We start from the raw sequence: 118507 nt of genomic DNA on the forward strand, positions 1-118507 counted from the left end.
TAAATGGAAACATTTTGCTTTCAAGTAGAAGGGCTTGGGTTTTCAGTGCAGTCCAAGTGCCAGGTTCTACCAAGTTATTGTTATTCCAGATGAACTTTCATCAAAGCAGATGAAAGCCCGTCCCTGGACTTCTCTATAAATTATCTGGTATGAAATCCAAACATTAACCTCCATATAATTCACAGCTGCAGTAACTCTGGGGATAATCCAGGACAATTTGCCATGCACAGACTGTGTGTAGTATCTATGCTATATTTATTTCAATGTAATTTTAGCCAGCGCAAACAATGCGCTGAGCTTTGGCCACCCTACTCCACCAGTCCAGCGATGGGAGCGTCTCTGAGAACTGTAACTCATTTTTGATGGGGCAAGGAACCAGCTCAGCGGATCTTTCCTTAAGGATCAAGTATTTGCTAAGAGGACCACACGTCCTTCATTTCAGGAGGAATGGCATTGCTGAGAAAGAGCAAGAGCACGGACCTGGAAGACACGAAGGCTTGTTCCACCTGCCTCTGGGGTGGCTCATGCTCGTGGCAGCATCGGGACCACCGCCTCAGATGGCAGCCTCAGTCCAGTCTGTCCCTCCAGCACTCCGGTGCTAATGGAGCCCAGCCAGCCCCAAGCACTGAGCGGTTTGGTCTCCCAGCCGGCTGGGCAGACACCTCGTGCAGGAGATTTGGGGCCTGACCTGCATCCCCAGAGCAAAGCCATCATGGGCTTGCAGCAAGTGACTTGGCCAGCTCCATTCATGAATCATCTCATAACCAGGGCTCTCTGGTGACACAGTGATTATGTGTTACAGCGCGGCTTTGTTAGTATTCTCCTATGTCTGCAAGCACAGCCTGGTGCAATAGAGATGTGTTTTTCTGAGTTTCATATGAAGGGCTAAACTCAGCCGTGGTGTAACCAGCTCAGCCTTGGAGCTTGCCCCAGAGTCCAGCCTGGCCCAGGCAAGCCAAGTAGTGAGTAATGGGTTGATGAAGTCTCTCCAAGACTTACGATTCGGGATGGGTTCAGCAATATTTCTCTCAGGAGCTTTCCATGAACAAGGTGATGTATTGGGCTGAAGGCAGAAGTGCGTCTGCAGCGTTACATGTCCCAAATCTCCTGGACACAGGCACTACGAGCCACGCTCTTCCTGCAGCCCCTGCCCCACTGTCCAGGCAGGCAGGCAGGCTCCAGTTTTCCCGATGACTTGTTTTAATTGCTCATATCCACAGAGGCAGCATCTCCTTCCTCCCGCTCAGCAGCGCCAGTAAATTAAACACGCAGATAAATAGAGGGGTGGGATGAGCCACATGGCAGGAAGGAAATGCAGCCATGCTCTGCGCGTGGGCTCCAGATGCTGCGAGGCGGGAGATGGGGGGGCGGCTCAGGGGCCCCCCCAGCCTGGTTTCGGGAGGGCTCCTGTTAATTAGCCCAGCTCAGGCCTCTGAGCATCCATCTGCCTGGGTTTGCTCTGCTGCAGCAATGGCTATGGACTTTTGCTTGCCCCAAGGGCTGTGCGGTGCCACATGGCCCCCCCCCCCACACTGTCCCTGGGGTCCCCTGGCATCCTCTGTCCTGTCCCCACGCCATCCGTTACAGCGGCGTGTGCTCACAGGCTTGCGAGCTTCCCATCCCCGTGATATATGCACCAATTTTATCTCGGCAGAGCCGGGAGAGGGAGCCCAAGCCACCCCCACCGCCGCTCCTCGCCCCAGCCCCTAGCACCCACATGGCTCCATGCCCGCCATGGCTGCTTGGCCTGGCTCGGCAGCGTGGCATCGCACCGCTCTTGGCATCGCCAAGGACGCGCTGCGGGTGGGAAATTGCAGCTCCCTCCAGCAAGGGCTCTCTGCTCCATAGCTCTTTGCAGCAGATGCGTCTGCACAGGGTTGGGGCTGCATGGCCTGATCCAGCCCCACGGGGGTATTCCCGTTGGCCATCCTGTAGGCATCCTCCCGAGAGCATGGGGACCAAGTGATCCTCCCCACGCAGCCGATGTTTGATGCTGATTCCCTCTGCAGGTAACTCCAGCCGGAGGAGGCCAGGACCGATCCTGCACCGTGCCAGCAGGAGATTTTCATGCTTTGCAGGTGCTGAGCATCTCCCTTTCCCTGGGGACTGCAGCAGGAGAGGGGGTGCTGTCAGTGCAGCTCTGCACAGCCCCGGCAAGCCCCCCCCTCCTTGGCCCCCCCAGGAAAGCAAATCCAGTCTGGGGCATGAATGGAGTCCCAAAAAACCTTCAAAGCAAAGCCCCATTAACAAAACTCCTGTGATATATCACTGGCTTAATTTTGATCGAAATATAATAAAATCCTTTCCAGTCTGCCAACAGCCAGATGATTTGGTGTTGGAGTTGCTGTGCCGTGCGGGTGAAACAAGGAGCCCATGCTATTTTCCTGGTGGTGGGGCAAAGCTAAGGGCCTGTTCGCCCCCACGAGCTCTCAGCAGTGCCCCACGCACCCATTAATGCCATTTTCTGCTGGGACACGTGCAGGGATGCTGCAATGGGTGCCCTCAGCCCACAGCGCTGCTGGAGGGCAGCCGCAGCGCAGGCACTCAGGGCAGGGAATTGCCCCGTGCTCCGCCGGGCCAGCACTGCTGCAGCTTCCCCATCGCTGCAAAATCCCACCTTCCCACCCCAGCAAGGGCCCAGCACCCCTACCGTTCCCCGGCAAGGACTCGGCTGGTGGGGCTGCACCGGCTCCCCCAGCCCTCCCTGCTCCATGTTCCCCCCCCCCCCCCGCAAAGGGGGTCCCAACACTTTCCCCAACATTTCTGGGATTCCCCCCAGCAGCAGCATTTGGGGTTTGGGCGATGCTGGGGTTTACCACGACATGGAGAGGCCGGGTGGCTGCAGCCTCCCTCCATCAGCTGGATCAGGCCCCCGGGAACCACCCAGCAACATATGCCTTCCCAGCAGCCTTTCCCTTCTCACCCTACCTTTGCCGGCTGTCCTAGTTTGCTGCTCCAAGCGAGTTGTTTCAATCAGCTAATTGGTGCTAATTAATCCCAGCAGCTCCAGACGAGCGCAGGAGGCACAGCAGGCCCCGGGAACTGCCGCTTTCACGGCACGAGCGAAGGCAGCCGGGGCACGTCGGCTCCTCTAAGGCTTTGCAAGAGCCTGGTTTCTCCCCATTTGGCTTATCTAGGCCTCAGTGTCCCCCATCTTGGTCACCTCCCAAGCTCTGTCTGGTTTTAAGCATCATCTCTGTCTGCATCGAGCCTTCCGCTTCCATCACCAGGTCCTGGAAAAATGGGGTTTTTGTTGGGAAGAGGTCATCGCTGGGTGGTTTGGGAATTAGAGGTAGCTTCTTCTGCTGGGTAATGTCATTAGCTCTGCATTAATTGCATTAACCTTTTTCAGTTTCCAGTCCAGCTCACAGCACATGGCTTGTCTTTAAAAACAGAGCTGATTTTTAGAAGAATATCAGAAGACAGACTTTTTTTTACAACTCCCAGTATTCACTTGTTATCAGATCCACTGGTATTTTATGGGAAGGCTCGACACCAGAATAAAACTCAGTAATCTTTCATCAGACTCTTGGCTGAATAATCTCCTTATAAAAAGGAAATCCTTTGTTTATTGGCAGAGTGCTTTTCTTTAAGGGGAATTGGAAATGCATTTGGTATTGGCCTCAAGTAGTTTTAATTCAGCAACAATAAAATAAGTTGGTGCAACATCTAACCTAACGGCTGGATAATTTTGTGCCTGGTCTGTATCCTGCTGGTTTCATTCCCTTGTAACAAGGAGACAAGGAGCTAAAATGCTACTTTTTCTAAGTATTGCTTCTCTCATCTCCAATGACGGGGATCATTAAAAATGTCAGAAAATGCCTGTATTTTGTGGCTGGTGCAAGGGTGTGCAAGGGTGCAAGGCCTGGCAACGCAGGCCATGGCTAGCAGGGATGCTTCAGCACCGCCTGGTACCCTGCACTGCTGAATGTGTTTTGAATCGGTGCCGTCAGGAAGGTGGTTTGCTGGGTGGTGAGAAGAGGAAGCAGGGTAAAATTACACAGATATTATTCCCTCATCGATGACTTCGTGGCAGCTGTTTGGGCCGCGGTCTGTGGAGGTACCTGGGCACGGTGGGACACCAGAGTCCTAAGTAACCCTGTGCCTCTGAGGCCACCTCCAGTCTGGGCCACCCTTCATTCGCCTAGAAAATGGAACTGACAGCTCTGGAACAAAGCAGTGGTCTCTGGTGTTGTCACTTGTCACTGTCTATAATAGGGAAAAAAAAAAAAAAAGAAAATCCTGTTGTATGCGAAGGGAAACGAGCACACGGATGGATGCTTACGGATGCTATAGGAGCCTGCTACGATGCCCAGCCGGCAAGGTGCGACCCCTGCGGCACATCCCCGGCTCCCGCTGCAGAAGGGCGATGCCGGAGTACGTGACTCGGTTGCGGTCACCCCGCAGGAGCTGCCGCCGCCGCCCGCTCGGCGCCGAGAACCCCCCCGCTTGTTCGGATGGCTCTGCAGAGGGGAGAGCTGTCGCGCTCCCAGCGGGTCCACGCCGCCCTCACTGCTCGCCGCCGGACCTCGAGGGATCGACTGCCTGCGGGGAGGCCGCCACCCCCCCGCGCATCCCCGGGGCGGGGGTGGGGGGGGGCAGCAGGTGCCTGCCCGGCTCCCGCCCCCGGCAACGAGAAATTCGGGTGGGCAAAGAGTTAAAAAACCGCCTTTTCTTCTCCCCGGAGCTGAGCGGCACCCGCTCCCCCCCCCCCCCCCAACCTTGGCAGGCCTCCCCGCCTGCCCCTGCCTGCCCCCCTCCCCCGCGGGAGGCGGCTGCTCCGTCACGGCGGCGCGGGCTGACATCACCGCCGCCGCCGCCGCCGCGCCGAGGACCGACCGCTTCGGCTGCTCGCCCGGGCGGGCGGCGGAGGGCTGCGGGCAGCGGGCTGCGGGCTCCCCCCGCTCGGCTGCGGCCGCCGGCGCCCGTTCCTCTGCAGCAGCGTCCCTCACCCCCGCCGCCCCACCCCGGGCCTCCTTTTGCTCCTTTATTTTTTATTTTTCCCCCCCTCTTTCTCTCCACCCACCCCCCCGCCCATCTTCCTCCCCCCCTCCCCTCCCCTCCCCGCCGCCCGCGGAGCTCCCTCATCCCTCCGCGACTTCCCGCATGACTGTCACCAAGGTAAGGACCTGCCTTCCCCGGCTCGGATGCCGTGCCGGCCCCGCGACGTGCCACCCCCCCGCCCCGCTGCCCGCAAGGTGCCGCGCTGGGGGCTGCGGAGGGGGGGGGCGGGCCGGCCACCGCCTCCCCCCGCCCAGGTTGCTGCTTTTTATTTATTTCTTTTACTTTGTTTTATTTTGTTTTGGTTTATTTTGGTTTTTTTAATTTATTTTATTTTATTATTTTATCTTTATTTATTTATTATTGTTTTATTTTATTTAGTATTATTCTATTTATTATTATTATTATTATATTATTTTATTGTTTTCCTCGCGTCTCCCGCTTGTTCGGGCCCTCCAGCTCGCAGCCGTGCTGCATTTTTAACCCTTGGAGCAGCCGGCCGGGAGGGCCGGGGGAGGGCTGAGCATCCCCTGCGGGCGGACCCCGCTATAAGCCGCTTTGCGCGGCCGCTCGGCAGATGCTGCCGAGATCTCTACAGGTGGCTGCCGGCTTGTCTGGTGGGGGGGGGGGGAGTGGGAAAGACCTCGGGAATGGGGTTGGGGGGGATTATGGAGCACGATGGGGAGGGCTTTGGCGTGGAAGGGGCTCAGCGGCGGCTCAGCAAACCCACCCTGAGCAGAGCTGCTGGGTGTGGGAGGTGATGTGGGGCTGCTTGGGTCCCCCAAATCTAACCTTGTGCTGGATCAGACTTAGAGCTCGGCTCTCCCAGATTGCTGCCAGTGCTGCGGAGGGGGAGGGTTTGCTCTCCAAGGACTGTTTCCCATTTCTCCCCGTCCCCACGATCCCTCGTGCCTGGGAGCCGAGTTCATCACCTCCCGCTCACCCCATCCTGCAGCGGGTCAGGGTTGTGCCAGGGTGAATCTGCCATGGGGGTGGTCCAGAGCACACAGCATCCTGCTGAATTAGTGCGTGATATGGCAGCGTCCGGAGGAAAGGGGCCACCTCCGGACTGGGGCAGCCGTGGGACTTTGGGAGCAGAGCAGTCCAAGCTGGACCTGCTTGGCCCAAGCCCTCCTTCTCACTCCACGGCCCTGACACGAGGATGTCATGTCATGTCATGGTCCTGCCGATGAGTCTAATGGTTCATACGCTCAAGGGGAAACAATAGCCCCCCTGCCCCAGGAAGGCCTCCCCCAAGCGCAGGGCTGCCTGGCCCCATGGCAGGCAGGATGTGGCCATAGCTGGAAGGGTCTCGGTGGGCTGTGATTGCCATCCTGGGGATGGGACTGACGGCGTCCCTGCGGGTGTTTGGTGCCACGCCGCTGATCCAGGCTGTGGCATGGCTCATGGGGCCGTAGCGCAGACTTGCCGGGGCATTGGGCACAGCACCGAGTTAACTACCTTGGTGCATGCTGAGTGGAAGCAAATGGGACTGAAGCTGTTGTCGTCCTTCTCTGAGCCCTGAGGCAGGACGTGCCCAGGGATGGCAGCGGGAGCTGGGCTGGCTTTGCTGCCTTTCACCCCAAATGTTGCTGGCCTCCCTGGCAGGAGGGGACACGCAGCAGGGGCACGCGCGTTGGCATGAGTGTGCTGGGGACATCCAAAGAGCCTCAAGCAGCTCCAGAACTGACGCTGGTGTGTGCCCAGGCTCCCCAGTGAAGATGCTGCTGGGGAGGAATCGCTCTCTCCCATCCTTTGTTCTTACCAAATAACTTGCGTTTTGCCTGCTTGGCGTTCGCTGGGCGGTCACCGGCATTTGCATTTGTTGGGTATTTCCATGCGCCTCGTGCTGCGTCGTGCAGTCCCGCAGCCCCTGCCAGCTCGACAAACCCACCAGCATCAAGAAAAAGTGTGTTTCCAGCTTTTCTGGGTGCTGAGAGAGGGATTGATGGCTGGACCTGAAAGGTCAATTGGGTTAAAAGAACTACAAACTCACTGAAATCAAGTGTCACAGTTTTAAGCCAGGCTGACTAATTTGCAGTGCTCATTCACAGATTTTTTTTTTCTGAGTGCAAATAGATTTATTCAGAGCTACGTTGAGAAAAGGCCACAGGGCTGTAAGGAAAGCACCTTCAGTAGGATGGGGAAGGGCTCTGCTGTTAATTTTTGGGGAATGGAAGTGCAAACTAGGAAGATCTATGTCATGCGCACAAAATGCACTTTTGCTAAAGCACTGTAAAGCTCTAATACACCTTATAGATTTTATTTCCTGCAATATGGACTATCCTGATGGAAGTTAAAGAAAACCCAAGAGCAGGCTCCTGACCTGTCACAGCATCAGCACCGGGGTCTTTGTAGGCAAATCGGGACACGGACTACAGGACTGAGGTGGTGAATGTGTCTTCAACGCACCGGTCCTTCCCCTGGGTGTAAGGCTGGCACGTATGGCCCAGGCTGATGTGGTGAGGGGAAAAGAAAGGGGCACGAGCATCCATGGTAGAGGACATGGTTTTTCTCTGTGGTTTTGGCTGACAGGAGTCAGTGCGAGGCAGGGACTTGGGGAAGGGTCCGGTGACCCAAGGTTGGGGGGAACAGGGAGGTTTGGGACAGTGGGGCAGGTGAAGGGGAGAGCCCGAGGGGACTTCTGGGGTCTTTGCATCCTGTCCAGCAGCAGGCATCTAACTAAAACCAGTAAAGCCCACAGCTCCCAGTGCTATCAAGGACAGGCATTTACGGTGTTCCTGCAACAACTCTTCCCACGCTGGGGCTGCTTCCCAGGCAGTGCGGAAAACAGGAGCCATGGGTAGGATTTTACAAACTTTGCAAATATCCCTGAGCAATTCATCCTTAGAGGAAAACAGATTTGAAAATCAGGTCTGGGTGCCTAACACCAGGCAGAGCTGTCCTAGCGCAAGCCCGAGGCATGAGGAGGCATGAAAAGCTTTTCCTGGTGTGTGTGGGGGACTGGGGAAGGCAAGGAGGGGGCAGGAATATCTGCTGTCAGTATGTGAAACAAGCTGGTTTAATCCGTGTCCCAAGCCACCCCCTTCCCCTCCCACAGGAAGAAATGCAAGCAGCCGCATCCCCAGACCTTGCTCTTTTGGGGGAGTTTGCTACCCAGGAGAATTTAAGCAGGTTATAAATAGGATGGAGAAAGGACTGATTGAAATGCAAAAAGAGCCCACGCCTCATGCTTGGGGATCTGCCCGAACTCTGTGACACCTCCCTGGCATGACGTGGCGTGGCGTGGCGTGGCGTGGCGTGGCGTGGCATGGTGTGGCATGCCACACCAGCTCTGCCTGGCTAGGCCTTTCTCTGGGTTCTGCAGTAAAAGCCAGTGAGGTGGTCTTCAGCTGAGAAGGTGCTGTAGGAATCAGGGGCAACTTCATCCCCGCTGTAGATCAGCTGGTCCTGCCAGGGTCTGGGGTTCAGGTTCGGTCTCTGTTGCTTGCAAACAGAAAACCAGCCCAAATGCCTTACTTGTAAAGAAAAGGGTCCGTCTTACGAAGCTGAACAAGTCTGCTTGCAAAAGCAATAGGCAAACAGCGCTGACAGGCCCGGGTCTCATGGCAAATGGGGAATATCTTGATGGCTGTGGTTTACTGGGGCTGCGTGAGTTAATTCCTCACCCCAGTTGACTTTCTGCTTCATACCAGTAAGCAGGAAGAGCACGAAGCCGGGCTGATGGCAGGCGGGCGGCGCGGGGCTCGGGGGAGAAGGGATGTGAGTCACAGGATGGAGAACAGAAGTGGGAGGAAAGAGCCCACGGCTGGGCTCTCCAAATTTATTTGCCATCGAAAGGGTAACGGGATCTTTGGGGATACACAAGTGGGAATCCTGTGGTCGGGGAAGGACTAGACAAATTTAACCTCCGAGCAGGGATTGTGCTGGGTGTGTTTTGGCAGGCGGAGGTGTGGCAGAAGTCCCTTGGTATGGCAATGGTGCTTCCAGCTCCCACCCATCGCCAGAGGCTGTTTCCAAAGCCCTAAATATAATTAACCATGAACACAAGTTAGTGGGGGCATGTTAATTTTGGGAATATAGTTTTAAAACGACTGGAGGTTTTTCTAAAAGATGCGGTTTAAAAGAGGATGCCATCTGGGAGGTCCTGTGGCGTGCATTAGCCTGAGTTATCCAATGGTCTCCTCTGGCTTTATTATGTGTTGTATTAATTGGCATTAGTCATTGAGCCATGCTGCCTAAATAACGGCTCGTCTTCATAGTTCAGCAAGCAGATGAAGCCAAAACCAAAACCCAGAGAGGAAATTGCAACTATGGCCTGTCGTGATCAACCGTAGTAAATAACTGATGCCCTAACAAGGGTAAATAGTAATAACCGCAGAGGCCCTTGATTGGGAGGTTACGGTTACAATGCCATGATGTTTCTGATGGTGAGTCGCAGTGTTGTCCACCTTGTTGGTAAGGGCAGGTTTAGTGTGTCTGGGGCAAACGCTGATCCCATGGAAAAGCTGATAGTGGTTCCATCAATAGGAAGCTTGATTGGGGGCACTGGGCCATGTTATCAGGGAAGATGGCTTTGCAGAAATTAGGCTTTGGACAGCACAGATTGACTTTATTTCTGGAGAAATAATGGGTGAAGTCTTCTCTAAGCAGTTCGCTAAAAAGGAATCTGATGAAGCACCGTGTGTGCTCTGATGCTTGAGAAGCGGCTCCAAATAATAAAACTCATGTTAATGGATTAGGTGCAAGCTAACCCACATCTCTAGAAAATAGATTAATGGGATTTATCATTGCGTGCGGTTTTGCTCATGGTGTTCAGGTCAACAGGGCTTCTTTAACCCTGAACCCAGCTGGGGCTGTGCACCGGGGAGTGGGGCCACGTGCCCACACAGGGCTGAGTGTCACAGCAAGCTGCTGGCACGGTGCTGAGACAAAGGGCAGATGCTCTTCCTGGTGGGAGAGGGGCATGGAGGCAGCAGTAAAGGCAGAAACAACCCATGGCGGGTGTGGGAGGAGCAGGGCTTTCTCTGCCTCTTGCTGCCTTAAAATCCGTATATTTTTAGTTGGGGTTCAGCGATGTGGCGGTTGGAAAAGCCTCGCTCATTTGGGCTGCCCAGGCAGACATTGCTCAGGAGTAATTGTGCAAAATGGATTCCCAAGATGGGTCCGAGGCAGGTACGGAGGGATGGTGGCTCTTCTGGAGGGGCTGCTTTGCAGCACCTGATGGGTGGAGATCAGGTAATGGTGTGTGGTGCCACAGCTGGAAGGAGGTAAGGAGGTCACATTGCTTACCAGCCGGACTGGGATGGAACAAGGCAGTCAGTGTTGAATTGTTAATGAAGTACAGAACGAGTTCCCTTGTCTCCAACAGGGGTGATGTTCACTAATCTTGAGCTTTGGTGGGATTTCTGAGGGTCGGAAACAAGCATAACAGGCCGCTTTGAGTCTAAAAATGGAAGCTTCCCGTTTCAAGAAGTATTACTCTCATCAAAGGCAACTTGTCTGGCCTGCGGCTTTTTAATGAGTTTTAATTGAGATTCAATGCAGCATTAATCTGGCGCTTTAACATTGCCCGTCTGTGGCCAGCCGGCTCGCTGGGTGCTGTAATTCATACCCTGCAAATGCAACTCAGGGTCACCCCCCCTTCTTCTTCTTTTCATGGAAATTTTATCAAATGATGAATAGTTCAATTCATTACCCAGCTAGAAGAGAGCTCGAAGGAGCTGAATCCTGGATTCCTATCTCCCGAGTCAGTGTGTAATTACCCAAATCTGGCAGCAGGCAAAATCTACGTGACAGAGCCAGCTGCTAGAGTGCCCCACAAATCTGTGAATCCCATCGTTCCCGAGATGGGAGGGGACCAGTGCCAAGCTCAGCTCCCAGAAATCCCGCGCTCCTTTGTTCCTCGCAATGCTGTTGGCAAAGCCCCCTCGCTGCAGCTCTCCGGCCGGAGTCAGTCTGCAGAGCCTCGAGCATTGCCGTGAAGAGCCCTGGGAGCAAAACTGCTCGGAGAGAGGTGGTGCCAGGGCAGTGCTGGAGCAGCCAAGATGTTGCTTGAGTTGCAGAGAGCAGGGAAATAGGGCTAAACCCTTCAGACTCAAGCCCAGATTGGGGTCCTGCTATGGCAGGCAGCTGGGGAGCATGTCAGAGACCCTGTTTGATGGGAAACCCCGGCATCCTTAAGCAGAGCAGGGTGACAGCCACCTCGCTGCACCAAAAATGAGGCTTTCCAACCTGTTGCTCCATGCTCATGTAAAAGCACGGCTGAGGAAGCGCCTGCTCCTGCTCAGCACCAGGACAGGAGGTGTGCCTGCAAGCTGCAATGCGCTGCTCTCCCTGTCTGGGTGCCGATTGCAGCCCCTGTCCTCCCGCCGGGATGCGGACCCAGATTTTCCCCCTCTTGGAGGGGTGGTTTCTTCTGTCGACAACCTGCTGTGAGAATCCCTCAAACAAGCTGTTGGGCCTTATGGAAAAATCCTCACCCACCTTCTGTGCCGAAGGGTGGGGAATAGCCACGCTCCAGCCAAAAAGCCCCGCGGTGCAGCCGGGGAAGCTGCTGAGGCCAGCCTGGGGACGTGCAAGTGCCTGTGTTGGGGACAGGGGTGTGCCAGTGCTGGGCATCACTGTCACAGAGTTAATGCTGTTTGGTTTTGGTAATGGGAAGGACCTCAAAGGCTGGTTCCTGGGGTCGTAGGGGTGCTGGGGCTGTCGCCAAAGCCCGAGCTGTCAGCGATGCAGGGATGAGGGTCCCTTTGCAGCCATGGCTGTCCCTTCGGACAGCCCAGCCCTCGTCGCCTTCCGCTCTGAGCATCCCTGCTCTCCGCCTGTACAATGGCTGCTATAAATTCCCCAGAGAATAATGGCGCTTCTGTCTGCGTGCAGGACCATCTCTGCATGTCCGTCGCGAGGCACGCTGGCCCTCACAGGGCCTGGGGCAGCTCCAGAGTGATGGGGGCCACATCCTGACCCATCCGTGCCAGCAGCATCAGGAGTGTGGCCGTGGTGCTTGGGGGTCCTGTGGCTGCAGAGGCTGCAGGACCCATGGCTGCAGGCAGGCTGGGGCCATCCCCATGCCAGCTGCCAGCACCCAGAGCCTCTGCACCGGGTGCTTTGGGGCTCGATATCCCCACGGGTGAATGAAGGCTTGCTCAGCTCACGCTATGAAATGCCTCCTCACAGCTGGGATAACCAGCAGTCTCACCGTGCGGAGCTGGGGGCCGGCGACGAGAGCGGGGGGCTGAAGCTAATCCTCATATCATGAGGAATTAGCTGCCTGCAGCTGCGCTGGCACCAGCGGCTGCACCCCAGTGCATGTTGGCACCCAGCATTTCTCGAGTGCCTTTGGTGAAGCCGAGGTTGAGGGGCTTGGGGCAGGCGGCAGCGATGCTGCTGTAACCAAAGGGTTTCCCTTTCTTCCAGGGTCGAGGAGCGCCCACGTTTCCCTGAGCCCCGCGTCCGTTCCTGGGTGTCAGGAAGCGCCCGACGAGCCCGCGGAGCAGAGCAGGGCAGGTGAGGACCCCGCGCTGCGCCCGCGCCCCGACGGACCCCAGGGCGGCCCCGGGGGGGGCCGGAGGGGGATGGAAACAGCCCAGGGATATGGTACTGTGCCCAGGGTGGGGGTCTGCCACCAGCAGCCCCTCTTGCCCATCCCAAATTCCTCTGCAGATAGCTGGGCAGGCGGTTGCGTGTCCAGAAAAGCATTTTTTATCAAGAGGAGTGCAGCAGCTGCCGCAGCTCTCGTCCTTCCAAAATTTGACCCTGTACCCCAAAGAACCTCTGTACATCAGATGAGAGCAGATCCACGGAAGTCTCAGTCCTTGCAGAAATGCTGAGTCCTTTAAGCAAGTGGCCAAAAAGCTGAATGTACAGAAATATTGCTTGGGTGAACATGGCGAGGCTGTGGTGTGCGAGCATCCCGTGCGGGCTCAGCCTGCAGGACACCAGCTCCTGCACCTTCCCGGGGGGGTTCACAGCTCTGGGTCAGTTCACCACAAACCTCTGGCAAAGAGAGTCGCTTTAGCTGCTCTCGCAATTACTTTAAGTGCAAAGAAACCCGATTCTAGAGCATTGTGTGCCAAAATGCAAGGAAAAATAGGGAAAAGGCGAGATTGAAGGCTGTGGCGAATGCATGCACATCACAGGGCAGAGGAGGAATATCGCAACCGTTCCTCCATGAGCTTCCCTGCGCTCTTGTTTGTGCCTGTGTAACAAGTCTCCATTTCACTTTTGTGGATGGTTTCCCTCTTCCTGGGAGCCGACGCACAAGGCAGGGCTTGTCCGGGCTCCAGCTCCCCGGCGGGCACCGCACAGGCTGGCAGTGGTGGGGTCGGTGCCTCCCGCATCCCGGCCCCAGCTGTCCTGTGACCATCTACCCAGGCTCTGGCACTTCCTCACGCTGGCCAGGAAACGCGTTTCTGAAGCCTGAAATATTTAGAAGATGGTGTTTGTTTTTCTTCTTTTTTTTTTTTTGTTTTCTTTCCTTCTTCTTTTTTGGAAAACTTTTGCCCCCAACTGGGATAAACTTCCAAAAAACCCTTGTGGTTTTGTAAGCTGTCCAGGAGCGAATGGCTCTGTGCGGGAGCAGCTGGGATGGGAAAGGAGCCACTGGAGCCTGGGCTGTGGGATGCTGCCCCATGTCCCGCGGAACACCCCGGTGTGCTCATTCCCGGGGAACATTTTGGGGGTTTTGGATGGAAAATAGCAAGTGAGGGAGAGGTGTCTGAGCTGCTCACCCATGCGCTATCTTCCTGCTTTAGAAAAGTCCCATTTGCCAGGATAAATAAGTTTCTATGGTTCATATCCTGTACAAAGCTGGGGCTTGGTGAAGATTTTTTTCAGGCTATGACAAAAGTAGAAATGTTAGTGCTCCCAGCAGTCCTCTTTGCCCCGAATTTTTCACGCTAATGCACCGAAAGCATCTTCCCAAGCAGTTTCTTACCCGTGGGGTCTGGCAGCCACTTGTGTCCCCACCGTCCCCCAGCCCTTTAATACCCGTGCATGTGGCTTTTCACCTCTTTGCAATTAAAAAACAGGTGAGTTTAGGAGGGGTTGGATTTATGGCATCCTCCCACCGGAGGTTGTTATACAGGCAACCCCTCTTATTCTGCTTAAAACTGCTGGATCCCGGCTGGAAAAAACCTGTTGTGACCAAGTCTCTTAACTCAGTCTTCTTGATGACGTGTGATGCGATGTGAAATAACGCTCATGGAGAAGCGCCTGGCTCGGTTACCCACTCATCTCAACACGTGAAAAGAGACTTTTTTTCCCCTCTCTGAGTTTCCTAAAAACCTCTGAAGTTGAGAAAAAGCATGCAATATTTTTGCCCTCAAGGAAACATTATTCCAAGAAGCTGGAGGAGGGAGGAGGATAAAATCCTGTGGTCAGTGACCCAGGGCAGCTCTGGGGGCCAGAAACGCTTTGTGCTTCATCAGGATGTTTCCGTCGGCTTCGCAGGGTGGGAAGAAGTTGGGAAACAGAGTGGGAGGAAAATTGTGCTTGTTTACAGTATTTATTGATGAGCGTGAGATTCGTGTTTCTTCTCAGCACGTGGGCCCAGGAGAGGTTTGGTTTGCCTCCCCCGGAAGGTTTCCTGGGGGGAAAATGGTCCAAAATGGGGCCCCTGCCGGTACCGCAAATCCTGGTGCCAGGGATGCTTTTTGTATCGTTCCCAGGCAGTCCGTGACATCTGTGGGACCATGTGAAATGCCCAGGGTGGGTGGGAAGCAGCACTGTGGTCAAGGAGCGATGGGGACTGGCAGTGACAGCCTGGCCCCATGGCCAGGAGACATCTGGCCTCACTTGGTGATTTTTTCCCAGCGGCTTGGGAAGAGGAGAGGCTCTTCCCAGGCAGTCAGGGGTCTCTAGAAAGAAGAAATCATTGAAAAGTTGAACTCCAGGGAAATCCCAGTCACTTCCTTCCAGGCTGGAAAAAACTCAGCTGGCAGATATTCCTTCAGAAACGTTCATCTGTCTTTTGTCCTTTGTTTAGACCATATTAATGGGATTAATCCTTAATATTTGTAAAATCAATCTACTGCTCTCTACAAGTTGGATAAACACAGAACTCTCTTTGCCTTTTCTCCTTGTCTGTGCACTAAGGACAAGTGCCTTTCCCAAAGTGAACTGTACCTGCCAAAAATCCCATCTCAGGCCCCCCCCCGCTGCTCCGGGGTCACCGTCAGGCAGCTGGGGTGCACCCACTGCCCCAGTGGGTGCAGAAGCAGACATCTGCTCTGGCTCTTGGCAGCTCAGCCCCACTTTGGGAGGACCAAATCAGAGCGGTGCTGTGGTGGGGGGGTCTCAGCCCCTTGGGAGCTCTGCCCTGGGCTGTATGACTGCCTGGTGTCCCTGGTCTCTCCTCTGCCCAAACGTGACTTCCTCGCAGGGGGACATCATCCCACAGAGCTTCACGGCAGCCCTGGTGCTGCTCCTTTGCTCACGACTGAGCGTGGAGCAGCCCAAATACACCCCTTGAGCGCAGCCACCGCTCCCGCAGCGCTTGTATCTCGCCATCGGACTCGGCGTCAGCAGGGTCCATCCCGCTCCCCTGCCGACCCTGCCCAGGGGGAGAGAGGTTCGGTGTGTGGATTCGTTGGTGGGGGGCACATTCCTGGGGCACAGCAGGAGCGGCTGGTGCCAGCCCGCCTGCGAAGGAAGCAGCCAGGCCACGTCAGCGCTGGTGCTCCTGCACTGCAAGGCAATTAAATCCATCATCTCATCGTTCTCTCTAGCAAACAGGCAAATGCAAAACCCCGCGGGTAAGGGCTCGGTGAATTCATCATCAAATCCCAAGTCTGTTTTTTTTAATGCAACCTTAACCCAATGTGTGCTCTGGGGGCTCTGCTGAGCCCACGCTGCGGGTGTCCCACGTACCAGCGTACAGCCCTCCGACGGGCTGGCAGCATCCCCATGTGAACTGGGCTGCTGCTGCTGGTAGGGAGCTGCCGGTGAGGTGCTGGATGGGGTGAGACCTGAGCCACCCCACACCAACCCCCAGCACCTCCGTTTTCCCCCCCAGCAAAGTTTTTAGCTTTGCCATGTGGTCTGCAAGCTCGTCCCCACTGTTGCTGTCCAGCTGTGCCAGGCAGGGCAAAGCCCAGTGGGATGGAGGAGCTGGGAACATGACAGCCTGTTTTATAGGAACATGCTCTTTTTTGAGGCCCTGTTTAGTGCATTTATTCCGGTGTTTATTAGAGCCCAAAGGTGTTTCCTGCGGCTGGGTACAGAGCTGAAGCCATTTGCTCAGCTTCCCTCTACTGCTCCAGCTGTTTGTGCCATAAGCCAGATGCATAAATAAGGAGAAAACAAGGAGCTCTGCTGGTTATTGTAGGATTTGCGTCTCCAAAGTGTTGTCAAGAGCAGGCTGAAGGGCTCTCCCCTTCTCTGTGGAGTGTGTATGTGTAAAGGGCTGGTGGGGATGGGGAGGATGGGGTCTCTTGTCAGTGGTATGAACATGCACGAGCCATGGGAAAGACACTCCAGCACCACGTCCCGGCAGGACATGGTGCAAATGGAGCTGGTGGGGTGAGGCAGAAGCAGGAGGACCCTCTCCCTGCATGGCTGATTCACCTCTCCCCCCAAGAGAAGAGGGGGCCGATGGCACCTCATCTTGCCACGGGCACACGGCAAGGGACGCTGCCTCGCGCGGCGTCAGCTGGCAAGGGTGAGGACTAGCGTGCCTGCGGCACTGAAGGCTGCTGACCTCTGCCCGGCGCGGTGCCCCGGGTCTCCATGTTAGGTCAATAGAGCAAAAAATATGCAATTGCTTATCAGCCTTCAGCTTTTCATGGGGATCAAACCTATATCAGAATTGGGAAGAAAACTTCCCAAGGAGGAGACTCTTCACTCTGTTCTTGAACATTTATAATTAATTTGGGTTGTGTATAATAAACTTTTCACTGAGGGATTGGAACATGCATGGAAAAACTTGATCTGAAGGTAAAAGCACCTTCAGGATGCTGATGGCATTTGGGACTATGTGCCTGCGGGCAGCCACGGAGGGGCTTGCATGGGTCTGCATGAGACCCCGGGGCAGGGGTTTGGCTGGACCGGTGCTGGGGGGGAGCGGAGCTGTGATGGTCCCCAGCCCCAGCCTGGGAGCCACCGCACTTTCGCAGCAGCGGGAGATGGATGAGGTCCCGTGGCACCGCTGATGTTATCTTGGAGTCATCTACCGAGCCATCCAAACCATAATAACTGCATGGAGGCTTAATGGGGAGCTTTATTCTTCATTATCGACATAGTTATTCTGTAATGGAATGTGCAGTTTTTCCTGCCTCATAAATACCCATAATCTGCTTTTTAGTGGTCAGTATATAATCCTGAACTGACCTCATACAACTATTAAACCCCTTCTTCCCCTCCAGCCCCTGTAACTTTCTCAGGCCGTCAGGGCTTGGTTTTGGGACTCTGATCATCATCGCTGCTGTGTTGCTGCATGTTGTCAGCCTGGTACGGGTGTGCGGGGCTCTGGCCGGCGTCCCTGATGCCTGGGGCTGCTCCTCAGGGGGGAACGGGCTGGGAACGTGTCAACAAGCTGTGTCCATCAGCCTATGCTGGATCTCATGCAAACTGCCTTTTTTCAAAGTTCACGCAAGGGCTTCTTGCAGAGAAGCACAAATTCTAAAATTGAAGCCTTTGAAAATGTACCATTTTAAAAGTTTGCACTATGGCAGTGGGCAAAACAGCTTTTCCCCATGGCTCAGCACGACCCCCCCCATTTCTGGTGCTTGCAAAAGCTGGTTGCACTGAAAATGTCCAGCAAAATAGTGTTCTCCCTTCTGTGTTTCCCCAAAGAAGGGGATCAGCCCCTTGCCTGTCGCAGCCACCGCAGCCCCACTGCCATGGCAGGCCGTCCTCATGCGGGGCTTGGGGCCGGATCCTGCCCTGGCTGTGGCAGGCGAGGGGTGGTCGTGCCCACACTGGTGCTTTGGGGGCTCTGAGCAAGCAGCTGACTCGCCAGCAAGCTTTACTTAGGTGTATGAATAGATGTTGCTTTACATCCCGCTGCAGATCCCAGGGTTTCTGGACAGGTTAATGAGCATGTTAACTGGGTATGAGTCAGGTAATGTGCCGTGTACGTAAATGCTTCCATTTGCTAACGGTCTCAGGAGCAAAACCTATTTGTGTTGGAGTTAGTTTGTTCTCTAGAAGAAAGTAGGCGGCGATGCGTAATTATCCTAAAGGGGGCTGGCAGTCGCCAAGGAAGAGGAGATGGGGGTCGGTGTGATGGCTGCTGCCGGCGGCTCGGGGGGCTCAGCCTTGTGCCCTGCCGCTGGTGATGCTCTGGCTCGTGCAAAAATTATCCGGGAGCAGCCCTGTGGGGGTCAGATCCTGCCATGCATTGCCCAACACTGCGGCGCGGAGAAGCAGGAAGGGTTTGTGTGTTTTATCTCAGCCTCCTGGGATGGTGAATTGAATGTTTTTGCTTTCCCTCTCTGCACAGAGCTCTTGTCGAGTCAATGAGAGACCTCCACAAGTCTAGCGTGCTGGGGAGCAAGCACGGCAGCCTGGTGAGTGTCCCGCGCAGGGCATTTTAATAAGGCTGGGACAGAGAGATGCATAGAAACAGCAGCTGAGCCCAAGCGAGCCAAGAGCCCAACTGGCTGGCTCTGCTCTGAAGGTCCCTTGGCATGGGAGAAACCACTTAATTTACACCGGAGACTCGGCATTTCTTAGCCCGACTGCTTTTAAGTCAAGCTCGGGCTGCAAACGCGCCCGGGTGCCCCGGCTGAAGCATCAATCCTGCAGCAACGCTGAATCTGGACTTTCAGACACATTTGGTGGCTGAATTATGCCTGCACACTGCGAACATGTGTTGCTCACTGTGGTGGAATTGTTATTAAAATGAAGAGCGGGATGTGCCTAAATGTTAAATCTTACCGAGCCTCGTTAGCATGAAAGCCATTAATGTGAACAAAAGCCGTTTTCAAGGTTGAATTGAGAAGCATCAGAGCATTAGAGTACTGGAGAGATTAAAATCAGCATTTGTTTGGCTCTAATCTAATGTGCATGGAACAATAAGCATTTGATGACTAATTTTGGCAATGCTGAGTATCTTATCAAAATATAGCTGTTTAATTTCAGGCTTTTCTTTAGGGAGTGGATTCCAGCAGCATCAATCCTACGTACATGCTTTGCTAACGCACTGGGCATGCACTGAGCAGATCCCATCCTCCGTGTCTGGAGGAGCCTGGGCAGGACACATCTTGGGGTGACCCGGTCCTGCCACAGCCTGCCAGCAGCTCTGCCAGCTCCTGCTTGCGCGTTTTCCTCTCCGAGTAGAAAAAAATATTGGCTTTGCTCAAGCAAAGCGAGCGGGGACAGGGTTGGGGCAAGGAGGTGGCTTTGCGGCGCCTCCCCCACCACTTAGTGATTGCAGGGACAGTGTTTTGCTGTTTGCCAGCGTTGATTTAGGCTACGAGCACAGGCCTGCTCGGTCCAGGGCTTCGCAGGTGCACGTCCCCTGCTCCTGGCTGTTGTGGGACCTGGGCTCCCACTCAAGTCCACGGCCGATACATACCACATCCTTTGGGAAGGGGTTTAATCCCCCCTCGGCCACGCGGCTCCTAAATCCCCCAGTGCTGATGCTCAGTGGGTGCGGAGGAACATCAGGAGCAGAGCAGGGTTGCGCTCGCCTCGCGGGGACTTTGGGGATGATGGCTCTGTGCTGGAAGGCACGTGGCAGGGTGCTCAGGAGTGTGGTATGCAAGTGAGTCTGGTAGTGGCTTTTTCCTCTAAAATAAGCCCTGGAGAGCTATTTTGATGTTTTCTTCCCTGCTCTCTGCACAAGGGAGCTGTGAGGAGTGTCCCTGGGCAAGGGCAGGGTGGGATCAGGCAGCCCTGTGCTTCCTGACAGATGAAGCCATCTCCTTGGTTAAGACCTGCTGAAAAGCAGCTCTTGTTTTTGCCCAGTAACGCTTCATTGCCTTAATGGCTGATCGATACTTGAAATGTCAAACTCGAGCACCACTGACCTTTCTGATGGAAAATAACTTGTGCCCAGCGGCTTCCAGGGAAGTGCAGGCAATGTGTTGGCTCCGGAGAGGGGCGAGGGAAAATAATCCTATGCAAGGGAGGCACAGCAGCAGTGAGGGGGTGGGTTTCTGTTGTATTTGGTTTTCTTCATACAAAACCGTATCTTGACTTTAACTGGAAAGCCCCAGATGGGGAATGCTCGCCAGAACCTCTGCCTGTGCCAGGAGTAGGCAAGAAAAAAGGGAATAATGTGATTTTGGAAAGGCACTGTCTCCTGGAGTGCTGCAAAATCCCTCCTGGAAGCCTCAGATTTTCTAGGCAAACAATGAGTGTTGCATTTCCTTTTCCCAACACACTTTTTCATGCAAATATCTTTTTCATGCTAGTCAGCCATAACCCTGATACTTAACCATGGGCAGAACAATAAGTCAGACAGTCAAGATGAAAGAGCACTGGTTTCCCATTAAAAACCTCTCTGAGGCCATAGGAGATGTTACGTGCCATCGCAGCAACCCAAAGATCTGCTGTAGGTGCCACAGCCCCCTTGTCACCCTGCCGGCACGCTGCTGGAGGGCACAGTGTGAAGGAGAAAGGGTTCCCTCTGCGCTGGGGCTGGGGGGGGGCGGATTGCCACCCCCCCAAAATGACTGCTTCGTACAGGTGAAAGCAGAAATTCATTTCTCTGAAAGCTTTCATGACTGAGGCAGATTAAATGCTGCTATATATAGGATATACAGATTTTTTAGGGATTACAGTCCACTGTGCTCTGTAACTGCCTATTGCAGCGTTAGGGGCTCTTTGCGCAAGCTTTCCCTCCCGGCTGCTGTTGCCAAGACTCCCGATGCTTGAAAAGATGCATTTAAAAATAAACACATTGAGACAAGAACTGTGTCCTGCTGCTGCTGGTAGGCAAAGGCTGGAGCTGCCAGCAGATCAGAAAAGCCTCCAAAGAGGCACTGAGTTTTTGCTTCTTGGTTCCTTTTCTTTTTTCCAGGCGAATGGCAGTGCTGTTCCCAGGGGGATGTGGGCAGAGCTGGTCCTCCTGGGTTTTGTGTGTGGTGCTGGGACACGTGGGTCAGATCTGCCCGCCCCATGGCATCTGCTCTGCCCAGCTGATGGTGGCTGCGGGGTGGGTACCAGTCCTTCATCCTAGAGAAAAACCTGCAAAATAAAAAGTTTTTCTTTTTTTTTTTTTTTTAATGCAATTGCTCCTGAAGCTGCTCTCTGCTGTAAAACTGACTGGCAGTCTGAGACACCCACTTAAAAGCTTATTTCCCCACCCTGCAAGAAGCAGGAGCTCGCAGGCTGCCCAGGACGGGGCAGCTCTGACCCCTCTGCAGCTGCAGGGTTGCTTTGTGTCTTGTCCCGCGGAGCTCCCCGCTCCCACGGATCAGGGCGGATGCCGCTTGGATCAGCTCCTCCATCCAAGAAATGGATGCCTCCATTTCTTGCTCCTGTGTCAGCCCTGTGATACGTGATGCAATATTGCAGCTCCTGGGATAGATGGGGAAAAAGAGGGAAGTCAGCTCTCTGCAACCTCCACGCACGGAGCAGCCCGCGCTCTCAGAGAGGAAAACTTGCCCGTCCCTTCCCTGGTATGGGGCTGCAGCCGCTCCACAGCATCGTCACCTTAATCCAGCTCTATCGTATATGGAAAATGTCTTGCTAACCGACCTACATTGCAAGCTCCTGCCCATCTTCTCCCCATATCTGCTTTTGCAGTGGAGCAGGGACAGAGCAAGATCCTAATGCAACTCTGCAAAGGTGCCAGGGAGCGCGGCAGGCTTCACCCGGAGCTGCAAACGCCGGGCTCCTTGCCTATAATATTGTCCCTGGGGCCTTTCCCCACCTTCAGGTCTGTGTGTTTTCCTCTGATTTTGAGGAACAGCACCACAACCAATGCACTGCCACACAGAAAACAGTCTGGCGCTCCTCTCTATTTCTCCTTCAATTAAATATTTTTGCTAAACGAGGGATATTCCCCCCAGCCTCGGTGCCCGGCTCGGCGCCAACAGATATCGTTGCTCCGATTATGAAACCTCAATGAGCTGCTTTGTTCTTTTGTTTGGAGAGGAGGAGCAGGATGGCAGCGCTGCCTGGCCTTCCCCTCCCCGGGGCTGCTGGGGGGAGCAGGGCAAGGAGAGGAAGGGGATAGAGATGCTCTGCACTGGCCTGTATCCCTGCTCAGGGCTTCCCAGCACGCCTGTTTTCTGCTCTAACTGTTGTTGCCAAAGAGATTTCCACCTTCCAGCTTGGGATTTTGGGACACGCTCTTCCCCTCAAGCGCTTAAATAAGTAAAACATTGCAATGAGCCTAAAAACACCGGAGCGGAGCAGAGAATTTCTTTGCTGTTGCTTGTTTCATGAGGTTAATGTTGATGCTGAATGTTGTGATTGGGGATGTGATTTATTTTATTGCCTCACTTCAAAGTGCTTTACAATATTCTCATTTTTCTTGTAAGTTCTGCTCAACCTAAAACAAGGGAGGAATTTTGTAATGAAAGGAAAAACCAGAGTCCAAGAATAATGCAGAACTAGAATGAACCTTGGAAATGGTGGCACATTAGTCCAGTTCTGGAGGTGGATGGAAATGACTCCAATAAATCAATAATTTTTTTTTAATGCCTCTGAGTCATTGAGAGTGAGGTGATGGAAAAATAAAAATGCCCGTTAGCATCAGCAGAATGTAGAGAATTACTCAAAACGTGAGTTTCATAAAAATTAAATACTGTAGGATAGCAAATGCTTTGGATAATAACTTCCAGAATTGCTGGATGTGGCACATTGCATGGTGACAGGGGCTGGTCCCTTGCTGCTGGGAGTTCGATCTGACCTGGGGCTGACCAGGGCTCCAGGGACATCTGCAGCTTTATGCAAGTGCACGAGGGCAAGTGGCACACAGGAGCTAGAATTAGCAGGATTTTTTTGTTTTCCAGCATCCTGCATCTTCTCGGAGAGCAGCCGGCAGCAGCATGCCTGTCAGCTGCAGGGTGATGGCTGAGGGGCTCTCAAGCATCCCTGACTCACCCTGAGTTTCTTTTTTTCGTTTTTCTATTCTAGAGCAGAGAGAAGGGTATTCGTAGGGGGAAAATAATTTGCAATGAAAATGATAGGTTCTGAACAGACACAATTTTGCAAAATTCAAGTCAAAACCCTGCAAATAGCTTGTAAGTGAGGAGAAAAAGGAAATTTGGAACAAAAATCCCCAAGAGTTTGAAATGCCATTTGTTTCCACAGTTGCTGAAATGCAAATAGAGCAAGGGTTTAAATTCAAGGGCAAGACAGCAAATGCAACGTTTCTCTTTAAGTTTTGGGGAAGGTTCCTGTCCCCTGGCACGTGGAGGGCTTGCCTCAACAATGCCATCATGGCCAGGTGACGGACACCTCTCCCCACACCCCGTGGGACATGAGACGCTTTGGTCTCCACATGCAAACACCCGTGTAAAGCCCCCGGTCGCCGTCGCCGTCCCCCCCGGGAGGAAGCGCAGGGCAGAGGGGCTGGCCTGGGACCGTGGCTGGGACACTTTTTCCAGTTTTTCCTCTCCCTCTTTGTCTTGCCTGAGTCGAACTCCTTTGGGGAAGGGGCTGTTTTCCTCCCCGCCTGGGAAACGTCAGCACCACCTGCAAAATACTCAGTGCCGGAGGGGAACGCTGAGCTGCGACCTGCCAGTGTCTGAAGCATCCCTGCATCCCCCCTCCTCTCCATCCCCTCCTCATCTTCAAAAGCCTTCGCTTGCTTGGCCAGGAAATAGGATGTTTGTCGAGCGCCGAACTCCAGCGTGCCCCCTCTGAGCCCGGAAACCCCGGGGAGCGAAAGACTCTGCAAAGCAGCACGTGAAGAGAAAATAAATAAGTAAATAACAAAACTATTTCCCATCTGAAACTATACCTCTACCGTGGATTGCAGAGGCTGTGGGATAAGAGATTTTTATCGTCCCGGCTAGAAAATTTGACATGTTTTGAACAGTTTTCCATCATAAAGTGGTGTTTCTTGTGAAACCATGTATTTTGCTGGGAAGACTTCCCATGTGCAACCCATCAGCAGCCATGTTTGCAGCGTAAGGGCGGTGCACCATACTTTGCACGTTGGTTTTTCATTGACTTTCTTCCTCCTGGCATCCCTAAGGTCCCTTGGTGGCCTTGCATGTGGGCTTGTGCTCTTGTCCCCATCCTGGGTGCCGGGCAAATCTTTCCAGATCGGAGCCGGGGTGTCCCTGGCAGCACTGCCGTGGACTCAGTGCTGCAGCCACCATGGGCTGCCAGCAGAAACCAAATGGGTCCTGCTCCTTCCCCCATCCCCTGGATGCTTGGAAGCCCCATGAGATGTGCCTGCCTGCAGACACTAGCTTCAAAGAGAAGGTTGAAGTATATACAGTGGGGATAAATAAGTGGAGGAATAAATAATAGAATTAAATGGAAAAAATAAAGCTGGCATCTGCTTGGAAACTTGAAGTTTTCATCAATCCAGAACTGAAACATCACTCATGAGAACACCCAAATGGGATAATGCAATGGGAAACTGGTCATTTTTTTTCAGCCAGAATATCTTTCTAGGTTTTTATTTGTGGATAATGCCTCCTGTGGCCCAGTGGGCTCCACAGGGAAAGGGCTTCGGGCAGAGCGTGGCAACCCAGGCTGGGCAGATCCCCTCGATGCCGGCAGCGCCTCCATGTGCCAAACCCGGAGGTGTGAACAGCACCGCAGAGCAAGACGCTGCTTTCCCCAGGACACTTTCCAGCCGGAGAACACAGCCATCTGCTGAAGGACCAGACACGAAGATGACATTTTGAAAGTGGACTTTTCCTGACCACCCACCTGAGCACCTTGCTGCAGTGACAGGACACAACGCCGGCAGGAGCAGCCTGCTTCAGAACCAGACGAAGGGCCAAAGGACACTGAGCTCTTTATTTTTCAACCCAAACCCTCCCGTTGGTGCAAAACTGTCCCATCAGCTGTTTTTCCCCACTCCTCCCTCACCGCAGCACCCTCTCCATCCTAAGGCTGATGCTCCCCACAGCCGGTGGGACTGGGACCCCTGCAAGCTCCCCCTGGGTTCCCAGCTCTCCCACGCGGCACAGGGAGCTATTTCTGGTGCGGGAAAGCCTCCGCCAGCTGCCAAACCCAGAAATGTGCAGGAAAGGGCCCAGCCGGGAGCCGCCCGCTGCACAATGCCGGCTCTGGACAGCCCTGAGCCCCTCGCCGGGGCTTTTGCCGGCGTTTCCGGGCTGTCTGCGTCCCTGGGGCCGCAGGGCGATGTGACGCTGTTTACAGGAAATACTGACTGAGGTTAAAGGAAAGAAACTCTGGATTTCTCGAGCGAAACAGGCACTTAAGCTTATTGCTTCCTCCCGGCGTGGCGGGGGCTGAGTGGAGACTTGCCCAGTTTTTGATGAAAGAATAAAACAGGGAGGGCTGGAAAAAAGAGAGATGCAAAAGTGGTGAGGTCCTGGAAGCAGCATCGCTCTTGTGTCTGGGGACCGTGGCGAGTAGGGAGCATCCATAGCACACGCGCGAGGAGCCACGTCAAGGGTAAAATCACATCTCTGGGCTGCTTGGAGCTCATTTGTGCTGGGGCTTTGTTTGGCAGTGACTCGTTAAGCTCAATTTCTGGATGCAGAAAATATTTAGACCCCCTTTTCTGCTACCTCCCACGCGGCAGGAGGAGTTTCAGGAGGGGGGTCCGTGGGTTTTCTCCTGTGTGGGGATATGCTACGAGGCATCTGAAAAGTTTAGTGGGGGAAGGATTGGGCAAGTGTCCCTTTCAGTAGAATTTGGGGCTTTTTTTGCAATAGGTCTGGAGTAGAGAGGCACAGAGGGCAGAAATGAGAGCAAAGTCAAAGTCCCGGGGTCACAGAACAAATCGAGAGCTTAAAAAATATCAAAATATATTTTAGTGCTTTTTTACCATTATAAAAAAATCAATTTTGCTATGAAAACTCATCTATTCAGACAAAGGAAAGTGAAGGATTTAGTGTAACTCTTGAAAGCCACTCCTCAGGCTGCGGTCAGGGTGTTTTTCCTTGCCCTGCCTGGCTCCGACCGCTTGGGTAGGTTTGGCAAAGATTCACAGCGCTTTGTTGGACGTGAGTCTGCATTTTTTCAGAGCAGAAACCTTTCCAGCCAAAAATGTCTCTTGCTGTCGTTCCGGGTTAAATCCTCAAGGATCTGTGTCCTTTTTCCTTGCAGCCTGGGGATCGCAGCATCGTCTCCATGGCAAACAGGCAGCCCCGGTGCTGCCGTGCATCCTCAGAAGGATGCTCCCAGTGTATGTGCTGCTGGTGGGATGGAAAATACAGCTGGGATTTTGGGTGTGATGGGTGGGTGAAGGCAGTGCAGCGGGATCCTTGCACAGGATTTCTGCCTACGGGCAGGTTTCCTGCAGGCAGGGCGTTGAATGCTGCGAGGAGTATTGGTACGGCCGGGGCTCTGCTCGCACGATATCACTGCAACGTGTCCCATGTCATCATCCTGATAATGCATGGCGCAGGCTATTACCCTCTGCTGCTCCTCCCTCTGCCTTTTGCCCCATCGCCATGACTTAAGCCGATGAGCTTGTTTATAAAAGTTAGAGATGGAAACGCTACTGCTTCCAGTCTTAAAGCATTCCCCTTTCCTATTCAGGAGACACTGCTCAAACACACCATGCTCCCAACGGTGTGCCCGTGGTGTTGAGTTTATTGGGAAGCAGGGACTTGGATTTATTTAGGATTAGAGCAGCCACAGGAGTGTTTTCTGTGGTGTTGCCCTGCACCGAGAGATGCTCTCAGCAGGTGACCCAGTGTTTTAAGTACACACTTACGTACTTTTGTTGATAGATGCTGGTTATGAAGACGTGAGCGGCTACGAGTCCTCAGGCGTGCAATTACCCTGTGTTTGGATAGAGCTGAGTACTTATGCTGCTCTAACGTGGCTTAAACGCTTATGCTCCTCTGCACACTCAAAGTGCCTTAAATCTTTATAGATTTTATGGACACTTGTGCTACCATAAGGATTGTTCAAAAGAAGAGCAAACTGGAAAAAGCAGTCTTTCTTTTTACTTAGAAAAAGCAAAGTAGTGAGGACAAGTGAAAGCACACTCATTTCTGTGCATGCATCTGCAGTGCTTGGACTTGCTTTGGGGAAGTAGGATGAGCTAGGGGGTCCTTGGGATCCCTGGTCCGCTGGGATCAGCTTGCGGGTGCCTGGGAGCATCTCACCACCGGCAGCGATGGCAACCATCCTGCAGCAAGTGCTTCTGTGATGCTGTGGGTTAGCCCACGCAGGGACACCCGTGCAAAATAAGCTGAGACAGCTGAACGCATCGTGTACCAACTCTCCGATGCTCACTCCCTGCCTAAGTGCTCTTATTCTGCCCTGATGCATGCTTTCATGTGGTCCAGACTAATCCATTTCCAAGTCATCGCATTAAAAGCCTTAATTCATTTGTCATATGCACATGAAGTAGTAGTGCTGTGTGTTCTAGATAAGGAGTTCATGCTGAAAAAGAGATCAGCTTAAATTTTGCAACAGTAGAGAGCCTTTTAATGCCTTTTGTGAGCTGTACCTTGCACCAGGGAGACATCTAACATTTTTTCAAGGGTGTTATATTTGCAGATCTGGACTGCCCTGATACTGCTGTGCCTTGTCAGGCAAAATCCCTATCGCAGCACAGGTTGGAAACTAGAAAGCAACTGGGAAACAGCCCAGGTGGGGTATTTTTGGAAGGCTAAGCCCTCTGCATTTGCCCCACAGATGTCATGGCGCCCGCAGTACCGCAGCTCCAAGTTTCGGAATGTCTACGGGAAGGTGGCGAGCCGGGAGCACTGCTTCGACGGCATCCCCATCACCAAGAACGTCCACGACAACCACTTCTGCGCTGTCAACGCCCGCTTCCTTGCCATCGTGACAGAGAGTGCCGGCGGGGGGTCCTTCCTCGTCATCCCCCTCGAGCAGGTAAGACGTTTGGCCCTGGCGGAGGCGACTCCGATCCGGAGCCGGTCCCTAAGGGCGGGTGTGCGGATGCACTTTCCGTCCTGGGAATCCCTTCCTGCAGCAGGATGCGTCAAAGATTCTGCTGTCCTTTACTGGGGTTTTCTGGTGCAGGGAAGGGAGGATTTACAGCTGCCTTAGTGAATTGCGTTTTTTCTTTAGGAAGAAAATGAAACATTTGTTAAAAGCATTTTTGGCATCTCTCAGTGAGCATGTGCCGGCAGGGCGGGCGCTGGGCATATCTCCACCCTGCCCCTTCTCAGTGGCAGAGGCCACGCAGGTTTGTGACCCCAGTATTTCACTGATGCAGCTCCCAGAAAGCAAGGGAGTCCCTGTGGAGCCCCTTGTCCTGCTGAGCAGGTAGCAGGTCCTTGCTCTTGTCATGATTTAACCCCAGCCAGCAACTAAGCACCATGCAGCCGCTTGCTCACTCCTTCCCGCTCCCCGTGGGATGGGGAGAAGAGCTGGAAAAAAAAGTAAAACTCGTGCATTGAGATAAGAACAGTTTAATAAGTAAACTGAACTAAACTATAATAATAACAATAATAATATAAACTATAATGATAATAATTGTAATGAAAAGGAATATAACAAAAAGAGAAAGAGACAAAATCCAAGAAAATACAAGTGATGCACAATGTAATTGCTCACCGCCCACTGATGCCCAAGCAGCGATCCATCCCCACCCCGGCCAACTCCCCCCAGTTTATACACAGAGCACGATGTTCTATGGTACGGAATATCCCTTTGGCTAGTTCGGGTCACCTGTCCTGGATATGCTCCCTCCCAGCTTCTTGTGCACCTGCTTGCTGGCAGAGCAGGAGAAACTGAAAAATCCTTAACTTAGGATAAGCGCTGCTTAGCAACAACTCAAACATCCGTGTGTTATCAATGTTATTCTCACACTAAATCCAAAATGCAGCACTGTACCAGCTACTAGGAAGAAAATTAACTCTATCCCAGCTGAAATAGGACACCCTTTATTTCAGCTTGTCTGTATAATCTTAGCCCTCAAATTTCACACCCTGGGCAGCCTGAGAGGGAGAGCACGGCTGTGCACCCAGTTTTCCTGTTGCAAAACCCCAGGGGCTTTTGCTTTGTGCACTGCAGCAGATGCCACCTCAGACAAGATTTATTTTTAAGACTCCATCGCCAAGCTGTAGCCCCTTACCAGTAGTCAATGCCCAGGAGCCATGTGCTGTGCAGAGGGCTCTGGGCTTTGGTTTGCAGCTGTACCTGTCTAAAGCACTTTGCACGGCAGAAGCAGTGCACACACCTCTGCGCTATCAATCCTGTTTGCAGCATGCATCCCTTCTCCCCACCACGCTGGGCTTTTGCTTCCCCAGCTAAGACTTTCCCCAGCTCTTTGTGCGAGTACCCAGGTGAATCCGCACATCTCTTGCTCATGCAATTTTAAACTCCTGTAAATTCAGCTGATGCTTCAGAAGCTGCCCCGTGGGACCGCGCTTGGTGTGCAGCAGCGGCTCCTGGCCGAGCACTCATCCCCGTAGCAGACGCAGAGCTGTGTCTCTTAGAGGAAAAGCTGGGCGGCAGCGACCTTGAACATGAAATAAATACTACCTTTGCTTTGCTTTGCTGCTGAAACTTGAGCGCAGGGCACTGCCGCGGGGTACCACGGTCGCACTGCTGCTGCTGCTCTCCCGCTGGTGCTCCAGCGTGTGGACCAGCAGCTTGGAGCCGGTACCAGCATCCCATCCCTGGGCACCCTTCCCTCACCCCACGGCTCTTGGGCTGCAGGAGGGGACATGGGGGCTCCGAGTCACTCATTCTCGGGAGCATTTTTGACATTGGAGGAGCTGCGCTCACTCCCCTTAAGGATGCACCTACCCCACGTAACTTGAAGACACACCGTGTATGAAGACGTACGACATGCATGGGGAGAAGGTGGTTGTCTGTCAGGCTGCTGGACAGCAAAGTCGCGGTGACAAACCCACCAGGATTTCCAGCCGGGAGGGGAAGGTGGCAAAGCTGGCCACAGCGGGATGGGGGAGCGCTCCCCTCCGAGCCTCTCCGCACCCCATCTCCCCACGCCCTGGCATTCCTCTTAGACATTTTCCCCATGTAACATTCACATCTCTTCTGAATTTCTCTTTAATTTCTGGAGTAGAATCGGCTACAGATGGAAGAAATTATAATCAGCATTTTAATTGCAGCACACAGCTTGACTCTCATTAATATTCGAAAAACCAGGAGCTTTGTCTGAGCACTTGGAGTGCTCCAGCCTCCATCTCTGCCTCCCTCCCCACGCCACTGAGCCCGAGCTGGGAGGGTGCCCATCCACACACCGCTTGCTCATGGTCCTAAATCCTGAGCTAATAACCCAGTATTGCCAGCAAATTACCTTTTTTTTCTGGCAAACGTAGCCTGGTCCCAGTGGGATAAGAGCAGAGGGAGCACGATGCCATTTGCAACCTGTTCTGAAGGGATCGTCAGCCCCGTGTGGAAATCCTGGCAATATTGCAACCAGTAAATCCCAGCCGGAGTAGACCTTGGCACTCAGTGTCAAGTGGCTGCACACGCCTTTGTACAATCTAATAATTTCATTTTTTTTTTAAATAGGGACTGATTAGCTCATTAAGAGTAAACTAATTTTCTTTGGAAATCAGCAGCCCTCTAATTAATTGGCATCCATATTTAGCTGAACATAATTAAGGTAACCTAGATACTGCAGATCTACTCAGGATTTGATTTGCTGCCATCTGGTTTTTTTTACATTTCTGCCCTCTGTTCTGCTCAGAAATGTTCACCAGAAACCCCTCTGCTTTATGCTTCAAGTGACAATGCATTTGCATACGCTGGGCCATATGTTCCTCTGCCTGCACATCAGAAATGCTGGTTCCTCACGTATTTACGTAGCAATCACGGGGATGCGTAACCACTTGTGCAAGGCTGCATAGGTTGGAAAGACCCCATCCTCCCTGCGAGCCGTCCCCTGTACTCTCTGCCTTGTGAGGGGACATGTAGACAGAGAGGGGCTGAGCGAGCCAGACATGTGAAATTATAGGAAAGACAGGATTTGGGCTCTATTTTCAAAAAATCTCTGCAAAAATTCCAGAAACATCAGGAATCATGTGGCTACAATTTTTTTAGCAGAGAACTTGCTTAATTGGGAGAATCTGAGATCAGACCCTTTACAGCCCAAACAGCAGTGTGTTCCCAGTGCTGCACATCCCTTAACATCAACGCTGAAATCCAGCATCGCCATCAACAGCACAGAGTCACCCATGGAGGAGCCTTTGCCTCTTCTGGGCTTTCAAACGCTCCAAGGTGCTTTCCGTGGCATTTCCAGGCTTTTATCGGTAGCAGCGGGGCTTTTCTTTTCCTCTGAAATGAAAGCAATGACTTTCACATCCATGCGTGACCCCAGAGCCGGGATGGGGCCGAGCAGCCCCAGGAGCACCCGCTCTCCCCCTGCCTGGGGAGTTTCTAGCCCTAAACTGTTGCGTTCAGCTTTGGTCTGTTTAGTTTTCAAAATGCTTTAGCCTTATCCAAACGCGTGGGGAGCCCCGGAGCGCGCTGGCCAGGGAAGGGACAAAATACGTGGCACTTTTTGAGGATGCTGTACTTGCAGCCCTGAAGCCCGGGAGCTGTTCTCTTCCCAGTCCCAGAGCCGGGATAGCTTTTGGCAGCAGTTATTAAATCAAAAAATAAACTGATGTGTTTGCACTGCAGCTCACCTGCAACAACCAGCACCAAGGAAGTTCAGAAAGCCTACCTGTTTCGAGCAGCACCGGGGTTTTGCTGGCCAAAACAGCTTGGGAAGAACAAACTCTAGTGGTGTGGGGATTTATTTCAGCTGTGCCTGATTCAATTAGCTTCATAAACTGGGCTGGGGGGAGGAGGGGTTGTAATGCAGCTTGCTGGGGTGGTAAGGGGATGCTCCAAGGGTCCCTTAGGGCAGTCCTTGCAGGGGAAGGGTGGCTGTCGTCACTTGTGCTGCATTGGGAGGATTTTTGTTTCTATGTGGGAAGAAGATAGCTTGTTTTCCGCAGCCAGACAATGTTATCTGCCTGCACGCCTGAAGGAAGCAGTGAGCAGGAAGGTGGAGTCTCTGTTTACACGTAGGAAGCTGAAGCCCGAAGCTGTTGCTCGTGCCAGCGCTGCCTCTTGTAGCCGTGGTCGTTGTGTGTGAGCTGCTTGAGCTTCAGTGCCCGTGGCGTGGGGCTGAGCGTGGGGCAGGTCCCTCACCCCGCTGCGGCCAGGGCTGCCTTGCTGCCGGCGATGGGGGGCTGCGCAGAGCGGCGCAACTGTGAACGTGGGGGTTGGGGGGGGGCTGGCAGGGGTCCGAGTGGGACGCTGATGCCCATCACTGCTGCTGTGGGGGCCTCTATAACCCTGCCCAGAGCTGGGGCAGCCCATGGAGGTGGCAGACCCGTTGCTAATCCCCACGGAGGTCCCAAACCTCCACGGCAGCCCTGGGGAGGGCAGGGACAGCGGTTGGGCAAAGCCCGAGTTGTGCTGCAGGGAACCACTTGCCTGTATTGCCTGTCCCTTCCTTACCCGGCGCAGGGGGACGCAACAGAGGAGCAGCCCCCATGTCACAAGGAGCAGGGCCACCGTCCCTTGTCTGTCGGATTAGGGGGTGCCCCCCCTGCCAGCTGGGTGGCAGCTGGCGAGCGGGAGGAGTGGGCTGCGTGCCCCAGGCAGCCTGCCCTGGCTCTGGGATGACTTGTCTTGGCTCAAGGTGCTGGTGGCATCTGTTCTGCCTGTGGCATTGCCCAAGGGACACCCCCCCCCCCCCCCCCCGGCCATGCCCTACTCTGCGGGGACATTGACTTGCCAAGGTTGGGCAGAGAACGGGCAAGCTCATCACACGGCTCTTTTTCTTGCTTCTCAGAACTGCTGCACTTCAAAGTACTGGGAGGGTTTCTGCAGGAAAAAATACAGAATTTTCTTTGTTTCTCTGTACTATGTCCTTGAGGCTTTTCTGCCTTTAAACTCAGGACCCAGGAGACTCCCTTGGTCTGTGCTACTTTTTTGTTTTCTGTGAATTTTTCTCTCTCTGATTTTAGTCTGCAGGAGACATTTCCTTTAACCTAGAGTTGGCCAGAAAAAAAAAAAGACCCGAGGCTTACAAAAAAGCTGACACTTCAGCATTACCATTTCACATTGGAGCACAATCTGATGTCCCTGCGTTTATCAAGGAGATAACAGGAGAGCAGCTGTGGGAAGCCCAGACCTGGGATCTGGCTGGTTTTAAGCACCTGGATCAGTCAAAAAGTGTCAGCATAAAATTTTAATGCTGCCCTGAGAGCTGGTGGTGGACCACAGGAGGAAACAAGGTTTGAAAACCTGAGTCCTTGGGCCAACAGGAGCTTGGGAGAGGAAATACGGATTTTTGCCCCCATTAATGCTGCTGCATTTGCAGCAAAGCCTGGGGTCGAGCCTGGGGAAGCGAGAGCTCGGCTTTGCCTGGGCCGTTGCAGCACAGCCCTCCCTGCAATTGCCTGCCCCCTCTGCCGGTTAAAAAGGAGAGAAACCCTGTCCTCGCTGGGGAAAAGTGGCTTTTTGTTACCAATAAACATGGATTTATTTTTAGTGTCCATAATCCAATTTAACAGGGACATTATACGGGCTTTTGTCTTTTTAATTAACAAGCTTGAGCCTGGCTACTGCTTTTATGGTGCAGATAAATACTTCTGCAGCAAGGCTTTGGGGTTTTAATCTGTGCAAATTGTTTGTCAAAAGCTGCTGTGTGCATTGCTTTGCGGGTTTTAGGGCTATAGGGCTCTGTGGGTCCAGCACGGCTGGAGAAGCTCATCTGATGGTTACCCCAAGCGCAGGCAGCGGTGGGGCTGCAGCCTGCCTGAGCAGAAGATGGGATGCTTACAGCTCACAACAGTATTCATATTTAATTTAACAGTATTTCTATCCACACAAGAGGATATTTAAACCTTCATACTGGCAAAAATGGCATTAAGCAATGCTGATTTCTCTTCTTGCTTTATGACTTGTGTGGTTTAGTTGTATAACAAAAAGAGTAACTAAGTCATCTATTAATGGATGTAATTTTTTATGGCAAGTAACCTGGTAAATCTGGGACTGTGTGTTTATCCCAAAGCACCCCAAGCATGGGGTTTGCCAGAGACAGCGACAGCATCATCACTCCTGGGGAAACTGAGGCACGGAGAGGAGACTTATGAAGTTTGCTTGAGGAGCGTGGTGTGGAGGCTGAGATGCCGTCCAGCTGCACTGCTGGTGGGGCTGCGGTGGGGGGGGGTAGCTTCTGCTGGGGGAGAGGATGGCTAAGGGTGCTTGCTGTACGGAGGATGGTGGCTAAAACCTGCTTGGGTTGCAGCCTTTCCTGCTTTCTGCTTCTCACCCCTCGCCATGGCGAGGCTGGCTGGGGCACGTGCCTGTGGACCCAAGGGCATGGGAGATACACAGGCAATAAAATCCATACGACTAAGCAGAAATCCTGGCCGGCTCTGCACCCCCCTGTGTATTCCCACTGCTTGTTTAAAGAATACAAATGCTTTTTTAGCAGGTGCTGGAGGATGCACAGAGCACATCTCCATCTCCTTCCTCTCCCTGTTTGAATTTCCCAGGTGTTACAGGCTGGGAATAGAGGTGGCAGTTCTCACTTGTGGCGTTATTTTCCTGGAGGTGCACATCTGGCTAAATAGTTTCTTCACTCAAAGGTGCCAGAATGTGAGCTGAGCTTCTAGAATTTGTTTACTAGAAAGCTGGCTCTTGGCTTAGTGTTTTCCTTACTGCTCTCATTCACAAGAGCAGTCAGGAGGCTTGGCAGTGTGTTCATGACAACCGGGTTACTCTCTGCAGGACCCAGAAGCAGGTTCAGACATTTCCAGCACCTGGAATTGATGTTTGCATGGATTTATTTGGGCTTGGGTTTTTTAATGGATTTATATTACTGAGAATCCCTGGACCAGCTTCCAGCCAGGTCAGCTGTGTGCCCCATCCCTCCCAGGGGATGATCCTGCTTGGGAACACACGTGTGGTTGCCCAGTCTCCTCGGCCTTGGCCGGCTCTGGCTGAACTGGGGCCATGCAATTGCTCCCGTCTGGTGGTTTGCAGCTGCTGGAGGCTGGATGAGCATCCTGGCAGAAGGGAGGCTGCTAGGGGAGAGCAGAAAGAGTGGAGGAAAGGCTTGAGGCATCTGTCCTTATTCAGTTGTTGGAGAGAAACGTCTCCAACAGCAGCATCCTTCCACCTGCACGTGGGAATTTCCCTGGGGAATTATTTGTGCAACTGCACAGGTGACTAGGGCAGCAAGTGCTGACTCTTGGTGCAACACCTCCACTGCCCAGCAACCTGCCCCTCGTGTTCAACTCTCACTGCTCTTTGCTTAAGTAACTCGTGTTGCAGATGTGATGCCCAGCTCTGCCTGGAGCCCTCCTCTTGCCTCCCCCTTCCCGTGGGCTCTCAGCCAGGGCTCATTCCTGCTACAGAGAGATGTGCAGCCAGCAGTGCATCGTGGCAATGGGTTTTCTGGGTCCCTGCCAACAGTTTGCCCAATTTCTCTCTCGCTTGTGCGGGTTCCGTTTGACTTGGTTCCTAATGAAGATCAGTTAACCTGCAGTGACCTTCCCTTGTACTGAAATCAGCCGGGGATCTGCCCCAGGTCAGGGAAATCTGTGTAATTTCCTCCTTTTTGGCTCTCAAATAGGAGAGAACTTCTTTAAAAAGACAGCAGTAAATGTATTTACTCTTAATCTCAACCACTGGAGACTTGTGTGTACTCAAGGATTTCCTGGGAAACCCTGTAAATCCCCTATGGCTCAGGCAGCGCTTCCCTGATCCTCCTCTAAAAGCTAATAAGGGATTAGGGAGCATCTGGGGGAAGCTGCTGGGTGGGGAAGGGTGGCCTGGCCAGTCCCCAGGGCTGGTGGTGGGTGCTGCTTCCTTGGGGAGGTTTCTCACCCAGGGACATGTGCTGAAGGTGCTGGCATCGATGCCAGATGGACGCTGCTATTGTTTCTGTAAAGTTTTCCACGCATGGTTGGTTTGAGGGTAGTTTGAATGAAGGTTTGTGCCACACTTTTAGAACTACATAGGAAACACAAGGATTTGGAAACGTTCTGGGTTTGTATTTCCAGGGAACCTGGTGAAAAGCAGGTTTTATAAAATACATATATTAAAATGATTTTTCTGAGCTTCCTGCTGGTTGGTTGCAAAGCAAGTGTGGAGTCCTGCCACCATGAGACTGAAGCTTGTGCTGCTTAGAGGGTCTGAAGTGATAACGCTTCCCATTGCTCGGGTCTGGTGATGGCCAGGAGGTTCACTGAGGTGAACTCTGATATCAAAATTACTCATGAGCTCACGCTGCTCACAGCAACGCTTTGATGATATAGAGTGCTTAAGAGGGATGCTTCTAAGAATAAAGAGGCTTAGCTCCTCCTGGTGATGGTGTTCCCCTTCCTGGGGCGATGCATCCACCCCTCCTGGGCTCTGCCCTCGCTGCTGTTCCAGCCGTTCCCAGGGGAAGGCTTTCTTCTCAGTCACCAAGCAGCAAAATAACTGAATTCAAGAAGCTTAAAAAAATTCGTGGTCCTTTCTCCCCTTTGTCCCCCAGCCATAATACAAACAACTTTCTCCTTTTCAAGTGCTCCTAATTGCTCCAGCAAAGGGAGGGCTTTGAGGGGCTGAAGTTGCTGGAAGGTTTGCTCCTTCCAGTGCATGCCATGGAAAATGTCAGAGCTGCTGGAGCCCGGAGAGCCACCCCACAGCATGGCATGCTCTTGCTAAAGAGATGGTATCTGGGTCACCGAGCTTGCCCTAGCCAGGGGTCAGGGATCCAGCGATTAGGATTCACCATGGCTTAATGCATGGCTGCTGGCAAGGTCCCTCTAAGAATGACTAAATGGGAAGCTATGGCATGAATCCCTATTTCATTTATTTTTTTTCTTTTTATTTCCTTTATTTGGCTCCTTCTCCTCTTTCAGGTGCCCCGGGTATGGGCACAACTCACCACTGCTCTTGCACAGGCACTGTCCCTTACTGCAGGCACCGTGGCAGCTCCTGCGTGCTGGCTGCATTCAACTAACTTTAATCAAACCTCTCGACTTCTTGGGCAGAAGCTATCCCTAGTATCCAGAGTCTGGTTTGTCCTCTTGAAAGCCTAATGAATTTTGACAAAACCCATCAAATCTGCTTTGCAAAGGAAATCACTCAGCTGGTTGCTCAAAATTAAAGTGATTGCATATTAACTCGTGCCATTAAAAGGTCTGTCCGCCTGGAATTTAACAGCTGCTGCACGAATTTCTACTCTAGACAGTGTGTTAATAATGTCATGCTAATGCAAATATGAAAACAGGGGGAAAGCTAGATAAGGTTAAGCGGTGTCTGCTAGCGTACTTAATATAATAACTGATAAAGCTGTGCTTTGCATCCTGTTAATTCATATGAGGGTTGCTGGGTGGTACCAGGAGGCAGAGCTTCGTGTTGCACTGACGTTGCTGTTTCCCTTCACCTTCTTTGTCTCGCTTTTGGGTTTTTCCTTCCCAAATCTTGTCTGCTTGTCCCAGGGGCTGCATCCCTGCAGCTCACACGTTGCTCTGTATGATGCTCTTGTGCAGGATGAGACCCAAAGCACCCTGTCCTCTCTCCAGCGCTGAGCTTTCCCCATACATGCCAGCTCCTCCCCAACCTGTGAAAAGAGGGCAAAATTAATTTTTTTCCATGGGAAAACTTAAAGAATATGAAAAATCAGATTTTTCTTTGTCACTTTTCTTGGCATGATTTTTTCAGTGTTCAGGTGAAGGCGATAGCTGACCCAGGGGCTCTGCGGGTCTCCCCAGGCAATGGGCAGCTCTCACCCCATGTCCCGAGCATCCATCAGGGCAAAGAGCTCCTCCTGGGTGCCCAGCGCAGCAGGGGCACCCAATGTACCAGGGCCCCAAGGAAACAACTGCTGAATGTTTTAGATATTGAGCTGTTTTTAGTGAAAAGCATCATTTTCCTAAATCTTCCCCTCCACCCCTTTGGAAAATTCAACTTGGTGGAAAACTAACTTTTTGATCAAAGCTGTTTTCTAGGCTCTGCATCAGAAATACTTTATTTTTTATTTAAATGAAGGACTTGTCTTCTCTAATGATTTTCCTTGTATTATGGCCCAAGTACTTCTGGCACTTGGTCAGTCGATGCTCCTTCTTGGGCTTTGCTTTTCCTGGGACTGTTGGGTCCCAGCACGGAGATCTTAGTGTTTGAGGGGGGGGGGGGTGTCACTGGGGGCCATTGCCCCCCGCTGTGCAGGTTTGGCATGATGGGGACTTCCCAAGGGGCTGTCTTTGCGTAAAAGAAAAATTTAAAATCCACACGTGGTGTGTACTTTAATGTATTGCCCTTCCTGTGGGATGCTCTGGTGTTTGCAATGGTGCTTGATGTAATCTAGGCAAAGAAGAGTATCCTGGGGGGATGAGGGTCTGGGGGGATTTGGGGCTAGGATGGGGGGGTCAGGGGAGCATCCCTCCGGCTGTGGCATCATCCAGAGCCACCAGCTGCCAGAGGTTTGGGTCACCCTGGCAACACTGTCAGAAAGTCACTTTGCTTGTTTTTATCCCTAAAAATGTGAACTGATTTATAATAGTGCTACTAAAACCCAAGTCTGGGGCATTAACCAGGAAAACGCCTTTTCAGCTATTTGATAATGTCAGAAATGTTGTGTACATCGATCACTGCTGTTTATCTGGGGCGAAGCTGCCAGGTACATGCAGGGAAGAAAATGCATTAGTGGATGGCAGGATGCAGTTAAGGGTCCAGGGCTGACGTGGCAGCTCAGATCTGAGCCAGGTTGTTGCTGATGGGCAGAAGGATCAAAATTCAGGCTCTCTGAGCCAGCTGAAGTGATGCTGTCGGCAGCTGAAGGAGGAGACAGGCGCAGCTGCCCCATCCCGGCTCTTCCATCCATCCCTGCCCTGACACCCCTGAAATTGGCCCTAATGGAGGTTAAAATCACACCGGCAGGTATCAATCACCGAGGGGAAAATGAACCCTGTGCCATATGGGTAGGGAATTCGCGTAACGTGCCCTAATTAGAAAGAGGCTCATGAGTTAGAAATCAGTCTTGCGTTAAGTGCTCATCACAGACTGGCTAATGGGGATGTGATCCTGCGCCTGTCACACGCCGGGGAATTAATGAGCGTTTGTAAGAGACCGTATCGAAGGGCAGAGGGGAACGACTGCCGATGACCCTGTTACCCAGCCAGCGATGGAGCTGAAGGTGCCCATTTGTTCACATACCGAAGGCAGCGAGAGCAGGCTCCTATTTTTTTCACTTTACCTCAATAACTGAAATGACCCATATAACTAAGTCCCCGGTGTTTTAAGCCCAGCCTAGTTCTCATCTTCTATATGGGCTGTGTCCAAGGGATGACTTAGAGCTGTTGTAGTAATTTGAGCAAGAACTGGCTTTTCACTCTAATAATAGTGCTGATGAAATTTTAAAATTGATAAAGTGGGCTTGGGGAAGGTTGGGTTTGCCTGTGTTTCTCAGTGGCTCGAGTGACAGTTTTCTGCATCTCTGTCTCTGGCCAAATCCAGGCAGGCAGAGCTGCTCTGCCCGTGCATCCCATGCTGGTCCTGGCAGGCGTTCACTGGGGCTGCGACTGCCCGTGCAGTGCTGCAGCGGGCATCGCGGCTGCCTGGCAATTAGCAGCCCCGTCTCCCTGGGAGCAAATTAATTCAAATAAACCTTCTCAGCAGTGATGTCGCAGGGGTGAGTCCCCGGGCCTGATCCGGCTGCCCAGAGCGCTCCTGGCTGTTGCCCTTAGCTGCGGATGGTAAAAATGCAGCGTGTTATCCTCGGTGTGTTTCTTTGTTCATGTTAAATGGAGCCAGGAGCTTAATACGTTAAAAGGTCAGCGCTGGAAGGGCTATGAAATATTTAGTGGCTGTGTCGTGCTGACCTAGTTAGCTTGCACGCTCTGAGCGTGCCACCACCTCCAGGCTGCGGCAAGGAGCCAGCAGAGGGGAAGGAAGGACGGTGGGGTCGCCAGCCCTGGAGACACCCTGCAAGGTCCCTGCAAAGAGCAGGGGGTTCCTGCAACCCATCTGCGATGGGAACCTTAAGAGGAGGCTGTGCTGAGTGCTGTGCGCCTTCCTCTGCTGCGGAGCTCTGCAGGTCCTCGCTCTGCTGGGGCGGCAAGACCAGACCATCCCCAAAAGTCTTGCAAGGATTTCCATCCGTGTGGAAGGAACCCATCAAGTGGTGTAACTGTTAAGTTATTAGCTTGGTTAAGCAAGAGTGTTTGTGATCCTGAAGCCAGTGGGGATTTGTTCTGTGGTGTACACATACAACATCGCTCAACATCGCTTCTGAAGTTTGGGAGGAAAGTGCCAAATGTTTCATGTGTGACCCAACGGCTGATCTGCCTCGAGTCCCTTCCAGCCCTTTTGCCCCTGGTTTCAGATGGTCATGCAGAGATTTCCTACTGTGCTGGGGCTGGGCGGGTGCTTGCACAGAGCAGCCCCATGGGGTTGTGTTTGCAGAAACCCCTTCTCATACGTGGATCAGCTGCAGATGCCCTGGGAATACTGATGAGGTAAAACCAATCCTCAATTCAACCAGTTGTCTCCTCCAGCCAAAAACCCCATCCTGGGGCAAGCTATGGAGCTTTCTCCCCTAACAAGGCTCCAGCCTTAAAAAAGACCAATTTTATAACTGAATTTTTTTTCCTCTTTTTTTGGATTATTTTAAATTATAGACAGGCCGGATCGAACCAAACTACCCCAAAGTCTGTGGTCACCAGGGCAACGTGCTGGACATCAAGTGGAATCCCTTCATTGAGAACATCATCGCATCATGCTCCGAAGACACCTCGGTGAGCTGCAGTGCTTCAGGCTGGCACCTCCCCGGAGTCATGCAGCTCCGTGAACCCTCCTGCCTTCAATTTATACACCCAGAGGCATGGGAAGGGGCTGCCGGAGGCACTGTGAGTGGGTGATGGCTCAGCCATCTTGGGAACGGAGAGGGAGTAAGAAATTGATGCAGAGCCATAGGCAAACTGTGCCAATCCCTGGCTCCTGTGTCGGTGGTGCAGGGGCTGTGGCCGGTGCCCAGCTCCTCTGCTGTCCCCAGTGTCCCTTATCGTCACAGCGCTGCTCTTCCTGCATCCCCTGCTGCAGATAAGCCGTACAGCTGTGCACAATGAGGTTTTTTGTTGTTGGTTTTTTTTTGTTTTTTTTTTTTAACAAGCCCAACAGCAATGCTATTATTAATCCTTCATGCTCTTGGGGACCGCAGGGGCTGCAACTGCTCTCGTGGCCTGATCCATCAAGTGATACAAGCAAAAGGCAGCTTTGCAGGCTGGGGGATAATGAATCAGGTCATCTTTACGTAGCTGTTGTTTGCATCCTCCTCCTTTTTATTTTCTGGATGCAAACAAGTCCATCCTAAAGGCGGTATCACAAAGGAAAAAGGGCCTTTGTACAAGGGAGAGGATCAAAAACCATCACCCGTTCCGCATGGCAGAAGCTGGGGTTTGGGGTGATCCAGTTTTTAACCAGTTACAAATCTGCCTTGCCTGATCCTTAGTGTTTCACTGTATTATCACCTGATGTCTCATCCTCTCCAGTTCAGTATATTGGCATTTTTTATTAGCTGAAAGCTTGTCAAGGAAGATACTGAGTAGGGAAAAAAATGCAGATCATGGCCATGAATCATGGTGAGTGAACTGACTCCCACCTTAAATTATAACCTTTTATATACAGTCACTGGGGAACAGGGGTACTGGGAGGGAGGGAGGATACTGGGAAGACTTCATGAGTCATTGTTAAACCTGGAAAATTAAGTTAATTGCCCCTGAGGCTGTCTGAGGGTGGGGGGGTCCCCGATGGAGATTAGTTGGAGGGGATCAGCCCCGCAGCTGGGTGGGCTCATGGCTCCTGGTGCCACCCCGTGCCCAGGGTGCTGCTTATGGGCAGGTCCTGCACCTTCGGGCTCTCTCCACCCACTCCCAGGAGGTTTAACAAGGTTCAGGCCAACAGTCTTTATCAATGAGAGAGGATGCTCAGGTGCTTGAGGAGTCTGAGCTGCAGAAAACAGAGTATTTGCATGATATTTGTCACCCGGGGGCACTGCCGGTCCCAGGCTGGGGACACCACCGCCGCGGGAGACACGGGGACCTGCCACGTGCACCACTAGCCTGGGGGGAGCATGGTGATGCAGCCAGCCGGTCCTGCTCCAGACTCGTGCCTTTTCTCCATCATGCCCTATGCAGGGAGGACGACATGTGCAGCCTTGTCCCTGGGACATCGCTATGGGTTAATCCTCTCCAAGGCGGCGATGAGGATTTCACATCTCAGCAGCACCCAATATTAATGGCCATGGTTAGATGCTGCCTTGCTGGAGAGTGATCTCTCTTGTAGCCCACCTGGGTTGTCGCTCTGCTTGAAACCCCTCCTGTAAATTCTCCCTTGCTATCAACCCCATATCCATCCGTACCCGTCTGTCGCTGCTCAGATAACGGTGTCTGTCCTTGCCTGATGCTCTCCCTTGGGGCACCAGGACTGATAATTCATTATTCGTCTTTGCGGGACAATTAGCAACAGGGCTGATTCTCAAGTTCCTGGTCCCTGCTGCGAGCTGCTGAAATGCCGTGAAGGCTTTTTGGGAAGGAGCTTTTAAAGGACAAACCAAGTGGGAAGACTAAAAGGGGAATTCCCCAATCTCTGTAGGTGTTTCAGGCTCCACATTTTCCTTGTGCCGACGCTCTCTGTGCACTCAGGCGCAGTGAGCTGATGTGGCGTACAGAGCTAGAGGGGGGATTTTGCAGCATGGTGTCTTGTTTGCAGGGTACATCTCATTGTGGAAAGGGGCGTTTCAGGTAAAATTTTATCAAGAAGTTTTCTTAGGATGGGTTGGGAGAGGAAGTCTTTGGTTTCACAGGCTGCGTCCCACCCCAGCTGTGCTCCTTGGTGTCAGGGGAGGAGGGGGAGGGAGGTGCTTCTAGGGCTGTTCCTCTGGGTCTTTTTTTTAATGAGAATTTTCCAAAAGCATCATTTCCACCCCAGGATGGGACAAGGTTGTGAAATGCAGTGCTTGATTTTTGAGTTAGCTCCAGCTATGCCTATACTGGCAACAGAATGGCACTAGTACTGCAACCAGTTCTGACACATCTATTTTCAGGTCATGGTGACCATGGTAATGGGGAAACCTGCCTAAAATAGCCTGTCCCTGGCACTCACCCCCTTTTTTTGCAAGACACAAGGAATGATGCAACTCTGTTAGGAGCAGACCGCAAGAGGTGATGCTGTGCTGCGAAACCCCGGCGATGATTCCCAGCTGAGCACAGATGCAGGACACATTTAATAACCATCCTTTAGGCTACCTGCACAGCAAAAGGCAAGAAGTAGCTCTTATTTGAGCAGACCCTGACGATGCAGGGACCCTAACGCTGCGTGTCCCACCCCCCCGGGTTTGATGCCGCATCCCCCGAGCAGCGAGCGTGCAGCAGGCACCTCTGCGGCATGCAGAGCTCGCTCAGAGCCCTCGTGGATGCAGATCGCTGGAGCGAGGCGCAACCGGAGGTTTGGTAACAGCCGTTTCGTAAGCCGCCGCTTTCGTAACCGGTTCCTTTGACACCCGGCAATCAGGGTCGTGTTGCTTGTTCCTCGTGTTGTGCATTGTTTGAAAACCGCTGATGCTCTCAGAATTGTCCCTCCCAGCCAAACCAGCCTCTTAACCATGTCTCTGTCATAACGCCGTTTCCTCTGCATGCCACGCAACCTGAAGAGCAGCATCTTCCACCTCTAAATGTGCAGGTTCAGGCAGAAAACTCACCACTCCACCTGTACCTCCTTACGCAGTTTTTTCGCTGCAATATTGCAAATTAAGTTTTGCCCCCCTTGCCCGAGCTGTAGCTCAGCCCCCGGCTAGATGGGGCGACCTTTGGGGGTGCTGGAGAAGAGAGGGAGAAGCGACCGAAGGGACAGCAGGATCAGTCCTCCCTGGGTAGCAGCCTCCCAGATATTCCCTACGTTTTGGAAAAGCTTTATTTCAACTCAGCAATGCTCGTTGGGGCAGCATGGCCCCAGCCACTGCGTCTGCCCAGAGGCAAGCTTGTCTTTTGAGATGGTGGTGGAGGAGGCGAAAGGGAACCTGCACAGGCTGTGTGCTGCATTTGATATGGTTTGGCTTTTTTAATGGGTGTTACTTAAAAGTATTGTGGTGTGTCTGTAACTGATGTTAGAGCTGGGATGAGATGAAGGCTCTGAGAAAGATGAGTGTGCTGGCCAAGGCAGCCTGCCGTGGGGAGGAGATGAGAGTGCAAAGCTCAGTCGTTCCATCTCTTCACCTGAACGTGGGGACATGTATGCGCCACCAAACGCTGCTGGGTGTCGGAAGGCTTTGAGAAGCCACAGCGCTGGCAGGATCCCGGGTCTCGCTGCTCGGATAGGTGCAGAGAGCTCGGGCACGGAGCAGACCGAGGGGGGGTTAGATATATGCGACGTGTCACTTCGGCTTCGTACCAGAGACCTGCCATGAAGATGAAAGCATCTCTAACCGCTCTTTGATAGTATTATCTGGAGCTGTTTAATTGAAGAGGAGACACTACAGAAGCTTTCCCAATGCACCGCCTCCTTTTGTTCAGCAAGCACCTTCAGTGTGGAGGCTTTTCTGGCTTGTTTTTAACCCAGGTTCTCCTCACTGGTGGCAGTGGGGGTCTCCCCTGGCCCCACTCCCCGGGAAGCGCTCCAGCGGCTTTATCGGGTCCTTCTCCTCAGCACCCGCAGTCCAGGTGTGATCAACCCCAGGACATCCATTAGGATGCAGGATGAGGCTGCTGGCCTTGGGGCACCGTGGGGATTCAGCAGCTCAGAGCGCCCCTGGGTGGGTGTCAGGGTCCTCCTGGGGCTCCCAAACCCATCCTGACGCCCGCCCCGTCCCGCAGGTGCGGATCTGGGAGATCCCCGAGGGAGGCCTGAAGAGGAACATGACGGAGGCTGTCCTGGAGCTGTACGGGCACAGCCGGCGCGTCGGCCTCGTCGAGTGGCATCCCACCACCAACAACATCCTCTTCAGCGCTGGCTATGACTATAAGGTGAGCCCTGCCCCGCTCAGCTGCTGCCCAGGACTGCCCTTGCAAAGGCTTTCCCTGCTCGTGACACGGGTGGGAGTCACCTGTGTGCAGGCAGGGCAGGATCCTGCCGGCTGGAATAAAATGACCCACCGTGTCTGCAGCAGACAGTACCTTCCCTCATGCAAGGGTCTTGCACCCAGTCTTAAGGACTATTGTAATTTTGCACAAGCAGCAGCTGCAGGGCGGCCCTGGGAGATGGAAGGAGGGTCTGTAAGGGATGAGGGGGCAATTTCAGCCAAAATAGGAGATATTAAGATGCCCGAAGCAGACGTGGAGGTTGCAGCAGGGGTGGGGGGTCTCCAGGAGTGGAGATGCCAGGGCAGCCTCCCCGCTTCCCACAGGTCCTCATCTGGAACCTGGACATTGGGGAGCCGGTGAAGATGATCGATTGCCACACGGATGTCATCCTCTGCATGTCTTTCAACACCGATGGCAGCCTCCTGGCCACCAGCTGCAAGGACAAGAAGCTGCGGGTCGTGGAGCCGCGCTCCGGCAGGGTCCTGCAGGTGCGGTGCTCGTGCTGGGGGGCTGTGTGCTGCATGGGATAGGGGGGTTAGAAATAAGATCTTAGGGAGGAATCCCACTGAAAACACATAAAAACATTTGCAAGGTACTGTATGTACTCATGATGTGATGTTGTGCATGTGTCAGTGTCTGCAGGTAATTCTCTGCTTGTTGTTAAAATTAGGTGAAGGTGTTGGGGAGGGCTTGGCTTCATTCCAAGCACAGGAGTTGGAAGCTTTTATTCTTTTATTAATTAAGGATTTGTGGAAAATAGTAGAAATTAGGCGGGGGGTGTGTGTGCAGAAAGTCCCAGAAAGAGCCACAGTTTGGAGGAAGACAGTGGTTTCTCAGTAAAGGTGCTATCTAATATTCAGGGAGATGATAGGCATTTTCGTTTTGCACAGGGGACAGGTGTTGAATCACGATACCTCCATCCTGGCTGCCACCCCACCAGCACGGAGCTGATGTTTCACCGGGATGAGGCGGGAGAGGCGTTGGGGGGGCAGCAGGTCGGGCTACCTGCCAAAAGAAGGGGCTTTCCTGGGATGAGGATCAGGTCTGGGGGCCGCAGCGGGGGGGCGGCTGCCGGTGAGCATGCTCCTGTCTTGCAGGAGGCCAGCTGCAAGAACCACCGTGTCAACCGGGTGGTCTTCCTGGGCAGTACAAAGCGGCTGCTGACGACAGGGGTGTCGCGCTGGAACACGCGACAGATTGCCCTCTGGGACCAGGTGGGTGCCAGGACCCCTGCTCCGTCCCCGCTGGGACCCCTGCTCAGCACGAGCATCGGGACAACTTGGTTAATAAAGTGCTTTTCCCTGTTGTGCAGGAAGACCTGTCCATGCCCCTGATAGAGGAGGAGATCGATGGGCTCTCAGGTCTCCTCTTCCCTTTCTATGATGCCGACACTCACATGCTGTACTTGGCTGGCAAGGTACGGGCTGTGCTTCGCGTCCCGCAGCTGCGGGAGCTACGACATCTCCCGGGGCGGCGAAAGGGCCTCTCTCCAGCAAACTGTGTGGGGGAGAAGCGCCGTCCTGGGAGCAGGGCTGTCCTGAGCCCCAAGCAAAGTGTTACACAGCTCTTTGGCCACGAAACCCTGGTTTGGAGAGGTGCCTGCCAGTGTTGCATGAGTGGGCAGCATCCTGCTGGGTGATGCACAGGGCTGCAGCATCCCCAGCCTGTATCCCTCCAGCATTTCCCAAGGACAGGGTGCTGAGGGTTGTTATCGTGGTCTTTATTCAACCTCATGTTTGCCAAAGCACTAAACCATCCCTCTTCCTGCACTCACTCCAGGGCGATGGCAACATTCGGTACTATGAGATCGGCTCGGAAAAGCCCTACTTGAGTTATCTCATGGAGTTTCGCTCCCCAGCACCGCAGAAAGGACTGGGTAAGGACGGCTGTGCTGCTGACCCTTCACTCTGAACATGCAAAAGGTAGATGATGGAAGGCGCTTAATTAAATGCCACAGGCAAATGGGTTTGGCATGGGTTTGGCAGGCACTGTGCCAGCTCTGGAGCATCAACACAGGGCTGCAGTGCTTGCAGGGCGGTGTTCACATTGCTGTGCTCTTCCTCCTGCGGTGATTCAGCCAGGCTGGGGCTGGGTCCCGGCCAGGCGCACGCTTGGTGACACCCTTCCTGCTGTCACACATGCCACTGCTTTACCAGGGGACATCGGTCAGCGATTCATGTGATTTGTCCCGAATAAAAGCTGCTCATGCCTTTCCCAATGTCCCTGCAAACGCCTTCGGTATGGCCCAGGTCTATGCCCCAGGTCCCCAGAGTGATGGCAGGGATTAATTCAGCAAGGATCTGGGTCTCCAAATGGAGAACGAGGACCTTTTGGGGTCCTCCGTGCTGGGGAGGTGGATGGATCCCAGCTGGCTGCCTGGGGTTTGCAGCACCCGGGGGTTATTGTCTGTGCCTCCTCCGCAGGGGTGATGCCGAAGCACGGGCTGGACGTGTCGGCCTGCGAGGTCTTTCGGTTCTACAAGCTTGTCACCCTCAAGGGGCTGATCGAACCCATCTCGATGATTGTGCCGAGGAGGGTGAGTCCCTCGGGGCGTGGGGACAGGCTGGCCGGGGCAAGTGGCATATGGGGGTGTCCAAAGTGGGTCCAGTGTGATGGAGATGCCCCCGCTTGCACCGCTTTGCTGACCAGTCTGATCGCTGGGTCTCTTTGCACCAGTCTTAGACCTCCCAGTCATTACACTTCCCAGGCATGGGATTCCACGGGGGTTTTACCCAAAGCTGAATGGGAAATTTTTTAGAAAATGCTTCTCTGCATTGCTCCTGGCCTTGATGCAATCGATTTGTGCAAAATCAGCTTGGTCCATTGCGACGGGCAGCAAGGGGCTTGTCTCGCCTGAGGTTTGGGGGCTGTTTCTGGTAAAATATATCTCAGAGGTGGACCTGGAGCAGGGTTTGGCGTTTGCCTTCCCAGCACCATCTGTAGCTGGAAGCAAACCCAGCTGCCGGCCAGGGCTGTGTGGAGGAGCCGGTCCTGGGCTCTGCCGCAGCTCAGCAGCCGCTCGTCCTCCTACGGCCCCTTGGCACTGCTGCTGCCAGTGGCCAAGCCAGCATTTCCCAGCTCCACCACATGTGCCCTGAGCAGGCAGCGCTGGCATTTCTCATCTAACTTAATGGTGCAAACACCAGTTTATTGCTTCCCCAGATGCCTTGGGTGGGTGCATTGCTGCATGCCAAAGGAGTGAGCGCAATCGTTTGCAGCACATTGCAACGTGTAGTTAAAATTGTGAGCAGATTCACGGAGGCACTTGCTTTTCTTTCCCCGTGTTTTCAGTCAGAAACATACCAAGAGGACATTTACCCGATGACTCCGGGTACGGAGCCAGCCCTCACGCCGGATGAATGGCTGAGCGGGGTGAACAGAGGTAAAGCCACCGGTGCTGCGCTGGGTGGGCGGCACGGAGCCCCGAAAACAGCCGGGCAGTGGGATGGGACCGCAGCCCTCCCTGACCCCCTCCCGCGCTCTGCCCCGCTCAGATCCCATCCTGATGTCGCTGAAGGAGGGCTACAAGAAGACATCCAAAATTGTCTTTAAGGCACCAGTGAGGGAGAAGAAGAGCGTCGTCGTTAATGGCATAGACCTGCTGGAGAACGTGCCGCCCCGGACGGAGAACGAGGTAGGGCAGTGCGGCCCTGGCATGGGGCACAGGAGGGGACAGTGGCTGGCTTGGGGGGGACATTTTCTGGGTGCAGTTTGGAAAGGTGCCACTTGGCGGGTCTCTGCCTGTACTCCCAAACTGAGGTACCCAGTCACCGCGTTTCCCTGTGACTTGAAGCATCCCGCTCCGTATTTACCACAGAGCAACTGAAAGGAGCGGCGTTAAGCTCCTAAACTTTTTTTTTTTTTTTAAATTAAAATCCTTCTCTGGAAACAACATACAGCAGTGCTGGGGAAACATCAGCACTTGGTCCTGGAAGGCATTTCTTTTGCCAGAGCCGAGTTTGCAGATTGCATGTGTAGGGTATCCCCAAACTGGAGGGTAAAATATTAAATCCGAGAGAGCAGGCAGCATGGCAGATGTGGTCGTGTTGCAAAAGCAGCCGAGTTATGAAATGGCCCCAGCACGGCTCCAGGGGCTGGCAGGAGGGCGAAGCCCTGGGGGCAAGTGGCTGGTGCGGTCCCTCCAGCTCCCTCCTTCCCTTTCAGCTCCTTCGGATGTTCTTCCGACAGCAGGACGAGATCCGGCGGCTGAAAGACGAGCTCTCGCAGAAAGACATACGGATCCGACAGCTACAGCTGGAGTTAAAAAACTTGCGTAACAGCCCGAAGAATAATTAACTTCCAGGGACGTTTTATAAATAAACTTTCTTTGTTTATACTTGCTCTTTAATTTTATTGTATCCACTTACACAGAATATGAGCCAGAAGTCAAGTGACCTGCCAAGAGCCCACTCGCTAACTGGAAATACGTCCTCCTAATCTTGTCTAGCACTAAAACCGCTATAACCGAAGGCTACTGCATGAGAGGCAGCTGGGGCATCCGCGTGCCCCAGCGATGGTCTTGGAGTAAGTAGACGAGCTGTGTCCCCTCCGTCGGGAATAACCGGCACAGGGGAGCCGAGGCGGCGGCGACTCCCTGGGAAGGCGCGATGCTTTGTTGCTATTAATTTTTTTCCTATGCAAAATTGTGACAGCGGGTGCAGAACTGGAACGGGGTGCGGGAAGGGCTTAATTCACAAAAGCACGCTGCCGCGGCGGTGGCCCGGGACCCTTCCCATGGCGGTGGGGCTGCCGGGTGGGCTCCGGCATGGCCGGGCTTTGGGAGGAGCAGCCTGTGAGTGTCCCCAGGCTACAGCCTGGGGAAGGGAGCTGCTCCATGTGCAAGCATGTGTGCGTGCGTGCATCCGTGCACATGCACCTATAGCCTTCTTTTAAAAAAAAAAAAAAAAAAAAAAAAGAGGCTGGGTTTTCTAAGCAGGGATGGATTTTTGCTCCCTCTACAAAGAGGGATTTACCCTCCTCCAGTCTGCTGGGACATGTGCCAGTGCCACAGGGAGGGGGGAAGGATGCTACCTGGCTCGCCCTGAGGGTCCCCAGGCAGACACCATGGTGCTGCCCCAAGGGATGGACCCAGGGGATGCTGAAACTGTGTGGGTGCTCGATGGGCTCAGCACATGTGTACAATCATGAGTTTTTGTGGATTAGGCCTGTAGCACAGGGAACGACACCAAATACTGCTAGTTTACCTATATAAATATTTTCACTAAATCGAGTTGCTGATCTGCCCAGCACTACCAGTGCAACGGTTTCTCCTCTCTGTTAATTCACATCGTGCCCTGCACCCACTGCTTCCCCCTCTTTACGTTCAATGTGCTGTCATTGCCTATTATTTATGCTACCACGGAATAGTGATGAAATAAAATGTTTTCAAGATACCAAAACCTTGCCCACTCCTTTCTTTCTCTGCTGATGGGCCATGCGTGAGCACTGGCCCCCACCTGAGAGAGAGTGGTAGGACCCAGAGGGACATTTTTGGGTGTGCACAAAGGTGTCCTCTGCTTGCCCTGGGCTGGGTTGGCTGCTTTGGGCTCCCTGGCAAGGCGAGTGTTGCTGGGGGGAGATGCTCGCTGGAGGGACTTTGCTGGATGGGGGAAACAGCCAAAGGTGAATCGTGGACTCAGAGAATGGTTTGGGTTGGAAGGGACATTTAAAGGTCATCTAGTGCAACCCCCCTGCAATAAGCAGGGACATCTTCAACTAGACCAGGTTGTTCAGAGCCCTGTCCAACCCGACCTTGAACGTTTCCAGGGATGGGGCATCTCCCATCTCTCTGGGCAACCTGTTCCCGTGCCTCACCACCCTCATCGTAACAAATACTTTCCTTGTATCTAGTCTGAATCTCCCCTCTTTTAGTTTAAAACCCTTGTCCTATTGCTACAGGCCTTATTAAAAAGTCTGTCCCCATCTTTCTAATAAATGTCCTATGCTGAGACCAGCCCCAAATTTGCAGGTAAAATGCAGCGGTTCTGCAGCTGCCCTGGCTCCCCACGGCACTGCAGCCAGGCGTGTGTGAGCAAGGGGGCAGCGCGAGGGATGCTGAGATGGAAGTAGAGCTTTAAGCTTTATTTCCTTCATTTTCTGCGCTGAAGACTGTGTTAGCATTTGGTGTCAGGACTGGAGTTTCCTAGGTTTATTGTGTCTCATAATTGGGAGGAGAAACCACTTTTTACTCACGTCTTGGCTGCTTCATGCAGAGCAGCAGTGGCTTGGTCCTGTTTGAGGTTATTTATGTCTTATGGCCTTAGTCAAAGGGGGTGTGTTGGGACTTAGTGCACTAAATTATCTCTTGTAAGGGAAGAGCCAACATTTCTCCAAAGCCCCTTGAATCAATACGAAATGAGCCCAATTACAGCTGCGGGTAGTGATGATTAATGAGCCAATTAGCATATCTGCAAACATCAGCACAAATCTAGTGGCAATTGCTGCCTCTGTTGCAGGTGACGGGGACGTCTCCGGGGTGCAGGCGACTGATGCAGGATGTGGCCCCATGGGGTGGCTCTGGGTGGGCTTTAGTGTGCAGCATACCTTTGCAAATCATGCTCAAGGGACTCCCAAAATGTTTGGGATTCACTGAAAATCTCCAGCCCAAGTTGTGATTGTGCAGTTTCCAGGGCAAACCCTTCACCAGCTTCTCACTGCTCCTCTTCTTGCACCTTTCCTCCCAAACTCCCCTCTCAGTAACAGCTTGAGCTTTTCCCGACATTTCCTCCTCCACCATCTGGGTGCTATTTAAAGCAGAAAGCCCATTTTTGGGGGCACTTGATACATCTAATTTTAGCACCAAATTCCCTGCACTGCTGCAACTCGACCACGGAGCAGGGGCCCCACGCAGCTGGGTGCAATCCTGCATTGCTGCAAGGACCCACTGCATCGCCCCTCATCCCGGTGATTTGGGGTCACTTGGGAACCGTGAGACCTGCTCCTGCACTGCCCCATGTCCTTGCCCTTTGCTCTTGATGAGCCTGTGGTTCTCTTGTGCGTTTTTCAGGTGCTTCTGGGTAGTTCAGCATTTGCCAGGGTCTAAATGAGACCAACGAGTCTGTAACCTCCCAGTTTTTTTTCTCCCGTCCTTCTTGCAGACATTACAGTTTCTTTAAAGCCTCCCAACTGCTCCTTGCTGCTGCAGTGTTAGCAGAGCTGATCCCTTGCTCTCCAGGCCCAGCTCCTCCAGGACCCCTCCAGAAACTTTATCCAGCCTCTGTAATTCACAAACATCTAATTTATCTGCAGCATTTCCCAAGCTGTCCCTATCCAAACCCAGGCTGAGGTCTCACCCTTCCTGTACTGCTGCTAATTGCAATTACCTCTCCATCACAGCTGACATCTTCCGGGATAACAGGTTTTAAGGAAAAAGGCTTAAAGACCTCAGCTGTCCGTAGCAGACAGTCCCTTCCTTCTTCAAACGGGGCCATGGGGTGATTTCTTCCCTACTTTGTTTTTCCCCTCCATATTAATGCTGTCCCTCTGTGCTCATCCTTATCAACCTGACCTACTTTCTGCTTCCTGGAGATTTCGCTTTGTTTGAGGCTTGGCCTCCTCGTATGTTTCCTAGCTGCAGGATTATCGTTAATTCTCTGGTTTCCAACATTTTGTGAGTGCCTACTTGAAAAGATTTCTGGTGATTAAAAACCCCCTGAATTTATAGATGAAGATGTAGGATCTGGTTTTTGAAATCTAAAATTAAGCAAATGCAGAGAAACCACTATGGGTTTTATTTTAATTAAATGGGAGTTTCCCATCTATTTGCTGAGGATGACACTGGTCCTTCCCTTTTCTGACATCCTTAAAATCAAGGGGTGCTTTGCACTCACAGAACTTGGCCCTGCTTGGCTCAGCAGCTCCAGCTTCGCACCCGGGGACCCTCCGTTGGGAGCTCCCCCCCCCCAGCAAAAAATTATTAGAAATTTTTACCAACCTGGTACAGTTTTAGAAACTATGCACTGCTGCCTTTTGACCTTAAGTAAGATCCCCAGAATCCAACTTTCCCATTCCGTCCTGGGAGGAGGCTTTCAAACACTGAAAGGGGAATTTGGTGCTGAAATGGAGCTGAAACCGCACCAGGATTTGTGCAGCGGACGGCTGCTTCTCTGGGTGTCCTGGCAAGCACCGGGCACGTGCCACATCAACCTGCCTGCTAGACCGAAGGCCGTGCTTGGACATACCTGCTTCAGCCAGATGTGGCCGCTCCAGATGTTCCGCAGCATCTGTAAGGGCTCAGCAGGGAAACACCCCGTCACCTGCCCTACTGCCCAGCAGCAGCCAGCTTCCAAACAGCGCTGGAAAAAAAATCACAGTAAAATTAGCAATTACAGCAAAGCTGTACTGTTTGGAGCAAGGACCGGTGGTGGTCTCTCAGAGGAGGATGTCCAGGGTGAAAAGCTCACCTGGTCCTACCTCTGCTGCCACCTCCCTTCTGCACGCACATTTAGCAAGTGCCAAGCATCCAAGTGTAATGGAAGAACTCCAAACTGAAAATGTTAAAGTCTTGCCAAAAAGTTCTTCATCATGTTTTTACTGGCTCCAGGCAGGAGGAGCAAAACCAGCAGTGACAACAACCAGCTGATAGCAGAAAAGTTGTACGGTGACGTTATCTGGATCAAGCAAGAACTGCTGAGCTAAACGGAACAGCAGTCAAAATGCATTTGGAGAAGCACCAGTAAGAGTTAATGGGAGATGCTCAGACAGAAGTGGTCAGGTTTTCCACTTAAAAGGGAAGTAGTAACTGCAGCTCCCGAACCACACATGTACATACTCTGACTCCAGCCTGTGTCCCACCTTGCGCTTACTCCCCCCGACAGCATTAATCCCCATCCCATCCCCTTGCCCAATGCATGAAGCAAAAGAGCAGCTGATGATTTAAATCTTCCCTCGGTGATTCGTGAAGCCGTGAATCGGGGCACCGCTGCTGCTGCCAGAGCCTCGCCTGGAAGAAGGGCGAGGGCTGTTGCAAGCAAAGCCGTGGGTTGCACAGGGCGATTGCTTCATGCGCCGCCGTGAAGGAAGCGTTCGCCATCGCTCAGCAGAGCGGGAGAATGGAGGAGAGCTTTCCCAGCTCCGTTTTGGGAGGTGGGAGGAATTATTTGCAGGAGCAGAAGAGATGAGCTGGGACGCTGAGGGAAAGCAGTGCCTGCTGCCCTGGCCTGTTTTGGCACCGGGAAAGCATTGCGGTCCTTCTCTCGGGCCCACCTGCCATCAGCCTGCAGTGAGTGCAGCACCTTCATCCCATTCCCAGGTTTCCCACTTACTTTCTGCTAGAGCCAAGCTGCTGGTCATGGTCCGGAGGGGCTGGCGGGACGCAGGCAGCAGCCGCACGGCTGCAGGGGGGGCTGCCCTCACTGCAAAACTCGTGCTGGGGCATCCTCCCCGGCTGCAGAAACGGCCACTCCCAGCCCAAACCTCTGCCCAGCCTGCACATTCGCTGCTGGTTTATCTGCGCGTCGACATCAATAACTGTAGCCAAAGTACCTCCAGAAAGCTGAGAAACATTTTTGCGTCACGATGAGCTCCATGCAGCTAGATCCTTCGTCAACTCTCATTTTTTAAGTACTCTGCAGTACATTTCTTGTCTTAACGCTGGGGACTGAAAATCCTCAGGGCTCCTACGGCTGAAGTCTGTAGTCATCAGAGATTTCTAAATTTCAGCATGGGAAATTCATTCTTATGGAAACATAAGACATCTTTAAAGACAACTGTAAGAGATTCTTGGTCAAAGCAGGGATTGTTCTGCAGAGAACCAGGGCAGTGATTAAACACCAACCAAAGCATTGCAGGGCAGGATGAGACCCTAGACTATCACTGGTTTAGTGATAGAGATAGTTTAGTTTAGGCATCCACTTTTGGCAAGGATGGTCCATCGTTACATCTGGCTGCAGACCAGTGGATTTGCCCCTCTATTTATCCAAATCCCAATTCAGAATGAACTGGAATATAAATGTGGTCAAGCGAGTCAGTGCCCCCACCTTGGGCAATAGGATGAACGAATAGGTTTCCCCAACTATTGCTCTCCTCCTGTATAATTGGATAATGTTGACAATTATTTGGGCTCAGAAAGCCTTCCTGACCTTCACCAGAGTCCCGTCCCTTACTTTAAACACCACAATTAGTACAGGTACAAGAAAGCATTATTGAATCGAGCAAGGAGAGAGAAGCTGTCCTCGAGGGTGCTAGAAATGCAAACACCTAGGCCATTATGTTATTAAGACTATATGGATTTGCAGTCCCCATACATTCAGCTTGGCACATAACAATTTTGACCACGAACATCTTGTTCCTGGCTCGCGTACACTCATTGCCAGGCACTGCACAACCCCGAGCAACACAGGAGGGAGGTTTTGTTTGTGAAGAGGGGTCACAAACAAGGCTGGAAAGCCCCGGCAGGACATTTTAGGTGGTTTGAGCTTTACAACAGGTTCAGGACAACAGGCCAAAATAAAGCACCTCAGGAACTAACTCTTACGACTTCTCCGAAATAGGAGCCAAGGGAGGGCTCTGCTTTTCCATGAAGAAACTTTCCCCAGCACCCGACAAGTTCCAGGTAAAGCAAGTTTCATGCTACATGTAAAGACAAATGCACAAATGAGAATAGTTTGGGCATCTGGCAAACACCAGGCTCCATCCCCACGGTCCCTGCCCAGGCAGATCGATCAGTCCTAGACTGCTGCACAACCAGAGCTCTTCAAATTACCATGTAGTTAAAAGGCAAACCAAGAGCAGAAAGAGAAAAGTGACGCAAAACCCTGGCATTTGAACATGCTGAACTCTGCCATTATTCATTCCCGACAGTATTTCTACCTGGGTTTTCCTGCTGAACTGTTATAAAGTACTAGGGTTTGCGGTTTTTTTCCAAGAGTATATAAGTCACTAAGCATCACTGCAAGTTGCTAAGTATCTTTAGCCAGCACTTATGTACATCCAGAGCACTTGGGAAAACAAGCTCTTGGTTCTCAGCATGACAAGACTGTACTTACATACTATGAAATATGAAATAACTGTGAAATTATTCCCATTGGGCAAACCGTGTTTTTGTTTTCAGTGGCAGTAGGCAGGCAGAAGTCACTTGGCTTTCCCTCTCCCAGCACAAACAGTCAAAACCTTGCTGTTCATCAGATGCACTCGTGCTTCTTCTTCCCTCTCTCTCATCTCCCAGAGCATTAGTGCTTCAGAAGAACTGAACAACGAACAGGACATCGCTTCACAGGGAAAGCAGTAAATACCAGGCATGGGTAGCAAAGATCTTACTGCTGCAGTTTTGAGACACCTAATTAATTCCAAAGTAAGCTTTGAAACAATTAACAGTACAAAGAGAAGTGTTACTTAAATGACACCTGGGCCATTCACTGCTTACACAGGGCGAAGAGCTGAAGGGTTTCCGAATGCTTCCACGATAAGAGGAAAAACACCCTTGCAAGCCAGCGGTGGCTCGCTAGAGCCCACGGGTGACAGGTTAAACCAAACATCACTTCAGCATTGCTGCATCTTGTGCGTGCAAAGGACATATTCATCTGGATGTCCTTGTTTGCTATGTCTCTGGGACTTAGGGAGGCTCATCGTGCAGGAAAGGTCAGGTCCAGTTGCTGCCGATTCCTTCTAACAGCTCGAGTAAAAAGCTATGTCTTTGGAAAACCGAGTTCCCCAGTACAAAGGCAAACTGAAGTCTGAGACAGAGCTGGTTTAGAGCAACACAAGATTTGGGTTGTAGCTCTAGAGCTACTGGCCCTGCCCCTGCATTACCCAGGGCTGGCGGCTGCTATTTGCTTTGCAGGAGCCTGACCCTGCCCTGCCAGTTCATGGTTTTGGTTTCACAGCAGATGATCCTGGCTGGGGAGGGAGCAGTTTGCCCAGTTGGATTTCCTCTTAAAAAAACCCCAAACAAGCAAACAAAAACCCCCACCCTACACAACGCTTCAGGATAGTGTAGTTTCCCACCTACAAAAAAGGCCTGTTTTTTTCCAAAGAGATCTGGTTAAGAAGAAATACCTGATCCTCCACAGCTTCTCATGCTCTTGCATGGCACAGAAACTGTATTTTAAGTACACAGAATATGCTACTTGCTGTGCCATTCACCTTTAAGACACAACTCGTTCACAAGAGAGGAAAACTCACGAGACAGGAAAACACAGAGACCTTGCTCTGGACTGGCAGTAAGTCACAGCAGACAGCCCTTGTCTTGGATGACCAAAGCTCCTAGATATACTAACCCAGAACTCACACACCAAACCACAGCACCGCACTCAGACGAAGGAAATCAAGAGTTCATGCTGGTAACACAGAAGAAACCCTCATTCTGAAAGAAAAATGGCATACCATTATTTGCATTAAAGCCACAACGCCTCCCTTGGTTTCACCCAACCATGGCTAAGAGTAGTTTTTATGGTGCAAAACGTATCGTCAAGCTACTAAAAATATCAGGGTATTTACCAGAATAGCTTAGTCAATGCCTTTTTAAAAAGGTATGCAATTCCTTCCCAGTGGCCCATTTTACTCAAATAAGCCACAGAAAAATTGTATAAAAAGATTTATTGAAATTCATCAATGACAAACAGACATAAAACTCAAAGTTTGGCTCTTCTGGGAAAAAAAACTGTTGCAAATGTATTTATACAGATGAAATATTGACTAGGAAATACAAGTCACTTCTAAAGCTATTTTAAAGAGGGATATGAAAGTAAAACTGTACATTCACTAGGTATTTTCAGTCATTTTACTGACTTCCACTAGGTAAGAAAATACAATTTTGTATTAGTATCTCGTGCTTGAGTGTATGAAAAGAAACCTCCTACCCTACATGCTGAACTGCCTCCTGTATTTAGGTTTGTAAAAATTTTCAAAGTATATAGCACAAGTGGAAGTAGTTTCTCATCACTTAAAATTGACTAGGTGTTATATATTACAGACCAAAATAGTACACACCTTATTTAAAAGGGTTGAAACATTTTTTTATTACAATTGTCAAATTCATTTCACTAGTAACTCAGGAATTAGGAACACTTTTTATATATATTTATATATATATTTAAATGCCTGCCATTTTCAGTGTATTGGCTATACCCTAGCCAAAAAAAAAAAAAAAAAAAAAAACAAACCCAAAAACAAACAGAAAGGAAAACACACAACACACAGGGCAGGGAGGGGGGATTGCAAATTCACCCCACAAACCAGATCCAAAGGAACACCCCAAAAAACCCCAACAAAAACATTTGGTCACTATTTACATACAGCAAAATAAAAGGTACCTACAAAAGCAGGGAAAGCATTGGCTGAAAATGGCAGTCATTCACGGACAGGCAACAAAGAAATCACTTTATCAATATGCCATTCTCACACCTGTTGCTGTGGAGGGATGCTTTGCCTAAATTTGCAGCATCCCTCAAAAAAATGCTTATAATGTATTTAGTGACTGGCAGCGGTGGAAAATTCCCAACAACCAATGCTATTCAGCTGTCTCAGAACAGAGTATGTGTATTTGGGGTATCATCCACTGATCTTAAAACTTTTTTTGTCTTTTTTTTTTTTTTCCAAAGATGTCAAAGTATCCACTCCAATAATAAGAAACAAATTACCACTTGGTTTATACTTACTATTGCAGTTACAGGGACTGAGAGAGGGACAAAAAGAAAAAATTTAAAAAGAATAGGAGGAGGAGTGGCAGTAAAAATAGTATTTTATTCCCTTGCCCACCCAGTCTGCTTCTCCCTCTCGTTCCCACAGCAACATTACAATCAGAAAAAAAAAAAAAAAAAGAAAAAGAAAAAAAAGAAAAAAAAAGGTTGGGGGTGTGGGGAGGGAAAATACAGGGTAAAAACAGTCAAATCACAATAGGAAATTTTCAAAATAGGTTATTCAGTTTAGTCATCTTCATCCCCTTCATCTTCAGGTTCTCGTTTTCTCTTCTGTCCCCGTTCTTCATCTAGAAAATAAAACACAACTTGAATCACATGAGTGCTCCCTCATACTGCTGAGGAGTTGAACAAGTTCAACAAGCTTCTACTTTGGCAACTGGCTTACTATCAAAGGAGCAGGAATACAAACAGAAGCCTGTTTTTTAGAAAATGATATTTGACTTTAAAAAAAAAAATTATTATTATCATTATTATTATTATCTCTAGCAAAAACTGGATTGCTGCCATACCAGGCTCTTCTTCATCTTCATCGTCATCTACCTCACCATCGTTGTAGCCTTCTTCATCCTCCTGAATTAGAAAAAAAATAAAGGAAGGATTAAAAAAAGTCAGTTTCAGTACAGGACCCTTCACAATTTGGCAATATCCAAAAGCATTTTACAACAGAGAGAAAGTCCTTGAAGTATCTTAAACAAAAACCAAACAAAAAGGTAGACACTTCCCACGCACTTATATAAGTGCGTTTTTTTGCTACAGTGTAACTGCACTCTGGCCCAAGTTTCATTGCAGAAAATCAGAAGTAATCATAGCAGCCACTTCTAGCTTCAAGTCTTCAGTGAGAATATGGTTTTATACTTCACGCTGATATGCAGCTGCAAATTTTGTTATGATGTCGTGAGTTTAGTAAAACTTGACTGGTCAGTAGGAGAAGGCACATCTTCTAGGGGTAGAGAGAGTTAAAACACAAACAGACATCTCCAAAGCTTGAGGAGCTGCTGTTGGTTTTGAGAAGAGGCTGACCAACCATTCAGGAGTGGCAGTTAAGTATCTAAGATTGTTTGACTGGTTGAGAGATAATATGACCTCCTACAGTCAAATTTTAGCCCCATCCCAGTGGTTCTGCTAACAGCAAAGTCTCAGCAGACTGTGACAGGCTCAGCACACCCTACACACTGGAGCTGGACTATGCGAAGAATTTAAGCATCCTGAGGAATCACAAGGTACATGCCCAACGAGGAACATCGGTCTGAGAGCACAGTCAGTAATTCACGTACCACTCTCTTGTCTGTATGGAGGCTGTAACCCCAGCCCTTCAAAGGCCCCACAAACTAGGTCTGCAGACGTTCCTGATAGTATTTTTGACATCAGCCCAATAAATAGAATGATTTCATGTCAATGGTCACTAGATGGCAGCTGGCTCATAGACAGGCATGCCTCAAAGCCACCCCCCACTGCGATGCTTCTCAAGTAAAAAAGCAAGCACACGCTTGAAGCACTCAAAGCCTCCAATATTTGGTCCATTTCTTGCCCAACTATTCCCAGTTAGAGCATGTTCACTCTACGCCCATTATTAACTGCATAAATCCTTACCTCCTCTTCTCCGCTCACATCCTCCTCTTCTCCTTCTTCTTCTTCCTCCTCATCTTCTTCGTCTTCTACTACCTGAGCATCATCATCATACTCCTCTTCTATACAGTCAAACAAGATTAACCACTCAGACATTTAAAGTTTACTTTTTTTCCAACATTGCCACCTGAGATGTGACCTCCTACCGACACAAGGAGCAAACGGAAAGCATTGCTTAAGGTCTGTACAGAATTGAAGGCAGCTCTCCAGCTGCTAGACAGGACTAGATGTAGTCCTGTGCCTCTTTAGCCTAGTGACAGGGTAGTGTGGCAGCTGCACCCATGGTCTGAACTGCTCAAGGGCTGCAGGGGCCTTGATAGTAAGTCACAGCAGCCTCAGGCCTGCTTTAGCTTCAGCTGCTCCAGTTCCCACTACTAATATGCATTTCTGAGCCCATGGGACACTTGCAGCTCTTCATCTGCAAGTGTTCATCTGCTCCCACCAGGGACAGAGCAGACCTTGACAAGCCAACCATGCACTGGGAACCCTCCCCAAGGGACAGCCCTTGCCTTTATGCTGCCAGAGCAATACAAGAGGCTCACACACAATCCATCTTATGGGTTTGCAATCTCTTTTCAAGGGTAAAGAGATTAAATGCAACTAGTCCAAGCAACAAACCAGAAATTGTTCTTCCATGCTGCAGGAATGGTGTTATGGAGCTTTTTCATGCATTTGAATGCAGGCCCAGACTTGTACTCTGATGAGGAGAATCTGTCCCTGCTGAACCTGTGTGCTGCTGGCTGAATGCACTGCTCTGCCAGGCACTGCTGCAGCACTCACCCCTCTCACCAGAGCTCACATTCAGCACTCGAGGGAAAAGTGCAAGTCCAGCTATTCTGCTTTTGCTGTGCAGCTGGGTTTGAAGAGTCTAGCAAATTCCCCAAACTCAGCCGGATACTCATCCGACTGGTACACTGATGCCTCTGAGTGCAGTCTGCCGGGGAGGCAGAACAGCACCTACAGCGCAGTGGGACCCACCGTACATTTTCCTAACATTAAAAAGTTGCTTGCTGCCTAATTAGTGCCTTTCACAGAGCTTGCCCCAGGCAGACTTCAATACATACACTCTCCTCTCTTCTGCCTTATCTCAACTAGTTCATTTTGTCCTCACAGGGCAGCTACAAACTCCTATTAATGCCTTGGCTCCTTTACTTAATTCCTTGACTCAGCTACTTTTTTTCTATGCCTGGTCTGGTTCTCCACCCTACCCTTCTCCATCAGTCTCTACACAATTGCTCATACCTCCCTGACTACACAGTTCCTGGAAAATTGCAGTGTGAGCACGCCATCCTTTCTTACCCATTTCTGCCTTATGTCCTCATCCCCTGGGGTGTATTGTTCCCTGAACTCTTTCAGCGTCTTACTCCTCCTCCTGGTCCCTTTCTTCTACCACCCTTTCACTCCCTACCTTTCGCTAGAGATAAGACTGAGATAGTAGCTCCTTCAGGCCCTGCCCATCTTCTCTCCCTTCATTCCTTCAGAGGAAGCTGATATACTTCTGCTTCACATCAACTGGAAGGAGCTGCTGAGGACACCTTCTCCTGCCACCAAGTCAGAGCTGGAAGCAATATGTACCACGCAGCACATCAATCTTTCAACTTACGTACACCAAGTAGCACAAATTCACATACCATCTTCATCTTCCTCGTCGTCGTCTAAGCCCTCCACGTAGCCCTCTGCATCAGAGTCCGGTGCTTCTTTGTCATCTCGATCTTTCACTAGAGATAAGACTGAGAAAGTAGCTCTTTCAGGCCCTGCCCATCTCCTTTCCCCTCGTTCCTTCAGAGGACACTGAGGTACTTCTCCTTTACATCAGTCAGGAAGGAGCTGCTGAGAACACCCTTCTCTTGCCAACAAGTCAGAGCTGGAAGCAAAATGTACTAGGCAGCATATCGATCTTTTAACTTACGTACACTAAGTAGCACAATTCACATACCATCTTCATCTTCCTCCTCATCGTCTAAGCCCTCCACGTAGCCCTCTGCATCAGAGTCCGGTGCTTCTTTGTCATCCCGATCGTAGCCATCGAGGTATGTGAGTTGCGGGAGAAGATTGAATACGTTTTCTCTATAGTCGTTCAAGTTGGTTACCTCGCAATTGAAAAGATCTAGACTCTTCAGGTTTTCTAACTTTTTCTGCAAAGAAAGAAAAGTCTCTGAAGTTCAGTGTTACAATAATTGTCTACAGAGCAGAGAATGCAATAGCAGCCAGAGTTTATGTGCTCAAGAGCTTCCCATGACAAAAGGGTCATTTTCATCTCTGCCTGCTAAATTGGTGTGGAACAGCAATCTGCAATGCCTGGCCATTGCTGCTTTGGTATCTAAGAGCGGAAAATGCCCTCTCTCAAGATCAGCATCTTGCAAGTAGAAGACTGAAGTCTGGAAAGAGGTAATGGTGCAAAAATCACACATGCTGCAAGGGGCCAAGCTAAGAATAAGTAATAGTCCACTCAGTTATCCCAAAAGTACAAGGCAAGATATTGGAGGCAGCAGCCAGGTCTATTTAAACTCCTATTTGCAATGGAAGAAGAAACAGACTATTCTTTGGATGCAAGGATTTTGCTAAGAGAGATTTTAAAAATTTTAATGACTGTACCTTAGCCTTTGGAAAAATGAAAAAAGGCTTAGAAATTGAACAGGAATTAAATTCCTGTTTTTAGGTTTGTTGTTTTTTTTTGGTTTTTTTTTTTTTTTTTGAGGTAGTCTGCACTGCCCACAGCACTTCAAAGTACTAACAACAAAAGCACAAGCAGTTGAAGATTTGTATCAAGTCTTATGAAATATCTCCCTTCTGGAGTTCAGTCTGTAAAGCAACGGTGACATCAAGAAAACAATAAGCCTGAAACTGGGAGCAGTTACAATCTTCTCTCTCATTTGTGTGTTACATGAGTTTAATGGCTCTGCTCTTTCCTTCTGCTGGGGGAAAGGAGATCCAAGATGGACTCGTCTGAGAACTGCTCCTTGAGACAGTTTAAGAGCAAGCATTTGGGAAACAAGCATGAGCCAAAACTCTTCCTTTCTGGAGAGCAAAGGGCACAGAAACCAAGAACTAGAAAACAGCATTACCAGAATTGACACTTCGATGCTTTTTGGAACCGTGACCTGACAAACTTGCTCTCAGCACTTGAAATAAGAAGTATAATGACCGTGAGCAGGAGAGGCAGTGGAAACCAGCAGGAATATGTTGGAAGCTCAGCAACCTCTGCACAGCTGCAGCGAGCAACCCCATACAGAGGCACACGGTGCTGCAGCTGGCCCCTGCCACCATCAGCACACGCCACACCCCTGGGCAGAAGTGGTGGCTGGTGATTTTTAGACCCAACGCTTCAACAGAAAACACACCGAGCTGAAGCAGAGCATCTGGGAGAGAGACCCGTAGCCCACACCACCGTGGAAAGCCATGGTCGTCCCTGCAGAGCCCGTGGGGAAAGCCCAGCCCCGGCAGCGGCCAAGCCGCAGCCACTAGAGGGAAGCAGCCGCCGCTCACGCTGCCGGCACAGCCCCAGGGCAGGGCTGAGAGACAGCCCGGGGCCAGGCTGAGCCCCACAGCAACCTGGCTGGAGAGATAAGCACAGAGGACACTCCACTGCAAGCTGCTTTGGGACCTTCCAAGCCCATAATGCCTCTACTCGTCACAAAATGGGGTTTGATTTCACCCTGTACCGCATCAACTTACCAGAGGTTCTATTGTACCGAGATCTTTTATTTTGTTGCCGCTTAGATTTAGATGCGTGAGGTTCGGACACTTTTCTGCCAACACTTCCAGTCCTCCTGAGATTCTGTTGTCGCTTAGCTCGAGCTAAAAGGCACATAAACATCTTGAGTTTTTAGTGCAAACATGTATCACAAAGCAGTCTGGTCAGCTACATTACGTTTTTATACGAACAACTATTTGACACATGCAGTAGAGTGCAAAGAGGGAGGGATATGGCATAGGACATTTTATTTACCTTCTTAAGCTTGTTTAACTTTGGTAAGTTTGCAACTGAGGTTAAGCCTACGTTGATTGTACTTAAGAATTCCAGCTCTTCAAACTCATCTGTGAGGCCTTCGATTTTGCCTTCGTATGACCTACAGTTGTCAAGAACGAGTTCTTTAACCTGGAAAGAGAACAACGCAAAATGTGCATAAAACGTTCTGCATGGAGGATAAAGATTTCACTCACAAGCAAAGGATGGCACAGATCAGGCAAAAATGAAAGGTATTCCAGTAAACTGGCAAGTATGCGAAAGGTTACTTTCAGTCTCTGATCCCTACTTTTGCTAGCATGGTTAGCGCTGTTTCAGAAACAGAGGTATTTGGCTTTGCTTCAACTGCCCACCTTGGTATTGTTCTAAGAACAATGTAAACTGTTCAAAAACATTAATCCTGATTTAACCAATTTGACTGTTAGAAGTAGCATCGTATTTAGTAAATGCAAGCAATAAGCATTCTAAAAAATATAAACCCAACCTATTTATTTTTAAACTAACCTACAACTTTGACACTCCGTACAACTCCTGTGCTATTACAACACATCATCAGCTGTTAAAATAGCTTATTTCTGCATGCAAAAATTATTTGAGCTTTTCAAGCGTGGAGAGATTACTGTCTCCTCAGACACTCCTGAAACCTAAAGAAGGTACTGGTGATCCTAAACCAGGTCTTGTTGCAGTCTTCCACCCTCACCCCTCCTCATTAGAGTAGCTTAATAATGATAGTACTTTAGGGGAAGATCTCCACGGAGGCAACTCCTTTCTTGGGGAACTGCAAGGGGTGTGTAGGATGATGCTGGCAGGGGAGGTTCCATAAGCATTGCTGCTGCAGCAGCAGTATACCCCTTATCTCCCTCGCACTGTTGCAGCAGGGAGGCTTGAAGGGAGAGGTGCTGATAATGTCCCCATGGGCCTGAGCAGCACAGGACCTGCCCGACAGCCAAAGCTGGACAGCCACACGGGTGTGTACAGTAAGTTACAGCCTGCAGGGTTTTGTTGTTGTTTTTAAACAGAGCACCAGTCTTTTTGCAGGTGCTATCTTCAACAGACATGAAACAACAGCTTCAATACAAAAGAGCCCCTAAATACGTCCCAGCCTGAATAAGACTGCTCCTTTTCACCCTAAACCCAGGTCAGCCTTATGGGATTCAAGTCCCTCAGTAGCGAGCACGAGCTTTCCTGAGCTCTGGGGAAGCTCTGCCACTGAAGACTATGACTCCACAGGAAGGACCCACCCATTCGGGGAACATGCAGACATTTTCACACTGACGGAGAATTTCTGGGGATTATTTCTCCCCTATAAAACACCTACGAAAATCCATCCTTCTGCGTGCACTGCAGACTCCATCCCGTGCTTGAGGTTTGTTTACAGGTTTGGAAAGGGAGGGAGTGGTGCTTTATGCTGAGGATGGGATAAAAGAAGTCTGCAGTGTATGCAGAAACACGAAGCAACTCTTCGTTTCACACCAAGGACAGTTAATGTGCAAATATTTAATTTTCTTAATTTTTTTATTACTGTAATCCCACTGCTCAGAGAAGAATCCTATGTAGTTTTATAGCTCCAAATAACATCCCTAGATTTCTAATTAAATCCCAGGCACTGAAGTCAATAGGGAAGTCAGCCCAAAGCAACACAAGAGTACAAGTGATTCATTGAGAGTAGGAGGACCAGCGTTAGACAGGAAATATATTTTCCAAGACTCTACAATTTTCCTAGAAGAATTATGATAGGGAATGACTACACAAAAGTCTTCCAGAAGAATTTTAGACTGGTTAGAATAAACCAAAGATCAAGTCAAATGCTCCTGATCCCACATACATCTATTCCACTGGGGAAAAAAACCCCAAACAACAAAACCCCAAAAGCAAACCACAGAAAACCCCCTTTGCTTTGAAACTTAGACAGCAGGAAAGCCATTTTAAAGGCAAACATGCGTATCTTCTTACTGTAACACTATTTAAGTATCAGGATCCTCCAGCGAGATCAATTCGGGGACAAACACACGGTTTTCTCAGTCATCTGCTTCACACACACACAGAGCTCCCGCCAAAAAAATTAAAGAAGGAAAAAAAAAGTAAAATAAAAGAAGCTCCACCCCAAACCCAGACCATACAGCAGCTACATCCCCCCTTCCTTGCTCACCAGCACACGAGGCCCCTGCCTGCCCCACTATCTCCTTTGGCCAGTGAGGTGGCTCATCAGGGTACCCACCTACAGACACATTTTGGAGCAAGGAGGGTAAAGGAGCACAGCTGCACTGTGCCAGATGAGAAGAGGTTCTCTGCAGAAAGGGGCTGATCTCCATGCTGTGTAGAGCGCGAGGTCTTTTTTTGCCTTATCCTCTTTGCAAACTAAGTTTGCAAGAGCACACATAGGAAGATGAAGCAAGGCAGGAGGGAGTTCAGGGAAGGAAAATGCTCACAGCTGCAGCAGCCAGCACAGTTTAGAGTCAGCTCTGGCTCTGAGTTATGCAGCAGACCAAAGGCAGAAAGCGAAGCAGTGCCTAAACCTCACACTGAGAAAGAAATGCCATCTGCCCTCACTCCAGGAGGTGGGACATCCATCCCTTAATCCTCCCCAAACGCAGGATGGAGAAGAGGCAAACAGGGAATCGGACAAAGCTTCCTCAGGGGTAGAGAAAAGATTTGATGGGGAGCTGGAAATAGCAATGGATGCAGAAGAAAAACTCTTTAATATGGTGGCAGAAGAGCCAACTGGCTTCTACTTTTAGTTTGCTCTTTTGAGGGCAAGACTGCGGTTTCCTCTCTGCTTTTCAGAAAACTTTGATACATAACTGCAATGCTCTCTTCTTCACTGCACCCAGTACCAAGATACTGGGCAAAGGTACAGTCAAAACAACTCCACAGTGAAGCTATCATGGAATAAAACCAGCCAGGTCTGCAAGTGGTAGAAAGCTTGGTTGAATCGAAGAGCTCGTTTAGGAAAACAGCAGGGTACAGGCTCCTAACACTCCCCAAGTGCAATCACAGCAACATAATTTCAGTGCTTATGTGGTCAGAGGTATATTAATATACTGAATTGCTTCTGAAAGAACATGACTTCATAAAATAACATTCAAGACAAAATTAAGAGGGCTTCATGTTCTAAGAGATTCAAGAATCCTGTAGAAAATACACGCATACTAAAGGAGGACAAACGGGGCTTGCGGGGCTTCTCCCAACTTTACTGCCACATGCGCTCTCACTGCTGCATCACACCCAATTCTCTTGCATACAGTACAAGCAGTAGAAACTACCACCAGCTTATACAGTTTTTCTAAGTATTAAAATTACCCTGCAGCTCTTTGCCCATAGCCTCTCAGCCTGTACTCTTGCACATCCCACTCTCCTCTACTTCCACTCTCACTTGCCATTTCCTCCTTAAGAACTTGCTGTTTTGCAGTTAACTGGAGAGGGCACTGCCCTCCAAGGCCCCTCTGGATTATTATCAGGACACTTTTCCAATGTGCTGGCCGCTGCACAGAGGTCTCTTCTCAAACCTTAGCCCCTTTGTGAGGATGTTGGGCCTCATCCAGGCGTACTACAGCCTTGACAGTTAGTGAGCTCATAACTGTGTCAGTATACAGAGAGGGAGAAGTGGAAAGGTGACCTTAGTAAAGCTACATTCCATCTAAAACAGCTCACTACCACAAAAGTATGACAGAAGGACTAAAACCCTATTCCTCGTTTGTTTTCAGAAGTCTTTGTAATCTTAAGGAAAATTCCTCCTCCTGAATCACTCTCCAAACATCTAATGAACTTCCCTGAAAATGCACAGTAAGGCTACAATTTTTACATTTCTTTCTCATCTTCTGTCACTGAAACACAGAATAAACCTTTGCCTGATGCAAGTAGCCTGGGCAAGCACCCTTTCTGAGTCTCGTTATATACCTGAATGAAATGAGTGGGCCTCAGCTGGTCTGAACCAATTTAGCTGTATCACACTGCAGTCTCTGTAATAGTACAGACACAGAGATAAGCCATCAGAATTAAGGAGGACAATTTGAACACATTTGGAGAGAGAGGCTAAGGGAGTTAAGTGTCCTCAGCTAATTTGTGTTTAGCTGCATCAAAGACAAGAAGATAAAACTTGCAGAAGTTGTGTATCGTTAACTGTATCACTGTCTATACCACAATGCATAAGCAAATCAAAGCACTAATTGGAGTAAATACTAATATGAGTACTAGCAAAAGACAAACCACATGACCTTTACTTATCTTCGCAAAAAACTGCTACATAGTGAGAAACAGTAGAAGAGCAACATGCCATAGGCAACCAACCACCACGAACAACACCGCAATACTAACCTAAACAGCTAACAAGGCACCCACAGGTGAACATCTAGCAGAAAGCCTAACATGCAGGTGGCTAGGTTGGTTCCTGTCGTACGTAACCATGTCTTCGATAGCATTTGAGATAAGGCACCATCAGGTGCTTGGGTAGGGATATTACACATCGTACAGCTTCAACTGTCAAGCGTTTCGCACCAAGCCTGCCGTTCTGCCTTGTCCTCTGCGTTCCTGGAGTGGCTCAGGGCTCTGCTACCCTCTCCCCAATTCAGTGGGTGCCATCTGCTCCTACTCCAAGCATACTTCTGCTTGAGCGCTGCTGTGTGGTTTTCTGGTTATCAGTCCTTAGTTTTCAGCAGTCACATGTAAGCAAGGAGATTGCTGCTTCTTCAACAAACTCTTCAGACCACGCGCCTTGGACCTGTTCTCCTGTGGTCATCCCAGTTTCTATTTCTGATAGTCCTAGATGCTTTCAGCACATGACATGACATCACATCTCTGTTAACACATGCTGCACTGTTAACTGTGGATTACAGCATCCCCTATATCTCTTCATGACTTTCATGACATCACACTCTACATTACTGCCTGCTTGATAACCAGGGACTCTTATCTTTTTTCTACTATGGTTACTGCATTAAGCCGTGTTCCCAAATGCATATACAATATCCTTAATATAGCCATGTGGTATACTGCAAAACTCCAACCTACTCCTAGGGTAAGAACAGGCAACCATGTGTAAGCAGCCACTGGCTTTCATGGCAGTCATCTCAAGTGACATCTGGGACTCGCTCACTGTGCACAGTACCTGGCACACCTTCCCCTACCTCCCTTTCCCAGTGCTGGCTGCCTCTCTGGAAGGGACCATACTCTCATCAATACACACGCAATCAATACAGTATAATCACACACAGACAACTGTTAAGCTGCACATGTCACCACCTTAACCTTTAATCTATATTTCCATTGTAACAGGTAAAAAGGCTAAGTCTCTACTTCAGAAAGCCTACAACCCATGGGCAGAGATCCATGAACTTGGGACTAAATTCCCAAATCTCAGTCTGTAATTGAAGGCTTAACAGGGTGACAGAAGGACACAGTTGTGAATATAATTTTAAAAGATAAAAGGTAAATTTACAAGTACAAATACCACTCTGCTGGCTTTACAAGCAGAACAGCAAAGGCTGTGACATCTCATTTTCAGCACAATGGACCAGATGCTTTTGAAGTGTACATTGCATATGGCACCCCTAGGACAGGAATATCCCACTCTGTGGCATTTTTATTGAAAAAAGCAGGTAAAGATGAGGGTGTTAACTCTGTCCTGCACTGCTCTCAACCAAATGATCCAGGGGAGCATTCAGAGAAGTCCTCCATACTTCTTAACCCAATGGAAACCTCATGTGGAGGAGGGCAAAGCTGTGGAAAGAAGGGAGGGGAGAGCAAGGGAAGCCTGTTGTGGTAAGTGGAAGTGAAGTCCAAATTACTTTTGAAAGCAGAGACAGTTTTATTCTTTCCCAGATGCACATGCACTTCTTCAAGACACTTCCGTTTCTGTCTGTGGGATTTTTTTGGTCTCAAAAGCCTGCATAGCCCATGCAAAGCTTTGCACTGCTCCACAGTAAAGAATGACTATTGCTGTCTACTGTAACCAGACTGTCAAGAGTTGTGTCCTCCTACTTCTTGTACCATATTCTAGATCTGTACTCAGGCAGATTTGGGGAACCTTGAGCAGCAGCGGATCTGCTTAGGTTTCTATTCCACTCGTTTTGTGCAGCAAAATTTAAGAGAAGCCAGCCCTCCACAGTCACAACGTTCTTGTTTGCCGGAGAAGGCATGAGTTTGACAAGGCTCAAGATACTGCCCAAGTCTTGCAGGAGCCCACTGCTCATGCTCAGCTCCACAGGGATGGTAAAGACATGATGTTCTCCACGCTCATGTTACAAGCTTCCCCCAAAGTTACTACTGGAGGAGATAAACATTGCATGAATTTCCATTTCAGATACTATCTGGAATGTGACTATGCCACAGAATTCTTGAATGAACAGCCTACTTAATACCTTGGGCTAACAAAGCTGCTCTGAATGCTCAAAGACATGATGCCATTTCTGCTCTAAGATGATCACCAAAATGTAACCAACCTGAAGAACTTAATTTTTTTTTAAAAAAAAAACACCATAGTACCACATGCCATTTGCCACCTGCATTCAAGATGGATCTTCAGCCATGTTAGGACCCCCTGTGATATAAACACACAGCAGAGCCAGGCTACACATAGTTCAGCTCCTGGTGGAAAACACAGAGAAAGAGGAATGCAGAATAATCTCTCACCCAAATTAGAGCAGCTACTAGGCTGCTGTACATCAATTCAGACTCAAGAGCTGCTCAGCTTTTCCAGGCTTGCCAGTACTGCCCGTTCGGGCTGTGCCCCTTGCTACCTCTGGCACGCTGCCTGCAGGCAGGGAGGCAGGGGAGGGGAGGGAGGCAGGTGCCATGGCACCAACTGTGCTGGCTTGGTGCCATGAGGGATTCCCCTTTAGCGGGGCAATCCTCCACTGCTCCTTCTGGGCAGCTCAGCATTGCCTGGTGGAGATGCTCGGGGATGAGGATCTAACTGTGAACAGAATTAAATTTAACAGGGAAGGGAAAATTCCGATAGTGTTGACATCCTCTTTCTCCCCCAAGATACACAGGGAAAAAGCAAACCAGAATAAAGGCACCAACTGCAGGTGACAGCAGTTAAGTTTTTCTCCTTACCAAACCAGCATGTGATTTTGGATTTTGATACATCCCTTCAAGGCTTTTTTATGAGTATCTGAGATGAGATAAATAGATTTAACTCACTTGCAGTACATGTCTTAAACTAGTTAGCCAACGACCATTTACCTCGCACAGGCTCTGGTCATTACTGTATTGGGCACAGAAACTGCAATTCCCGGGGCAGGGAGGAATGCTGCGCAAAAGATGGCCATGTAACACAAACCACTTCCCTTGAGATACAGGCAAGATATCTAGCAGCCAGAGTACTTGAGAATCGTATTAGCAGAGGCAGTGACTGACGGCTGGGAAGGGACTGGACGGGATTAACGCGTATACCTTGTAATTTTGAGCAGTGCTCCATTACCACCGTTACGGACACCAGGTACAAGCAAACATCTTCACCACGGCTGAATGCCAGGCGCCTGTCAGGACTTCAACGAAGTTCAGGCTTAAGTTTACAGGATTTCCCCCAGGCACACTCCCCACACCTGAACAAAGGTGTCCCTTCCACCGGCACTCTGCAACTGGCCCCTTCAATACCAAGCAATTCACAAGTGCTGAACAAAACAGCTTCCAGCGCAGACTGGTTCAATGGCAACCTGCTCCACTTCTAGCTGTTTTGCCTGTTTTATACCCATTCAACTGAGCTAAACTCCAAATTCTTGCAACAAGGTCATGTGAAACTACTACTGGACTTCAAAATTAATCTACGGTTTTTCCAAATGATGCAACCCTGTCAAACTTTCATATTTTAATTCCTCTTCTGCATCTCTTTCTCAGAAACTTCCACCAAACACTTCAGCGGAGGTTTTAGAAGCCCAAAATTGAACTTCCAGCATCATGCCAATACAGTTTTGGTGCTTCTCATGTTTTTCACTACAAGCACCAATATGCATGGATGTGCACAGATCCCAATACTGCTGCCTTTGAACCATAACGCCATGGTTGTCATACAGGTTTACTCTGTGTTCGTACACTATACCCTAGCAAGCACTTTGTATTTAATTTATTTGATCCAAGAAGCACATGATGAAGAAACTCGGATTTACTCCAGACAAGGGTGCAACCAAGGAATTGCATGAAAATATTTCCTTAGGTACCAAGACCGATCCAGTGACAACACGGGCATCTCTGTGGACATCTGTCACAGTCCGGACTCAAGCAGCTTGTTAAACCGCTGTACCCAAGTTCAAAGTGATGCAGTAAAAGAGCAGTTTAAAGCCACCTTTTAAACTCCCCTTGAGCTGGGCTCTGTTTATGTTAACTCCCACAAGGATGAGCACAGTCAGCGTCCTCTTTTTACTGGCCACTCTGCATGTATGGGGGACCCTCCAACACCCCTACCCAGGCAAAGGGAAAGGAGCAGGGGAGGGGAGACAGGAAATATTTGTTGTTTTATTTGTTTACTTGTTGTTTTTGTTGGGGGGGGGGTGGTGTGGTGGTGTGGTTTGTTTAGTTTTGTTTTTTTTTAAAATCAAAGCTGCTCTGTGTTCAGAGACAGCTTAAGGCTGCTTGCACAGCTCAGAAAAAATCTGGCTCAATATCAATACATTTACTTTTTTTACCCTCTAATATTTTTCATAGCACAGCTATAAACCCTCAAAGCAATACATATGGCTCCAACTAATTTTACATCCCTTTGCTCTGTTCTGTGAGAAACTAAAGGTCCAAGTGAAACACATGAGTGGCAGAAGGGTGAAGAGTCTTAGCAATTCTGACTATGTCTTACACTCATATCTAATTACAAGGCATCTCCAGTACTAGAAAACTTCCAGAAAGAATAATCTACTGTTGTCTTTTGCAAAAAACACTCCCCCAACCACAAAACCCCATGAGTCACATAAATATACTTTCACACATTTACAAGGGTCAGTATAGCCATATGCATAAGCAACATACTAATTAATAAATCGAGAACACACTCCAGTGACATGAAAAGCTGTTTCATTCAAAAGCATATAGCTAGTTCTCATTTTTGTTTCTACTGTTAGCAGCATAACTCTGTAAAAACTCCAAATATTTCTTTAGATAGACTGTTTCAAATACATGACTAAACTGCTTGATCTTTGCATTAAATGCTTTTTAATATTCACGCTAATGTTGCTTGCATCTCTCCTCTCTACAGATGGTATCACCTACCAGCAGAGCACTTCGCTCTGCTCCTGGCTGGGGTGGGTGACTTTGCACGGGTCACTTCAGCTCCACGTCTCAGTTTCTATTTGAGAAACCAAGTGCCTGATACCACACCCCAAGTGCTTTTCATTCACTGCCAGCTATCATTAAATAAACCAGAAGCAAAACACAAGATTGCATCGTACCTCTAATTTGAAAGTTCTTGTTAGAAATTTTAAGCATTTAGCTGAACTGCTTAGTTTGTTCAGTTGCACATACTCCGAATTGCCCTCAGCAACAAAGGACTGATGTAGAGACAGACATAAAAGAGAAACACTGCATTTAAATGAAGACTAATTTTAAGAGCTGCATGTTTAATATGGAAAGCAGTCTCTGAATATGTCAGCTGCTATAGAATGCATTGGCAAATCACACTTGCAAAAGATAAGCTTTTCCTAGCCTTTTTTTTTTTATGGCTTTGAAGGGAAAGTGTTCGATAGACCAAGTCAATGGACAAATGAGTGCTCCGGTAGAGAGCACAACTTTTACACAGCAGCATAAAGACAAAACACTAAGGCTTTTCTTGGGGAGGGGGGGGATTTCAGAGGTCATGCTTACATATGCAAGGGCTTCAGGACTGATTTTTTAGCAACCTAGTAAAAAAATACAGACTACGTATTTACTAGCTATTTTGTCTGAAGGATAGCTGAGCAAGAGAGGAGACAGGAAAAAATTATATGCAGAACAAGTCCAATAGTGTCACATAAATAGCTGAGAAGTGTCCATCACTCCAAAGCACAACAAAAACATCACTGCTCTCTATTCCCACTTGAGACTTGTACCTCGCTGCAGACACAGAGGGTTTGGTTCATCGAGCTGAGCTGTTCGTCAATCAAGACTGCTGAAAGCCACCATGAGTTCCACAAATGGCGAGCCCGCCTCGGCGGGTGGCACGGAAAGGACCTCCCTTCCCAGCACCCTGGGGAGTCCTGCTCCCTCCCAGACACGGAGCTGGGATCCCAGAGCTGCCTGGGATTCTGGTGTGCAAACCAGAACTACTCCCGTAACTCTTCCTTACTTTTAATTCATTCAAAAAACATTCAAGACATAGCACCCACACGTTTCATAGGTTTGGTTCTTATTTTTCAGGCTTCTCCAATTTACCAATACCTGTACCTTTATGGCAGGAGGATGGGGGGAGTCATCCACAGAATGAATGAAATGGGAAGAACCAGTCAACACCAGCCTTACGGGATGTAAATATTTAAGAAAACAGCCACTGACACTTGTGCCACCATTCAATGTACATTTAAAGATGCATCACTGACATAGGTAATACGGTCCTTTAAAATATTTTATCTTTTACTTTATTTAAAAGTCCTAAATCCCTGCATGTGATTAGTGGTACCTCAAAATATTCAGGAGTTTCTGATGTACCTTTAGAGCCGAACAGCAGAAAGGTATATTCTATTTATTGATACATAACACACAAATCCTGCTGCAAGCATGGATTGTAATAGCTAGGCTTAAGCCTATAAGGTTTGTACTGAGTTTTGGGGTTTTTCCCCCCGCCTTTTTTCAACAACTTGTTTCATTTGCTGGGCAGGACAAGAACGCTTTTTTCTTCAGGAGATGCATTTCTTGGTGGACTACAACACAATTACATCAACTAAACCCCAGCTATTTCTTGTAATGCATTTTTATCAAGCCAGTATTTGGACATACACCTGAATCGCACAGAAAATTTTGTAACTGTCACTGCACTTTACATATTGCTGGTCAAAAGGGAATTCTCAAGAGTTGAGAGTTAAAAAAAATTAAAATCTACCATTGCTACTTTCTAGCAGCATCACAGGGAAATGGGAAAATTAGGCAACCAGTTTTAGATCCATATACTGGTGTTTTTCAATTCTACATTCACAGTTCTTTTCATATGCTTAAAACTTGGTCCAAGTTAACAGAATTTGCCAAATATTTCCCTGGTCAGCCCAGCAGTCAACTGTGAAACTAAATTTCAGTGAGGACAGCTCACACATCACACCTGTTCTCCAGCCCGATTTTTGTGGGCTGCAGTCCCTCCAAGATGAGCAGCCATCCATCCATCCATCCAATAGGATGCTCATTTTAGAGGTTTGCATCTGAAAATTCAGAGCCATGAAAACCAGCTGTTATGTAAACTTGGGAGGTTTGCAAAAAAGACAGCTACTTCATTGTACATTTACACCCTGCTGTCAGCTACATAAGTGGTTAAGTGATACAAGTCCGCAAAAATCCATGATAATCCGCACATGCCGCATAGTTTGTACGTGCTGATCTCATGCCTCCCTAGACACAACCATATCCCACTTTGTTTCAAATCTAGAGTACATCCCCTTCCCATTCTGGGGTTGTTCAGCCTGGGGAAAGTGAAAAAGTATGTATCTGCACACATACGCAAGACCAAAATTTTTTTTTTAAATGCAGGTCTTTAAAGTGAAGTGTATCACTTTAAACTCTTTACTGTTCTTGCGACCATCACAACAAGGAACTAGCTTGGGGAAAAGAGCCTTTTTATTTATATTCTTCATTTGAAAGAACACTTTGTATAGATGCTTGCACCATACTTCCCTTCAGTTTTAAGATCTACAGAAAACCAGAGAGAAATCAGACTGTCAAATAAGTTTTAAAGTGCAACAGAGAGTTAGAAGAACTGTAAGAAATACTCAATGTTACAGTCAGTATTTTATCACTGTCACAGTTTTGAGCTGATAAAGCACTAAATCCTCAGACTAAATGAACTGGCATGGTAGCTGTACACCAGAGAAGATGATTTTTGCGTGTAATTTCAAAAACCCACCTCCGTGTCACACAGCTAAGAGCTTTAGTACTGAACCTGTTCCGCCGTCTTTGCATTTTACTAATGAGTTTACGATCGGGATGAACAAGAATGCCCACAAACATGCCCAGGTGAGCAGCCCCTCTGCGAGGTCAGTGATTTCACCTACCAGTTCCTGGAGGAAACCCCATGTAAAATAATTGTACCTGGCCCATTCTAGCAAGCAGTTAATTATAACAGAAAACCATGATAAACAAAGCAACAAAGGAAACAGCAAGTGCACTACTGTTAAGTGACCACTAAATGTAACGGGACAAAAAGTTGAAAGAAATATCTGGGCAGAAAGTAGATGTGCAAGCTCAATTCTGGCTGTACAACACACAGAAAAAAACCCCAAATTTCAAGCTCCAAAACCCCAGACCTCTCACCAACACTGAATTCGTATAAAAATGGGAGGGTGAATTAAAAAAAAAAAAGAAGAGGCCAAGGAAGAAAAGGAAGAAATGGCTCCTATACAATCCACTTCAGGACACTTATATTATGTTTTATTAGTCAACATGTAACCTAACAGGATTACATGACTTAACAGCTCAAAGTAGCTAGCTCAGCTGCATAGTAGCGCACAGTATTCTACACAAGAACCATATTAGCCAGATCAAACTGTAAATTATTAATATAGGTTCAGAAGGAACAACACCTTATCAACATCCTATTATCTAACTTTGATTTACAAAAAGTTTTGATCCTGTACGCTCTGATAACAGGATATACTAAGTATACATAAGACGTACCACAAAACTTAAGCATGTATTGGTCAGAAACTCCAAAACAAGTATATTCACAGTTATTTTCACCAAGATTTATTTACATTACACTTAAAACTTTGAAAATAATGATCCCCCAGAAGGAGGAGAAATACTGCCTACCTATCAAAGCAGAGACTAACAAAAACAATTCACAGAACCATCCTGTTCATGCCCAAAGACTTACTAAAATCCATAAATAAATGACATTGGCTTCTAAACCCTAGTTCCAAGTATTTTGGCTAAAGCTCTAGCTGGATTTAGCTCAGTTTTATTTTAATAGATATTTTAGAGAAACAGACTTCAAACCGTACACTTAATTCTCCACAACACAAAAGCACGTGCACACATCTGTAATCAATGGCTTTACAAAACAGACTCTAAACAGAACAGCATTCCCAAATGGCATCTCTATCCCCCTTCATATGAAACCAGAAAGATTTGGCTTTATAATGGGGGCGATCACCTTCACCACCTTGGGAAGACCAATACATGTAACTCACTGAGAGAGCTAAAGGCTAGCAGGTAAAAAGAAAAAGTAACAGGTTAAAAAAGCTTTCTACAACTAACTGCCGTAGATTTCTGCGTTACTGAGGGACAGTGAATCCCCACCAGATCAGAGGTCTCTCAACTTTCTTTGACGTAAGCCAGAACAGAGCAAAAACTGAACACAATCCAAGCCTGGAAAAAAAGGGGGGGGAGAAGTCCAGCTTATAGCTAACACGCTTTGGATCAAGTCTTTAAACCATAGGTCTGTCTTCATAAACGGTGAATAACCCTCCAGCAGTAAGAGTGATGGACAAATCCACCAAAACTAGGGGATACAAAGCAAAATAATAGTAATAATAAAATAATTTTTAAAAAAAAGGAGCTCCAAAAGCAGAGACCTACCTTCCCGCAGGGCCCTGCCCAAGAAGAAGGCATATTCCCAGCGCCGCGCTCCCTGCCCGGGGGGGCTGCAGGGCACCCCCGGCCCCGCTCCCGCTCCCGCCCGGGCGGGCGGGCGCTGCCGTGCGCGGGGCGGGGCGGGGCGGGCAGGTGCGGCGGCGCTACCAGCCCGGGGGGGCCCGATGCCCGCGGCAGGCCGGGGGCGGGAAGACGGGCAATCCCCCCTGCCCCACGGCGGCACCCGCGGGATTAAATAAAAATAATAATAATTAAAAATAATAATTAAGGAGGGGGAGGGGGGGAAACGACGGCGCCTTTTTACCCTCCTGGCTCGTCCCGCCGCGGTCGTCACGAGCCTCCTCCCGCCCCGCGCTCGGCGACGGCGGCGACAAAATGGCAGCCCCGGCGACTGGCAGTCATGTCGGAGAGGGCGCCCGGGCGCCCCTCCGCCGCCGCCGCCCGGCCCCGCCGCCGCAGCCGCAGTGCCGGCGGGAAGGCCCCCTCCGCCAACGCCTCATGTCGCACTTCCACACATCGCCGCTACCCCCCCCCCCCCGGCCTGCCAGAGCGGGAGCCGGAGGCGGGCGGGCCGGGGCGGCTGGGCTCCCCTCACGGAGGGCCCAGCGCTGAGGGCCCGGTGGGGCGGGAAGAGCCGCCGCCCGCGACCGACCGTTCCCTCCGCCGCAGCTGAGGAAAAGGAGGAAGAGGAGGAGGAGGAGGAGGCGGCGGCGGAGGGGAGGGGGGGAGGAAAAAAAAAAAAAAAAAAAACATGGCGCCGCGTCCTACTTGCGGTGTGGCGCTGCCAGCGCGGGGCCGGGAGCGGCTCGGCGGGGCGGGGGGGGCGCTCGCCGGCCGGCCCCGCTCGCCTCATTGTGCCCCCCGCGCCCGAACAATGAGCCCCCGCGAGCGGCGCAGGGCCGGGCCGGGCTGCGCCTCACCGCCCGCCGGGAACGGCGGCGTGTACAGCGGCGGGAGCCCTCCTCCCCCCACCCCCACCCCCCCGTCCTCGTCCTCCTCCTCCTCCTCCTCGCCCAGGAGTTTTTAAACTTTAAAGAGCAGGTTACATCGACCTGCCCGCCTTTGTCCCTCGGACAGCGCGCTCGGCCACCGAAAAGCCGCGGGGCCGCGTCCCGCCGCCTTGCCTCCGCCCTCCCCCCAGCGCCCCCCGGAGAGGTACGTTCCCCCCTTCTTCCCCTTCCCGTTCCCCTTCCGCGGCGGCGGCGGGGCCGGGGCACACCTCGCCCTCCCCAGCCATTATGCAAGGGCCTGGCGGCGGCGGGCCCCGCCGGGGGATGGCGGGGCGGGGAGGGGAGGGGGCTTCCCCGCCGCTGCCCTCAGCCTCCGGGCGCCCCGAGTTCGCGCCCCGCCGGAGCGGGTTCGGGGCCCCGCCTGCCTCCGGGTAGCCCCCCGCTGGCCGCCCCCGACTCTTTTGGGGGTGGGTTTGGTTTTGGTGGGGATTTTTTTCCCCTTTTTTTCTTATTCTTTTTTTTTTTTTTTTTTGTCCTGACAAAGTTTTTCTCTCTCTCGTTTATTCCGCGAGACGCGGAACAACAACCTGAAGTCCGGCCCCGGGGGAAGGGGGAAGGAGCGGGGGGGGGGGAGAGAAAAACACGCACACGCACACATCCAGCCTTTTTGTGCGTGTGTGGGGATGGAGGGGGTGGAGAGTGCGTTTATTTCTTGCAATATTTTTTTTATTCAACGCTCGCGCTACCGGCGGCGATACCCGATCGCCAAAAACGCTAAGCATTGGTTTAAAATTCTTTTCTTTTATCTTCTCAGCATCTGGAGAGAGGGAGAGAGAGAGAAAGGGCGCGTTCATGAGGACTACAAAGTTACAAATATGGCTCCCCAGTCTCTCTTGCCTGATCACTGCAAAGAAATGAAGACGCACTTTAAACTAAACCATTTGCAACTCACTCGCAGTCCCTGTCTGCCTCTCCCTGCCCAGCACCCAGTACAAATATTTGCGAACTAAACACGCCAAGAGAGGAGCACCAACTTATTTTTATTTAATGCACGGGCGAGCCCTCTCGAAGGCATCGCACACCGGCAGAGTCGGGAGCAGCCTCTAGTTTCCCCCTAGACCATAACGCGTGCGCCTTCGGGCACCCCCAAATTGGGGTGCACGGCCCCACACGCACAGACACACACACGCGCGCACACACACATACACACAGGTAGGCACCTCAAGGGCAGCAGCGGCCCCGCCGCCGCCGCTGCCCCCCGAACCCCGGGGGGTTGGGATGCCCCCTCCTTCCCCCCCCCCAAAAAAAAAAAATGTGGGATAGATTTTTATTATTAATTTTTTTTTTTTTTTTGCATTGCTTACATCTGAGGGCGTCCTGTTCCGCAGCTCTAAGTGGATCCTTTTCTTCATGTCCATGTCCGTGGCTGGCGGGAGTCGCTCGCTGTCCCCGGCTCCGCTCGTGCAGTGACACCGATGGAGACCCCCCCAAAGCCAGCGCGGTGAGGGACTTTGAGGGCTCAACCAGCTCCGCTCGGAATCCCGAGCCCCAGCACCGCGGCGAACACTAACCTGATAACTGCGGAGGCGGGCGCTCCCGGGGGCTCCGGCCTGATTGACGCCCGTCCCCGCCAACCGCGGTTCCGCAACGCGAGGCCGGAGCCAATGGGGCGGGCAAGGGGCGGTGGAAGCCAATGGGGGAGCGGCGAAGCCGGCCAGGGGGACAGCCCGGCTGGGAGCGGAGGATCATTCCGTGCTGGTGGCTGATGGGGAAGGAGCGGCGGCGGCTCCGCGGTGGGGATGGGGTGCGCTCTGCCTTCGCCGCCCGCCCCTCCGCTCCCCCGCCTGCCGGATCCTAGGGGAGGCGCCGAGGCGCGGGGCGGGGAGCGGCCCTAGAGCCGGAGCCGCCCGGGCAGGGGCGCGCAGCCAGGAGGGAGGGAAAGGTGCGGAGCGGGGCGGCTGAGGGGCGGCGGAGCGCGAGGAATGGCGCGCGGGCCAGCCGGCGGGGGGGGGGGCGGGGAGAGCGGGAGGCGGGCGGACCGACCGACCGACCGGCGCGCGGGGGCGGGGCGCCGATCTCCTCAGCGGCGGTGCCGGCCTCGAGGGGAGGCGAAGCCGCGCTGCTCTGCCGGGGCGCTCCGCCGGGCCCTGCCCGCCCTGAGCGGGCTCCCCGCGGCGGGAGAGCGCGTAGGGTGTCGGCGCCGTTTGTGCCGGGCGGGGTCTTGGTCGGCGCGGGGTGTTACCGCTCGGGGTCCCCCCCCGCTGCGGGTGGAGGGGCTGATGAGGGCTCTGGGCAGAGAGGGGGAGGACGGGGAGGCGTTGCTTGTGCAGAGAAGGCCCGGGTCGGTCGATTGCCGCTCTGGAAAGCTTCCCTGGAGATGCTTGCGGCCGCTCTTGAGCGTAAGTGTCACCAGAAGCCTCGCAGTCTCTGGGAAGCCTGCTCTTGCTGTTAGTCACGTCCGGTCGTCGGACGAAGCGGTGGGGCAGGGCCTGGGGTGCCAGTAGGAGGTAGACGTTCTCCGGTGTCTTTTGCCAGGCAGACTTGCGAAACGAGGTGCCAGATAGGTCCTGGCAGGGCTTGCTGTCTGCGTCAGGTGTTGGATCCACTAGCGTTCTGACAGTGGCGAAACCCCGCGCTCGCTTGTCTCCGTGTACTTGTGACTGGTTTTATCAAACGAAGGGGACTGCTTTCATTGGGTGTAGCAGATGATGGGTAAAATGTGCTTCACGCGCTTAGTGAGATGCCTGCTTGTCCCTTCGTGCAGAGTCACCGGAGTTTCAGTGGACTTGTTAACCTTACCTTCACCTCAGGTGGTTGAAAAAGATAGGGCTGTAAAAATCCCTAAGAGTTGTTTAAAACATTTGATATTTGCTATCAACAAAAAGATGAGAATTGCTGGAAAACTGTCTTGTCAAAATATTTTGCAGTGCAGAATGGAGATACTTCTTTTACCCGCTTCGTCTGCGGATAAACTGTAAGGAATGCAGTTGACAGCTAACGACAATTTCTGTTGAGAGTGTGTGAGCTGGGAAAAAGGTCAAGCTGGGTCCAGCTTAAGGTAAAAAGTGTAACTTACAGTATGGTACCGGTAGTATTCTGCAACAGGCTAATATTTTTGTGATGGTTTAGGGCCTCATTATGATTTAGCTGTTAGAGCCGTTGGATTTCAGTTTTGTCTGTGGCGTGGACAAGCCATTTTATTTATTGTTTTGTGGCACTGGTTTCAACATAACAGAAGTTACTGCAGTAGTTTTAGAATATAAACTTTACAAAGCGTTTAGGACTTTAGGATCAGGGTGAATGTTATTTTAGCTCTCTTTTAAATTCTCCTTTACAGGTGTGAACAAAGGTGGCCCCAGGGCTGAGGCTTCACAGAGGAAGGTTTGGTCTGGAATCTGTTTTCATGGCACAGGTGAAGACCTTTGGAAAAGAACTTTTATCATGGAAACAAAGTGACTATAAGTATTAACTAAACCAACATAATATTTAAAAAAAAAAAAAAAGTTTCTGAGAGTACAGAGATACTTTTTCCTTTGTTTTCTCAGAAGAAAGAACGTGTTGTGTCTTCTAATTATATAAAGTTGTATAAAGTGTCCCCCTCCAACCTACTGGGGGAAACTTACTCAAAGTTCAAAACCAAAATTAAATGTTTAAACCTGTCGGTTTCCCCTCTGCCCCATTTGTGTGCACGGTGCTTGTATTGCAAGGGTTTGAGAAGTCTTGAAAACTGTTTGGAGAACTGAAAATGAATGGAAATGTTCCACAGGTCAAATACCTAAGCATCCTATCAGAATGGTAAATAAATTTTAAACAACATCTTTGCAGAGCACAGCTTTTCTTAAACAAACGGCAACAAGAAAAATCTGGTCACTGGACTGATTAATACTTTTAGGATACGAAAAAATGTAAATCAGTTTTAAAAATGGGTATGATTATGCCATTTCAACTAAGGGCCCGGTTTTGTTCTCTTTGTAATAGAGGAAGAAACTGTTAAATTTTGATGAAGAATACTAAGTCTTAGTTGAGGAATTTTTATGATGCGTTTGTATGAATAAAGCTGTCAACTAATCTGTTATAGATGTCATTGATTAGAAATACTGTGTACTGACACAGTGTATGGAATCCTGTCTTGTCGGAAGATGGTGGGAAACTCCTCTGTAGGATCCCTGGTCAGTCTCCTGTTGGAAGATCAAAATATTTTCTGTTCTTATCTGTATGTTCTGGTTTTTAAAGCTCAAGCACAAAGGAGTTAATATTGTGAGTAATCACTACAGTTAATGTTTGATTTTTGCACATAGTTCACATATTTGTCCAGTTTCTTCATTGCTCAAAGTAGCCTGTTGTTAACTATATGAAAAGGAAATTCTAAATACCAGGTTTGCATGTTGAAGCTGATGATGTGTCAGAATCCTAGGCCGAAATCTAAAATCCTAAAAACACTAGCTGTAGAAACTCTTCAGTTATGTCTGAGCCTGAGTTAGGTTTTCATGCATTTCTATATGATTATCTTTCAGCTATTTTCTGATCTAGCTTTAAAAACTATTTAATGTAACCGCAACTTGGCAAATTAGGTGATTTCATCCACAGTTTATGTTTTGTTATGGATGGTTTCTTTTTCCTTTTTTTTTTTTTACATGAATACTGCAGCCTTATATTAACACAAGTTTCATATAAAGGGCACCTGTACCTTAAGCATATGCATCATGTGTGAAATCCTACTGTGTTGTATGTCTCTAAAATTGCTGGGTAGCTGAACATTTGCTGAATGAACTGCTGTTTGTTTTTTGTGGCTTATAATACTCCTTTGTAGATGTGCTGGTATCTTGTTTGTCCCTGCTGCATCTAGACAATGCATTCCTTCATGTTTTGTGTAACATCTTCAGTCATTTCTGTCTACGGAGAGATGGTAACTGGAAAGAGAAAATTCTGTTTTTAAATTCTCCCTCTTCCCACCCTTAACTTCCCCACTGCCCAGCATAGCTGGACTGTTGGTCATTAAGGGGAATTTAGAACAGTATTGATTGCTGGTATCCAGGAATTCCGGGGAAAAGGTACAAAAATGAGTATGGGGAAACTATGTGAATTTTCTGACAACACAAATTTATGCTTTGAGACCCTTAAAATCAGTAGGGGAGTTCTACAGGCAGAATAAAAAAAGAAAGAAAAGGAGCTCAAGATGTTGGATGAATAAGCTCTGGAGTTTACTACTGTTTTAAGAGGCTTGTCTGTTGTTCAGTTGGTTTAAATTTCTCCTGGTAGTGGTTAGCAAGGAGTAAACTGAGTGGTCAAGTCTACACCCAGAACGGTTCTTCTCTGCTGTTATTTGCTGTGGTTTTTTTTAATGTAATCAGTCCTTTGAGGGAATTGGGCAAGTTCAAAACAGTATGTTTTTCAGTGCTTGCTTCTGGGACCGGTGTATAATTGCTCTGGCTTATGAGTGATTCCCATTGGTTTCTGCATTAATTGCTTGCAAATACTCCACATTTGTGTCACAATATTCTGTTTTCTAGCAGTATTTCAAGTAAGAGATTGATGCTCAACTGGGAAGCTCTGACAAGAAATGAAGAAAGGTTATTTACAGCTATGTATAGAATGGGAAGCAGCTTTTTTAAGTTAGCAAATTAGGAGAAGAAGTGGTGAATACTTCTGGTATGCCTTAAAACTGGCTTTTTTTCCCCCGAGTTGAGTGTTAGATGTTATTTCCCTTTTTATTTGCACAATATCAGGCATACCAGTGGAGCCTGGAAACATTAATTAACAAAACGAATAAATTGTTTCACACGTGTTTGCTGGTCTACGGGCATAGACTGATCAATATATATACCCATAAACCTTCCATAACTTGTACCCCAGCTTTTAAAATAGTTTAAATAGTTTTCTGCAGGTCTTTTGCAGTATGCCACTTCTTCCCACTGCTGTCCCAAGTTTCTGTTTGTCAAATATGTTTTATTTCCTACCAAAACTGGTTGTCAGAGTTAGTGCGCTTTTAGGACAGGGTTTAGATTAGTTTTGGAGGTTTTGTTTTGCTTTTTAACCAGGAGATGCTCTGTATATCGTCTCTTTTTATGAAAAGAATGCTTGAGAGTATTCATTAAGCTTATTCAGTATTCTTTAGATTATCAGGCAATTCATTACATAAACAGGCAAATTTCTTTGTATTTCTTTTCTGAAGCACTAATCATTTTATTATGAAGGTAGGATGACATTGTTACAAATAAATGCTTTTTTATGGCTTTATAGTTCATTTTACTGTACAGGATTTAGCAAACGAAAAATGTGTTGAGTTAGTTCCAGTGACTTATAATACATATTTCTTGCTTTGTAACTGAATATTCAGCCATTCTTACTGCCGTTGGTCATCCTTTTACAAGCTGTCCTGTCCATGACCAACTTCAGAACTTTTGTAAAATCTCATGAGTTCGACATTGTAAGCCAAAAATATTACAGATTCATTTAATTGCTAGATAAACCTTCAGGATAATTTGGGGGCAAGGTGTGTGTATAACATGAAAGTGAAAAAATCCTAAATTGAAGAAATAGCATAACTTTGAAGTCAAATGAGCAGGCCACGCAGCTTTCCTAAGTAGTTTGTAGAGAATCAAAATACAGTAACTTGTTAGACATGTGACGAGAGGGAGGGTGGGAAATCAGCTTTTATTTTTTTGATTTTTTTTTTGATTTTTTTTTTAAGCCTGTCAGAAATCTGTGAGTGGTCAACACAGAAGTGGGAAAAGAACTGTAGAGATTCTTGCAAAACTCCTGATAAAATTCCTTTTAAAAAGCTGATAAAATCAGCTGTGGTATGGCAGAATAAAACAAAATCAGAGGTAGGTAAAAAAAAAAAAAAGGCAATTTTTAGTACAAAAAATTTAAGAAGGCTACATACCAGAATTCAAAGCTAAAAATATGCGTTAATGTATTTTGTAACTAAGGTGGAAAATACAGTGAATGCTGATGTCAAAATGAAACTGTATAAAATGAAGTTTATTGAAAATACTATGCAGGACTGATTTAGCTGTTCCTGAAGGTGACAAGAGACATTTGGAGGACTAATTAAAACAGAAAATTCAGACATTCTTGTCAAATCGGTGTGTGTTGGGATAAGAGAAAGGTGTTTTGTTGGTTTTTTTTTTATAGCAGTTTGTCTGAGTAACTTAAAGCAACAAGAACATGATGTCAGGTTTTTACAAGGCCTGCACACCAGCAGTATGAATGTAGTTGAAGGTGCAGCAGCCTTACTGCTCCACTAGGACTTTAAGAAAACTTTTGGGAGTATTTTACCAGTTATACTCTTTTCAGGGGGGGAGGAAATGTACTTGTTTTTATACTTTACAGAATGATTAGGTTTTGATTTAGCAGAAGTATTTAGGAAGAACAAAGTGCATTTCTTTCTTACGCTCAAAAAGCGCTGGCTGTAGAAAGAGCGTATTGTACGAAACTTGCTGCAGTGGATGTGGGAGCTTTCAAGTCTGACAGTTTAAGTAGCAAAGATGAAAGTGAGGACAGTTCTTGGGCAGGGGACTTCAAGAGGAATGTGATTCATGGGACATAGTTACTAGCGTAATTACCAGTGCAGCTGCCGTAGTAACTTCTGCCAGTACAAAAAAAATCTGTCATGTCCCATGCTCTACTGGTCGTAGTATAAGTGATAAAGATGGGAGCAGCAGCAGTGTAATACCTTGTTCCACTTGCCAACTTCAGACCAGCATACGTGCATGGAGCTATTTCTGCTAGGTTTCAAACTGACACCAAAGCTTCACAGGATTTCCTAAAGTGATTAGGCTGGGCTAAAATTTTGGAATTGGAGGTCGTAAGAGTTTGTTCTGTGTTTTCTGTAAATAATAGTGAAAGAACAGGGATTCAGAGGGACTGAATTACTCTGATAATGAGTAAAACCTGTTGAATTCAGGCAAGAAAAAAACCCCAACCCTTAAACATAAATGCCTTTTATTTTTGCACTTCATTACACAAGGTTTTATTTCAGTAATAAATTCATTTGTTTCAGTATTGTAATAAATAGGACTTTTCTACTTCTCTCTGTGATAATACTTTCCATTTGACATTCCTTAAACTGTAGGTCAGACTTTTCATTTATTAATATTTGTTTCCAATTATGTTGAATGGAACATTTCAGATTTAATCCAAAATGGAATTTGGAGTGAGGAGCTCTTGAAAAATTTGGGGGGATGAGGGATAAGGAATGTTCTGCTAGGCCCAGGCTTCCTTTTAAGACAGATTTTTTTGTTCAAAGGGGAAAATTCTTCTACTGGGAAGTGGGGGACTTCTGAAATACTTACCCCAAAACATGATTTCTCTCACTAACGTGTTATCAACACACACTTTTCTAGCATTCAGCAAGTGCAGTTTCCATCTGAAATTGTTAAAATGAATTGCCAAAGGTCACGCATCAGTCTAGTGTCAGAGATGGGTCTGGAATTCAGGAACTCTGATTTTTATAGTCAGAGCAGTCTATTTAACTGCCTAGCCCCAACATCTGCATTAGCAGATCATAACATTTCATCTGTGCAGCAGAAATAGTTATTCTGTCCTATTTAAGAGAATATTTAGCTTCCTTTCTAGCTGTTCTGAGTATCAGCAACACATATGTACGCACGCGCAACCTTCCCAATTTCATTCAGTCTTACTTACCTTCTTCAAAGAATTACCAGGTTTGCCCTTCTCAGCCTCTCATCTGCTGTTGCTTCACTTTGGTCGTTTCCACCTCCTGTTTCTTAAGAAGTTACCTCCTCCAGCTTGTTTGGCATTCTTGAGCAAAGGTTTTTGTGGCTTGCTTCAGAAAAGAGGTAGAGAGGGAATCAGAAGTTCCAGTATACAAAGTTGTCACAAGATGATTAGTTATTTTATTAAGATGTTCTGTAAGCATCCCTGACTGTTGCTCCTATTGACTGCTACAGTACCGTTCCTACAGACTTAAATTCAGGCAAAACACGAGTCCTACAGTAGTCCTACTATAGGACTGAACTGTAATACAGGGCAAGAAGCGACTCCCTGTACTCCTCCCAAGCACCTCCTGACTGCAAACAGCAATAGTAAGTAGTGCAGTTCTGTAGCTTACACGTCTGGCATGTGTATGTATGCATTGAGGCTCAGCCCTAATAAAGTAACCTTTTTTATGTCAGTTATATTGCATATTTTCTTCGTCATAGATGGCTTCAGTTTATGGAATGAGAGTCATACTGCGCTTTTGAAAATGCCATTAAAAATTAAGATTCTCTACAAAATTTATTTTTGCCTGAAGGTTGTGGTTATTTTTTTTTTTGAACAATGAAACCCCCAAGCCTGAGAATTGTAGTTTAATGCTTTTTCTGTGCCATCTTTGAACCTCTTTCCAATACAGAAAGCAGGGTGAAAACTGATTATTTTTTAAAAAATTAAATTATCTCCTTTTAAAGCCAATTAAACAAAAATAGTTCTAGTTCTAAAATGAAAACTATGGTTTCAGCTGGTGTAAAAGGAGATCAGCTCATCCCAGAGTGTTTTTCTTCAACAATTAGGTCTTCACAGTCTCCAAAGTAGGTTAACAAATAAGAGTTTAATAATCCTTTAGTTTCTCTGCTTTTCTTTGTGACTTGTTAATATTTCTGCCTAACGTAAAAGTATGGTGTGTTGTACATTCATCACTTTTTTTTTTTTTTTTTTTGCCCAATTACATAAATCCATTGTTAAACTCTAAGGTTGATCACAGGTGGCCATAGGATATGAAACTCCTGTTTTTTGCAATTCTTGTAATGGTTCAAAAACTCATTGAGCCAGAGATAACGCCAGCCAATGAACTGGTAACTATGAAGAATCACAGAATCATTCATAACTATGAATGATGTCCATGAGATGTACAAACTTGGAGGAAGACTCACATCCATTGTATAGATGGGTAAATTAAGCTGAGATGATTTGGATGTCGTGTGGGAAACCTAGATAGATCAGAACTTACAAATCCTAACAGATGGCAGAGTTACCCTTCCTATCTGTCTACCCAAAAGGATTTGGTGCTCCTTAGGAGTGCAGGCTAGACTTCAAGCGTGTGATGTGTCTTCTACCATTTTTTATGTACAGTTATGAAAAAATAAATGCAGCTACTTTTAAGACACAGAGGAAGAAAAGGAAAAGTTAATTTAACAAATTGAAGTCTTGACTTGTGCTAGAATATGTGGATAGTTTCTTTATTCAGAGACAGAATGAAGGGGGAAGGAAGCAAATTCTGTAGCATCAAAGTTACTATTGAAACGAAATTAATTATAAAGTAGGTGGGCCATTTTAGAAAGTTACAAAGCAGGATTCTTGTGTGCTTGCACCATTGATGCCTTTAAAGAGGAAGTGATGTGCTGGAATAAGTATGATGAATTGGTGCTGAATAGGAGGTTGAGCGCACACTGGATGTGGTGGCCTGGCTCATAGAGTTAATGGAATTGTTGCCATTGGCTTCATGAACTCTTTGGTTTTGGCTCATAAGCCGCTTACAGTTCCACTTCTGCAGTGGGAATAAAGAACAATCAGCAAGTTTGTACAGAAGCTGCTGGTAGACATCAGTCATGAGATCTAGCCTGGCATTTAATTAAAATTTAATTAAATAAATGTTTTTCTGGAAATAATTGAGAATCCTAATCCTCTTGTGGCCACATTGTGTTGTTTTCCCTCCTAGGTGGGTATGGAGTTTCTGGGCGGCAAAAGCAGGAGTTTCACAAGTAGTCCATGCATTTTGTCCTCTGAAGCTGTAATTCAAGTATGTTTCATGTCTGCTAACGCAATAGTAGCTACAGGGGTGAAGGAGGACTTGGATAAGTGATGTTCAGTTTTACTTCAGGAGACTGCAGAGTGAGGGTCCCTACCTTCTTCCTCGTGGAAAGAGGACCCTAAAACATAGGAAGTGCTTCATGCACCACCCTAGTAAATGGAGGCCTCTACTGAAAGATAAAACTCGGTATGCTGCTCCAGTGAAATACATTACACATTTGTTATTTTCTGGGTAACAGCCAAATCATTTGTTGTCCCTCCCCACACACACTTCCATTTATAAAGGAAGTCTTCAGTCTTTTGAATGTCATACAAAACTGTTCAAAACCAGACTTGAGCAATTGAAATTCAATTAGTTCAATCAGAGCAATTCAATTGACACAGCTGAGTTCTGTGATCCAAACAAAAGATTTTGCTTTAATTGTGTAGGAATACATAAATGGTGATGTGATTGTCTTGTTTCCAGCCCTCCAGATAGATGTAATGCATTTTAAACTTTACTTGTATGCACCCCATTTTACTACTTGAGGTTTATGTGGTGCGTCAGCCTTTCATAAAATTGCAGGTGAAAACAGTCCCCTGGAAAACAAGAAAGTGTTGGTGTTTGCTGTGGGCAAGCCTGGCAAATGTTGGGGGTTAACATGAAAACATTACGACTAAATTCGGTAAATGGCTCAGTCATCCATTCTGTTTTGAGACAGGTGATCTTGTAACATTCATTTGCAGATAAATCATTTGAGCTTGTGATTCACAGCTCAACTGTAGTGATGTTCAAGTCAAAAACTGAACTTTATCTCAGACCAGAAGAGGTTATGATGTTTGCTTCTTTAAAATCTGTTTACACTGGTCAGTCTACAACATACAATGGGGTGCAAAGGCAATGTAAACATCTTTATTCCCTAACGAGAGGACTGAGATTTTCCACTCGCTAGAAGCAGAAATTTCCTTCGTCATCTTGCTTCTGCCACTAGCAGTCATGCTCTTGGATGTCTGTTTTCCCATGGCATCTGTGGCTGCTTGCCACCAGTTCTTTTCTCACCTTCCTAGATGCTTCCTTAGCATGTCACGTTTGTTTTTCTGTATGTAATCAAAGACCACAGTTGTTGTGTTGCTTCCTCTGTCCCTCACTTTGCATAAGCATGAAACTAGTGGTCATACCAGCAGTTCTGGTGTTACCTAGTTCTGTTTTCTGTCACAATTTTAAATCTTATTTTGTCTTTCTGAAGTGTCTCTGTAAATGAGGCATCAGCTTATGCATCACACAGTTCAACGAGATTTGCTTCCTTTGCCAGTCCTCCTTCTTCACTGTCTTAGTTGCGGCGGATGAAACAGCCTTATTTGCTTATCATGCAAATTCAAATCGGGCATCATCTTTGAAATAAGATTTCCTCTAATTCTGAGTAGGGTTGTCTAAACTTCCATATTTCTTTTTACATGAAATCTTAAATAATGCGGTACTTGGCCATCTGCACATGGAAAACTTATGCAACGTTTCACCATCTAATTAATCGCTCCTTCCAATATTGTTTTCTTTAACTTGACAAATTTCATCATGTGTTACATCCACGCAGAGCGATGCCGTGGAGGGCATTGTACAGGATAGTGGTTTGATATTTCATCCCTTTCTTGTGCTGTGCTCTCTTGCTTTCAGTAGGAAGTATTTTTCCTTATCTCAGATCCCACACTGCCTTATTTCTCCTCACCTTAGTCAGCCACCAATTTTGCTTCATCCAGTGTGCCAGCCTCTGTTGTCTGTCAGTTGCATTTAAACCCCATTATTTTCATACAAGGAGGACTATCCCATAAACAACCCCTTCTCCTAAACAACCCTTAATTTTCCTTTGCTATGATGACTGCAAAAGTCTTCAGAGTTACTTGTTGATGGGTCATTGGGACTATCAGTGCTGTCTTGCTGTTTCTTTGGGCCCCCCTACTTGTCTATTCCACTGCTGCCTCTTACATTTCATCTTTGTGCCCATTGTGGAATTTCTGTCACATGTTTATCCTATCCCAGGACTTGGCATGAGTCAGTGGCTAGACTTTATAGACATTATAGTAAACCAAACAAATAATGATAGAATATGAAAATAGCAAACTTTGACTCATAAGTACAGAAGGCCCTCTAGTCCATACTTCCTCTCAGGGCAGGGTCAGCTACACATAACTTTCTTCCTAACAGATGTTTATGTAGGCTGCTCTTGGAGGTAATAGTGAAGTTTCTGCTCCCCAATAATTTGCTCCAGTACCTTGCCATCCTTGCGAGTTATAACATCTAACCTGAATCTTCCTTGCTGCAGTGTAAGCCCATTTCTTCTTGTACAGGCTGTGAACAGAAAAAAAGGTATTTCCCTTTGTTTCATTTTGGGGTGGTTTTTTTAACACTTCAAATAAAGTACTCACAGACTTTGTGGTCTCTGTCAGGCCAGCCTCCTCTGTTTCTTCAGCCCTTCGTTGTAGGTTGTTTGCTGAACATCTGATTATTCTTACTGGCTTTCTGTGTATAGTCTGTATTAGGTACACCTCTTCCTTAAGGCACAACATTCCAAAGCTGGGTGCTGTACTCCAGCTGAGACCTGGGTTATATTTGTCTTTGAACCCCATGAAGTGCAGTGCTGCTGTCAAAATAAATAAACACCGTTGACTCATGTTCACCTTGTAATTTCTCTGCAACCATTAGATTCTTTTCTGTAGAGTTACTTAGCTTGTTCTGTCTGTCCAGTATTTTTGTGATTGAAGTGGCAGTAATAGTAAGTAGCTGCAGTTTTTTCCCCTCAATGAGGGTCTTGGTCTGGATGGTCAGTATGTCAATGAAGAGCTATTCCTAGAGGGAAGTGTGATCAGCATGGGGAAGTTGCATGGCCTTGAACTGGAAATGGAACCGGAAAAGATGCTGAGGTGGTTCAAAAGCCTCTGGTGGATACAAGCCATCTGATGTTTTCATGGTGGTTTGGCTATATCCCTGTAGTCACCATATCTGTTAGATCAAATAACATTGCTTCTCTGATAGTTATCCCTTAGGTATGTAGAGGGAGGAGTTTTATCCCTTTTCAGCCTTCATTTTTGTGAAGTGCCTATATACTTGATGAAATCTGTTACAAAGACAGTTTTAGCTGTTCTCCTCTGGACTTGTGCTTCGCTAACAAGAACAATTACATTTTTACAAACTTTTCTGATCTATTTCATCGTGGGTGTCACAGCGCAAGGGATCCAGGTTTCATTGCTGAATCTTGAACCTTTGAGATGACATAAAGAAGCATAAGTATATCAGATGGTACTTTGATGAGTGAGTCAATGGGCCAAGTGGCTGAAATCCATCCTTCCCATCCACACAATCCCAGAGTGCTACAATGGGTGAGGAGCAAAATCTTACAAGGATTTTCAGACTGAAAAAAAAAGCCAGAGGGGACAGAAAAGATCTGAATAGGGAAAGAGAGGAAGGATTGCTTGTTATTAATCACTATCCATATTGAGTGCAGTACTACTATTCTAGGCCCTGGAAAATGACATGTTATTTTCTTTTCTTTTAAATATGACAAAAGCAAAACCTAGGACTAAGTGGCGGATATTAAATATTGAATATACCAAAAGGATTTGTCATCTGCTAAGCATAAAAAGGCTTCACTTCAAAAAGTAACAGGCTGGCTAGGCCCTATATGTTTGTTTTCCTTCATACAGATCATGTATTCCCGTTTCTGTTAAAGTGACATTTATGTTTGGGTAAATGGAAGCTCTTTTCCTTTACAGAAATACTATCACAAAAATAGTAAGTGATTTAATCAAATGAGCTTCACAGAATATTCACAGTTCACCCTCTTGTGTGCTAGAGTTCAGCGTTGTACAAACAGGATCAGAAATTCTTTGCTTACCTAGCAGCAAATTGGCTGCTTAGTCAGATATGCAAAACACCCTGTTGAGCATACAATGCTGAAATAAAGTTTTGATAATTTAGCTTTCTTCTATAGTGTCATTTGTTGCGGGGTCAGACTTTTTCAGATAATAGCTGTACAAAGTGCCTCAGCATTCTGTGTGTCTTCTGAATGAAGCTCAAAGCATGGATCTTTACACTGGAATGTGTGCTTGGAGATGAGCTAGGGAAATGTTCAGAGGCTCTGAATGTTATTACTGCTTATGTGCTGCGTTATTCTTTTTGAAAATTCCCAGAGCTTGTGATACGTTGTGTATATTTAAAAGCCCCAAGAGGGGAGGAATAAAATACATTGTTCTTCTTTCCTCTATACTTCATGAATAGCTTCTTTCTTGAAAATACTAAATGATACAACCTTGTTTATTTTCTTATGTCTACTTCTACTGTTTTTACAGTAACCTTAAAAATGTACTCTTTCTGTCATTGTTCCTTAAGTATTTGCTTTCCTATCTCAGCCTTACGAGTGGAAAGCCATAGGAAATGCATGTTCGTGGTTTATTAACGTTTTAAGTTCTGGTAGTTGAGAGTTCTAGAAATCACTGTAGTATGGGCAAAACAAGTAGAGTTGCATTTTCAAATATTGTTTCTGTATGTGGAAATTCTGTGGCCGCCCTCTGTTTTTTTCTGAGGCAGTTCCACAGGTCAGTCAGGCATTTGAAACTCAAATTAATTTTTGTGGAAACAGATTAAAAAATCAGTTGGCAGTTACGGGGTATGTTACTACAGACATCGGAAAAACACAGGAATGCCAGCTAGCATGCATGAGAGTGTGTGCTTATAAAGAAAGGTGGGTGTTCATCTGAGGAAATGGGTAGACTTACAAGATCAGATTCTGAAAATACAGAGGGGCTGAAGGAGCATGTGCAGGTATGTAGAGCTGCATGCCAAACGTATCTACTAGTTTGCAATGACCATCCATGCAAATGGAGCTTTTGTGGATGCAGATGAGCTATACTTGTTTTACTGGGCATGTATCTAATTCACACACAAGTTCACGACAAGTCATTATACAAATGAGAAGTCAAATGACTTGTGTTTTATATTAATGAGTATGTTTGTGAACTTTTAAACACTCTGATGTACATGGTCATGTATATTTGAAGATACATCTCTGCATACAGGTTGCTAAAGGTAAGTTCTAGTACCAGGAAAAGTATTAGTGCAAGGACAGTACAAAGATATAAAAGTCACCTTTTGGTTTTTTATTCTGTGAGGTAAAATGGAGGGATTCTGATGTATTATTTGCTAGCTGGGAGTGAGTACTGAAGGTGGCTTTTTGTTGTTCTAAAATGAAGACAGTGGCTCACCACCTTCTGGTTTTCACAGACACTGGCAAAATATCTTCCCCTTGGTTTAATCTTCAGCTTGTTCCAGCTTTCCACCTTCCTTCTGAAAATACTCACAACATGTCTTTACTCAGCATCTCTGAATGGAAGGGGTACATGGGTGGGACTTAAAGCTAGGGGTAGGAAATTAATTTAAGCAATGGCAGACACTACTTGAATTTATTTTTTTTTTAATTTTTTATTTGTTTTCCAGAGGGCTACTTCTACCACAGATTCACTTTATAATCATAGAGCAGTGTTGCACTCCCCAGGAATATCTAAAATCCACCCCAAAAAGTCCACAATAAAGGAGGAGCAGGAGTGTAAAAGTACCTATAATGAGCATGTTTTCTTTTTCTTTTTCTTTTTCTTTTTCTTTTTCTTTTTCTTTTTCTTTTTCTTTTTCTTTTTCTTTTTCTTTTTCTTTTTCTTTTTCTTTTTCTTTTTCTTTTTTAAGGGGTATCCTGTAGATTCCTGCCAAAAGGTCCTATTACTGAATCTTGTACATTAAGCTCATTAAGCGTTTTAATTAAAAAGTGTAGGCACTCCCCTTAAGTCTTGATTAGATGCAAACATATATATTGTTCTCCCTGCTGAGAACCATCGCCTTTACTCAGTTCTGGCCACCTCTTCTCGTGGCCTAATCCTGTTTTGACAGAATCCCCCTGCAGCTAACTTGAGGCCTGACTGAGGGTGGAAGCCCACAGATTTACAGCGCAGTTGTGCAGTTGATTACATGTACAGAAAGCCATTGTTTTTAATTGCCAGGTAAAGTGTTGAAATTGGGGAAGAAACGCTTTCGAGATCCTTAGTGTTGCTGTCCTCTTGGCAATCCTTCTGTTTAGGCGAGTCAGATCCTTAATGTCTTCAGGTTTTGATATGGGCAAGTCCACCTCCCTGCAGGGATTAAGTGGCTCTGTCCTGCCCTTTTATAATTTTACAGTTTCTTTGGCGATTCTATGATCACCTCCAACCTCAGATCCCTGCAAGATGCCATCATTTTCCAGGGAGTTTTTGAGGTCCCATAGCTTTTTTATTTCACAACTGAACTTGCAGGGAATATCCAATAATAGTGAGTAGCAGAGTAGAAGCCAGTTGCTTATTTGGTAAAGGTGATAGAAAGGACTGGTTTGTGGTTAACCTACCACTAGCTTGCCTTATGAAGCTTTTTTTGATATGATGAGCATACCTGCTTCTTAGTTGTTCATTAATAGCAGTGAATACATTTTAGCCTTTCATTCAAGGTAGAAGAATGAACATTAAGTATGTAGCTAGACAACAGCCTGTCTTTCAAACAACCATGAAGTGCCACAGTGTTTTTAACCTTCCTGTTTATTCTTGCTTCAAGGTAAGTATATGTGACTCGGCTGTCAGTGTGGCCATAACTTAGCACTGAAATGAAACCATTGCCTAATACACATAGTCAGATATTCCAAAAACAACAACAAAATAGTCTTCTCTTTGTGTGGATGACTGTGACTGTCTGGTGAGTGTCATCTGTGTTAAAGTGCTTTTAACTTGTTGCCCAACAAAAAATGTGTTATGGCCGTGCTTTGTTAGTATTAACATTTTTCTGGCCATATCTAGTGCAGTTTCCAGGGTCTTATCTTACATTTCTCACTCTGGAATTCTGTGTCTCTGGATTTCTAGAAACAGAGTTTGTTAACGTTTCATGCATTTAGTAAACATATATCCCAAAGCAGACTTTATTTTGTCCATTGCCTAGGGACTATGTGCGTAGAGCACAGCATAAGTTTTGCTAGCTATACTTGATTTTAAGAAGTGGAAGTGATGAATAAGGTAGAATCCTTAGTGTACACAAGTTTGGGCCAGGAGGGATTCATGTTCTATGAGATTTGCATAAAAGAAAGGTGTTTCTGGCTGTCTTTAACATAAAATTATATAAATATGTTCCGAAGGCTTTTGTATTGAAATTTCTTTTTACCAGTGCCCCATGATTTGCAGATGTGTTGTTCCTCAGCAGAAATAACTGGCTTGGCTATTTTGTTATGTTACTGTTAGAAAATCCAAAGTAATATTAGTTAGTATTGCTTTCTAAAAGTTTACTATTCCACTGATAGTGATCTTTGGCAGATACTAGACAGGAGTGACTAGCCATAGCACTCAAATAGGAGCAAAAAGAAGGAACAGAGTGATTGAGCAACCTATGTGGAACATGAAGAGTTCTCCAGATGTGACTTGTGGCCTGATGTCCCTGGAAGGGGTTACCAGTGTAGATCAGGCGTATCTAATACTTAAGGAAGCATTAATCAGCTCCTAGATTCCTCAGCAACCTGTGAAACACTCTCAGGAACAGTCTGCCAAAGAATGCCGATGATCAAGTGATTCCTAACTTGCATTTCATTGGGGGAATGCGTCGTCAGTCAGTATCTTGCCAAGCAAGTTTAATGGGGTGGAGATTCTGGGAAAACTGGTGGGACTGGAAGTAAGTAGTACTCTTCTAATATTAAAATTGAGTTAGGCTTCTGAATAGAAAGTGATTATTTGCCTAATTTCCCTTTAGATGTTCTAATATACACATGGGTCCAAAACTAATTCTCTGACTATTTAATAGCTTTTAGCTAGTTAAGATGCAGACCTTAGAACTGGGGGGGCTGGGGAGCGTCGACAACTCGTGGATGGGAAATCAGGTAGGTAAAAAACTTTTGAGGTTTTTTTTTGTACCTTCCAAAATCTTTTTCTTCATGGTTTCTGTTATTTCCAGTTCTCTCATGCCTTTGTGATCTATTATTCCTATGGATGTTTCTCAAAAAGCTGCTGTTCCTGCTTGTAGCATATAGCAAAATGGGGAGAAGTGGTTTGTGATGTCATTTTTAAAAAAAAAAATATTTTCCATGATGCCTAAAAAACAGGATGGAAAAGAAATCCTCTTTTATCTTTTCAGAAATACAGCTTGCATTTTTTTTCTGTTGGGAGACTGTGGATAACCCAGAGATGGGGTCTGTCAGCTTTGGAAACCCTTCCTTGAAAAGGCAGGGATTTGAAGTCTCAGCCAATGTTACTTCTCCCCAGGTATTTGAGTAATGAACATAAATAGAAACCAGATAATTTTAAGCCACCTCTAGTAAAGCAATTTCCTTTGCAGAGCAGATTTTGCTACCATGTCTCTCACATTCTGACTACGCATACCCCACGGGAGAGAAAACCTTAGCATCCAATGTAAGATCTCGGCAGGCAGGAATTTTTTTTTTTCCTTTTAAACAAATGTAACTAGTTACACTTCACCTTTTGTTTTTAGGGTTTATAAAGAAAATTCACAACCTGGAAAACAAAACAAAACAAAACCCCAAAAACTTTAATCTTTCCCCCAAAGGAATCAATTTGCAATATTTTCCTTGAGCAGACCGATTTTCCCTTTAGCTGTGTGTGCCTGTTCTATAGGCTGTTTGTGTTGTCCAAGGACTTCCAGGTATTTAAGATCCTTGTTCCTGAAGGTAGCATGTGTAAAAAAAAAAAAAAAAAAAAAAAAAAACAAACCACCACAAACAAAAAAAAACCAAAAAAACCCAAAACTGTTCAGGAGTTCCTAGAGTGCATCCATATTTGAAACCCATCTTAGGATCTCAGTATTTGCATTAAGCATTTTGCATTTCAGCCACTGTTGAGAGAGCAGAGTGCTGGTAGTGTATAGGTACATTATGATGAAGCTATTTTAAGTAATGATATAGCCAAACAGCCTGGTGACATCTTGAAGGAGGTAGTCATTGTTCTGGTAAGCCATCTCATGGTTCACTGTGGTGGTATGCTGTGTGTTCTGGCAATTACTGTGTTGCATGTTGTGTGAGTTGTATCGGGGTAACTGAAATTTGGGACTTAATCTCAAACTGAGCAAGCCCTGTGATGCTTCTTGTTTTATACTACAAGTTTCCTTGATATTACCCCCCCACCCCAAAGTAGAGACAGACCCTAGCAAAGAGGAAGAGATGTGCATCTGCACTGCATTCCTCACGCTGGTGGGTTCAAGCCGGCTGCTGCAGGCATGTGTAAAAATAGGCAATAGATCTAGACCCAGTGACACTGAGAAAGGGGCTGATGTAGAAGAACATAATGCCTTTTTTTTTTTTCTTAAATTGAGAAAGTTTATGCAACGAATGCCAGTTTGGGGATCGGCTGGCTGACCCTGACTGGGAAGTGCTGTATGTCTGCAGTAAGAGAAGCTGAGGATGTCTGGAATGACTTTTCTCTGTCACAGATCTTGGTTGTTTGGGTTTTTTTTCTTAAATTGAGAAAGTTTATGCAACGAATGCCAGTTTGGGGATCGGCTGGCTGACCCTGACTGGGAAGTGCTGTATGTCTGCAGTAAGAGAAGCTGAGGATGTCTGGAATGACTTTTCTCTGTCACAGATCTTGTTTTGTGGCTCCACAACATTTATATGCATTCACTACTGCCTCCTCCCCAGCTGCAAGTCCATAGCTAGCCAATTTGGTATTGACAGATAAATCACTAGGGCTTCTCTAATGGAGCCAGCACTGCTGACCAGAAGGTGTTTGTCCGCCCCCTTGGGTTTTTTTTGTCTGAGTAATGCACAGGAACTTGATAATGGTTTGAGATTTTTTCTTTTTTCTTTTTTTTTATTATTTTTTCCTCAGTGGAGTTTCTGAATTGCACGAAACTCACCAATGGAACTCATATCACGGAATCATTTAAGTTGGAAGGGACCTCTTGAGATCGACTAGTCCAACCCCCCTGCTGAAGCAGGGTCATCTACAGCAGGTTGTCCAGGACCGTGTCAAGTCAGGTTTGGAGGCAATGCCTCCTCTCTGAGAAACCTGCTCCAGTGTCTGACCACCCTCACAGTAAAAAACAAAACAAAACACCCCAGTGTCTTCTTGCGTTGAGATGACACTTCCATTGCTTTTTAATTTGTGCCCCTTGCCTCTTGCTGCTGGGCTCTACTGAGAACAGTCTGGCTCCCTCATCTTCGTTCCCTCCCATCAAGTATTTATACACACTGGTAAGATCTCCCTGACCTGCTCTTCTCCAGGCTTAAGAGTCCCAGCTCTTTCAGCCTCTCCTTGTGTGAAAGATGCTCCAGTCTCTTAATCATCTTTGTGGCCCTGCACTTGATGTGCTCTAGGACAAGCCCATGTCTGTCTTGTACTGGGGAGCCCAGAACAGCACATACTGGTAACAACCAGAGGACCTCGCTGGCTTTTTGCTTTCCACAGTTGGTCTCAAAGATCGCTTTCAAGAGAGGGTGTTTTGTCCAATGTTTTTTCCAGCCTCTCTGACTACCATGAGGTTACTGGGGGGCTCCTAACTCCAGGAATGTATTAAGTCAGGTTTTTTTGAGAAGAGACAGGCCACAGGATACATGCAGGCTACAACACACTTTGTGAGTGTAGAACCAACACGTTATTCAGGAAAACCTTGGCTTTGTCAGCCCTGCCAGATGCTGGCTGTTTCTCTGTCCTTTTTTCTGACCCACTTTATGGAATATTTACTCCATTCTTCCACTTCTTACCTCTGTTTTGGCCAAAGCAGGCTCTCCAAGAGTGTATTTTGTACCATTGTTCCTTTGGCGTAGATTAGCCAGGAATTCAGAGACATTAGGAGCTTTGTTAGTAGCAGTCACCAGTATAGTCAAGTAGCAGGGGAAGAAAAGAGAACATGAATTCTGATGGTTAGGTAGAACATAGCAGTGGGGAGTCTGGCAGAGGTGCAGCAGCTGTTGGGGGTCACCGCCTGCCTGTGGACTCCCTCTGTGTCCCAGTAAACCTGTTTCCTGAGAGCTTCTAAATACCAGTTGTTTCCTAACAAATTCTTCTGTTTATCGACACAGACTACTTTGTAACACCAAATAGCAAGCAAAGCTGCAAGTAATTTTGAGTATAGGCAAGTTGTTAGGCTTGAGGCCTGAATGTATTTTCTGGAACTTAATGCCGTCTCTGTGTTCCTGTTATCTCGGATTCCTAATTTAGATTTGAGATCTCTAAGGGGTTCACTTGAACATAGTCTTTACTAGCACTTCAAAAATGTCAGGCATATGTTTGTCAAATTTAGAGCTGGGTTAAGCACAATTACGCATGCATTTAAGCATAGTAGTTAAGTGATTTCATGAACTACATCAATAAGTTTATACTAATATAATTACAGTGATACTAGCAAGTTTTATGAATTAACTGTATTTGTTTCCAAACAAATGTAGTTAGTTGCATTGGTACAAAAATCTGTGCATAGACAGACCCTTACTTTTGCTGGTAATACAGTATTACAAAGATGGGGTGTGTTTTCTAAGATGCATTATAATATTCTTTCCCTTAAACAAGAGGAAACTGAGGAGTTGGAACAAGACGCTTCAGTAAAAAGTGGGTGTAGATTTTGTTTGGTTTGTTTTTTGGGGGGCTTTGGGAGTGGGGTGTGGTTTTTTTTGGTTTTGTTGGGTTTTTGTTCAGTTGGTTTGGTTTTGTTTATTTTTTCTTTGAGGGAATAGAGGGCTACAAATTTCGAGGAAGAAGCATGCTTGGCAGCAGTCCAGAGATTGTTTCAAGTGTACCATAGTCAAAAAAGAATAACTTGCAGAATGAGTGTTGTTGGGGCTGTCTTGACTGGTGATGACCAGGGAAGAGCATCTTTGGTGGGTGAGCACAGGGTCTCTGAGCATGGATATTCCTAGGGAAGCTCCCTGCAGTCTGCACAGCGCTGGCAGCAAAAGTGTGTACTGAGCTGCCACAGAGAAGAACCTGGCAACTCCTTTGTCTGGCTCATCACTTCTAGTAGCTGAGCATTTACCACATAAAGGTCGAAAAGCCACAGAGAGAGGCACATGGGTTGTTCCTGGGAAGTAATTTCTGAATTAGATTCAGCTCCTGCAAACCATGCAGTACAAGAAAGCTCCCCCTCTGGGGGTGAGGGATTTGATGGGTGCAGGGGAAACAGCTGTGTGGTATTGAGGGGTTCTCTGGGTGCCTACGGGGAGGAACAAGAGGATGGGAGTCCCACTGCAATAGTCCAGTCCCTAAGCTTGCTTCTCTCTGCGTGCAGAAGTAATGTGACAACCTGCAGCCCCTGGTGTGGCGTTCCCAGCATTAAATATCAAAGTTAGCCTTTTCCTTCTGTTTTCCAATTCTATAAATCCTGCATAAGTACTGCCATCTCTAGCCCTTGGGAGTACTGCTGTACTCCGTCTGCTGCTGCCACCTGACAGCCGTGTCAAGCCTGATTCATCTCTGAGTGAGACTTGTTCTAAAGGGATGAGCCTACATTTTTAAATTAGCTGTATTTTAACCGAACTGAAAGGTAGGCCAGAGCCGGAGCTGCCAACTCTCAACAAAAAGAAATTTTGTTTTGAGAGGAATGCAGTAAAGAGTCCAGTCTTTTGTCTGGAGTGGATGCCATCTTCACTCCAACTGCTTTGCTGGTAGAGGAACCTCTCAGGATCAAGTTCTCACTGATTTGGTTTAGGGACTAAACTGGAATGGGCAGAAATGTTTGGGTAGAAGTCTCATGTCAAAGCATCTGTTTTTTAAAATTAATGTGTTTGATGTTTCAGTAATGTTTGGGGGGGGGAAGTGTAAAATCTTCAAAAATTGAAAGCGTGTTTTGGTTTGCCTTTCCCACCTCATTTCATATTTGATAGTGTGAATGGTCTTGTTTGACTTTCAGATTTCAGATGTTATTATTTTCAATATTTTGAGGTGGTTCTTATTTTGGCAGTTCCAGCCAGGTGCTGCATTTGGAACAGCTCTGCTGGCCACGAGGAATTGCTGTTTGGTCACAGCTACTCTGAAGGGTTTCCTTCCCAGTGGGTGCTGCCACTGGCTTGCAGGAGGTGCTGCCCCGGTGTTTGCAGGGGGTATGTGACGGCTGCCAGGGCCAGCCCTTTCCCCTGCTCCCAATGCAGGACCACCCTTGCAACAATGGTGCCTCGGATGCTGCAAACTGGTAGCTGGGCCAGTCTGTCTTCTCCTCTGTTTTGAAATGCAGACATCAAAGTGAAAGAAATGCTCTAGTAAATTTGTTTTGAAGCTCTGAAAGAAAACTTTCCTTTTCCCATGTGTTTTCCATTTTGTTAGTTTTGCAATATCAACTTTTCATCCTGATTCAGTTTTTTTTTTCCCCCCCAAAACAAAACAGAATTAGCATTTTCCTGGAACAGAAATCCCGTTTTCACACATGCATTTCCATTGATTTTTGTGGTGCTACTCACACAGATAAACAGCTACAGAGTGTTACTGAAATCACAACCATAAATTTTGTAATAGGTTAAAAGTGTCCTGTCAAACTGTGGATAATAAATTCTGGATCTAATGAAATTGTTCATAACTTTTTGGGGAAAAAAAAGAGAGTGCATTTCCACCAGTGATTTACAACAGCTGTAATTTTTAAAGGGCCTAAAATAACTTTTCAATTTAAAATTATTTAAAATACTTCCCTGAACAAACAGTGATGCTATGTTGGCCATACTGCTATCTAATTAAATATTTACTATATTTCTGTATCTGGTGGCTGAACCAGGAACTTGGAAGTGCTGATGCACACAGCTGTGAAACGGCGTATCTTTCAGCTCTGCCGGCTGACAGCCGTGACCTTGGTGGGCTGACCCTCCGCCTCCCACACCCTCACTTTGCTCTGGCTACTCTCACCCTGGCACTGTCACTGCAAGCCTTTCATCCCTAAAGCTCTTCTGGCTTGCATGGATTTTATTTCCAAAAATCTCTTTGACAGGTGAAAATGTCTTTCTTTGAAGTTCCCTGGAGAGGCAGATTCCCCTTTGGTCTGCAGTTTGCTGCACCAGAGCCCGTCCCTCTCTGTGTATAAGTGTTTCTGTTTGCTCTATGAGCCTTTTGCCTCTGCTGTGCTCTAAATATTCCTCATTTAATGAAGCGAAGTTCTTTAATTACTATTTTTCTTTGTGGAATGGCTCATGGTCCCTTGGTCTTTTGATATTATCAGACTGAAAGGGAAAAAAAAATCCTTTAAACAATTTTCTGACTCCCTCTAGAGGATTTCTTTCCAAGCCCAGAAATAGCTCCACAGTGGGAGAAGCTGAGCATTCAGTCACTGTGCCTGCACAGCCAGGTTTCAGTGCAGGTTACATCTTTTCCAGTACCCACAGACTGCTTTATTCTGTCAGTTGCTGCTAATGTCTCCCAGATTTTATTCCCACTGTTCTTTAAATATAAATGCTCGCAGTCCATTTTTCCTTAGGCAGCACAAGCCCGGTGTTCTCTGCTGAAGGACCCCACTGCAGTCATCGCTGTCCAGAGAATGGTTGTTCCTGTGATGTGCTCACTCCTCTGGACCAAACTTTATGAGCCTATCGAGTAGAAGGCTTAATTTTAACACCTTTTGGATGCCTTCTCTCCTATTGCAACAGTGAAATTTAATGTCTGTCATGAATAGCAACTCATTTTCATGATGTCATGGATTTTTTCCCCTTCATATCGAGGGGTATGCGTAATTTTCTTGTATTTCTGTCCTTTCCTATTGATGTCCATTGTGTCATGCCACAGGTGATGAAAAGTGCCCTTGAAGTTGGGCAGAGTGGTGTGGCTTCTTGACAAAGGTCACAGGAACAGTGGAGACCTTTTTATTAGAGCATACTAATGGGGTCCTTCTCTGAAAGGTGATAACATGGTGTCAGTGGTCTGTAAAGAAAAATGCTCCAGGGGACTCTGTGTGAAGGCTGTTTCTCCTACATGTTTAAATGACAAGGAATTTATTCTTCATATTTCAAATGCATTATCTTATGTAACCATTCAGTACCACTATCTTATTTAACCATTTCAGATGCATTATCTTATTTAACTGGGGGAATATTGCTAGCAAAGTTGGAACAGGCAATCCTGGACTATTCTTAACTGCCACTTGTTAGTTCAAAATTCTTTCAGGATCTTCTTTAGCAAGCAGCTGTGGATAAGGGCTAATAGCTGGATTATTGCTGCACTAAATAATTCTCAATTTGATACAGGTTGCAGCCACCTCTAATTCACCCACTTGTTTCCTAAAGGACATGTTAACCGGAACAATCACTTTAAAATCAGTAGCCAATGATAGGCAATATAATTTGATTCTTTTAACATGCTTACAATCAAGAGAGAAGTAAATCGTGGTGTAACCAACTCACGCTACCATCAGGCCCTCGAACAAGGGGTCAGGTGTGGATGCGTGCAGGGACTTCTCTGCCCCTGCACACCCTCATCAATCCTGTACTCCACAATTCAGCTGGTTTCTTTGGAGAGCTGGGACCTGGATGATTTCGTCCATGGCAGTGGCTCCGGTATAAAGGTGACACTGGGTCCCCATTCTCGCCCGTCACACCCCTAGCATGTGCTGCTGGGACATGGCAAGCCCTGCCATGGTACCTATAGGTAGCAGGGTTATTTCAACCCCTTGACCAAAGTCCCTGCAAAAGCACAGTGAAAAGTACCTCAGGGCTGGGAAGGTCTGCAGGTGGTTTGCCTGGGGTGTTTCTGAAGGGCACAGCCTGTATCAGCAGCAGTAGGCACCAATGGTACAGCAGAAGCGGTTATTTATTGCTGGTCATGCACCCTGCCTACAGCTGCATATTTCTCTGCCCTAATTGCAGCAAATTGTGATTGCAGTAATTTCAGATTTGGATCCTGCATCCTAAAAACAGTTTGGTTTTATGGTGTGTCACTTGTGATAGCAGAGAACCCCCAGAGCGCCAATATGTAAATGAACTTTATTAATTTTTTCAGCGTGTGGTTAACACACGCCTGCATCCGCTGGCCCGTTGGTTGGCTGTGCCTGCTGTGCCTTGCGCAGGTCCAGCAATCCCCACTGAGAGCAGCGCTGCAGAGAAAGACTTGGGGCTGTTGGTTGACGAGAAGCTCAACGTGACCCGGCAATGTGCGTTTGCAGCCCAGAAAGCCAACCGTATCCTGGGCTGCACGGAAAGAAGCATGGCCAGCAGGTCAAGGGAGGGGATTCTGCCCCTCTGCTCTGCTCTGGTGAGACCCCACCTGCAGTACTGCATTCAGCTCTGGGGCCCCCAACGTAAGGAGGACATGGACCTGTTGCAGCGAGTCCAGAGGAGGGCCACGAAGATGATCAGAAGGCTGGAGCACCTCTCCTGTGAAGGCAGGCTGAAAGAGTTGGGCTTGTTCAGCCTGAAGAGGAGAAGGCTCTGGGGAGACCTTAGAGCAGCCTTCCAGTACCTAAAGGGCACCCACAAGAAAGCCCAAGGGGGACTTTATACAAGGGCCTGTAGTGATAGAACAAGGGGCAATGGCTTTAAACTGAAAGAGGGTCAATCTAGATGAGATGTGAGGAAGAAGTTCTTCACTCCAAGGGTGGTGAGGCACTGGAACAGGTTGCCCAGAGAGGTTGTGGATGCCCCATCCCTGGCAGTGTCCAAGGGCAGGTTGGATGGGGCTTTGAGCAACCTGGTCTGGTGGAAGGTGTCCCTGCCCATGGCAGGAGGGGTGGAACCAGATGATCTTTAAGGTCCCTCCCAGCCCAAACCGTTCTATGATTCATTCAATGGTTTGTTCCCCAGCTCCCTGCCTGGGATGGGTGGGCTGGGAAGGGGAGGCCCAACGGCACAGGGGCCATTGGGTGCAGCCGTTGGGTGCTGCTGTGATGGTGGGGGGGCAGCACTGGGGTTCCTCTTTTTCTACTCCAAATCCTGCCAGTCTGAGGTTTTCCCGAGGGCGATGCAGGGCCCAAAGGGTCTGGGGCTGCAGCGGCCCCTTCCATGGGTGGCTACTGATTTATCGTGTAGCTGGTCCTGGGCTCACATGCTTGTTTACTTCCCAGGAACCATCGTGGTTTGTGCTGTGCTTTATTCATGGTGCCGAGCATGTAAAAACAGATAGGAAGTGTTAGAATTATCCATAAAGGGGATGCTGAACTGCTTAGCTACATATACAAGTCCTTACCAAATTAAAATGCTGAATACCAAAAAAAAAATTGAAGGGGCTATCATTATACTACTGAAGCTAGTGGCGTTAGATATATTCTTTTCAGTGTTTCCTAATACTTATTTTTTAAAGGTGTTTTAAGTGCCGAGAAACCATGTAGCTTCTGTGTGCTTATAAAAATATATTTATGTCCTATCAGTTATAGGTTAAGGGTTGTTACTCTGTCACGTCATGAGAGGCCTAAAGGAACATAATGTTCACGTATTTAGGGAAGTGGCAAGCCGAAATAGCTCTTCTGCAGCTCTTAAAGTAGCAATCTGGTGTGAATGCTTGAGCTTTTCTGCCACCAAGCGAGGCAGAGCGCAAAGTGATGAGTGACTGGCCCATCTTCTCCCCACAGTCATCGTCTCCTGTGACTAATGTTGCTTTAAAATTTCATTTTCTTCCTTGCATTTTCTACCTGTTTCTTCAAATAATTCTCTCGTTTCAAAGCTTGTCATTTGTTTCACTGGAAGTATTTGGTTACGGCCCATACCACAGGCGTTTGCTTAGTGATAGTGCATTAATCTGCTGTTGATGGAAATGACAACTTACATCAAGACTCCTCTTCTTGCTTAAATCAAGACTTCAAGAATGACGTTGTCAGATGCGTTACTTGGAGTTCAGCATGTGTCTGAAAGCGAGCGAGCAGGACAGGGAGCACCAGTGCGTGGCCGTATGCTGCTGCTGCAGGCTAGCAAGGGCAGTTGAGGAGGGGGAACGCATCTACCACGGCTGTTACCAACCTGAGGAAAGATCATGAATTTATTCCAGTCTGAGTTCACGTTCTTCCTTCCTTAGCGTATCACTCTTTCACCTTCGACAGGAGCAGGCACAGAAGAGATCTGATGTTTCTGTTTGTACAGAGGACTCTGCCTGGTGGTTAATTGTATGTGTGCCTGTGGGAAGCCATTGCTTGTGTTAAGTCATGCTGCATAAACACCTTTTTCCCTTTGGTTGTTTGCCGAGCAATGGCTTGTTAGAAAAGACCAAAAAACTTTATGTTCTTGCCTCAAAATTGAATGAACTGGAATACATCTGTGGCCTTTTCACACGGTCTTCTGTGTACCTTTTTATGGAATATATATTTTAAATATTTAGCCATTATAGAAAATTTTACAGAAATAAAAATAATGCTAGGCTTTGCCTCCTGTATAGCAATAAAACTTTTAAATTGTCTTCACAATATTCTACCTGAATAAACTGTTAAAACACTATTCATACCGGAAGGCAATGCAAGATAAACCTGTTAGAGGCCATCTATTACCTGAAACCTTTCCTTATTTACAGATACTGTTCCTAGCATGGTAGAAATTGTAGGGCTGCTGCTAACTGAGGCATAAGGAACATTTGGAAAGAGCAGAAGGCACCTGCAGATGCCACCAAAGTTTATAATATTTCTATTCTGTTGGCAGTTTACTTGAGTGTAGCACTTATAAATGTTTTCTGTTGATACAGAGGAGGGGAAATATCTTTTTTTCTTTACACATTTAGGAAATCAGTCCATATGATAGCTAAGCCTTTGAGTTCCCAGCTGACAGCATTTAGTCTGTTAGCATCTTTTGGGGGACGGTAACTGCCATTTCAGTGGATGGAAGGCCTTTCTGGTGAGCCTACGGGCAAGAGGATGCAATGTCAAGTCACAGCTGATGGGCCTTCTGCTCCTGCACGAATTGGTATTCTGGGGAGGTTTGGAGGAAATTTTAAAGAAGACAGCTGAGTACAAATCAATATTTTTCTTGACAGCCCTGGTCCTCTTCCTCTCTTTCCAATTTACATCTGTCCTCCAGAGATGACAAATCACAGCGTAGGAACCAGAGAGGCTTTCCATCTTCTGGATTACAGTGTGGGTTTGGGGATGGGGTTTTTTTGTAATTCCACAGGCAAAATGGATTAATTGGTATAATTTCTCCACTGTAAACCCTTTGAGATCCCTTAGATTTTCAGATTCTCCCATTGCTTGAATAGGAGTGTAGCTGTAATTCTTTTTCCCCTGTTCTCAGTTTAATTTTTAGTCATTAAGATTGCTCATCTAAATTATGAAATTAGAAAACTTCATGCTATTGAAAGCACTGCATGAAAGTCTCTGTAAACCCTCACTTGTTGGAGAACTGATCATGTGAGGAAAGCTCTTAGTCATCAAAGGTCAAATTTATTTTCTTTTGTGGTTTCAGCCTTGCTCTAAACATGATTTCTTGTGTGGATGCTGTTCTGTAAATAAGATTCTATAATTTTTTCAGCTAAAACTTTATTTATTACATACATGTTGAGGTATTGTGAAGCCTCACGAAAGACAAGAGAAAGCCAGAAGTTTATTTGCATTCTTTCAGAAAAAAATCACACACCCTTTTTAGCAAATAAATGTTTGTGTAACATTTTAATTAGATTTTATAACGGTTAGTTTTGTTTGCAGCTCTGTTTCCTAGCTTTTGGTTCCTGATTAACCATGAAGGCTTTAACTGTGAAATTCTTATTATTTTACATTGTCTGTCTCTCAGAAAAACATAGACTTAGGAAACAATTTGAAGTATTTTAGGTTGAGCAGTTACTGCAACATATCCTTACTGTTAAGCTTCAAGGTTCAATATTGTCTTTGACGTTTTTTCCTTTGTGTGTCTTTTTGATTTTGGAGACTTACTGGAGTGCAATTTTTAAGTGATCTAGATAGTAACGTAGCCCTTGTAATGATCACATCATAGAAGCGGTTGTACAAATGCATGCTGCTATTTCACTAGTCCTATTCTGCTGTGCAAGTTATTTAATGGCCAAGGTGGAAACTTGCATAGCTCCTTTATCTAGCAGTAAAAGATCAGATCTCATTTTTATATTACCTTTCATGTATTTTTTTTTCCAAAGCTGCTCTTCTGTATTGCTCAGGAGGGACCAGTAAGATTTTCTGTACTCATGCAGCGTCATACAGGCAAATTGCGACTAGCTTTATTTCTAACTCACTCTGAAATTGTTAGGATGAACTGATCATGCAAGGTAGAAGTCAATCCCCGCAAAATAAACCTCTGAACTTTTGTGAACACTTGAATGCTTTCAAATATGTACCTGGGGGATCACGAGGGCAGTGTGGCATGGGGAAAGGAGATGCATCATGTTGTCTAGAAGGTCAATAATAAGGCTTTACAGCATTTCATTGGAGGTGGTTAGACTGTATTGAGTCACTAGGTAGGATGCTTCAATATAGTATCTTTATTAAGGTGCTATGTGGGAAAATAATTAATTTTCTCTCTGTTTTTAGAAGTTCTCATCCTCTGAAGGAAATTCCAGCTTTGGAAGGGAATCTGTGTTTCAGGAAAAATCCGTACAAGTTTCAGAGGACTCACTGCAAAAAAAAGAAACCTAGCTGTAAAAAAGAGGCCACTCTCTTCTGTTCTTTCACAATAGAGCTGTGCAGCTTTCCTTTACCAGAACTGCTTATGACATGGCAACTTCTATTCAAAGCAGAAGATTATAAAGTACAGAGAACAGCAAATTCAAGCCTATGTATCAAATTGAGATCACGTTGTTTGTGTTTGTGCTGAGTGACTGAGTATGTTTCTAAAAATTTTTCTTTCTTTTAGCATTGCAGCATAATTTCAGGAATGCTAAACATGTAAAGGTAATTTTAATGAGGGGACTTTGGAGCATGGATGTATTTATTTCTCATTAATTACTTGCCATTTTGGTGCTACTGTGTATATGATAAGCCAAATTCTGCTGCTCTTGAAACTATTAGGAAGCTTGCCCATTGCTTTTTATGGGACCGATGTCAAGGGAGACAAAAGGGAATCCTAACAGGTTCCCAGTATGGAAAGACTTGCATGAATTTAATTTTAAAATTTGCACAGTGGAACCTTTCATAAAGACACTTATTTATTCCTAGTGAAGAGGATTAATTTCACCAAGTGGCCGTTCTTACAATATGTCACTTAGTTCTGATATGTCACACTATTCCAGTGCTAAGATTTTAATGATGATATAGGAACAACAATCATAACGTTCTTTTCTGATTTCATGTTTTTCAAAGATAATAATGTGGTTTCCATGTTTTTCAAAAGTTTGTGATGTGCTGTGAATTTTATGACATTTTATTGTAGTTGTTAGTGATGACCAGCTTGGTTCAGTATTTCAGAATAGCTCTGAGTGGAGGAACTTTGCTGCTTCTGAGGCGCAAGTAATTTTAAAGGATGCACGGTACTTTTTTGTAGTTGTACGGTACTCTTCAAAAGTTGTACTTTCTTAGTTGTGCTGTGCTGTTCAAAAATACGAAGTCTAATGGCAAAAGAATATGCTGTGTACATGTAGGGCCACTGGCCTTGTATGAGGCTTTAATTCATATTCAAAGTTTTGCACCTGTGGAAGTTTGTACATGTATTTCAGCATGCAGACGGGGTAGCTATTTAGAATCTACCTGCTGTAATTTTTTTTCCAAGAAAAAAGGTAGGAAATCAAAGTGTAAATTAGAATGTTCATCTGAAGTGTTCATTTGCAAATTGGATTTTGACATTTTTAAACTTGAAAAAGCCTGTATTCTCCCCCACATGGTGCATCTAGAAGAGAAGCAAATTTATGAGTTGTGAGTATTGTAAATAATATGTTCACAAACAAACTGGGTTTTTTTCTTGCCCTGGTTTGATTGCTTCTTTGCTAAAAATAGTAGCCTTAACTTTGAGTTTCCAGGCCTTTCTAGGCAAAATGTTTGGATTGAAGTTGTCTTCTTCCACCCCAGTTTTTTTACAGTAGTTTGTCTTAATTTGAACCTAAAAAATTCAGTGCGATAATACGGTGATGAATATTATCATTTCAATGAGCTGGAAATCCTGATGCGATTAAAGTTAGTTTTTGTATTTGACAGATGACGGTGCATCATCCCTCCTCATCTACTGAGACTTCAGCTGCAGACGCAGTTGGTGCTGTAGTCCGTGGTAAGAACTTTTCCCTTGCACAGCAGCGATCCGCAGTTCAGCTGCATGCGAAGCAATAGGACCTTTTTCAAGCCAATAAGCTCTTGAGGAAGGCATCCCATGCACATTTCCCATGCTCATTAAGGCATAAAAACTGTGGCTTTCAAGAGCGGCGTGGAAAAAACTCCATTTCACTGCAGAGACAGAGTGAACTGGAGAATTCACTGCATTATTCATCCATTCAAGAAAGCAGGGTTGCTATCTAGTATGGCAAAAGGAATGGATTTTCTGTGAGTATGAAGATTATAATTATTCTAGAAAAAGTGCATTTGTGCTAAAGTTTGTGCTATTCGTGATGTTGACTGAAAAGTGAGCGTAGTGAATGTGCCTCTGACATTTGCATGAACGCACAGCTTAAAAGCTATTTAATACTCTTTTGCAGCATCTCAAACAACTCCCTCTAGGACAGAAGCAGTTAAAGAGGACATCCTGAAGAACCTCGTGGACATTCTGCAGCAAATAATGCGAAATGTGCCCACTCAGGACACACCAGCTCAGCGTTCAGCCATTACACCTGCTCTTAACGATATCGTTGATGCTCTTTGGTTAAAGCATACAGGAAACATACTAAAAAGCAAAAAAACCTAGAAAACATCACAATGACAAGAAAAACTACTCCATCTACAACACCGTCAGTTCTGACACTCCAAACTGACCCAGATATTTCTGTTGTTTTATGTGTTTATGAGTCTACTCAGCTGACAGCAGCACTGAAAGAGCTAGCCTTAATATTTCAAACTGCTGCTACAAAAAAGAAAAATAAGACCCTTGATCAGTTAATGAATGGATTTAGTGAAATCTTTGAAGAATGTTTTAAAAAAAGGAATGCTAAATATCGCAATTAAGTTTGAAAGCCCAGAACCTACCAGCAAAAAGGTGAAAAAGGTTGCATGAGTGTAAGAAGGTGGAACATCAAGCTCTAGGCAGAGTCATCTTAGGAATGATTGAAACGTTACAGACAGCAGTAGAGAGGGCACCTGAGAGCATTAAACAAACCACATCTTGGTGGCCATGTTGAATTGGCTGGAATCTAGACAGCAAAAGCTCAAGCACGAGACAAGCAGTAGAATTTGTAAGAACAACTGTATAATTTTTCTAACGTTTCCTCTGCTCCTCTGTCTCTATCTCTCTGTCCACGAGGTTTAGGAGAGAGCTCAACTGAAACCAGGAAAATAAGATCTTTGATTAACCTGCTTTATGATTTTAGTCATCAATTAAATACATATATTGATAGTTATGTTGAGAAAAATATTCCAGCTTTTAAGAATGCTGAAAACACTCTAAAAAATAGTTAAATGCTAATATCTGGAATACTGTCATTGTCTTTCCTTGAGGTTTAAAAATTTGATTTTCAGTTTTGTTAGTCACCCAAACCAGATATAACTGTATTTATCCAGTAATTAAAAGTTACCATTTTAAAATGTTTTTGCTCACGTTTGTTATATGACAATGATAAATTGGATTCTAGTGAAATGGAGTAATGCTCATTTGGCTTTTCCAAATTTTACTGTGTTTAATATGTGCATATAAGAGATGACAACTCAAGTCACTCGTATTTTTTAATACACTCGATGTTCTACACTAATGGCACAACAATAAATTGGCTCCAACAAGTTCTCCAATTTTTTTTTTATTATTATTTTTTTTGTGGACATATTCCAATTTCAGCATTGGAAAATATATTCTTACTTAAAAATAGCACCATGCAATATTTACATTTTCTGCTGCTAGTTGCCAGATTTTTGGAGCTCTGTATTGTTTCTATTTTCCTCCTGTTTATTTGGATTTTCTTTTGGATTTAGTTAAATTCTTAGAAGGCTTCTGTCAAATATTGTTCTTTCTTGAAACATAGTGTTCTGCATGGGTTGAAAGCTGAAAATGGAAGTTTTGGGGGTTTTGGCATAAAGATGCTTTTAAACTAAGTATGTTCACTTGTATGTCCTTTAGTTCAGTATCCATGACATACTTCTCTATTGCTTTTTCCATTAAAAATGGGGTTATATCATGATGATACAAGATTTATATTCAGAGAAGTACAATGTGCATGTTCTTGGTAAAGAAAATGATTACATTTAATTTTAAAACATATTTCTAACTTTCTAATACAGTCATTATTTCATAAATTTGTCATATTCAGTTAAAATATTTTCTTAAAACTTTTTTCTTCTGCCTGATGAAAATGAAAAGAAATAGGCTGTTGGCTTTAAACCATTGACCTTTAATGTATGCAAAAGTAAGTGGTACAAAGAAATAAAAATGTGACTTGGAGATAGCAAAAAGCATCAGAGGAAGAAGCGGAGTTTCGATCCTGACTGTTGCATGACAGGGTTTCATAAATATGGACAATTTTAGTAATGAGATGAAAACTAAAGTCAGTGAGGTCAGAACTGAACTGTCATGGGAAAGTTTTGGAATAGGCTGGATAATCTGAAATCTCATTTGTCTTCTCTTGTAGGAGCAATTGCAATGTTTTTTTCTGCTTTTCCACTTAGAACTATACATGAGCAAAGGGACTTTTTGGTAGTGTGGAGTAGTTGCATTAGTTTTTACTTCGAAACAAGTGAATTTTCAGTATGCAGTTTATTTATAAATTGTTGACAGCTTTGATTTTTCATTTATTGTTATTATTGATGTTGCTTGTTTGAAGTTAATAATTCATATGCCTTCAATGGGCCAGTGGAACTTTGAGGCAGAAAAATAATGAATAGTGAATACAGCACTCTGAACCACAGGTTTTTGTGCAAGTAATCAGTTCTAAGTTTTTAAAATTCTCTGGCTTTGCAAATATTCTCGCCAACTCTAGGTAGCTATCTCAATAGGCATTGCTGTCAGTGTAACAGTAAGGTCATGGTCAGTGGATCTCCCTGCTTCACGTGAATTACGAGTTTTTTACTTATCAAGGGTAAGTAGGGAGTATTGAGAAAGATTAAGACTCTTTAGACAATTTTAAGTGCAGGATTTTGGAGAGTTAAATGCTTTCAGGACAGATGCCTTATTTTCACATGCTTCTATCAATATAGGCTAATAGATGTGTGTTTTGGTAAAGAGAGGTATTTAAAAAAACCCACACTACCCTTAGTATGTTGGAGTGCAACTTTCTTACGGCACATGTTTGGGGCCATAATGCACTTGCACTTGTTCCTGTTGACAGTAATATATTTTGTAAGGCTTTCTGCAAGACCTGAGGAAAGAATCACTTCTGAGTTTGCAGTTTGGATGCAAAATGGAAACAACCTCCACAGCATTAGCAAACGGATGGGGGTTTGGGAGCCCGGTGCCTCCTGTGGTCCAGCCCTCAACACGGCAAGTTGCTTGCACTTGGGTGGTTGGTCGGTGCTCTTGGCCAGAGCCCCCCGAAGCATGTCTGACTGTGGGGTTAAAAATGATCAGATATAAATGGACTCATACCTCCTTTGTACTTATAAAATACAGTACTGTTATGAACAGGAATGAACTGTGGTCTGCTGTACGCTCGGCTGTATTCGGAGTGCCTGGTAGGGGAGCTCGTCTGTAGAGGTTTCTCCATCGCCACTCGGACGCAGAGCTCGCGGCTCAGCCGAGCAGTTCGCCTTTGCTCAGCTGAGGGCCTGTGGTGTTTTCTGTGGATAACTTGGTTATGTGCATTTGAGGAGCCACGTGCTCTCTTCAGTTTTTAGAGTATTTAGGCAGGGACCCATAAACCGCTTTCAAAGTAGTTCTAAAATAACTAGGTAATTACGGAAATGTCACAACCAGCTGCTCCTTAATGGTTCGGCTGAAATCCTTTTTTTTTTATTTGACATGAAAAGCTTTACTGGGGCTGACTTAGCTTAACCCTTAAAAGAGTATGCATCTCTGTGGTACAGTCGTTTAAGGTAAAATCATTTCGATTGGAATCCACAGCAAACTGGATCTTTGAATGAACAAGCATGAAAGCTGTATCAAATGCCTGATTTAAGGTGAGCTTAAGTATTAAGAATGTTATAGTAGACTATTTGTCCAAGGAAGGGGTTTTTTGCCACTTTTAATACAATTTAAACATCTTAAAGTTTTCTGCTTGGTAGAAACATTTGTGTAAAATCTGAAAAGACTTAAGTATTTTTAGATCTAAGTTGCACAATTTGTTAGTATATACATCATTTCTTGCCTTAATGCAAATATTCTGATAGTTGGTAAATACAAAATTAACTTGATTTTTTTTTTAAAAAGGAAACTACACACTTTGAGGAGGATTCTTTAGATTGATACATATTGGCCAGTTATAATTTTGTATTACTTGTGCGTAGTTTGAGTATTTAAAGTATTGTAGATTAGAGTTTGTGGAATTATAAAGTGATAAAGTATGTTTAACTTCGTTCTAAGAAAAGAAATGGAGCACAGCACTTAAATCATGATGCTTTTGTGTGGGTTTTTAACATGAGAGAAACACTATATTGTCCTGGTGAACAATCATTTAGATTTTATTTCCTCAGGAATTTTTGGATAGTATTTAAAAAAAAATATTAAAATTAATCTCCGTTTAAAGGATATTAATTTATCAAATCTAATTCTTAAATTTGTAAACATTTTCTTTCTCCTGTGTCTGTACATGTTTCCTTTTTGACTGTCTTTACCTGAAACTCGGCACTGATATACTGTATTATCTCCATTCTCCTTTCCAAAGTTGCCGCCAAACTGCGGTTTGGTTAATGCTATAATCAAGCATGTGCCCATTGTATTAAGTTTGAAGTACTTGAGGGTGTTTTCAGAAGATAATGGTTTTTTCACGAGTGTGGAACACCACAGCTCCTCCGTGTGGGTCCCCTCCCTCTCTGCCTGTTTGGGAACACTTAGAGCAAGATTCAACAGGGGAATTATCTCAGAATTACTGACATCAAGCACCTGGAAATCACAAGCCAAATCCTGTAAAAACTGGGCTAGCTTAGCAATTGAGATTCCTCATAAATAATAAAAGTCAGACCCTTTTTAGCTAGCTGCTGGTTTGGGGCTTTAAAAATTCATGTTGTGAAGACAGGGAACCCAGTTGCTCTCGATCCAAAGATACTGAGAGTCGTGAGTTTCAGACATCATGACATGACTCCAGGTGTTGAAGCTTTTGGAAAAATATCAAATATCACTGATGTTAGGATGACACCGCAAGACACGCCGGCTCTGCCCTCACTGCCCGCTACTGTGCTTAATGCATCAGGTCATGAAAGCTTCCCTGGGTGTGGAGGAAGAGAGCTATAAAAATCAAAATGTATCAAAACTCAAGTTGCTAATAAATGCAAGAAGCAATGAAAAATAACTTAAAATCATGGCTCATGGCTTGACTGCCTTCAGGCTACACAAAGACCCAGGCAGGGTGACTTTCTTCCTAGAGCAGAGATGACTTTACCTCTGCCTTCCCTCCTCCCCGCAGTGGGATGCTGTCTTCACCACCTCCCACCAAACACGAGGTTTATCATCCTACATCTACAAACGTCCCAATTTTCAAGCTCCATTAGTAGGGACGTTGCCTTTGAAGAAGTGACTCAGGAAGGCAGCTGCACATTTCAAAGTTGCTTCTTGCCAAAATTATTGCTCAGCAATATTACAGGGATATACTTCTTCTGTATTAATTACAGCCTCTTCATTTAGGCAGGCATGAGCCTTGCTCTTCGCTGCTGGGGTATTAGCTACTTCTCATCCTTGGGTGTTTTGCTGATTCTAGGGCCAGTGTACGTGTTCGTACATTTGATTTTGGTCTTGGAGTGCCAGGCGGTTGAGAAACCGTCCTGTGAAGTTTTACAGATGCATAATTTGACTCTAGAAAGTAGTTTTAGTTAGCGATTTAAATGGAAACAGCCTGCATTGGGCTCTAAGTTTTCTCTAAGCCTGCTCTAGGTTTTAGTAGAACTGGGTCCTTGTCTTCAGGCTAGCTAGCATGGCTTTGGTTACCTTCATACATTCCAGTGTGGTGCAAAAATGCTGGGTTTGTGGTCATCTTTGAAAGCCTGAGAGGGGAATCTCTGCAGGCAGAGAAAACAGAAGTGCTTTTCTTGAGAGATTGACTCGTCGGGCTTATTTTCATAAACTTCTATGAGGAATTTAAGACAAGAACTGAAATAGAACAGACTTGTGCTGGTACATGCGCCAGCTCCAAGGGGAATAAATAATCCCGTATCCCACTCCATGCAATGACCGATATCTGAATATAATATATTATGTTATTTTTGTAGCAGCCTGACCACAATTTATTAAGTCATATTAGCAAATTTAAGGTCTCTTCTTTTTTTTTGTTTTAGATACCTACAGTATGTTTGTATAGTGGAAATACTCTGAGTATAAAGGGGAGCTTGTGTCTGTAAGATCCAGCACACGGAGATGATTTATATTTTACTCTCCCCTGTACCTAGTAAATGGTTTCATGACCTTGGATTACCACAGTTTTAAAATGAATTTATCTGGATTGTGAATTGACACTTTTAGCTCAGTTCAGAATTTGTGCTTGGTTTCTGCTGGATCCCAGTGGGGAAAGCTGCAACTTTGTGTAAAATACACACAGTTGAGAAGAAATACTGCTGCACTGGGAAATGGGGAGAATAACCCCCTTGAAACTGTATTAGTTCACAGTGAAGCTCAGTAGCATGCAGCGTCTACAGCAGCTATTTCTCAGCTCTTAGTTGGGTTAAAATATTTATATCTATTTTTGTGTACTTTCTTAAAATCTTACTGTAATACTGGTTCAGCACCATTGCAAATTAAAGCCTTATCGTGGTTAGAGAAATAAGCCCTTGTGCAAGGAATTACTCAATCGTGACCCAAGGAGATGCTCTTTGTGTGATGCATATTGTGTTTCCTGATA

At 47.3% G+C, this 118507-nt stretch overlaps 2 protein-coding genes across 7 annotated transcripts; one reads left to right on the forward strand and one right to left on the reverse strand.

The window, feature by feature from the left end:
* The first annotated feature begins 4865 nt into the window (after window positions 1-4865).
* On the forward strand, window positions 4866-50380 carry CORO2B (coronin 2B). Of its 5 annotated transcripts, none has more exons than XM_075044675.1 (14): window positions 4866-5121; window positions 12382-12471; window positions 18407-18473; window positions 27670-27870; window positions 40593-40820; window positions 44781-44930; window positions 45311-45475; window positions 46085-46201; window positions 46300-46404; window positions 46767-46863; window positions 47411-47523; window positions 48279-48369; window positions 48541-48621; window positions 49152-50380. In XM_075044675.1, the coding sequence occupies exons 3-13, from the start codon at window positions 18423-18425 to the stop codon at window positions 48573-48575; spliced, it is 1353 nt and encodes a 450-aa protein (XP_074900776.1). In that variant the 5' UTR covers window positions 4866-5121; window positions 12382-12471; window positions 18407-18422; the 3' UTR covers window positions 48576-48621; window positions 49152-50380. The 5 variants fall into 5 exon arrangements, with proteins under 5 accessions (XP_074900776.1, XP_074900773.1, XP_074900772.1 ...); XM_075044671.1 differs by having other exon boundaries at window positions 4889-5121; window positions 48482-48621; XM_075044674.1 differs by having other exon boundaries at window positions 4901-5121; window positions 40593-40709; window positions 48482-48621.
* Window positions 50381-57504: 7124 nt separating this feature from the next.
* ANP32A (acidic nuclear phosphoprotein 32 family member A) lies at window positions 57505-80451 on the reverse strand. 2 transcript variants are annotated; one of them, XM_075044676.1, is made up of 8 exons: window positions 80224-80451; window positions 64200-64349; window positions 63926-64048; window positions 62187-62385; window positions 61882-61980; window positions 60215-60312; window positions 59134-59194; window positions 57505-58911 (listed from the first exon to the last, which is right to left on the reverse strand). In XM_075044676.1, the coding sequence occupies exons 1-8, from the start codon at window positions 80275-80277 to the stop codon at window positions 58850-58852; spliced, it is 846 nt and encodes a 281-aa protein (XP_074900777.1). In that variant the 5' UTR covers window positions 80278-80451; the 3' UTR covers window positions 57505-58849. The 2 variants fall into 2 exon arrangements, with proteins under 2 accessions (XP_074900777.1, XP_074900778.1); XM_075044677.1 differs by lacking the exon at window positions 80224-80451 and adding an exon at window positions 77895-78049.
* Between the last annotated feature and the right edge of the window lie 38056 nt (window positions 80452-118507).

Source organism: Buteo buteo, chromosome 13 (assembly GCF_964188355.1).
Source record: "Buteo buteo chromosome 13, bButBut1.hap1.1, whole genome shotgun sequence".
In the NCBI taxonomy this organism is placed as follows: Eukaryota; Metazoa; Chordata; class Aves; order Accipitriformes; family Accipitridae; genus Buteo; species Buteo buteo.

What these genes read in the sequence shown, in the direction of transcription:
- CORO2B (XM_075044671.1), top strand. Translation starts at nt 18,423, where the DNA reads ATGAGAGACCTCCACAAGTCTAGCGTGCTGGGGAGCAAGCACGGCAGC. An exon ending in GGAGCAAGCACGGCAGCCTG is followed by an intron (nt 18,474 to 27,669) that starts GTGAGTGTCCCG and finishes TTTGCCCCACAG; the next exon opens with ATGTCATGGCGCCCGCAGTA. An exon ending in AGCACCGCAGAAAGGACTGG is followed by an intron (nt 46,864 to 47,410) that starts GTAAGGACGGCT and finishes CCTCCTCCGCAG; the next exon opens with GGGTGATGCCGAAGCACGGG.
- ANP32A (XM_075044676.1), bottom strand. Translation starts at nt 80,277, where the DNA reads ATGGACATGAAGAAAAGGATCCACTTAGAGCTGCGGAACAGGACGCCC. An exon ending in TCGGTACAATAGAACCTCTG is followed by an intron (nt 62,386 to 63,925) that starts GTAAGTTGATGC and finishes CTTTCTTTGCAG; the next exon opens with AAAAAGTTAGAAAACCTGAA. An exon ending in TGAAGATGAAGAAGAGCCTG is followed by an intron (nt 58,912 to 59,133) that starts GTATGGCAGCAA and finishes TTTATTTTCTAG; the next exon opens with ATGAAGAACGGGGACAGAAG.